The following is a 144,179-nucleotide window of genomic DNA, read 5'->3' as shown; positions in this document are numbered from 1 at the left end:
AGGGTTTTCACAAATAGATTAAGGACAAAAGGGTAATTAGGGAGAGAATAGAGCCCCTCAAAGATCAGCAAGGCAGCCTTTGTGTGGAGCCACAAAAAATGGGGGAGATACTAAATGAATATTTTGCATCAGTATTTACTGTAGAAAAACATCAAAGATATAGACTGTAGGGAAATCTTGCAAAATGTCCAGATTACAGAGGAGGAAGTGCTGGATGTCTTGAAACGGTTAAAGGTGGATAAATCCCCAGGACCTGATCAGGTGTACCCAAGAACTCTGTGGGAAGCTAGAGAAGTGATTGCTGGGCCTCTTGCTGAAATATTTGTATCATCAATAGTCACACGTGAGGTGCTGGAAGACTGGAGGTTGGCAAACATGGTGCTACTGTTTAAGAAGGGCTGTAAAAACAAGCCAGAAAACTATAGATCAGTGAGCCTGACTTCAGTGGTGTCAACTTGTTGGAGGGAATCCTGAGGGACAGGATGTACATGTATTTGGAAAGGCAAGGACTGATTAGAGATAGTCAACATGGCTTTGTGCATCGGAAATCATGTCTCACAAACTTGATTGAGTTTTTTGAAGAAGTAACAAAGAAGAATGATGAGGGCAGTGCAGTAGATGTGATTGGTATGGACTTCAGTAAGGCGTTCAACAAGGTTCCCCATGGGAGACTGATTAGCAAGGTTAGATCTCACGGAATACAGGGAGAACTAATCATTTGGATACAGAACTGCCTCAAAGGTAGAAGACAGATGGTGGTGGTGGAGGGTTGTTTTTCAGACTGGAGGCCTGTGACCAGTGGAGTGCCACAAGGATTGGTGCTGGGTCCTCTATGTTTTGTCATTTAGATAAATGATTTGGATGCGGGCATAAGAGGTACAGTTAGTAAGTTTGCAGATGACACAAAAATTGGAGGTGTAATGGACAGCAAAGAGGGTTACCTCAGATTACAACACGATCTGGACCAGATGGGCCAATGGGCTGAGAAGTGGCAGATGGAGTTTAATTCAGATAAATGCGAGGTGCTGCATTTTGGGAAAGCAAATCTTAGCAGCACTTATACACTTAATGGTAAGATCCTAGGGAGTGTTGCTGAATAAAGAGACCTTAGAGTGCAGGTTCATAGCTCCTTGAAAGTGGATTCGCAGGTAGATAGGATAATGAAGAAGGCGTTGGTATGCTTTCCTTTATTGGTCAGAGTATTGAGTACAGGAGTTGGGACATCATGTTACGGCTGTACAGGACATTGGTTAGGCCACTGTTGGAATATTGCGTGCAATTCTGGTCTCCTTCCTGTCGGAAAGATGTTGTGGAACTTGAAAGGGTTCAGAAAAGATTTACAAGGATGTTGCCAGGGTTGGAGAATCTGAGCTACAGGGAGAGGCTGAACAGGCTGGGGCTGTTTTCCCTGAAGCATTGGAGGCTGAGGGGTGACCTTATCGAGGTTTACAAAATGATGAGGGGCATGGATAGGATAAATAGGCAAAGTCTTTTCCCTGGGGTCGGGGAGTCCAGAACTAGAGGGCAAAGGTTTAGGGTGAGAGTGGAAAGATATAAAAGAGACCTCAGGGGCAACATTTTCACGCAGAGGGTGGTATGTGTATGGAATGAACTGCCAGAGGAAGTGGTGGAGACTGGTACAATTGCAACATTTAAGAGGCATTTGGATGGGTATATGAATGAGAAGGACTTGGATGGATATGGCCCGGGCGCTGGCAGGTGGGACTGGATTGTGTTGGGATATCTAGTCAGCATAGACGGATTGGACCGAAGGGCCTGTATCCATGCTGTACATCTCTATGACTCTATGACTCCTCCACCACTCCGAACACTCCTCTCTCTCCCATGTAAATGCAGACGGTGTAACACAAGCCCAATCACCTCCGCCCTCCTCACTGCCCAAAGCTCCAAACTCACTTTCTGGGAGAACTGTGTTTCATTATTACTTTTCTCAATCTAGTGTACTGCATTCATTGCTCACAATGCGGTCCCCTTTACATTGACAAGACCAAATACTGACACTGTGGTAACTTTGCCGAACACCTCTGCTTTCTCCATAAGAATGACCTAATCTTCCAGATGCTTTCCAAGTCAATAAACTACATTGCTTTCATGCTAACATTTCTGTCCTGGGCCTGCTGCGATGTTCCAATGAAGTACAGCATAAGTTAAAGAAACAACACCTCATTTTCTATTTAGCCATTTAACAGCCTTGAGGTCTCAACATTGAATTCAATAACTTCAGAAACTGACCTCATTATGTCTGTTCTCCATTTCTTTTCATGTTTTCACCAACCCCACAGCCTTGTCTTGTTTGTGTCTTATTTACTTTGCTCTTAATTTTGAGAACCCATTCCCTCCCTTTCACACCTTAACTTACACTCATTTTATATCGTTTACTTCTTTCTCAACATTAACTACCTCTTTGCCTTTTGTACACAGCCTCTGCCTCTGTCATAAGTGAAAAGAAACATTTTCCAATACCTTTCAGTTCTGAAGATGAGTCATATGGACTCAAAATGTGAACTCTGATTCTCTCTCTACAGATGCTGCCAGAGTGGCTGAATTTCTCCAGCATACCCTGTGTTAGTTTCAGATTTCCAGCATCCACAGTATTTTGCCATTATTCAAATGTTTAGCATTGGTCTGGTAACATTGCCAACATTAATTTATGGACCCAAATATAACAGTCTAGGTAGAAATGCAAATACTTTCAAAGATTTTTGTTTTCTTCAGAAAAATGCATACATATGCATACATAAAATGTAAGTGTTTGAAGCAATAATAGACCTAACATAATGTCTACCTCTCCACCCTTCAGGCACTCTGTCTGTATTGCTGATGAAGGGCTTTTGCCCGAACCATCGATTTTACTGCTCCTCGGATGCTGCCTGAACTGCTGTGCTTTTCCAGCACCGCTAATCCAGTATATGGTATGCTATGTCCTGGCAAAAGTTGCAAAGACCATTGAGATAGCTAAAGACAAGTTAATGTCCAAGTTACTTGTTATTTTCACCTGCCATATCTTAGCAGGGAAATCTTAGGGAAAGAAAAGCACACAGGAAGACGGACGAACATTAAAGAACAGAGAAGGAGAATGAAGAAGTTCATGCTATATTTTCTTTTGACTCTCTTTAACAGACATGTTCCAAGTTCTCAGTAGAGTACAATACAGTAGAGTAATGACACACCTCATTTGGTGTGATAAACAGAGGAGATTAGCAAATAGATTTTATTTTATTCTTGGTTCCATTATCTCACAGACAATGCCACAAATTATGTTGTATTAAAGTTGTAATGCTAATGACGCAGTGGACAATTTTTAAATGTAAGTGAGGATTTTAAAAATTTAGCATCCTATCGTACAAGTACATCATTGCTATTCTGACCTTACCTGTCCTTTTCAAAGTATTATTTTGCATTTAGATTAGATTCTCTACAGTGTGGGAATAGGCCCTTTGGCCCAACCAGTCCACACCGACCCTCCAAAGCGTAACCCAACCAGATCCATTTCCCTCCGATTAATGCACCTAACGCTATGGACAATTTAGCATGGCCAATTCACCTGACCCACACATCTTTGGACTGTGGGAGGAAATCCACACAGACACAGGGAGAATGTACAAACTCCACACAGGCAGTCACCTGAGGCAGGAATTAAATCTGGATCCTCATGCTGTGAGGCAGCAGTGCTAACCACTGAGCCACCATTCCTGAATCATTAAAGGTTAATATTTTAAAAGGTTTATTATCTCCCTGTTTCTTCTCCACAACAGGAAACCATATTTTGGGCATGAGAAAATATGATCCATCACTTTGTTTTTTTTTTGGTGCACTAGATTGCTTTATGGCTGAGCAATGGCTGTGTGGATGAGCAATTCCAAGAACTGTCCTAGCCAGTTTGAGAGAGCAACTGAGCACCAGCAGGCTGGCAGCCAAAGAAGAAGGCAGCATGATCATTTAACTCACAGCTGATGTTTCCAGCAGCAGCAATGGTTCTGTAACCTTAACTCACCCTGTGTCACCTAATAGAAATAGCCTTCCCGTTATAATTGATCAAAAATTACCAGAAGCTAAATGTGATTCACCTCCCTTCTCTTCCTTCTCACGCACTGCCTTGGAGTGTCATCAAATTACAGTAAGTGGTGCCTGTAAGTCTGTACCTGACTCTGCTAGCCACTTATTCTTTCACACCAAGAAAGATAAAATCCCAAATAATTCAACATCTCAACATAATACACTGAAATAATAGCTTTCAATGGTGTGATGTGTCCCTCAAATCACGACTAAGGAGTGATATCCAGAATAAAAACCTATTAATAAGAGTAGATTGTTAATACAATTTTCAGGCTGGAATTTTAAACTAGTGGTCTCTGGCCCAAAAGCATGATCATAAGTAGGTAAGGAACTCATTGCAATCTCCAGCAAGATTTTGTCATGGGTCTTTAAATCAACATAGGCATGCATTTTACGTTGATTTAGAGCTGGCAGATTCTGTGCTGTAAATGATAGCTATCATTGATATGTGTTTGGCTGTTCAACCCAAATAACTCCAATGTATTTCTTTGCAGCTACATCTATGTTGTTGACCAATCCAATCAACAGTCATATAAGTAAATGGTCAGAGTTTGTATCTTTGGCTTTTCAGGTCCCAGACTTTGGCAACTTACTCTTCCAGCATTAAAGGGGCTTGTAAAGTAAGTTCTCTATAGTCCTGCTCTCTCATTAGAGGGAGATAGATAATTGGTGATGGTTTAATCTTAAGAGTCACCACGCCTCAGATGAGGGGAGAAGTTGACCACTGGACCCTCAGCTGGTTTAGGGATTGAACCCATACTGTTGGCATTTACTCTGCATTGCATCTAGCCAATGGAGCTAACCAATCCCTGAAGGTAACACATCTCAATGACACAACTTCCTCTTTTAGAGGTGCTTCAAGAGGATTTTTAAAGAGTCTTTCTTACTGGTTGGAAATGCTTGGCTGAATAGCGCCTTTCTGAAGTGGGAAATGTACAGTTAACCAGCTACCCAGCTCAGACTGATCAGCAATACTATAGACTGATAGTTTTATGGCAGTAGCTGCCGCAGAGAGAAAGCAATCTCTTTTCTATTTCATAAGGCATTCTGTGCCATCAGATTTACCACACCAAGGAGAAAAGTCCAGATGTTTACTGAACAAAAATTCTATTCTAGAACAGATTATTGAGAATGACAGAAAGAGGAACTTTACACCTCTCCATCTCATTGAGTATTTTGAGGGTTTGACAGCTGATTGGAAGTCACTTCACTTTTCCAACCTGTTAGTTACCTTCAGCTGCACTTGCCAGCTGCCAGTCGCCACCATGACTGGGTGCAGCTTACACACCTCTACCTCGCTGGTCTTAGCAATAACACTAACAGCATCAGAGGCTGCCTTCTCCACAGCAGCAGAGAGAGGTCTAGCTCTAGGAAGTGTGATCCCTAACAGCAGGTCTGCAGAACTGTTTGTTTCCCCGGCCCCCAACGCCTCATCTTCACCATGGATATCCAATCCCTTTACACCTCCATCCGCCATGACCAGGGCCTCTAAGCCCTCCATTTCTTCCTCTCCCGACATCCCCAACAGTTCCCTTCCACCGACATTCTCATTTGTTTGGTTGAACTGGTCCTCACCCTTAACAATTTCTCCTTCAAATCCTCCCACTTCATCCAGACCAAAGGGATAGCCATGGACCCCAGCTATGCCTGTCTCTTTGTTGGCTATGTAAAACAGTCCATCTTCCATAGTTACACCGGCACTACTCCCCACCTCTTCCTCCGCTACATTGATGACTGCATTGGCGCCACCTCGGGCTTCTGCGAGGAGGTTGAGAAATTCAACTTCACCAACACATTCCATCCTGACCTTAAATTCACCTGGACCATCTCTGACACCTCCTTCCCCTTCCTGGACCTCTCCATCTCCATTAATGACAACTGACTTGACACCAACATTTTTTACAAGCCCACCAACTCCCACAGCTACCTGAATTACACCTCTTCCCACCTTACCTCCTGCAAAAATGCCATCCCGTATTCCCAATTCCTCCATCTCTGACGTATCTGCTTCCAGGAGGACCAGTTCCACAACAGAACACAGAGACCGCAATTTCCCTTCCCATGTGGTTAAAGATGCCCTCCAATGCATCTCATCCACATCCCACACCTCCGCCCTCAGACCCCACCCCTCCAACCATAACAAGGACAGAACGCCCCTGGTGCTCACCTTCCACCCTACCAACCGTCGCATAAACCAAATCATCTGACGACATTTCCGCCACCTCCAAACAGACCCCACCACCAGGGATATATTTCCCTCCCCATCCCTTTCCGCCTTCCGCAAAGACCGTTCCCTCCGTAACTACCTGGTCAGGTCCATGCCCCCACAAGAAACCACCATCCCCTCCTGGCATCTTCCCCTGCCACCGCAGGAATTGCAAAACCTGTGCCCACACCTCCACGTAAGGCCCCAAAGGAGCCTTCCACATCCATCAAAGTTTTACCTGCACATCCACCAACATCACTTATTGTATCAGTTGCTCCCAATGCAGCCTCCTCTACATTGGGGAGACTGGACTCCTCAAAGCAGAGCGCTTTAGGGAACATCTCCGAGATACCCGCACCAATCAACCACACCGTCCTGTGGCCCAACATTTCAACTTCCCCTCCCACTCAGCCAAGAACATGGAGGTCCTGGGCCTGCTTCACCGCCGCTCCCTCACCACCCGACGCCTGGAGGAAGAATGCCTCATCTTTCACCTCAGAACACTTCAACCCCAGGGCATCAATGTGGACTTCACCAGTCTCCTCATTTCCCCTTCCCCCCACCTCACCCCAGTTCCAAACTTCCAGCTCAGCACCGTCCCAACGACTTGTCCTACATGCCTATCTTCCTTTCCACCTATCCACTCCACCCTCCTCTCTGACCTATCACCTTCATCCCCACCCCATTCACCCATTGTACTCTTTGCCACCTTTCCCCACCCTCCTCTCTGACCTATCACCTCCATCCCCACCCCCATTCACCTATTGTATTCTATGCTACTTTCTCCCCACTCCCACCTTCCTCTCATTTATCTCTCCATCCTGCAGGCACTCTGCATCTATTCCTGATGAAGGGCTTTTGTCCGAAATGTCGATTTTCCTGCTCCTCGGACGCTGCCTGACTTGCTGTGCTTTTCCAGCACCACTCTAATATTGAATTTGTTTTCCAGCATCTGCAGTCCTTGTTTTTACCTATTCTGAAGAAGGATCACTGGACTTGAAATGTTAACTCTGTTTACTCTCCACAGATCCTGCCCGACCTGCTAAGTTTCTCCAGCAATTTCTGTACTTGTGTTTTCAGAACTCCAGCATCCACAGTTCTTTATTATAGTTTACGCTTTTTATTAGTTTGTACCATTGCTAGTCAATGTGAATGTCAGGAATACATAGATGTAAATATGTATTACAACACAACAAAGGTCCTGAATGATTGCATTGGGAACCTGCAAAGTGGAATCTGCCCTATAACATGATTGCCTTTGGTCACCTGCAGCATTTGGCTTCAGTAAAGAACCTGAAAGTTGCTGCTGGCTTAAGAACCACAGTCTAGTCTGATACCTTCCTAATCACAACCAAGAGGTTGTAGATGGTTTACAGTGTCAGTCTGTGATCCACATAGTATCATCATCTCTGTATCTACAGAAGAGCCAAAATCCTGTCATGATACATTTATTCTGTTTCAATGATCCTTCCTTAACACTTTCAGGCAGACAGCTGTCACAGGTTTGCCTGCTAGGTCAGTGAATCAGACATAAGCTGGGTTAATTCCAAGTGGCTGCATTTGTAAACTCCAAAATTACTTTGCCTTGGCTTTTTACACAAGTGATCATATAACTTTTCAATAACTTTGTTGGTGAAACTCTAATGGTGGTGAATGTCTCAAATTCAAATCTGCTGTATTCACATTCTTGTGTTGAGAGTCACTGAAAGGGGTGTGAGACCTTATTTTACGAGAACTGACTCAGACTGTCTTACAGCTGGTTGCACAATACTGTAATCTGGCAATTTAACTATAATACCTCTTTGTTATCTGTTCACATCCTCTGCCTTCAAGCTTTCTGAAGGAGTCTGAGCACCACTTGGTGACATGATGGTATAGATGCGATGAGCCAAAGGCCTCTTCTACATTGCATGATTCTATGATTCTATGAGATCAGATTCAAGTGATTGAATGATTTAGTTTCATAGTGTGGTATACAAAGAGAACAATTGTTATACTTTAACTCATTTAATTCAATTAATTCAACTTATCTTTACATAATGTTACAAAATAAAGAATAAACCATATCATTTCATCAATTCATTTACTTAGCTGAGACAAGATGCTCAGTTATTCTGATTGCCAGAGAGAAACTGAAACAGCGAAAGCTCTAACTGTAATCTAGATGATGTGGAATCCCAGGAAATGGAAACAATACCCCTGCAAGTGAAACCTTCTGAAAAATCCCCATAAGAGTTGGAAACTTCAGTTAGACTTAATAGTAACCAAGGAAACATTTGAGTATTAATAACCTACACTGAGTCCTGGTCAATTATTAAACTGAGCTCCTGACTCCAGCAACGACAGCTCCCCCCAAACCCCTTACCACCTACTGAGGCCTGACAACAAACCTATGACCAGGTTTTTAATTGCCCCTTGACCCAACCCAACTCCCACTCCATGCTAGACCCAACACATCACCCACTACTTCCAGGAGGATCCCCCCTCCAACCCACTCTGCACTGGCCTGAACATTTTGGAGTCAAATGTCTTATCCAACTGTCAAACCTGATGCTCCTCACCTCCAAAGGGACTCAGACTAACCCAGGTCAAGTGGCCTATCCTGACATTTCCTGTGACAGCCCCTGAACAAACCCCCCTACCCTGATCAGATTGATACATCACTGAACCCAAGACTCCAAATTCAACTTGAGCCTGCCATGTATGCCTATTATTCTAGTTCTGAAGAAGATTCATACCAGACCGGAAACATTAACACTGTTCCTCTCCAGAAATTTCTGTCATTATTTCAGATTTGCAGCACCTACATTACATTGCTTTTAAATGTACATCTACGTCCCTTATTTGCATTTCACATCTAGCAGGTATCCCTAAAAACATGCTTTGCAGCAGATCAAAACAGTCCAAGGGAGCTGTTTTAAAGGGTCTGTGGTCAGATTCCCTTCTCATTTCGTTTTACCAAACAGCTATCTCAAGCAAAAACAATAGTCAGGTATTCTTTCTCATCTGAGTGAAGAGTTGTTCAGTTTCGCTAAACACTGTTGGTTGTCCTTGCTCTGCATAAGAGTTGTTCCAAGACCTGTCTTTCATTTACTCCTCAGGATAACTGAGACCAGTAACTATATCTTTATAATCTTTTAGAATCTGTTTGGTGGTCAATGGTTTACTGGCTTATAAAACACTGCAAGTTACTAGTCCAAGCTCTAGACTTGCTTCAACTGAGATGGATGGATTATGCTTAATGTCTACTATCTGGAAATCTAATGTCGAAGACAGTCCTATCTCTGATGAGATCATCTTTCAGCTTTGCAAACTCACAGATTCAGCCAGTTATATCACATATCCATCAACAGTTTCCGTCTCTCTATAAGCTCTCATGTTAAACATATGCTATTCATATATCACATTAATTTGGGGTTCAAATCATGTGTACAAGAGTTTCAAAATTTCTGCAGTCTGTTTTTCTGCTCCTCAATGAGATTTCCAATACAATATAGTTTGAAGCACTCTTTCATGAACATTGATATCTGGAACCTATATGCTCAGGGTTTTAAATTAATCCTGCTTCTATTTTGTAGTTATGCCATTGAGAGTGGAAAAATTCAATTGTGTCTCATAATCTTCTTTCATTTCCACAATAGCTGAGAATGGAAACATGCAGCCAGTTTGACTTACCCAATATTTCAAAGTTGCGGATTGCTTTCTTTTTATTTCTTCATTATTGCTTCTTTTAGTTCTGTCAATTCTGAAAATCTGATAATTTTCAGCTGCAGCATTCCTGACACCATGTTTTAACTGATGTGTGTAATGGGCTGTCACAAACTGCATAGACAGGCATTTACAAAAGAGGTAGAGATCATAGGTTCTGAGGAAGGGTCACCAGACCTGAAACATTAACTCTGGGTTTCTCCCCACAGTTGCTGCCAAACCTGCTGAGCTTTTCCAGCAACTTCAGTTTTTGTTAGCGATCACATCACAGCTACAGTCAGCCAGTACTCTCAGCAGAATTACATTTTTCCAACAGTGTCTAACTCCTCAGTATCTAATAGAATAGTGTTACTTACATGAGTCTGCTGCAGTATTATGAATACTTAGTCCACATTTCTGCCAGTGTCCACTCTCTGTGTTGCTGACTGATAGCATCCTTCCGGTATTTGCTTTCTTGACCTTTCCAATGCTAGATATTGCAATACAGCAAGGTACTGTTGACATAAACATGATATTCAACTGCAGTGCATATGGTAGGTTGTGTGTAATGCAACCTCCAGTCTCTGGTGATGGAGGCCTGGATATTGAGTCAAGATTTATGTGTACATATGAAGCAAATTATTCAGATCTGAATGATATGTAATGACCAATCAAGGAACAACATGTACCTCAGTTTGTAATATGGACTCAACATTTGATCTTGGTAATAATTCAAAAACTTCCAAACATCACTATTAAAATAAAACAAAAGTTTGTACAAATGTTTTGATCCTAGATTTTAAATTGCAATATAATTATCATAGTTTGTTTTCAGTAAGTCAAAATCAATGAGCTCCAATGCAATATGAGATCATTCTCTCCTCTACTGCATTTACAGCTTCACGATTTAGATTGGTTGCTATGGCTACTAGGTGGGGAAGCTAAGAATAAAAATCTTATGACTGCAAGAGCTTATGCAATAAACTAGAAAATATTGTCATGTTTTTATGAGTATATCAGGACAGACCATCTTAAGTGGGTGACTCAAATGATTTATCATCATCTGCCTTTCTGCATGATGCTGTTTGTTATACGATCACTGATAAAATTAACTTCTGCATTTTCTCATGATCACATATGATATTTTTGCAAGATTGGATTATGACTATTTAATTTAGTTCTCAGTTAAATATTTGTTCTAGTTGCACATTGTTTTCATGTGATTGGAGCACTGAAGTACATTTCTTCTTCACCCTCACCCCCAGGCAGTGAAATGCAAAGTAAGGAGTTCACAAACCAGAAGGGAATCTGTCCACTTGCCAATTGTGCACTCTGATCAGGCGCCATCCCATTCTAGCAACATAGGTTTTACTCTATTTCATTTTGAACCATTTGAATTATTGTAATTTATTCTAAAAGTTAAACAAATTAATAATAAAAATTATGTAACAGTTGAGGGGAAATGTTGATTAATGGTATTGTCTCTGGACAAGTAATCCAGAGACTCAGATAATATTAACAATTTTTGAGAAGATTTGTAGCTCAGGTTGATGATAAATGTGTCAGTGAGCTCACTGAATTGGAAGGTTTGTTTTCAGACATTTCTTCACCATGACTAGGTAACATCATCAGTGAGAGTCTCCGGTGAAGCACTGTAGGTATGTCCCACTTCTAAGGGATGGTAGATAGGATCTAAATCGACATATTTATTGATGGAGCCCAGGTTAGAATGCTATGCCTCTAAGAATTCTCGTGTATGTCTTTGTATGCCTGTCCTAGGATGTGTGTATTGTCCTAGCCAAAGTGGTGTCCTTTTTTGTCTGAATGTATAGAAATTAGTGATACTGGGTCATGTCTTTTGGCGGCCAGTTGGTGATCATGTATCCTGGTGGCAAGTTTTCTGCTAGTTTGTCCAATGTAGTGTTTCTTTTACAATTCTTGTATGGTATCTTGTAAATGACGTTAGTTTTGCTGGTAGTATCTAATGGATCTTTTAGGTTCATTAGTCACTGCTTAAGTGTGTTGGTAGGCTTGTGGGCTACCATGATGCCAAGGGGTCTGAGTAGTCTGGAAGTCATTCCTGATATGTCTTTGATGTAAGGTAATGTGGCTATAGTTTTTGGCTGCATTGTGTCTGCTTGTTTGAGTTTATTTTTCTGAGGAATTGGCAGATTGTGTTTATTGGGTATCCATTTTTCTTGAAAACGTTGAATAGATATTTTTCTTCTGCTTTTTGTAGTTCTTGGGCATTGCAGTGTGATGTAGCTCATTGAAATAATGTCTTGATGCAGCTCTGTTTGTTGACGTTGAGGTGATTGTTTCTGAAGTTAAGTTTTTGGTCTGTGTTTATTGTTTTTCTGCAGACGCTGGTTTGAAGCTCTCTGTTAACTGTATGTTTAACTGTCGCATCTAGGAATTGGAGTTTGTTCTCGTTCTCCTCTTTTGTGAATTTTATGCCTTTCAGGATATTATTGATGGTGTTGTATATTTCTTCTAATTTGTTCCGTTTTGTGATGACAAAGGTGTCATCTACGTAGCAGACCAAAGGTTTGGGTTGGATCAATAATATCCTGAGGCCCTGTGTTCGAAACACACCACAGCAGATGGTGAAATTTGAATTCAATAAAAGTCTAGAATTAAAGGTCTAATGATGAGCAACTGTCAAAAAATACCATTTGAATCACTTTTGAGAAGGAACCTCTCGTCTTTACCTGGTCTAGCCTACATGTGATCCAAGAACCACAGCAATGTGATTGACTCTCAACTGCCCTCTGAAATTGCCCAGTATGCCATTTAATTTATCAACCACTGAAAAGGAAAAAGGAAAGTAACCATATGTCATTGATTAAGGTGAAATTGGCAATTGTGGCCCTGTCAGACCTGCAAAGTTCTCCTGACTGATATCTGGAAGCTAGGTCCAGAATTGGGGAAGCTATCTCACAGACTAGTCAAACAACAGCCTAACAGAGTCAAGGAATCATATTTTGTACACAATGTCCCAGATAACTCCATCACCCTCCCTGAGTATGTCCTGTCCCATCAGCAAGACAGACCAAGCAGAGATGGTGGTACAGAGATATATAGTCACAAGGGATGTGCCATAGGAGTCTCACAGCATCAGGTCAAACAAAGGCAAGAAAACCTCCTGCTAAGTATCATGTACTGCCTTCCTTCTGCTGACAAATCAATGCCCCTCTGCCAAACAGAAAATGCTGGAGAAACTCAGCAAGCCTGGCAGCATCTGAGGAGAGAGAAAGAGAATTAACATTTCAAGTCCAATATGATTTCTTCAGAACTGAGAGTTTGCTTCCTTTCCCTCCTCATCTTTCAGTTTGCAATTATACTTCTATCCTCTGCCACGCATTGGCACTCATCATCTTCACCGCCAGTTTACACTGATGCTCAGCACTTGCCCCACCCCTGCCCCATTCCAAACGACTAATCGTAATGGTCATTCTCCTAAGTTCCTCCTTGACATAGAACAAAATGAGGCAATTCAGCCCATCGTGCCTGGGTCAGCCCTCAAAGAACAATCTGCTTCATCCTACTCCCAGATCTTTCCCCATAGCTCCAACAGCGCTCACATTATGAGTACTTAACAATTCCCTTCAATGGCTGTTACTACATCTACTTCCATCACTCCCTTCAGGCTATGCATTATAGTCTGTAAATCTGTTTAATTTTCCCTCTAATGATGCCAATTATAATTTTAACAATTACTTTAAACTTGTGTATTTTGGTTATAGACCTTCTGCCACGGAAATAAGTTTCTCTTTATTTATTCCTCACAGCTCTTCATGATGTTGAACTCATATTAAAATTCCCTTTAAGGTTTCTGCTGTAAAGAGAACAGTTCCAGCTCTTTAGTCTCTAAATATAACTAAAGTCCCACAACCGCCATGCCATTCTAATAAATGTTCTCAGCACCCTTTTGTAGGTCGTGCTGTCTCTCCTCAAACTTGCTACCTTTTATTATTGCATGCATTGCTTCTTTGTGCTATGATACAATGATCATATTTCTTCATTAATTAAAACTTATTGCTTTATTCTTTTGTGGTTCCACCACCGTCCAACATTTCGTTGAGAAGTATTCTATCATCAGCGCAAAGATCAAAGGGCATTTTGTTTAAGAAACAGCAATTAGCCTGATCTATTATTTATGAAAGAAACAGCAGACTTCTGCAGCAGCAACAGAAACCACGAAGAGGCACATTGTCCCAACCCTATACTGGAATAGAATTATCTCTCTTTTTGAATCCTGGTAGTGTAGTCTCACTGTTATTTATTTCCTATTAGATATTTAATAATTATCATTGCACATTATAACATACATTGAATTTACAGAATCGACAGGGCATCAAAAATATCGCTAACGATATCTAACTTTTAAGTTTATAGGTTCCACATTCTTTATGTTTAGTACTGACTCTTGGCAATACATCAAGTATATGGCAACAGAGGTTGCGAGAGACACCCTTAAGAGTGAAAAACTTGTATTTTTCCTACTGTGCATAAGAACCTTCATTTCAACAAATTCATGCTCAGACAATGTGGCACCATCTACCTGAGGCATCAAGTACTTGGATGCCTCCACGTGTTCGGTCATCGTTTCAAATAAAGTGAAGATTTGAACAGGGACACAGCTGAAGTTACACAAAGCATTACCTTCAATTTAAGTTGCCATTGGAAAAATCAAACAATCCTATAGGAATGATCACAGACAGTGTGTTTTCTTTCTCTTTTTTTATTGCGAGGTGAATCTGCTGGAATGCAGCGGCACCAAGTAATGATCCAAAGCGTACAGTTCATCAGGTAATTGTTCCCAAAGGACTGTGTTTCCCGTCATGTTTACTTCATCCAACTGTGTTTTATTGAAGGGGAATAAAATGCAAGACAGGCTAGTCGACTCAATAAATGGAGTACAAGCCAAGCAATGTTCAATGATTCATGTAATGTAATCGTGCCAGGCTGTGCCAATAAAGTCAGTTGGATGGCTTCACTCCTGTCGGCTTAGGTGGCATCATTAAAATCAAATAAGAAATCTGAGACTGTTTATGAGGAAGGGAAGGGCTGATAATAGTTAGCCCTTGCAGAAGGACAGGAGACTATCAACAACAAAATATAAATAACAAAATTATAAATTCCTTCAGTTCTACATGTCATTTCAATAGCACAGATAATTCACAGTGGTTCTTTGCAACATGATGTATTTGGCACATTTCTGAAAAAAATAGGTTGAGTTGGAGTGTACGTGTAAATTCTTTTCCTTTCCATTCTATCAACACAGTGGGTAGAAACTCCCCAGCTCCTGAACGATGTGGGAAACGATGCATCAGTTGAAAATTATGCTGAGACTGGAAAAATTTGATTCACAATGTTAAAAATCAAAGATCAGATTCTGCAACTAAATTTTGAACAGCAAGATTAAAATCTCATTAGTGAGGGGCAAGAGGCCTATTTGTATGCATTTCCATGTTATTATTACCTAATCCTGCCTCATTGATATGTAGTTTCCTATTCTCCCACTGTCCAGCTAGGAACTAGACAGTGGTAATCCCTTTCACGAGAGTCAGTGCAAGTCTGGTGACTCAAGCTTATCACTTGCTTCCATACATTACCATCTGGGTCGCCAGTCACCAATGTCTCAGAGTACACTCCATGATCAGTGACCACCTGCTCCTTTCATCCATGCAGGTTGGCATCGGATACATACTAGCCTCAACACAACGTCATGACCTATCACCAACCCACTGCACTACAGTTCTGCTCTTCAATGTTGCACTTTAGAGCACACCAGCACATATCAATGTTGCTGTATGAACACACTGTATGCAGGGACAAGAACCCAACTTATGGACTCAACCAGGGTGAATCTCAGAGCTCCTCATTTATTCACTTACTGCTGATTCACTTTGTGTTTACTACCTCTGCCTAGCCTTGCCAGCCAGCGCTTAAAAGTTCACAATATGTCTGTCTTGCCAGAACAGGCCTGTTAGTGGAGACGCAAAGCCAGGCAGCTTGTCAAGTTTGTCAGCAGTGATCAATCAACCACAAACTTACACTATGTGCCAGTAGCCTACACATTATATGTACTTCAGTCAAACGGCCATATCTCAAGTCTAAGGGAAGGAGTGTTCAGTCACACCAAGGGAGACAGCCTTTAGTCAGGAAACCTAGCACAGTAAGTCAACACTATTGTCCATGAAGTCAATACTATTTTCCATGATTAGTCCAGATTTGGCTATTTCAGTTGGCTGCTTGGTCACGTCAAGAGATCTGAATGATTACAGTCCCAGGAGTGGGCCACCATCAGTCCAGTAGGTGCTGTGCATCGAGTCCAGGGATTCATGGGAAGTCAGAAGTCAGATGCAGAGCTGCACAGAGATGAGTCAGGGGTCCAGTCACTCATCAGTCACAGATGTCTGCCTAAGTCAGTCAGAGGATGTTGGCCATGGTCAGTCCAGGTGTCACTCCACTGAAAGTCAAGGGGCTTAGATAACAAGGGTCACTGCTGCGGTAGGGAAGTTGGGGAAGTGAATTCTGGGGATTAGAGGGAACATGCTGGATGCAGAGGGGACATTACACGTGAAGGGAGGAAACTCAACCCCTATCGGGGCAGGCAATAATGCATTGGAAGACATTGGTTACTGTGGGAAGGGGATCATTGATGGTCATAACCACTCTTGCCTCAATAGAGGTTGGTGCAGCATGTTGGAATGACTAAGGACCAGAGCCAACATGGAGGTAACATTGGGAACTGAAGTCATGATGTGTGGAAGCTCAGTACTGATAGACTGATATGGAAAGCAAGGATGAAAGTCACATAAAGATGCAGGGAAGTTGGATAGGGAGAAGTTCCATTAAGTGTGTATGACTCACTGTGACCTACATTGCCCTCCAAATATCACTGAATGATAAATGCACAATGGAAATGGAAAATGGTTATGACCGTACTTGGAGTGGGAGGAGTGTTTGTTTTTCGGTCTGACCACATGTACTTGGGAGCGATGTGAGGCCCTTCAAGCAGCAATTGCATTAATCATGCACTTACACATTACAGGCTGGAGGCATCTGTAATCAGAGTACCCCAGGTGTGAAAGTCATGCAACTGTCCAACTGTGTGGGATAATCCTGGTCAAAGCAATCTTGATTACATCATTATTCATTACTGAATGAAGGTAGTCATCTCTGTGAAGCAGAGGTAATCACAGGGGACTTTAAAATTGACAGCTGTGGGCCACAATTCACAAAGACAATCCAAGATCTCATTGGCTGTACAGGCTGATTTCCTCTTGCCTTGAATAGAAAGCATTCACTAATATGCTTTTCTTGGGTTATGAGGAAGAAACATAGAGGAATCTCTATGGAGGAATGCGAATCACTAATCATAGAGCAGAGTCATTTAAATGTAATAAATAAAATTATAGAAAATGGAAGTAAGCAATACAAATTACCAGCTCTACGGTTTTTTTTGGTGGTTGGCCTTCCTTTTTTTCCTTCCTATTTTAGGACTTCTGGTCAGGTCTGTGATTCTAATTTTACGACCTGGAGAACTGGGACAGATATGTCAACTTGTGCAGCACAAAGAATCAATGCTCACCCACCTGGCATTTCTTCCAATACTGTGATCACCTCACATTGCTGTTGGTACAATTCAGTACACCTAAGTCAGTATGATTCACAGTCAGTATAGGAGATGAACCTTGAGTTATTATTACACTTTACAGGGCGTGTAACCATTTTAACATAAAACATGATTCGACAATGATTTAAATGATTCCATTTTAACTATAAAGCCAAACTGCACACTTACATTCAGGAAATTACTAAGAATAATTTTGAGAAAAACTATAGGAATTCCAATTCAGGTTCTGAACACAGGATGAAACAAGTCTTTTGGCAAAACCTTCATGGTCAGGTGACTTTAAAACCTGAAAGCATAGGAACGTTCCCTTTCTTTCTCAGTAAGGTCTGACCTTGGCTATTCATTGACCTTCTTCTCATTCCAACTTGTCTATAATGAGATAACTCAATCATCTGCCATGACTGAGGCATATTTTACACAGATTGTCACCTTTCAGGTGAGACTTTAATCCCAAAATAACATCATATAGGGGTCTGAGTGACTGGCTGGGTCAACACCTAGTGTGGGCAGATTGTCAGTTTGATGGTTGAGAGTGTGGGATCCACGTTTGTGAGACAGAGGGATATTGAAGGAGCAAATACATAATGCAGTTGTTTGCACACCTCAAATATACTTAATTTTCAAGCATTTCATGGCCTGTGATGTATGCAGAAAGAAGATGCTCAGGGGTCAGAAACTGGTTATAGATTAATTGCACTATGCCAATGGTGCTTGCAATTTGAGACTTGGCATCTCAATGATGTTGAAATTAGCAGCAATGACTTAAAAAGAAGCCAATGCTCACGAAAGGTTACCCAATATTCATACAGCTTCTAAGCATGCATTGGAAGAAGCACACCATTGCTTGATCATGTGTCACATGTCATTGTCTGTGAATGCAGTGAGAAGTTGATTGGTTGATGGTGCTCTGGAACATGAAGGGGTTTAGACAAAATGTGCTAGTTACACAGCTGGCATGATTCATTCACACAGCGCTCACATAGGGTGCAGCATGTTTCAATGTATGATCAAGTGTGCCTCAGCTCTCACAAACAATAATTACCACTGACTCTTTTGAGATCTAAGAACCTCTTTCACTCCTTATGTTCCCCATGTAGGTCATTTCCATTGAGAACTCTGGGCCCAGCCACTGTTGGGATGTTGATTGCTGCAGCTGCCTGTCTAAGAAGGCAAAAGCAAATCCAGAAGGCCCAGGTGCCATGGTAAGCATGAGAGCAGCAGTAAGCTGGTGCAGAGCATGAAGAGTATCTGGCCTAGGGAGAGGTCGTAGCTGCAGGGCCCTGAGAATGCATGGGGCCTACAGGAGGCTAAGTGCTTTTCAGCCCTGCCTCTATTTCCTGGCAGGAGCATGACACATTGTCAACACAGGCTCTGAATGAACCAAGGGTGAATGATTTAATTATTGACATTTGTATTTTATCATGAATAATACAGTAAATACAGTGAAAAGTTTCAACAGTCACCACAATCTGGTGCCATTTTGAATAGTTTTAGAATAAAAAGGATAAAAGATAGAACTGAAAGAGAGTCCTGAGTTGGCTCATTAATGACACTTGTGCTGTCACTCCTCCCCACCACCTCACAGCTGCCTTCACCAGACCCACCAATGTAGGAGTCACCACTCTTTAGGTGCCATCACTTCGCCATTGGGCCCACCTCACCGAGATTGATGCCAGGTCCTGTGCTGAACTCACAACTGGTCCACAGCACCACTGCCAACTCAATGATGGCAGGAGTCCCAGCCCCGGGCATACCATGCTGCCACTGCCTCACCAATGCCAGGAGTTCCTGCTCTGGGCCTACCACAACCAGGAGTCTCAGGCTCTGCTGGAAGATGAGGCCACTGTGCTATTACATCAAGAGCCCCGCTATCTTCTGAGATGTCACCTTGTTAGCACTCCATTCTTGAAATATCCGCCGCCTCCAAGTGCTGGAGGAGCTTAGCTGCTGCTGCCACCGCCAGCCCCAAATGCCAGGAGGACATAGGACATAGAACAGTACACACTGTACAGGTCCTTCAGCTCGCGATGTTGTGCTGACCTTTTATCCTACTCTAAGATCAAACTAACCTACATACCCTACATTTTACTATCTTCCATGTGCCTATCCAAGAGTCGCATAAATATCCCTAATGTATCTGACTCTACTTCCATTGCCAGCAGTGCAATCGATGCAACCACCACTCTCTGTGTAAAGAACCTACCCCTGACATCTCCCCTAAACCTTCCTCCAATCATCTTAAAATCATGCCTCCTCATGATAGCCATTTCCGTCTCTGACCACCCACTCTATCTATGCCTCTCATCATCTTGTACGCCTTTATCAAGTCATCTCTCATCCTTCTGCACTCCAATGAGAAAAGTCCTAGCTTCCTCAACCTTACTTCATATGACATGCCCTCCAGTCCAGGCAGCATCCTGGTAAAGCTCCTCTGCACCCTCTCGAAAGCTTCCACATCTTTCCTGTAATGAGACAACCAGAACTGAATACAATATCCCAAGTGTGGTCGAACCAGGGCTCCATGGAGCTGCAGCATAACCTCACGGCTCTTAAACTCAATCCCCCTGCTAATGAAAGCCAACATACCATACGCCTTCTTAACAACTCTATCAGTTTGGGTGGCAATTTTCAGGGATCTAGGACATGGACCACAAGATCCCTCTGTTCCTCCAGACTACTAAAGATCCTGTCTTTAACCCTGTAATCTGCAACCACCGTAGTTGCTGTAAGGATCTGTGTCTACTGTTGACTCTGATCACCGGGGAGTGCCGCCATTCCAAGCACGGCCTGCTGTAGCTGCCACACAGATTTCGCTGACTAACCCACCGCAAAAGGTTCCCAATGAAAGAAAACAAAATAAAAACTGAAAGATAAAGAGCAGAACTAAAAAGAAAGAAAGAAAGAAAGAGCCCGCATGCAGCCAAGCTACTCCACCGCCATCTTGAATCTGTATGTCCCAGGAGACTCTGACAGGGCTTTACCAGAATCTGAGAGGGACCTGAAGGCTACAGGAGTAAGAGGGCATCATCTTCCGGTGCAGGTGAAGCTCACAGCTGCTTTGAACTTCTGTGCAACTGGCTCCTTCCCTCTGCCCTCAGCTTTGTCAGAGGGAGGTCAAGCCTAACAAATTTGATAGAAGGTTTTGAGGAGGAGTTCAGCTGTGTAAATGAGGGTGATGCACTTGATGTAGTTGATATGGATTTCATTTAACAAGGTGCCACGTGGCACACTGAAAGAAGATAAAAGCACATGGGATCCAGGATAACTAGGTAAGTTGGATCCAAAATTAGCTTAGTGGTAGGAGTCAGAGCAATGGTACAAAGCTGGTTGTATGACTGGAAGCCACTGGTCAGAGGGATCAGAGCTCAGTTCCTTATTGTTTGATATTCATAAATGACATAGATGAGAAATGTGGGAGAAGCTGATAAGTAAGTTTGCAGATGACATTAGGATTAGCTGAATGATCAACAGAAAGGAAGAAGGTCCTATGTGGATATAGACTGTCTGGGCAGATGGACAGATCAGTGGCAGATGGCATTTAACCCAGAAAAATTAGCTGATGAACTTTGAAAGAAGTAACAAGCCAAGGGAGCAGTTAATGAATGGCAAGACACTAGGAAGCTCAGAGGAACAGAAGGATATTGGAATGCTTATCCACAGATCCCTGAAGAGAGGAGGACAGGTTAATAGGTTAGAAAGCAATGGGACATGAGCCTTTTTCATTCATGACATAGATTATAAGAGCAGGGAAGTTATGTTGGAGACTTTAATTGAGTCACATTTAGAGTAAGTCGGTTCTTCTGTAACGCAAATTGGCTATAACACAACTGGATAATTCAGATCATTATTTGAAGAATGCAAACTTTCCTTACCTGTGTTGGTTATAGTGTGATTCCGGCCTAATTATTTTAAATGGTGCTGCTATTACACGATTTTCTTATAACACGGGGTCACACGGGAATGGAACGACGTTATATCAGTTCTGACCATACTGTTGGAGTGCAGTTCAGGTCTCCACATTATAGGAAATATGTGATTGCACTGGAGGGGGTGCAGAGGAGATTTGCAGGTTGTTGCCTGGGATTAGCTCTGAAGAAAAGCTGAAAGGCTTGGTTGTTTTGTCTCGGTAGCAAAGGCTGAAAGAGACCTCATTGAGATGTATAAGAATTTCAGGGACATGAATAGATGATTGGACTTGGCTACTCCTCTTAGTTGAAGGATCTATAACAAGGGTGCATAATTTTACAATGAAGGACATAAGGTTTAGAAGGGATTTGAGGAAACCTTTTTTCACCCAGAAGCCAGTGGGGGGTCTGGAATGTCTTGCCAAGGAGGGTTGTTGAAGCAGGAAACTTACAACATTTAAAAAGTATTGGATGAGTACTTGAAATCTCATTACATTTAAGCTATGGTCCAAGTGCTGGAAAGTGGGATAAATGGAGATAGGTTTATGCAGATTCAACAGGCTGAATGGGCTCTTCTTCACTGTATGTGGCAACGAGAGGACCATATACCAATGCTGCATAATTCATCATCAAGAAGAGGTTTCGTTTGGCTAACATTTCAGTAAGTCTGTGATCATTGTTATGACTTCCTGGAGATGTGTGTCTGGCGGCTGCCACAACACCTACATCCTTGTGCATTCTCCTGTACCTGGTGTGTTTGGGGGTCCAGATGCCTTACAAGGCTGTATACTGAAGGATAAGGGCAACCCACTGTAACCATAGCTCATGACATCATTACATACCTCCCTTGATATATGCTGACAATGTGTCTCCTCTGCTTGGATTGGACTAATCAGGAGGCCCAGTAATTCTTAAGTTAAAAATCACACAACACCAGGTTATAATCCAACAGGTTTAATTGGAAGCACTAGCATTCAGAGCACTGCAAAGTTCTGCAAAGCGCTGCAAAGTTCTCACCTACTTCTGTTATGAAGTTGAAGGTGTGGGTACTGTATCTTTAAGAGAGAGGTTTGCACTGATACCTTGTAAGCACCTGTCATAAGACTAGCTAGCAGTCTCAGATTGTATTGGAAAATTGAAAATATGTAACATTTGGCTGTGAAATAGATACCCGAGTTGGTTGCTGTTTTGACAACAATTCGAATTTAACCAAACAGTTTAAATTATGCCCCTGGATACTAAAACCCAATCGAGTTTGAATTTATTGTTTTTGCCAACATTGAACCAATGAGACGATCTGATGTTTGTGGTATAACAAAATAGGCATTTGAAAGTTAGACAAAGCAACTGTCATTGACGGAGAGTAACTGCCATCAAGAAAGACTACCATTCAAAAACACTCTTGATCAAAAGTATCCTTTTTATATGAAACATCTTTGTAGTAAAAGACAGGAGACAACCTAGGCAGGTCTTTAGCCAAAAGGAGGACGACACCGGAGATGACAATCACCATGTGGGGGTTTTGAAATTAAGTTGATATAACTTTAATACGGGTTTTTATTGGAACAATATACTGTTATAGAGTTGGAGGCAGATAACAAGCAGTTAAGAGAAAGGGGGGCTTAGAGTTGTGAATAGTTGTTGTTTAATATTCACTTTTAGAGTTAAAGAATGTATTGATTTATTTTTCTTTAAATAGTGGAATTTGAGAGTTCTCTGTCACTCACACCTTTAAGATTATGAGGTGAGGCGAGCTTTTCTGGGTGTTTGGTTTAATTAACAGAAAGGTTCACTGCCATGTCATAACACTTCCTTTACACCCTAACATGGAAATCCTCTGGTCCTATGGACTTTTCAAAATGAAATTCCTAGGTTCAAAAGATCATTTCGAGTAAACAAAATGGTTAAAGAGACTCAAGTTGAATATAAGTGTTACAACAAAGGTCAATGACTCGCTTCCAAATTATTCAGATTGCTACAAAGAACTTGGACTATTACAAAAAATAATGAATGCTCATTGTTATTTAGTATATCTGAAGCACACACCAGATTTCTCAAGAGTGGTGGATACAAGTTCTTAATAATTAGACATAAACTTCTCTTTAATTCCTGTTTCCATCTTTCAGAATATACAATTGGTGAAGTGGAGTAAACCCTGTCTCAGTTAACTTGTTTATCTCAGTCATAAGTCTAAATTTATGAAGCACAGTTTCAGGATAATGGGTCAGTCATTTTTGGCTGCGATACCTCTTCATTCAGACCAGCATATTCTGACATTTTCTACCACAAAGGATTGTTGATGCTCAGTTATTGACAACATTGAAGAGAGAACTCAATAAATGTTTGGATCCTATGGGAATGAACGGATAAAGAGATTGGATTAGAGAGCAGAGCTGAGGCCAATGATTAATATTACCTTATCAATGGTCAAAAAGTCTCAGGGACACAGATCTACTATTTGCATTTCTTATGTTATGAAAACAGTTTCTGGTAATCCAGTAACATTTGAACCACACATTACCAGTCAATGACTGTCCCCAACAAGGATGAATTAACCATCACTCTTCACTCCCCCATAACTCTCCAGTCCTCTGCTTCACCCTTTCTGTTTTGAGACACACATTAAAACCTACTTCTATAGCCTCCAGTTCACCAATCCCAGCTGTGCCACAAGCCACTTTTGAGATTGCAACTAGTCCATGAAAGCTCCGAACAGAAGTGAAAGACCATTAGAAATGTTATTGCCTGGGGCATGGCAACCCTGGCAAAGGGGCTGCTTCTGCAGAACTAGGAAATGAAACCTGTGGGTTGGACAGTGGCTTGGGCCTCTCCTACCACTGGTTAAATATCAGCTGGCAGACGGAGACTCTTAAATGAGCATTAATTGGCCTCAGTTCACTCATTGGCTGGTAGGCCACTCAGTAGCCTGCCATTGGTAAAATTGCAGTGGGGACAGGGCCAGATCAGTAGATGGTGGGCACAGCAACTATGACATTTTATGCACATCTCCAGCTACAAACCTATCGCAAGTCGTTATGAACACGAGTCTTTTGTTTCAAACTTAAATGCTTTAATATTTAAAAATTGCTTCTCTTAAAGTGAAAGGGTGCTGCATGCGAAGCCATAGCATGTGGACCCCAAGGAGGAAAGAATAGTGGATGGGAGGAGATTGCAGAAAGGATTGAGCTGTGGAGACTGAAATAATACAAAGAACTTCTCTTTATCCTGTGATTATGCAGAAGATCTTAATGTTAATATGGTTCTTTAATGCAAATTTGCTCAGCTCTCATACCATCTTCTCACTTCACTGATTAAGATGTTAGTCACCCACCAGGAGCACATAGGGTTGCCAAAGTATTTGGATCCATGGACCCCTTTCCGGGATCGACCTGAAATCCCAGCAGCTTCCAATACTCTCTCTCTGGCTAATATTAAACAACAGCACCTAAGGCAGCACTTCCTCCCAGTGAAGCATTACAAGCCATCCATATCCCTCTAATTTTCCACCAGAGCTTTTACCTAGAGGTATTCAAAGTGCATGTACCAACAATGTCTCTCTGCACTCCTGTCTCAGCAGCTAAACTGTAGATTTAGATGATTCTCACTGTTCTGAGAGTCTAGTGAAGAAACTAACAAATTGAGATGTCTGCTGGAAATGAAGGTTAATTATGTTTCTTGCAATTATGTATTTCCACAAAAATAATTTAAGGCTACCTAAAAAGAAACAGCTGCATGAGAATTCACACTCTCAGCAACAAATGCTACTATGCTTCTAAGGTAGGGTGTATCACTTCATGTCATGATTCCTTAGTAGTCTCTGTGAACACTCAGCCTTTTCATATATAAGTGGGCTTTGGAAGCTTGGCAAGACATGTAAAGTCTGTAAACTCTGTGGAATTGATTTCTACAGATAGTGTGCAACTGTTGTCAATCCCCTATTTCAATCTCTTCCAGATCCTTATCCGCGTTATAATACAGGAAAGGGAACATTCTCTCTAGCGTGGTTTTGAATTATTGCTTGGACCAGGTACTGGAATTATCCAGTCCCACTGATTTTCCCTCACATGTAACAGAAAAGACTCACTGCAGATGTTACCACTCCTTTGCTAGCCAGAACCAATTTGTGGTTATCTTTTAAAGTAAAGATTGTCCAGGAGTGTTACACTACCCTGCTTCCTTTCACTAACTACAGAAAAACAATTTGAAAACATTATTTTTGCAGGAAACATTTGTAAGGATCAGTATAGGGGGTTGACAATTGGGCCAGGATAATAAATCTTAATGCACCTCCAGAAGGGATCACTGAATAGCAATCAAAAGTGAAAAACCTTCTATAACCGGGGCTGTTAAAACAGGATACTTCTTAAACTTATTTTTAAAAACAAAGATTTCAAATCTACAGCATTTCCCTATGCAACATACATTCCCTACTGTAGTGCATACTCTCCCTTCCTAACAGCAGTTTTATATGCTTGCAGCCAAAGCAATAACATTTCAAATCAAGTGGCTGTTATGGTAACCTTCACTATTTATCATCAGTGTTGAGGACACACCTATCAATTGGAAGAAAACCCAGACTTTCTGGTCCTGTGACATTCAACACAACCTATTTTGTCTTGTTTCTAGCTGCAGTAACAATCACCTATCTGATTCATTTACTCATCGGCAGCCGTGGCTAAGGTGTAGTCTCTCTTTAACAAGACCCACTTTCAAAACATACTGAATGTTCTTCTCTTTTTCCTGTCTAGCAATCCCTTAGGGTCAAAGATGACTTGTTTTCACTCTTAGGGGATGGGTTCTGCAAAGGTTGAATATACCAACCCTGTAGCCCCAGACTCTCCATGATTGAGGTAGTTAGAGTTTTTTGGGGTGGGGGTAGGTAGGATATTCTGAATTGTGCACGTTCTTTCTGATGCTTATACATAACTCCATATGCTCCAAAGAGGATGACACCTGTGCGGACTTTTCTTCTCCAGGTTGTGTCCCCCAGGGCAAGCAGATCCCATGTATTGGTGGGGATGTTGCTTTTGTTTGGGGAGGCAGTGATTGCTTACCATTATGGACCCCAGAGTAGAGCACCTGTCTCAAGAGTCTTATGTCAGATGTGCGGACAAGGTAGCCCACCCATTGCAGCTGGTCATGCTGAGTAGTGGTGCTGTGGATAAAATACAGCATACTGCAACAATCCAGTAAATCATTCCATGGATGTACTGAATTGCAAGTCTTAATGTACTCAAAGTACATTTTCAAAACATCCATCTATGTCCCATCATGAATCTCAATGCACTCCATTATAGCTGCACACATGAGCATTTTCAAATCAAAAAGAAAGGGATTAATGACAATTGACTAGATTTTATTGATGTGGAGGTGCCGGTATTGGGGTGGACAAAGTTAAAAATCACACAACACCAGGTTACAGTCCAACAGGTTTATTTGAAAGTACTAGCTTTCAGAGTGCGAGTGGGGCAGGATCACAAGACACAGAATTTATCACGAAAGATCACAGTGTCATGCAATTAAAATGATATATTGAACAAACCTAGATAGCTGTGAAGTCTTTCATCTCTTAGAATGGGTTACAGGTTTCGGTTCATTAACATGTAAATCCCAGAACTTCTTTTAAGCCACATTTTTGAGATAAGGTTTTATAAAATAAGATGACATCTCAGCTCAGACAATGTATTAAATGTGTGAGGATTGAGTGAGTCTATATCCAAATCTTGAGTCAGACTGGTTCTATTTCCAAAGTAGGAATTCATAAAATGTAGTGCTGGAATTGACTGCTTGCATTGACTGCCTGCAGGTTGTGCGCTTTTTGAGCAAAAATAGAACATACCTGCAAATACAATTCTGAAAATGCAAATTCACCCCATACTTATATGTAACTCGCATGCGTGTACACACACACACACACACACACACACGTGTTTTTTCAAACCTTAAGTTATCTCGAGAAGGTGACTTAAAAGTAGTTCCGGGATTTGCCCCTAGGTCCCCTGAACAGTAACAGTCCAGCAGTAATACCGCTCCCCACAACTCAATGTCTGGTCAAACTATGACCAAAGGGGGGCATGTTCATTGGCTGTTTGACAGCCACTAACATTTGATAAGGCCTGTGAACTGATCACAGTGCAGCCTTCATGTTAGGGATAAGTACACATCTGATGAGGTGAGAATGACGTAACAGACAGGAACATTTTTAGATTTAAAAAAATTATTTTAAATATACTATTTTTAAATTATTTAGCATTATGAAATTATATATTTACATTGTTCAGCTGTAGTGCAAAATGATCCTCTCATTATTTATGAAAGATTAACAAGGAAATCAAATGAAAAATATAACTGATTTCTCATGAGCCAAGCATGTTACTACAGAGTTAAAGTGCAACAATGAAGGAACCGTTCCCACCACTGCCAACCTCCAAGGAAGGAGCCATTCCCACTGCTGCCAACTATCCAGGAAGGAGCCATTCCCACCGCAGCCAAACCCCCAGGAAGGAGCCATTCCCACTGCAGACAAACCCCCAGGAAGAAACCATTCCCACCGCTGCCAAACCCCCAGGAAGGAACCGTTCCCACAGCTGCCAAACCCTCAGGAAGGAACCGTTCCCACCGCTGCCATCCACCCAGGAAGGAACCGTTCCCATTGCTGCCGACCATCCAGGAAGGAACAGTTACCACCGCTGCCAAACCCCCAGGAAGGAACCATTCCCACCGCTGCCGACCAGCCAGGAAGGAACCGTTCCCACCACTGCCAACACTCTGGCGAGCGGACAGCTCCCACCCAAAAAAGGCAAAAAAAAGCAAGCAAAAGTAACAGAAAAAGAAGAAAAAGAAAGGTAGCAGACAAGCTCCTGGGCACCAATGCTGCTATTCTGCCGCAAATTGTGGAATGTCTTGTCATGTAGTGATAGTGTCCCTACCTCAGAGTCAGGAGGTCAGGTTCAAGTTCTACCTCTGATCAGACTGATGAGGAAAATACCTAGAAACAAGGTTGCAATCATCTTACATTTGAGGAAACTTTGCCACAGAGCCACCAAGTTGACAGATACTGTAAATACATCATGAAAGTTAACAGCAAAATCAAATGAGAAATACTGATTTTACAATTTATAATGAGAAATATTGACATTAAAGTAAGATGAAAAGTACCCAGAAAGTAAGCCTTGCAAATTGTCGTTTCACCAAACACATTTCGAAGTTCAATGTTGTCATATATACTGCATTTCCTCCGCCCATAAGTTAAATAATTTCTTCAAAAAATTAAATTGCATGTTATATGCAAATTCACGTTCACTTAAATCATGACATAGTAGATTCACAGACTGGCACATGGATTTCAAAAATGCTTCACAGCTTTTAAAGGGAACATCACTCCCAACCTAAAAAGATTTTTTTCTAAAAGCACCTTGCACATGTCGACAGTAAACTTGGCCTTACCTCCTAAGTATTAGCATGAATGGTGGAGCCAGAAACAGGGTCAACACTTCAATCCCCCTGCGAATCACATTTCAATTTACTGCCTGGTTCCAATGAAGCTTCAAGCATGATCCATAGCATTTTACTCAACAATTCTAGTAAAAAATGAGGTCTGCAGATGCTGGAGATCACAGCTGCAAATGTGTTGCTGGTCAAAGCACAGCAGGTTAGGCAGCATCTCAGGAATAGAGAATTCGACGTTTCGAGCATAAGCCCTTCATCAGGAATAAGAGAGAGAGAGCCAAGCAGGCTGAGATAAAAGGTAGGGAGGAGGGACTAGGGGGAGGGGCGATGGAGGTGGGATAGGTGGAAGGAGGTCAAGGTGAGGGTGATAGGCCGGAGTGGGGTGGGGGCGGAGAGGTCAGGAAGAGGATTGCAGGTTAGGAGGGCGGTGCTGAGTTGAGGGAACCGACTGAGACAAGGTGGGGGGAGGGGAAATGAGGAAGCTGGAGAAATCTGAATTCATACCTTGTGGTTGGAGGGTTCCCAGGCGGAAGATGAGGCGCTCCTCCTCCAGCCGTCGTGTAGTTGTGTTCTGCCGGTGGAGGAGTCCAAGGACCTGCATGTCCTCGGTGGAGTGGGAGGGGGAGTTAAAGTGTTGAGCCACGGGGTGATTGGGTTGGTTGGTTCGGGCGGCCCAGAGGTGTTCTCTGAAGCGTTCCGCAAGTAAGCGGCCTGTCTCACCAATATAGAGGAGGCCACATCGGGTGCAGCGGATGCAATAGATGATGTGTGTGGAGGTACAGGTGAACTTGTGGCGGATGTGGAAGGATCCCTTGGGGCCTTGGAGGGAAGTGAGTGTGGAGGTGTGGGCGCAAGTTTTACATTTCCTGCGGTTGCAGGGGAAGGTGCCGGGGGTGGAGGTTGGGTTGGTGGGGGGTGTGGATCTGACAAGGGAGTCACGAAGGGAGTGGTCCTTGCGGAAATCTGACTCAACAATTCTATCCAAACGACAGCAAATGATGGAAAACACAGCCATGTGGACCTCAGTCTCATGAACTGCACACAACTAAAATGCTTATTGTACATTTTCTTTGTAGATGCAGGATGGTCTTCTGTGTACTGCCAACAATTTTGTTTTTTTTAATTCTGACATTTGTATAATTACTTTAGCAACCTGCTGTTATTTTTATCATATCTATCAAGAACACTGTGTGCTTTCTGAACATGCCACCTCCTGGTAAAGAGAAAAATATCAGCTCCCAATCCATGTAAAGAAAAAAACAAACTTATTTGGTGGTCAGCTGCAACTTCTAATGACCTCAGAACATCCCAAAGCAAGTTAGAAACAACAGATGACTTCTGAAATGCATACATTTCAGAAACATTATGTAAACACATTATTCAGAAACACATTATGTAAACTATCAACTTACATCGATGGAGAAGTTTCACTGTAGAAAATATGTTTCTAGGTACTTCAGAAACAAATTCAAAACGTGTTTCTGAGTCTTAGTAGGAACAATTGGAAAGGTAGGAGCTTAAATAAGAGAGAGATCTGGAGAAGCAAGAGTTTAAGAAAAGAATTCCTGAGTATGAAACTTAGTCAGCTGATGATATATCAGTCAACGGATGGGAAGTGGGTGGGAGTGCCTTACAGGACTGAGTCAAAGTAAAAGAGGTCAGGTGGATGGAAGAAAGTTTAGCACTTGTGAAGATTAAAGGAAAAGAAAATTAGAGACAACTTTTACATAGCAACAACCCACAACCAGCAGGAGTGATCATTTGTTTCATTTTGACTGACCAAAATTTGTTGACTGGGGCATCGGTAGTCTTCACTGATTAGCATCATTGGATCTTTGATGTCCACTTGAAAAGGGATTTGGTTTAATGTCACAGCCGAAATATTGTATCGGAAATATTAATCAGGCCTTAGGCCTGCATCGAAGTATTATCCGAAGATGTGTGCTGCAGTCCTGCAATTGGCCTAGAATTCACAATCCTCTGAATGAAATGAGTGACACCAAATAAGCACAGCAGAAGTATCCTGAAGCAGCAGGGCCAAATGTTGCAAATACAATTGCCTCATTGTCCCCCATACTAACCCAAACCACCATATCAATAGAAAGGTTCTATTTCAACTTCTTGAGAAGCTGACTCCACATATCAGCACAGTGCCAGCCTCACACAAACACGTCAAAAGCCTAAGTTCCCTGAGGCTGAACCTTACATTTTTTTTTAAGCTAAGTCCAACTTGTACTGAGTTCCTTAGAGAGATTGTCATCATGAGGTCTGGTGTGTTCACTCACTGTATCTTACCAGTCTCGCCTCATTAATTACATTCCATACCCCTACAGGTATGAATCACTTCCGATTACCTCATCTTATTAGACGCTATTCTTGGAACAACTTGCCAGCAGCCATCAGAACTGACTGGCATCCCTCCCACCTGTACCATCATAAAAAGCGTGTTGTGCATCCAGACTCTCGGGAGACCATCTATTTGCACATTCTCCCCATATCTGCATGGGTTTCTTCTGGGTGTTCCAGTTTCCTCCCACAGTCCAAAGATGTGCAGGTTAGGTGGATTGGCCACGCTAAATTGTCCATAGCAGGTTAGGAGGACTAGCCATGGGAAATGCAGGGTTACAACGGGGGTCTGGGTGGGATACTCTTTGGAGGGTTGCTCTGGACTTGATGGGCCAAATGGTCTGTTTCCACATTGTAGTGATTCTATGGCAAGAAAGGGAACCTCCTTAAATGTGAAAGCATGTAAATTGTGTTGTTGTTTATGCACATCCTTTGAGATTTAAGATAAGTTTTAAAGTAACCTGACACATTGCTGTTCACATTCAGTACATTGTCCTTCCCTTTTGCCCTGTAATTTCAACATCCAAGATGGCATAGCCGACAGAATAATGAAGACAATAGAGCTGTCATTGTGTGATTTTAAACTGCTCGTATTTTAGGTTGCGTTTTCTGACACCCAGAAGCATGTGAAGTAGCAGAGAAATCCTTGAAATAAATTGAAATAGGGTGAATAAAAACTGATCAAACCCTGCAAAATAGCAAAAATAAAAACATATAGGTGAAGAGAAAAAAAAAGCTTCAAGGTTTTTCATTTTAAATGAAACTAAATAAAAATTTATTAAATAAAAATTAAATGAGTTTGCCAGTTTTTAAAAATCAGAGGAGAGCATACACAGTCAGAATTTATCATTGGGTGCTTGGTGTAAGCAGACACTTATTGCTATACAAGAAAATGGATGTGGAAAGGTTTAATCTATGACCTAAGATGAAGCTCCGCCCACTCAAAATATAACACTGCCACTGGGTGGAGCAGTGAGATTGGTCTGGTTCAAGACAGAGATGTCTTTGAATTGTTTGGATAGTCAAACCCCAACGTTTGTTTGTTTCCTTGATATACCATTATACAGAACCAAGCTGCATTTGTGACTATGTATGTGCACAAAGACTTTTTTTATGAATAAAATATAGGTTTGAAAAACAAGAAAAAGTTTTGGAAGGGCTGATGAGACAGACACAGTTGGAATCTGGTACAATCTCCTGTTAGAGCTACAAATGTCCTGACTACCTCTAGTGAGTAATAGTTAACGTGGTCTCAGAATTATTGTAGACTGTATATAGTTGCTGTTATGTTGTAAACCTTACCTTGTCACCTCAAACAATAGCCTCATCCATGGAGACTTTTTTGTGGCCCATCCTCCATCAGACTATTAAACTGCCTCTTAAACAAGCACAAGATGGAGGATTGGTGGCAGTTCTCTAACCCAAACACAGGCCATCAGTGGTTGGTACCCAAAGATCACATGATAACTTCTTTAAAGATCAATTATCATCTGCCCAAAGTGGGGAATATAAGAAATAGGAGCCATCTGACCTGTCAAGCCTTCTCTGCAAGATCATGGCTAACCTTTTTGTGGACTCAGCTCCATTTACCCACCTGCTCACGATAACCCTTAACTGTTTTACTGCTTTGAATATGGAGGAAGAATAGGTATTAATCCTTCTCTCTCATTTTATTCCTAATATGTACTGCAAATAAATTTGTGATTTTTCCACAATTTTGTATGACTGCATCAGATACAAGGTTCGTGCAAGTGAATGTCCAGAACACACTAACCAAATTCCTTTAATAGCACAACATGTAGATCAGCAGTAATCTGTTCTCAAAATGGCTGATCTGTACTGATTCTGGCAGGTATTGCCAAGGTTAAAAAATGAACTTTATTTTTGAACTTCTGAATTACAAAAGAAATGTTTTAGTGCTGCTATACTTGTTGCAGATTATTATTATACACTTGGTGATGGAAGCCATTCTCAGGACTTAATAGTTGCCATTATACTGAGGAGGGGTAGAGACAGGAAACAACCAGAAAGCCCCACTCAGCCAACATCCAATACACTGTTTCACTTAAACAGTGTGGGAATTCTCTGTTCCTCACAAGCATCAAACATTAAATGAGTATTAAAATGGTCTCACAATCAAATCAGCATTCTCCTCCTATAGAAGCAAAATACTGCAGATGCTGGAAATCGGAAATAAACACTGAGAATGTTGGCGAAACTCTTTTCGGCGGCATCAATGGAGAGAGAAACAAAGTTAACTTTTTGAGTTTAATACGAACCTTTCTTCAGATAGGTGGGAAAGAAGATGGACAGATGGGATGGGTCATGAGGGCGGTGCTGAGCTGGAAGTTTGGAGCTGGGATGAGGTGGGGGGAGGAAAAATGAGGAAACGGGTGAAATCCACATTGATGCCATGGAGTTGGAGGGTCCCTAGACGGAAGATGAGGCGTTCTTCCTCCAGGTATCGGGTGGTAAGGGAGTGGCGATGGAGGAGGCCCAGGACCTGCCTGGCTTCAGCAGAGTGGGATGGGGAGTTAAAGTGTTTGGACACAGAGCAGTGGGCTTCACTGGTGTGGGTGTCCCAGAGATCTTCTCTGAAGCACTCTGCGAGTAGGTGTCTTGTCTCCCCAATGTAGCGGAGACCGCATTGGGAACAATGGATACAGTAAATGACATGTGAGGAAGTGCAGGTGAAACTTTGATGGATGTGGAAGGCCTTTGGGGCCTTGGATGGAGTGGGGAGGGTGGGGGAGGAGGAGGTGCGGGTGCAGGTTTTGCAATTCCTGCAGTGGCTGGGGAAGGTGCCAGGAAGGGAGGGTGGGTTGTTAGGGGTCATGGACCTGACCAGGTTGTGGCGGAGGGAAGTCTTTACAGAAAGCAGATAGGGGAGGGGAGGGAAATATATCTCTAGCAGTAGGGTCCGTTTGTAGGTGGCTGAAATGGTAGAGGATAATGCGATGTATACGGAGGTTGGTGGGGTGGAAGGTGAGGAATAGGGTGGGTGGCAGGGATCTGTCCTTGTTGCGGTTGGAGGGGTGGGGTTCGAGGGCAGAGGTGCAGGAGTGGATGAGATGTGCTGGAGGGCATCATCAACCATATGGGAGGGGAAATTGCGGTCTTTAAAGGAGGAGACCATCTGGTCTGTTCTGTGGTGGAACTGATCCTCCAGGGAACAGATGTGGCGGAGACGAAGGAATTGGGAATACCCTCCAGTTTCGTCATTTCCCGTCCCCCCCACCTTACCCCAGTTCCAACCTTCCAGCTCAGCATCGTCCTCATGACCCGCCCCATCTGTCCATCTTCCTTCCCACCTATCTGCTCCACCCTCCTCTCCGACCTATCACCTTTACCCCCACCTCCGTCCACCTATCGCACTCTCAGCTACCTTCCCCCCCAGCCTCACCCCTTCCCATTTATCTCTCCACCCCCGAGGCTCATAGCTTCATTTCTGATGAAGGGCTTTTGCCCAAAACGTCAATTTTCCTGCTCCTCAGAAGCTGCCTGACCTGCTGTGCTTTTCCAGCACCACATTCTTGACTTTAACCTCCAGCATCTGCAGTCCTCACTTTCGCCTACTTAAAAATAAAAAGTCAGTTCTAGTCACAAGATCATGATAAAATCAGAACCATAAGGCTGATTCTGCAGCCATGACCTCGGGAACATTTTGGCTGCAGTTGACGGAATTGAGCAAGATTACAAGGTACAGAATTCAGTGATTAAAAATTTGTTTGGATGATTTGAAGATGTCAATACGTGGTGCTCACTTGATAGCTTAACTTAATTGCTGCACCAATCTGCAATAATTTTCAATTGTGCAGTTTTTAGTAAACATTCAAATTGAGAATATATGGAATGTGAAATAAAGACCTGGGGAGCAATGTTATGAAATTGGGTGTGAGTGTTCACTTCCTCAGAGTTCTCCACATTGATGTTTCCACCCCATGAGATTTTTTTTAAAACTTGCTGATCAACATCTATGCCCCGTTTCAGATGAATCCGATGTTGAATACCACTTGGAAAATGGTCAAGGGAAAGAAGAACATAGACTGTACACTTGACGGATGGGTTTAACATGCAACATCAAGACAGGGTCAATAGTACCATTGGGCGAAAGTGCGGACTGCAGATGCTGGAGATCAGCATCAAGATTAGAGTGTGCTGTAAAAGTACAGCAGGTCAGGCAGCATCCGAGGAGTAGGATAATTGATGCTTCGGGCAAGAGTCCTTCATCAGGAATGAGGCCATTCTTGATAAAGGGCTCTCGCCCGAAACATCGATTATCCTGCTTCTCCGATGCTGCCTGACCTGCTGTGTTTTTCCAGCACCACTCTAATCTTGACATTAGTACCACTGCCCTGAACTGGCCAAACCATGAAGGATATATCTGCCAGATAAGACCCGTAACAGATTATATGGGAACTAAAATGAGTGAGTAGTTTACTTGAACTCTTTCACACAAAGCTTTCTGACCATTACAAATTAATAGATGTGACCATGGTGCAGATCTGGTGAAGACAAAAATATCTTAATGACACCATAATTTCTCAGGATTTTACATTGCAAAATAGGTCCTACAGGAAGTTCTAAAGCAAACATTTGTAAAATTGAAGTCTCAGCACTAGGTGGCGATGTATTGTCACAAATGTATGTCTATCAGCTGAACAGTGAGAAATTCTGTAATAACATGGAATAAAACACTTCTTTAAACTGACAACCTTATGTGATAACATCACTGGGCACATATATGAAATAGGAGTGGCAGAAGGAGTTTAATTTAGACAAATGTGCGGTGTTGCATTTTGTTAAGTCAAATCAGAGGAGCGCTCATACACTTAATGGTGGGGTCCTGGGGAGTGTTATTGAAGAAAGAGACCTTGGGGTGCAGGTTCATAGCTTCTTGAAGATGGAATCACAGGTAGATAGGGCAGTGAAGAAGACGCTTGGTACACTTGCCTTTACTGGTCAGTGCATTGAGTATAGGAGTTGGGATTTCATGTTTCAGCTGTATAGGACGTTGTTTAGGTCACTTTTGGAATACTGCATTAAATTCTGGTTTCCTTTGCCATAGAAAAGATGCTGTTAAACTTAAAAAGGTCATAAAAAAGATTTACAAGGATATTGCCAGGATTGGAGGGTTTGAAGTGGAGGGAAGGGCTAAATAGACTGGGGCTATTTTCCCCGAAGCATCAGAGGCTGAGAGGAGGCTGTTATGATATAGTGGTACAACTATCACCATCTAATTTTATGACATGGAACTCTTGATGGATTAAAATAGTTTTATAAAATGGAAAAACACTGACTTAAAGTGGCCAGGTTGACATCTGACCAGATTGAGCTAAATTCATGAAACTATTAATAAAAACACCCAGTCCAAATAGAAATTATCGTATCATCACAATGCCTGAAACCAATCTATCAAATCCATATCTCCTATTTTATGTATATCTTTATGAAAGTTTCACACATGTGGATAAGAGTCACCTTCAAATTATCCACTTTGCAAAACACAATGAGGCCAGACAGAGAACACAAGAGGATCTATATTTCAGATGACAACTTTTGAACAGAGGGAGAAAGAGAAGAAAATGGATTTGTAACAACAGAACTGGCTTGCTTTACCTTGCTCTCTTTTTCTTTAATTCTCTCAGTCTCTAGAAAAACAGTCCCAGTGATAAAGTGAGTTGGAGAAATATCCATACACTGAAAACTCAAAGGTGATCTGCAAATTGATAAAGTAATAAACAAAGTAATAAAATCACTTCCTTTCACTCAAAAAAGAGTTATATGTGTCTCCTTAATTTTGACTAATACTTCAATAAAAAAGAAATGTGATGGAACTGCATACTGTAAGGAATTAAAAATCTTTGTTGTAGCTAATGAATGGATAGAAGTTAGCTGACTCACATCGACTCATTTGGTCAATCTGCACTAACTTGTACATGATTGAGGGATTAGACTGGCCACTGGGGGGCTAGGCTTCAGGCCCTGTTTCCAACCCATTGCTCCTTCTCCCAGTGACCTCTAACCCCAAAGACCAACCCTCTCTCCCTATCCAACAAGGCCCTTTCTTGGTCCTCATAATAATGTCGGTTGTTATTCCATAGCCATCTCAGTGCTGCTAAGTGTGAGTGCTTCCAGCCTCTGACTGACAGCTTTCGCCGAGTGGGACTTGCACCCCTGGGTACATGATTTCAGTTAAAGGCCCACTATGGCCCTCTGAACTTCCCAGTAGGAGGAAAATATGCCGATTCTTCCTCTGAAGAGTCAACTCAATCATCTCACCAAAATGTCCTCAAAGGACTAAAACAACTACCAACAATGGAAGCTTCTGCCCACTTACTGTTTCTCTCTTCACGGGTACTGCCAACTGCTGATTACTGCCAACATTTTCTGTTTGTATTCCAGATTTACAAGATAATCAACATTCTACTTTTTTGATTCAGTAATGAATTCCAGTGCTACACTATTGGCAACTGAAGACCCGACGACTAAATGGTCAGAGAAATTCAAGTCGCAGATGATCAAGAGACCAGGGTTAGAAGTGCATAGAGATTTTGGCAAATTGTAGCCTTCAGAAGAGATCACAAAGACAGGAGGACACATAAGGATTTGAAAATAAGGATTTTCAAGGTTTTTAAGCTTAAAGAAATAAATGTTAAAAATGATTAAAGAGTTAAAGTTCATCAGGAGCCACTGTGGATTATGAGCAGTGAAATGATAGATAAATAAGACATGGTGCAATATGAGCAGTAGAGTTCTAGATGACTTCAAGTTTATAGAGAATGGAACATGAGACACCAGCTTGGAGAGCATAGGTGTAGTCAAGTGTAAAGGCATCAAAGGTATGACAAAGAATTTCCATAGTTGAGAGTGTGTTGCTGAAAAAGCATACCAGGTCAGGCAGCATCCAAGGAGCAGGAAAATCGGCGTTTCGGGCCGGAGTCCTTCATCAGGAATGAGGTGGAGAGCTCTCCACCCCCAAGGCTCCCAACTTCATTCCTGATGAAGAGCTCCGGTCTGAAACATGATTTTCCTGCTCCTCGGATGCTGCCTGACCTGCTGTGCTTTTCCAGCAACACACTCTCAACTCTGAACTCCAGCATCTGCAGACCTCACTGCCTCCTAAAGAACTTCCACAGCAGATGAGCTGAAGCAATAGCAAACGTGTGATTGGAAGTCTAACTCAATATCAAATCTGACACTAAGGGTTAAGATGATTGGGCACATTCTCAGGCAGTTAACAGGAAAAGGGCTGAGTTCGTGACTAGGCAACAGAGTCTGTGATGGGCAGTGAAGACATTGGCTTCAGTCTTCCCAAGGTCTTTGGAAGAAACTCCTTCGCTTGGATGTTGAACAGGCATTGTAACATATAGAAGCATCAAGAGAGCTGATGATAGGAACTGGACTCATAGGCTGGGCCGAGGCTCCAAGCCCAGAGCTAGGCCCAGATGGCTGAAGGAGTGGAGGCATTGGTGAAAGGAATAGATGGCGGGTCAATTACAGCATCAGAAAGAGTGTCACATGGGGAACAAGAGGCTTCTTTCACCTAGCCAATGAGGTAACTTCCAGTGGTCCAGTATGGCAGTCTTCGCTCAGCATGGTAGTCTTCATCAGCAGAGACCTGTGGACCAGTATTCTAGTGGTCTCATCCCGGAATGGCAGTCTAGTACCAGCTATATCTACAGGGTATTCCATCATTTCTTAATTAACTTCAGTCATTAACATAGCTTTTTAAAAACTTTTAAAACTTTCCACTGTATTTTTCACTTAGAAGTACGCATGACAATAAATATTGATTCTATTCTATTCTATTCTGGGTATTGTCAGTACAAAACCAACGCATTTTCTGCTGGTTACTGAGGAGCAGCAGTAAATGAAAATCACCTGAGAACTCCAGAGGTCATGGTGTAAGAACAGGAAGAGAAACCATTGCAGCTGATTCCCTGACTATGACCAGATAGATTGGAATGGAACCAGTTGAATTACAGGTTGCAGCTGGATGACAGAGGAGGATGGCTTTGTACCAATTCTAAATATAAAATGTGAAATAAATCTTAAGGTCTAAACCAAAGTACAGCATATCCAAAGAGTTTCACTCTAACCCTTGTGACAGGTAATTTCAGACCCAAACTCCATTTATCCAATCACTGTTGGAACAAAGTTCAATGGCTTCACAGTGGCACTGCCATGTGAATAAACCTCTGACCTTGCTTTGTGAAATGTGTACCAACAAAACATATTGTTATCAATTACATGGCTGTCTGATTTTGCTTCTCATTACATTTCTGTGCCCAATTCTAGGAACTGCACTTAGGAAGAGTGTATAGGAGATTTGCAAGAATTATTGCAGGGTTGAAGAATTATACATGCATGGATAAACTGGAGAAACTGGATTTCTCTTTAGAATAAAGGTGACGTCTGAAGACAAGATTTTTATAGAGTTTTATTACTACGAACGGCTTAATAGACTAAATAAAAACTGTTTCGACTAGTTAATAACAAATGGGCAGAGTTAAGGTTACACATGAAGAAGTAGATTTGACAGGGGAAGGACCTCTAATACAATGAAGGGCTTCGGACTCAGGCTCCATCACCTGATGGACACAAGTTCAATTGCAGCGTTCAAAAGGAATCAGATACATACTTACTGGAATAGGAATTGGAGTCATAAATGGAAAGTGCAGTTGCATGGAGCTATCTGGGTTGTAGTTCGAAACATCTAATGCCACCAAATGAGTAGAATGGTCTTCTTCTCCACTGTATTTTTATAATCATCAGGTCAGAATTCATGGCCAGTGGTCACAATCACAATAGAGTAAAAACATTGCATCTCGTCATATTCTCAGTAAGTCACGCAAATTAAGAGGATGTAATTAAATACTTAAATAAATCAAAACAGGTCAGAGAGAAATCATTTATCAGAGAAGTTATTCATCTCATAAAACTTAATGTGAAATAATCTCCAAAAGCTAGATGGAAACATGATGAAGGAATCAAGCCAGGAGTTAGGTTCATGGATAAGCATTTTGTGTTGTGTCAATCTTATTGCATCTTCGTTCACCAATTATTCATCGAGTGAGCTCCTTTTGTATTTCTGAAAATAATGACAAACTCTCTATTGTTTGTTCAAAGGTCATGTGGCGGACAATCCTAAACTCAGGTCAATTGGGGAATGCTGCAGTGAGAGATTTCCTGTTTGTTCTCAACGTTGGTGTGGTGCTTACAGATAAACTAATCAGATCTAATGAAAAACAGAAACAGGAACTTCAGAAATAAATTTCAATACTACCAACTATCAATCTGAAGAACCCTGGTGGTAAGAAAACTTCAGCAAACTTCTTGAAAGGACAGAAACCATAAACTGCATATTATGCTTAAATTCACTGCAAACCTATTAAAATAATTTATTTGTGAATCACACAGAAGCACTCTGTAAGGTTTCCTGAGCCTGCAGCTATTTTCCAGTTAAAAGTGGAGTAAATGTAACAGACATGTATGTACATATTTTCTCACATCAACATACTTAATTAATATCACAATCAATTGTCTGTTCGCATCAATAAACTGGATTGCATTTCAAATTATATATAATGTAGACTTTTCTTAAGAAATAAATGTCATAGAAATAAACCCAGAAGCACAATGCAATAAGATTACAATTGCTTTGCTTTGATAGTCCTCCGTTATTTCTTTTTGTTCTGCATTAGGGCTTTGCATCGAAAAAGTATATATATATATATAATATACACACACACACACACACACACACACATATACACACACAATTTCCTTTAATATAACATCTATAAAGTAGATATACATTCCAAGGCATTTCATAGGAATGGTATCAAATTTTTTTGGACACATAAGGAAATGCTAAGACAGGTCTTAAAGCTCGATCAAAGAGGTAAGTTTTGAGTTGCGTTGTAAAAGAGGAAAGTGAGGTGGATCGGGAAGTTTAATAATAGAGCTCCAGTGTTTGAGGCCTAGCCAGTTGAAGACATTTGACTGAATTTTACCAGAAATGGGCTAAGTCGCAATTTTGTCAAGTATCTTGAAGGGGTTCTTTTTGTGAAGCCTAGCGAGATTTCCCATGCTAATTTATGAAACCCATCTCAATAACTATGTACCACGCCCCATGGCTCCTGACTCAACCTACATTCCCTCTCACTACAATTGGAAATGCTGGAAATAACCACCAACGACAGGACCACAATTAAAATGCAGTTGTCCACCAGGTCAAGTACTGTCAGTCCAGAGCTGCCTGTGTAGTTCATGTCAGTTTGCCAGGACCTGGCAGACAAAGTAAAGTTGGTACCCTGCTTTACCAACAGCAACCTGGAGATTCTGGTGGGGAGGTGGAACCAGACAAGGGCCTCTTTTCCCTCAGGACCTGAAGAGGCCACAACACCAGATCCTGAAACCTTGGTCCAATGTTGCCATCCAGTTCAATGTTCCTTCCACAGTCCAGAAGAATGGCCGGAAGTGTAGGAGAAAAGTCAATGATCTTTGCTGCTCTCTTTCAGTCAGTCTATCTCTTCTGCACACACCTCACACCAAGGCACATTGTCAATCATTCTCACTGTTGCTTGCAACAGCTTTCTCACTCGCTCCTACACTTTATAATTCCCCCAGACTGCATGCTCTCCGTGCTGCCTACTCACTCAGTTGGGACAGCCCACCATCTTTTGCCTACCTGCAACAGCACACTGACACTGCACCCACTGTCAGCTGCTGTGCTTACTACATCCATATCACTCAATCCTTTGCTTTGTCACACTCTGAGAGAAAACAGCCCTCAATAGGGGAGAGAGAGCCAAGATGAATGGAGGATGCCCAATGTTCAGCTCCTCACCCTCCATGGAGAGAAGCTGCTGGCCTGTCCTGTGACATCTAGAATCCTTTTTTTAATAGAATTGCTAGAGTGTGCAAACAGGCCCTTTGGCCCAACAAGTTCACATCAACCCTCCGAAGATTACCCCACCCAAACCCATTTCCCTACCTAAACACTCGACATTTACCCCAGACTAATGTACCTAACCTACACATCCTTGAATACTATGGGCAACTTAGCATGGCCAATTCACCTAACCTGCAAATCTTTTGGATTGTGGGAGGAAACCGAAGCACCCAGAGGAAACCCATGCAGACATAGGGGGAGTGTGCAAACTCCACACAGACAGTCGCCCAAGGCCAGAATCGAACCTGGGTCGCCAGTACTGTGAGGCATCAGTGCTAACTACAGTGCTACTACATACCACCCCCGTGAACATTTCTGTGGTAATGCCTCAATGGCTCATAAATCAATTACAAATCATTGCTACTGCTATGCTGCTTTCCCATTTCTGCTACTGTGAATGTACTCTTAACATGTCCAAATCTTTGCCCCATTTCCATGATACATTCTCTCTTGAATCTCATCCAGATATCCATGGTCAAGAGGGCAGCCTCATTAGGGCAGCCGCTCCACCATCTCGGAGGAAGAACAGCATGCATGCCTTAGAGGAAATACCAGAAAATCTGTCTCATGCAATCTCTACCAGGTCAGATACTAACACACCATGGTGGCTTCTTTGCTAGATTAGGGTTAGGAACATACAATATGCTCCGTCCAGCCAGCTGCAGAGCCAGGAGTTGGGCTGAGGCATAGTGGGAGGGAGGAGAAGATGAAGAAGAAGATTTTTTGAAGATACATAGGTGTCATGAATTTTACTTCATTGTAAATATGTTCTCACATTTGGAACTTAATATTCACTTTTCATCATCAGCTGTGTGTATAATCATCCTTCTAGCTGTAATTACAAAAATGACGATACAGAGACTAGCTGTCCTTAGCACCACATGATGTCTTAAGATCCAAGGTGTAAAGTGAGCAGCTTCTGCACCATGTGATGGCTATGGAATTTTAGAAGGTGTTTGCTACTCTGACAATTAGAGAGGATCTTTCCAGCCTGCAGTACAGTGCTTGTGAATCCCCTCTGCATCCAAGCATGCAACCTTCAATCCCAATAATTGGGTTCCCCAGCTTCCCTTCTGCAACAGTGGTCTCTGATCACACCCTCCTTTGACTTCTAGTGGTTCCAAACAGCCAAAGCTCCTGGTCTAATACTGAAAATTGCCATGGACTTATTGCACTGGGAGACCATGACTAAAAGATGTGCCTCTGAATTGAGATGTGGCCATTTGATGGATACAGATACAATGTGTTTCCCTCATTTGCTGCTAGTACAGGATGTAGGTGTGAAATTGATGTAGTGCAGTGATGTACAGCAACATGTTTACCTTCCTGACTGGTCACTGTTGACAATCTCAACAAGTGGCCTGGATATGCGCCTGAACTAAAAGGCAAATGAAGATAGGAAACTGTGAATCATCAAGCTCTGACTGAGGGAGCAAAGTGTAAATGACAAATCGGCAAGGTAGGATAAGGCAGGGGAGACAGGATATTGGCAGAGATGGTGTGAGAAATGAAGTAGGTGATACTAGTGAGCACTAACAATTATCCCAAAGACACAGTCTGATCCACGTTTGATGGGGATGCAGATGGTCACTGCCCTAAGAGGTTGGTGACTTCTATCCAAGATGGAAAACTGGAGGAGCAAGTGGGGAGCTGGAGTCACCAGGTAGCTGCTTGGACTTTTACTTTGGGAACTGTCGCCATCTACTTTCTATCTGGTGACTGGAAGGAGGGAAACTACACATCATGGAGGTGAGGTCAACTAATAATGTGATGTTAATGCATGTAAACGGATGTAATTAGGCTTCTGCTACTTAATAGCAAAAGTCACATCTCACTGTTCAACATTTGGTTGGAGAGTGGGACTTTTAGTTCTTGACATCGGGAATCTCATTACTGCCAATCTCACATGATTTTTTTCAACTTTTTCTATAATGCCCATGACATTCAGGGGATAGACAGATCTGCCGCCAACACCATCACCCACTCACCCATCCCAATCACCAAGGATGGTGCAATTAAAATTGAAGAAGGTGTTCAAGAGACCAGGATTGCAGGAGTGGAGAGGTGGGGGTTGGTAAAGCAGTTGTAAAACAGATCCATATTTACTTCTGAAAGCTTGTGCGGATTTCTCATCTTTAACATTTTGCAACCCAGCTCGCTCTTTTAGAGAAAACTTTACTAGTTTACATTTCATAAATCAGTACACATTACATTTTTATGTTAAAATATTCTTCTGCTTCATTATCTATTGTCTAATACACAATCGAGCTAATATCATTGTACTCATTTATGAACAACCATTGTTGAGGGATTGAGAAATAACAACAGAAATGAGATGCTTAATTTGCTCTTTTAATTAATGAAATAGGTCAATTTCCTCTCGGGAAATGTTACAAAATGCCATTGTTTTCATAGTTTTCAAGAGCATAATGAGCTATCGTTGCATCACTGAGAACATGAAGTGACAGCCAAGCAATCCCATTGTTAAAGCAAAGGCTTTATGAGTAGGTACAAGATTGATTTCAAAGACTTTACCTGGTTTTCACCTGTAATTTTCAAATTCACAAACAATTGACAAATATAATTCCCAGTGCAGGTTCTCCTGCACTGACAATAAAAAGGAAAAATTCTTGGTACACATACTTAAAATTGACATGAAATGAAGGGATATCCGCAGCTAAAAACTCATGATAATTAATCATTAGTATGTTATGGGTCATATTGAGGTTCAACATTGATATTGTATTGTATACTGTCAAAATGAATTTCATTAATACTAACACTTGTAATTACAAATACATTTTTGTGTATATGTTTTAAAGTCAAAAATAAAATTAGGGAAGTCTTACTGTAACCATTAACACTAGTGACACCATACCTGCAGTACTGTGCATAGTTTTGATCACCTTACTCATCAGACAGACAGAATTGGAAGCAATTCAGAAAGGTTCCCTTGAATTGGATTTTAGTCTTATGTGGAGAGATTGAGCATTGGAATTTAGAAGAATAAGTGGCAATTCAAGAAACATAAGACTCCAAAGGGTCTTGACAATGTCGATGCTGAGACAATGTTTCCCCTCATGGGGGAAAAACTGGGACTAGTGGGCAGAGTTTTAAGATAAGCAGTTCCACATTTAAGATTGAGTTGAAATTTCTTCTCTCAGAGGATCATCAGGGTTTGGAATTCTCTTCCCTGGCAACCAGGGGAGGCTTGATCATTGAATAACTTGAAGGATGCATTAGGAAGCCTTTTGATTAACAAGGGAATCAAATTTTAGAGGGAACAGGCAGATAAGTGAAGATAAGATCACAATCAGATCACCATAACCTTATTGAATGAATGAGCAGGCCAAGGGGCCAAATAGCATATGTGCTCTTAATTTGAATGTTCCGAATTTCTAATTTCTAAAACGTGGTTACTAGTTTAACATTTAATATATTAAAAGCAAACCTGCTCAGGAATTTTAAAAAATGCGAGAACAACCAAACTATTTTCACCAATATTTCAATACAACCAAACTGGACGTACCTCCAGTAGACAGCAGTTATTTATTAATTTAAAGTACAATCTTAACTACCTGAAGCTAACAAGTTCAAAGGACAATTTTATACTTGACGCAGTTGATGAACAATGCGAAATGACATTGAACTTTGAAGACACGCAACGGGAGCCTACAATCTGCTACATTGTTTTGAAATTTATGTGAATTCAATTATTGTTTCCAGTGTATTATCCCAATGTGAACAGCAAGAATTCCTAAGTACAAAATAACATGCCAGCAATGCAAAGCAACAAATTAAAGAGCAAATAATTTCTGAAGAAGTTACTTCAGGGTCTAAGGTTACAAACAACGCCACAAACTGACGCAAATACATTAATGATCTTCAATATTTTGCTAGATAAAATGTTGCACACAATAGGAAAGGAGGTACACGTTCAATCAACTTGCCTAAATTAAAAGGGCAAATTTAACACAAAACCAAACAAAAACATAGTTACAATGGATTTTTAATGTATTTGGACATCTTTCTATGAAATTCAGGATGCATGTTTGCACAGCCAGCATTTGTTGCCTGAAACTAAATGCCATTGAGAAAATGACGAGCTGCAGTCTTGAACTACTGCGGCCCATCTGATATAGGCACATCCCACAGCTCCGTTAGGAATTGAGTGGTGACCTACTTATGTGCACCTCAGGCAAGACAAGAATGAGACCTGTTTAGTTTGGATGCATGATGTCATTGCGACCACTGGGATCTTTCGGTTAGTTTAGGCAAAGGTCAATTAAACACCTTATCTTATTCAATTCAATATGCTGAAGGTAACTGATACCCTGAAAATGGGATTCTTGACTGACAGTAAAAGTGCCATGGTGGCTTCATGGTTAGCACTGCTGCTTCAAAATATCAGGGATCTGGGCCTGAGGAAGTTCCAAGCCCATTGCTCACAGACAGTAGACAAACATTACAGTGGAGGTTAATGGTAATGTTGAAATTGGTCGTTGAACAGCTGGTGTCAAGATTCCTCCTTTTACAGATTCGTCGAGATTCTGCTGTTCTGATTCCTTTAGACTTGCTCACTGACACTCAGTTTTCATTCTGCCAGGCTATCCGGCTCCTGAACTCATTATAACTTTAGTCCAAATATGGACAAAGAGCTGAATTCAAGCGCGAATGTGAGAGTGACGGTCCTTGATACCAAGGCAGCATTTGACTGACTGTAGCATGATTTTCCCCTGGCAAAACTGCACTCAATGGAAAATAAGGGGGAAACTTTGCACTGGTTGAAGTCATATCTAGCAATACAAAATGGTTCTGGCTCTCGGAGCTCAATCACCTCAGCTCCAATCTATTACCACAGAAATCCTCAATAGTGTTGCATTCTCAATCTTCTTTTCAATGATCTTCCTTCCATTTGCCATCCAATCATTTGTTAATGATTGCACACTGTTTAGCACAATTTATATTTCCTCAGATACTGAAGCAATCCACATCAATATGCAACAAGACCTGGGCAATATCCTGGCTTGGACTCATTTTCTGACACACAAGTGCCAGGCAATGACTGTTTTCACTGAAAAGGAATCCAATCATCATCCCTTGACATTCAATGGTATTAACATTGTGCAGTCCACCCATTATCAACATCCCAAGGATTATCATGGACCAGAAACTTGTGGGATATAGATAAATTAATGTTACTTTCGCAATTCTGCAATTATAATTGATTATATTTTTAAAAATGAACTCACATCAGTGTGTAATTGTTTCAGCCAGGAGCTGAGTCAACAAGAATGGGAACTATATGGAGGAAATGCATAATTTTTTTTTTGTATGAGCTTAAAATGTATGCAAGAAAGAAACGGGACTGCAAAACAATGGTTAAAAAAAAACAGGCTTAGTGATAAGATGCTGTGAGGGGAGGCAGTTAAACTAAATATGCCTGTATAAACAATAGGTATAAACATCTGTTTCCCACTTTTACAGAAACACAGGAACAAACCCCAATTAAAAGGGCTTAGTGATAAGATGCTGTGAAGGGCAGCACAGATGGAGGGAGTAGATAATGGAAAGGCAAGGATGTGCCACAGCAGGATGAGGTCAAATGGCCTTGTGAGAACAGGAATAAGCATTTTTGTCACAGACAAGGCCGGATAAGACAAGAGATAAACAGGAGTAATGGGTACCGGTCTTAGGGAAGTGGAGGATGTAAATGGGGGGGGGGGGGGGGGGGGGAAACAATGAAATAAGAAAAAAAATGTAGGAACCAAATTATATAAATATCAAGTATTTGTTGAATTCAGTGTGTTTTGTCCCTGCCTTGTGGACATCACACCCACTTGCAAGTGTGAAATAAAGGGCACTACTGATTCAGATCTTGTCTCGGACTGAAATTATTGCAGTGAGTGAGCTTTGTTTCTCACAAACTGAACTAGCCCAGTCATATAATTCAGCGAAAGTGGGAACTGCAGATGCTGGAGATCTGAGTCAAAATTAAAGTGGTGCTGGAAAAGCACAGCAGGTCAGGCAGCATCCGAGGAGCAGGAAAAGGATGCTGCCTGACCTGCTGTGCTTTTCCAGCATCACACTCTTCAACTCTGATCTCCAGAATCTGGAGTCCTCACTTTCTGCTAGTCTCTCTCTGTCTACAAGGAACAACTCAAGAGTGTGGCGGAATACTCTTTCCTGGATGAGTGCAGCACCAACAGCACTCAAGAAGCTCAATACCATATAGGACAAAGCAGTCTGCTAAATTGACACCACATCCACCACTTCCAACACTCATACCACCAGTGTGTACCATCAACAAGTAGTACTGCAATTCTTCGCCAAGGCTCCTTAGGCAGTAGCTTCCAAACATATGACCTCTACCATCTTGAAGGACAAGGGCAGCAGATATAAGGGAACACCACCCACCTACAAACTCTGCTGCAAGCTCTACACTATCCTGTCTTGGAAATCTATCCCAATATATCCCTGTTCTTTCTCGTCACTGAATCAAAATCCTGGATATTCTAATAGCACTGCTGGTGTCCATATATCCCAATGGCAGCTCACCTCTACTATTTCCAGGTTAGTTAAAGATGGGTAATAAATGTTGGCCCAGCCACCAAAGTCTACATATGATGAATAAATTTTTAAAAACTGGCCAGCACTGTGCAGAGAATATCCTCCATATTCACTTCTGAAATAACAAAGTGCTATATTGTTACCATAACATCAAGATGCCAGTATTGGACTGGGGTGGACAAAGTCAGAAGTCATACAACACCAAGTTATAGTCCAACTGATTTATCTAAAATTACAAGCTTTCGGAGCGCTGCTCCTTCATCAGGTGAAGCTCTATATTGTCAGCAATGGTGCAGTCAGAAGAGTCTGATATAAACTACCTCTTGTGCTGAAACTACAAGGATGTGTTTCAGGAATGTGGCTTCCAGGACACTGAACACTGAGATAATTGCACTTATTGATAAGCATTCACTCCGTGTTACTTGCAATACAGAAATATGCGGCTTGAATCCTTTTGAATAATGAAGGCCTGATAACTTAGACCTTTGTTTTGTAATCTGGTGTGGAAATGTGTCATCCTACTTCTCCTTCAGAGACCTTCTTAGCTAAGCTGATATTTTCACTCAATAGTCAGCCCTTTCTTCCAACTAATATGTTTAATCGACAATGAACTCACTGTGCAAACTGAGCAGCTTGTTCACTCTGTGGCTTTATGATGCTCCAGTATTATGATATGAAGACAGACAGCTAAATCATATTAGCCATATTTGCTAGAATGAAAATACATAATGACACTCAAAGTTGCCCCACTGGTCCTTTACCGATCTTGTTTGAATAACCAATACCAGACTTTATGAATAACTGACACCAGCCACCAAGTTCATAGCTTAGACAAAATAAAGGGTGCAACTCCATCAACACTCAAGAAGCTTGACATAATCCATGACAAAGCAGCCCATTTGATTAGTAACACATCCACTCCCTCAACCACTGATGCTCAGTAGCAGCATCTACAAGATGCACTGTAGAAATTTACCAAAGATTCTTAAACAGCACCTTCCAAACCCTAAACCACTTCCATCTGAAGGACCAGGGCAGCAAATACATGGGAACACCACTACATGCAAGTTTCTCTCCAAGCCACTTACCATCCTGACTTGGAAATATATCATTGTTCCTTCACTACTGCTGTGTCATGATCCTGGAATTCTTTCCCTATCGGCATTGTGGGTCTACTGACAGCATGTGAACTGCAGCGATGCAAGAAGGTAACTCACCACCACCTTCTCAAGGGCAACTAGGGATGGGCAATAATTGTTTGCCAGCCAGTGATAAGGATTTGTAAAAATGCTCTGGTCTGGGATATGAACCAGAGAAAGACAAAAAAAACACTGTGTTGCAGTGGTAAAAGAGCAATATTTGTAATTCAACTTGGTATCATGAGCAAAGCATGAAGAGGAGGTAGCAGAGATGGCAACTTCTGCGAAGATGCAGGAGAAGAAAGGTTTTGTTTCGAAGGTCCTTTCCATGAGTATCAGTAAGCAGGTTATTTATTTCTAAATCCAGCTTGACAGCACTGATATCTCTACCAACAATGTGCCAATGTTCAAGAATTGACTGTTAGGAACTTAATTGGCCAAGCTGGATTTGTCCTGCTTTTTGAATATCAGTCATACCTGGACATTTTTCCCCACTGTCAAATAAATGTCGCTAGAATAAATTGGCTGGGGGAATGGCAGGTTTTGGAGGATAAGTCTTCAGTATTATTGCCAGGTTGTTGTTTGGGCCCGCAACCTTTACACTACGTAGTGCCTTTAGCTGTTTATTGATATCACAGGGACTGAAGCAAATTTGGTGAAGATTGGTATCTATGATATAAACCCATTGACATCAATGACAAGTTGGTCATGCACATGCCACAACTTCAGATGTATAGAGGACACACACCTCCGTATACTACACTTATTACGTCAAACAAAGTAGCCAGTGTCTCTTGTGATACAATTCTGCAGTTAGTCACTGGTGGTGCCTTGTAGGCCTAAGACATGAAAATAAACTCTAAGACCTCAGTCTCAATGGTAATGCATATTACATACTGCTTATGATGTGTAAAATCATGTGTAAAATCATTTTCCCTTGATGCTTTTACATCACCCTTAGTTGTCATCAGCTGCATAACCTGTGCACGTAAGACATAGGCTGTTTGCCTGAACAGTTTTGAAGTGTAAATACACAAATATATCTAAACTAGGGTTAATGAAGTCACAAGAAGTGCAAAGAGAATCATACTTTTGTAGTTATTTACATAACTACATAGTCTGGATTTTTAACTTTCACCTTTTTAACAATCAAATAGATACTTGTGGAAAAATAAATCAAAATACAGGTATAAGTAATGTAATCCATTACAACACACTAGTGGGAAGCATCACACATTCACCTATAGTCGTCTTTTCCTTCCGAGATGTTGACTAACCTGTTGTGTAGGTCCTACGTTTAAGGTTCCGGCCTGACTGATTTTGCAGTTGGTAATATGAAGACACACAAGAGTCAAATTGCCCAATAGATCAGCTAGTGTTCACAAAGCTACGCCCTCCTCAGATGAGCAACAATCTCAGGGTGGGGCAGCCACTGAACTTGTGTGCACTTTGATGCAACAAGTATCATTATGCAAAGTTGGAAATATGTAGCATTTCAGGCCGTACCCGTGAAACGTTAAACACACACTGTGCAGATTCGCGTTTTGACCTTGCACTTGTGACTCAATACGCACCCTCTTCAAAATCAGCAAATCAAAACTCTGCAACATCTGGAAATCAGAAACAGAAAATGGTGGAAACACTAGGAAAGGGGGTCAGCGAGCTGAAGGGATAACTGACTCTCTCTCTCTCTCTCTCTGACACTGCTTGCAGCTCAATGCTCAGGGAACAAGCAGCTTCAATGCCGCGGTTCGCCGACAGGGAGAGGTGGGGACACCGCCACTGATCCTGACGGGCAAAACAGAACCTGAAGTGCACGGCAAGAGGGAGGAGTTCCTAATGTCTGAATCTGGTTATTAGCAATGTTAGCGTCAGTCTGAGCCTGGTTACCAAGGCTCTGACCTACAGTCGGAGCCTGGTTACTGGGGCTCTGAGCTACAGTCTGGCCCTGGTTACTGGGGCTCTGAGCTACAGTTGGAGCCTGGTTACCTGGGTTCTGAGCTACAGTCGGAGCCTGGTTACTGGGGCTCTGAGCTACAGTCGGAGCCCGGTTACTTGGGCTCTGAGCAACAGTCTGAGGGTGGTTACCTGAGTTCTGAGCTACAGTCGGAGCCTGGTTACTGGGGCTCTGAGCTACAATGTGACCCTGGTTACTAGGGCTCTGGGCTACAGTCTGAGCCAGATTACCTGGGTTCGGAGCTATAGTCTGACCCTGGTTACTGGGGCTCTGGGCTAAAGTCTGACCCTGGTTACTGGAGCTATGAGCTACAGTCTGAGCCTGGTTACTGGGGCAGTCATTGTCAATCTGAGCCTGGTTACCTGGGTTCGGAGCTACAGTCTGACCCTGGTTACTGCGGCAGTCATCGTCAGTCTGACCCTTGTTACTGGGTCTATGAGCTACAGTCTGACCCTGGTTACTGAGGGTATGAGCTACACTCTGAGCCTAGTTACCGGGGCAGTCATCGTCAGTCTTAGCCTGGTTACCTGGATTCGGAGCTACAGTCGGACCCTGGTTACCTGGGCTCTGAGCTACAGTCTGAGCCTGGTTACTGGGGCTCTGAGCTACAGTCTGAGCCTGGTTACTGGGGCTCTGAGCTACAGTCTGAGCCCAGTTGCTGGGGCACTGAGCTACAATCTGTGCCTGGTTATCTGGGTTCTGAGCTACAGTCTGACCCTAGTTACTGGGGTTCTGAGCTACAGTCGGACCCTGGTTACCTGGGTTCTGAGCTACAGTCGGAGCCTAGTTACTGGGGCTCTGATCTACAATGTGACCGTCGTTACTAGGGCTCTGAGCTACAATGTGACCCTGGTTACTAGGGCTCTGAGCTACAGTCTGAGCCAGATTACCTGGGTTCTGAGCTACAGTCTGACCCTGTTTACTGGGGCAGTCAGCATCACTCTGATCCTGGTTACTGGGGCTCTAGGCTACAGTCTGACCCTGGTTACTGGGGCAGTCAGCGTTAGTTTGACCCTCATTACTGGGGCTATGAGGTACATTCTGAGCCTAGTTACTGGGGCAGTCATTGTCAATCTGAGCCTGGTTACCTGGGTTCGGAGCTACAGTCTGACCCTGGTTACTGGGGCAGTCAGCATCAGTCTGGCCCTGGTTACTGGGGCTATGAGCTACACTCTGACCCTGGTTACTGAGGCTATGAGCTACACTCTGAGCCTAGTTACTGGGGCAGTCATCGTCAGTCTGAGCCTGGTTAGTGGGGCTATGAGCCACAGTCTGACCCTGGTTACTGGGGCAATCAGCGTCAGTTGGAGCCTGGTTACTGGGGCTCTGAGCTATAGTCTGACCCTGGTTACTAGGGCAGTCAGCATCAGTCTGAGCCTGGTTACTGGGGCTCTGAGCTACAGTCGGAGCCTGGTTACTGGGGCTCTGAGCTACAGCCTGACCCTGGTTACTGGGGCAGTCAGCGTCAGTCTGAGCCTGGTTACTGGGCAGTCAGCATCAGTCGGAGCCTGGTTACTGGGGCTCTGAGCTACAGTCTGACCCTGGTTACTAGGGCAGTCAGCATCAGTCTGAGCCTGGTTGCTGGGGCTCTGAGCTACAGTCGGAGCCTCGTTACTGGGCTCTGAGCTACAGTCTGACCCTCGTTACTGAGGCAGTCAGCGTCAGTCTAAGTCTGGTTACTGGGGCTCTGAGCTACAGTCGGAGCCTGGTTACTGGGGCTGTCAGGAGCGGTAGCCGCCAGGTCACAGGTACCAAGCAGCTGGATTGCAGCTTTCGGATTGCATTCTGTTGGTCTCTGGGTTTTGTAGCTCTTTCCACCTCCGCCGTTGAATGCCTTTCCGAGCTGAATGATCCACCGACTCCGCCCGTTCTCGGACGGCAGTTCCTGGGCTGGACTCTGATGAAATCGGGGACTCTGGTTGGATTGGACCTCTCTCTTGAGGTGTGTATTAACATTCTTGCTGGAGTTAAAAGAGCAGTTTGGAAAAGTGTTATAACTGGACGTGACATCGGCAAAGTCTCTCACTGATTTATATTAGGCAAACCCCCAGGTAAATATTTCCGAAGCGTGATTTCGTTTTATGTTTAAAACAACCATTTCCGCTTCAAGCGAGTGAGAATTTGCAGATGTGTTTTATTTGAGAGATTACTGGCTGAATCGTGTGTGAAATGGTGCTCGTTATAAATGTAACTTTAACATAAATAGGAATAAACTGAAAGCTTACAGCGTTTTTAAAGAAGAGAGATTTGTCTTTGGGGAATTGTTATTCGAGGCTGTTGTTACTCTGTCATCATTTCCATTCCTGTCGGTTATGAATATGTTTTTCTTTATTCTTTTTGTAAAAATAATCCGACGACAGCCCATTGTGCAATTGCATTGATAACCGTTGTCACTTCCGGGTGTGAAGTAATTTTAATATTGTGCACGTTTTGTCTGATAAATCCATTTTTCATTTTGATTTGCACCGCTCTTAATAACAAACCCAATCTCAAGGTCTGAGTTTTAAATTAGAGTCAATGAATTAAATCTGTCACCATTACAGCAATGTTACTAGTAAATATACGATATTAAACTGTGTGTAAACATAGTGCTGGAAGCTAAAATAAACTGCATTATCAACTGAAAGGTTTTTCATGGTTTAAAATGAGGCGGATTGGAACTGTGGAAATTGTGTTATTCAAATTATAAATTGAGAGACTAATGAAAAATTACTCAGCGAAAAAAAACTTTGCAAACTTACCCAGCTACTATATACCTGGGTTTTTTTGTTACATTTTGAAGTGCACAAATTGAGGGCTATTTGGTTCTTGGTGAGGAACCAGAAAATGGTGCACGTTGTTTTATGTATCTGACATGTACATGCAGATACGAGATCATCAATAATGGCACAAGCTGGAAATCAGTTGACTTTTGTCAGAGGGGAGATTGTGGCGTTGAGATTTAAAAATCTGGGATTTCTGTGAATCTTAGCTGAACTGAAAATGAGGAATTTGAGAATTATCTGAGAGAGTTTGACCCAATTTACCCGCCGAGGGGTCTATAAAGAACTTTTTGTTCTTGTTCTCATTACTGTACTCAGTCAGCTCAACATTCCAAAAATAAGAATTTTCACTAATACAATAGAAAACCGTGTTAATCAGTATTTGTGACCAGATTTAGCTGCTACAGAACCAACTTCAACCAGAAAGCATAATTTCTAAAGTTACATGACAAATGATTCTTACTGAAAATGTGTTGCTGGTTAAAGCACAGCAGGTCAGGCAGCATCCAAGGAACAGGAAATTCAACGTTTCGGGCCAGAGCCCTTCATCAGGAATGAGGAGAAGGTGCCAGGCAGGCTAAGATAAAAGGTAGGGAGGAGGGACTTGGGGGAGGGGGCGATGGAGATGTGATAGGTGGAAGGAGGTCAAGGTGAGGGTGATAGGCCGGAGGGGGTGGGGGCGGAGAGGTCAGGAAGAGAATTGCAGGTTAGGAGGGCAGTGCTGAGTTCAAGGGAATTGATTGAGACAAGGTGGGGGGAGGGGAAATGAGGAAACTGGAGAAATCTGAGTTCATCCCTTGTGGTTGGAGGGTTCCCAGGCGGAAGATGAGGCGCTCTTCCTCCAACCGTCGTGTTGTTATGTTCTGGCGATGGAGGAGTCCAAGGACCTGCATGTCTTCGGTGGAGTGGGAGGGAGAGTTAAAGTGTTGAGCCACGGGGTGGTTGGGTTGGTTGGTCCGGGCGTCCCAGAGGTGTTCCCTGAAGCGTTCTGCAAGTAGGCGGCCCGTCTCCCCAATATAGAGGAGGCCACATCGGATTCTTACTGTCTTATATCTGGATAGAATGCAACAATTGCCAATAATAAGACGATTCATTCTTTACTGTGTAACTAAACACTTATGCATTATTCCCATGTCAATGCATTAAATTTCAATGCATTGTCAGTTGGAAACTTTCTTAAACATGCTTAATTTCTAAATTGGAAATAGGGTTTATGCTTAAAGCTAAGATATTATTTGGAAATACTTCCAACAGTAAAAATTTCTTTTAATGTAAAACAATCCTAACTTGAGGAAGGATGCAACAAAATATGTTTCAGGAAGAAAAGAAGTCAATGAAAACAAAAAGTTGGGTTTACTAAAGAAAACATGAAATAACATTTACTTGAAAGAAAAATTCTAAGGTGAATGTTTTAGACATGTCTAACTGAAGCTTCTGTACATTTGACACTTTACCATTGTACAGTGGCTCAGTGGTTAGCAGCGCTGCCTCATAGTACCAGGGATCTGGGTAGCCTTGAGTGACTGTCCATGTGATGTTTGAACATTCTTCTCATATCTGCGTGGGTTTCCTTCAGATACTCCGGTTTCCTCCAAAGATGTGCAGGTTAAGTGGATCGGCCATGCTAAATTGCCTTGTAGCATCTAGGGATATACAGGTTAGTTGAGTTAACAGTGGTTTTTTTAAAAAAAACTCATGCAGGGTTACAGGGATCGAATGGGTCTGGGTGGATGCCCTTTGAAGATTGGTGCAGACCTGATGGGCCAAATGGCCTCTTTCTGCACTGCAGGAATTCTATGATTTACAGAACATTTAGTAAATGAAGTTTAAAAACTAGAAATATTTTTCTTTTATGGGAGTGATAGTTATGTTAGTTTGTATAATTTTCTGATTTCTGCAGTTTGGAAATTTGTTTCTTTAATCTTGTCAGTTAAGTTATTTGTGAATTTGTCCTGTGATGTGCATTAGGTATTTTTAGCATCACTGCTTTTTTTTAAAAAAAATAAATTGGCTCAAACCTGGAATGAAGTGAAACATGCTAGTTGATGTTTCAGTACTTTACACAGTGAGTAATAATATATAGACTGGGAGGTGGCGTTTAATCAATTTATGTTAGAGTTAGAGTTTAACAAATTTTGGGATGAGCCAGATGAGCTGCGGTACCTTCCAACCATTTATTTTTTCACAGGCTATGGTCATTATTTAATCATATGGAAATATCACTTCATTTTCACTTTTTTAGGAAACTTTCTATTAATGTTCACATTCATGCGGCTAAGCACCGCCTTGCTTCTTAATGTTTATAGTACATTTTTAGTCTTGAATAGATCATTGTCCTCTTGTCCTATAACCGATTGCACACAAGATAATATGAATCCTCATTAATTACAATGTACATACCAATTGAAAATACCAATCCTCATAAATTATAGTGCAGCTGCCAATTGCAAATCTGTTCATTCACTGCTTTAGAATTTGGTAATCAATGTATTCTTTATTGAATTCATGAATCGTCTGGTTGTTCAGGTGGCAATGGATGGTGTGTCACTTGAAACCTTCCATCTGTAACATAGTTTGAATCAGATTAACACTTTTATCTGTGACAAATTTTAGTAAAGCAAAATTGCATGTTTGCCACCTAGAAAAGATTCTGCTGTCAACTCTATTTCACTAAGATCTGGTTACTGTAAAGATTAATTCGCCAGTCAAAATTGTTCCTGTCATGCATTAAGGTTCCCAGAACTCAAGGCAATATGAGGCCAATGTTGAGGTGGTTGTTTTGGTCAACCCAAGATACTATGGAGGCATAGATAAGCTACTATTCAAGTAGCCAGTTTAAAAATGTATACATGAATTTTGGGATTTCCTGTCATGTCTAATAGACTAGACAAAATGTAGCTTTAATTTTCACCCACATGCAAATGGTTTTTCGATATTTACATCTGTTTCTTCCAAAATCAAAAATAATTAAGTTGTTTTTCAAATAACATATCAGTTTAACCCAGTGGTAGTACACTTTCTTCAAATCTAATGATCATGAATTTGAGCCTTGTTTCATATGCAGTGCAAAGGGAATGCTGCATTTTCAGAGGTTCTGTCTTTCAGATGAGAAGTTCAATTGAGATCTTGTTTTACGATACCACTGGATGTAAGGGATTTCATGATATTATTATTATTAAAGTATAGGGTCATCCAGTATCTGAATTAACATTCCTTCTTCAGCCAATGCCACCAAAAGTAAATTATCTATTAATTTACTCAGCTGCTTTCCTACTATCAATGTAAGGAAGAAGAAAGTGGAAACTAACTCCTTCGTTCTAACATAGCAGGTCAGAATGCATTTTGACCTGAAATACTTTGTGTTAAATCATTGACTTTTACACTAGTAGTGGATTTATTACAAATAATCTCTGTACCCGAAGACCAAGTTTGTATTCTTATTTTGTTGCGCAGTGCTCGCTACTGAAAATGTGTTCAGCCACTGAAAATGATTTTTGGTTTTACCACTTTTTAATTCATCATCGGTAACATAAACAGTGAAGGAGGCGAAGTCCTGTTAGTAAAATACAAAGTCTTCATACAAATCCAATTTCTTTCAACCTTTACGTTTCTTAGAACATTGATGTTTGAAATTGGTATTTTATTACCCTTTCCTCCTCGTCCTTGAAAGATGAGGAGAGATGCCTTCTTGAACGGCTGTAAGACGTGTCAAATAAGCCAGAATTTATGTTGGTCTGGGTAGAATAGCTTTTTGTATGTTTGCATAGTACTATGTCTAATCTAAAAAATATGCAAAGAATGCTTAACGGTTTTTCATTTTTTTTTCATTTTTTTTTCAGGCTGAAGGAGATAATGGGCACAAGTGTTGAAGGTCATCTGAAAGCAACGCTAGTCTTTCTGGGAAAACAGCTTCATCTATAAAACCATGAACTGCAAAAAGATAGCAAGTATATGTTTACACTTTCACAAGCATAGTGTGCAAATTAATAGATCTTAGTATGCAGACTGCAACACAGTACAGTAAACAAAAACTGGCTGGTGTTTCTTTTTCAAACTGAGACACACATACAAGCTAGAAACAGAAGACATTAATGAAAGTAAATTTTCATTATCAATACCCAACCAGTCCTGTTGGAGCTACAGGTATTCTGAATTTCTTTTGTATGAGAATTACTTACTAGTACAGTCATTAACTATGTGCTGTTAACATGATAACTGTTGTTATAGATTGTCAAGAAAGATCAGCAGCTCTACATTTGCAACAGGATGAAGAAAGTGACAATACAAACAACTTTCTCCAGAACATGGTGGAATGCTTCATGGAACTAAATGGCAATATGGAAATCTCTGTTCCTTTTGATGATTGTGGATTAGGTGTCAGTAATTCTTCTCTGAGCCAAAATTGTATAGAGGAACAGGATCTTCGCAAAGTTCGTGAAAACCAAAGAGACACCACAACTATACTGGGCACTGAAAAGGCTATCAGTTCAGAAGCGTTAGATCCTAATGATTCAACTAATGACAGCATAATAGGCTGTATGGAGGATCCTGTTAGCAACATGAAACATATCTTAAATGGAGCTGATTTAATGGGGATGAGAAAGGATACATTGCTTAATGCCTCAACAAGTAAAACATTGTGCTCATCTAAAGATGAAGAAAACAGTGAATTATGGAGTGACTTTGCAGGTTACTGTAAAACATCTGTTGTACAGCAGCAATTTTTTGGTACTTTTCATGAATTGTCTTTGAGGGAAAAAGATGATTCTGCTGAGAAGAGTTTTCAGCATTCCAAAATTCCTAATGGTTACTTCACAAATCATCATTTTCCAACCCATCACCACAATCCTACAAATGACAAATGTGATAATGAATTGAAAACCTCTGTCTCCACTATTAATGCTTGTGCTCCAATGTGCCGGATGTTAAAATTAAACTCTTCTGTGAATACTGAGGAAGATTTACTTGGATGCAGCAATCCAGAACAACCTGCAGTTTTTGTTGATAACAATTTTGCAGATTCTGCAGTAAATAGGACACTTGGAAGTGACACAATTCAGACTATTAATGATAAGGAAACTGAATGTTCAGGCCTTGGCTCAACTGAAGCATTGTGCCCTGTGAATCCTCCACTTTCAGAAAACCAGGCGATCCTGTCTGCAAGTTCAGCTCTGAAGGTTAGTAGCCCAAGCTCCTTAGTAAGTAAATGCTTTGTTTAGTGGTAGAGAAATTAAGTGAAGAAATGTCTCAATTTTAACTGTTCATTTAATTTATTGACTCTTATATTGTCTGACTCAAAATCTTTCAACCAGTGCTGATATCACTCACAGTTGCTGTTTTTAGTAAAGTTCAAAGAAAAATGTTTTTCACACAATTTTAAAAGTGGTTTTGCAAGAGATGCTGATGGTGACATTCCTGCCTGAGATTTGCTGAACAAAACAATAGAGTTGCAGGGCTGTAATCTCTAGTTTATCTGGAAAAAGCAAGTTAATTTACAAATTTGTATCTCTTTTAAATGATTATTTTCACAGTTAAGATCTTGTTTTGCTGATGAATTGATTGTAATGTTGTCAAAAGATATGCAGTACCATGGGAGAATAAGTAGATTATTTCGTTATCTATATGGCTTTTTTGAGATAACAACTGAATTTAGCACTTTGAGCCCAGCATCTAACCATGACATAACTTGCACATTGAAAGAAGTGTTGAAATGAGTAGTAGAGAATTGCATCAGAAATGTTGAGTAATTCAGCAGGTCAGGCTGCATCTTCTGAGGATGCAAATTGACAATTCGGACTGAATCCTTTTACAAAAACATGAAAATAGCTAAGGGGAAAGTAAGAAAACTTGGAAAATTAACAGAGTGGATTTGCACGAATGGGAGTATGGTAAAAGCTGAAATCTGGAGTATACCAAAAAATGTAAATCACCAGTGTAATGTTGAGAAGTTGGAGAGGATTCCCGTGTGGAGGCCAACCATGATCTCTCCTCTCCTCTCCTCTCCTCTACTCTCCTCCTCTTCTTTCTCCCATGTGGGGTTCCTACTGTTTCTAATTTATATATAAACCAGGACAAGATATGAGCTCAAAAGTTTTGAACAAGCTGTTTAAGGAGGGTTAAGGATAGAGGATTGACCAAGAAAGCTTTGTCATCTTTTGAAGTATTACAATGCTGTGATTAAGGATTTTTGCAACAGACTGGCAATATTTGAGATTTATTTGGGATTAAAAGCAGTTTGGGGTCAAGTTTAGCACCAACGTTGCAACCAGTCTGATTTAACCTGTGACATCGTCAGGGACAGGGATACATAAGGATATAAGAGTCCAAGTCAGGTGACTTCTCCTGACAAAGGAGCATTGCTCCAAACGTTTGCAATTTCTAATAAACCTGTTGGGGTTTTAACCTGGTGTCATGTAACTTCTGACCTTTTGCCAAATATGCTCAAGTCTGCTTCATGGACTTGAAGAAACCAAGCTGTACCATCTGGTTCATCTTAAGAGATTGGTTTATTCTCAATCACACACCAGCTTTGGAAATTGCAGCACCTGACACCATTTTTCTGCAACTCAACCTCTTTCCCAAGTATGAAAGCGATTAGAAGGGCCAATATTTTCCTAGTTGTACCGAATGCCCCAAGCTTGGATTAGTCATCACATTGGAATTTTTCTCAGTGAAGATTTATTTGGGCCCACAATGTTCCATGGGATTTGCCATGGCATAAGCCATGTGACAAGAGAATTGAGTTGTGATATCCTCTAATTATACTTAGACGTTGTTTGCCAACTTTACTGTTTTCGATGTAGTGTAGAATCTTCTCTAGTTGGATAGTTATTAATTGAAACAAAAGCAGAGTATTGTTGATTCTGTAGATTTTTAAAACTTCATTCACAGAGAGCGGATGTCACTGGCTAGGCCAGCATTTGTTGCCCATTACTACACACTCCGAGGGAAGTTAAGAATCACCCATGTTGCTGCGGGTCTGCAGTCATATGTAGGCTAGGCTGGGAAAATTTGGTTACCATCTCTGAAGGACATTAATGAACCAGATGGGGTTTTTCCTGACAGTCAATACTGGTTTTGTGGTTGTCATTAGATTCTTAATTCCAGATACGTTTTTGTTTAAATTCCATTATCTGCCATTTCAAACCTGGATCCCCAGAACATGACCTGGGTGTCTGGATTAATGGTCCAGTGTTTAATACCTCTCAGCCATCAGAATTAAAAACCAGAAAATGCTGGAAAAACTCAGCAGGTACTGCAGATTCTGCAGAGAGAGAGAGAGAGATGCAGAGTTAATATTTTGTTTCCAATATGATGACACTGGCAATTCTTAAAAAGAGTTAAACTGGACTCAACTTTAACTCTGTCCACAGATATTGCCAGGTCTGAGTTTCTTCAGTATTTAGTTTTTATTGTAGCTATAAATTTGTTCAAATCTCACTTATTCCAGCGATGGAATTAAAGATGTCACTGAAAATCAAGTTACATAAATAATGTTGACCTTCTTCTGCACTGGGCAAACTATCATTCTTCCAGAGACAGTTCCTGATAATTATACAGAAGGAAATGCTTCTGATGCGGTTAACAGCAGTGCCTATACAAATAAAAAAAACTGTTAAGTCTTCTAATCTCCATAAATTGTCGGGTCAGAGTAACTTCTCCCTTGTAAATCTGTCAGCAGTCATGTTGAGGAAGTGTGTTCATTGCTAAAGTTCAGTTGGAATTGGCTACTGATGGTGGAAGATATTTTTGGTTGCATTGCCAAGTTCTTGGGTTAAAGATTGGAAGGTAGTAAAGATAAGATGTAATTTGGCCTGAAAGCTGAAAGTATTATACCCCTACAAAAGTAAATACCAGTTTGTAAGAGAATATGGAAAAGTTAGCAACGAAAAAAACTACATGAGATAATTGTTTAAAAACACTGTACCTCTCATTGTTTCCATTAAAAGCACAGGAGTGTGTGTGTGTGTGTCAGTGTCTCATGAGTGTGCACACATGAGAGCAGAGCCACAATTTAGGCAGCTCAGTGGTTAGCACTGCTGCCTCAGCACCAGGTTCCAGGGTTCGATCATAGCCTCCAGTGGCAGTCTGTGTTCAGTTTGCACATTCTTCCCATATTTGCATGGGATTCCTTCAGATGCTCCGGTTTCCTCCCCCAGTCCAAAGATGCACAATTTATGTGGATTGGCCATTCGAAATTGCCCATAGTGTCCAGGGATATGCAGGCTGTGTGTGTTAGCTATGAGGAATGTGGATTTATAGCGATAGAGTAGGAAGGTGAGTCTGAATGGGATGCTGTTCGGAGGGTGGATGTGGACTTGATGGGCTAAATGGCTCACTTTCACACTAGGGATTCTATGCATTCTCCTAATTGTTTTTAGAAGCAATTTGCAGCAAGTAGCTGTGTCCAACTGATCAGTGATTTATATAAGGTGAAAGCCTTCATTTCATTTAAGTATCACATTTCTGGACTTTAGGACAAGATGTTTTGGGCCACACCTGTAGGCAGATCTTGTATTCCCTGTAATTGGGAATATGCCCATACCTGCCTCATATCTAGGTCATTGATTTGAATATTCAAGGAACATAATACTGAATCCTTGTCATACCAACTACTGGATTCTCCTCTTCACAACACCTAGGCTGAATATACACTTGTTACTAAGATTGAACTCCAGCTGTGACCAAAGAGAATTTTCTGCACTTAAAGTAGTACCAATTATTTACCAGTCCCAGAAATAATCTCTATGACATAAACAATCTACTTGCATTGTAGAACAGATTGCTACTTAGAGTATTGGATTGGTTAACACCAGTTGACAAAGTAATTTTCTTTCAAAGGCTGTTGTTGAGAAAGAAAAACCTGCCTGGGTGACACATGTTCTGTGCATTTCATTGTGAGATGCTGATGGCTCTTGCTGTCTCTTTCTGTTTTTAAAAAAATTATTCAGGGATGTTGGCTTCACTGGCTGGGCTAATAGTTTTTTCACATCCCTAATTATCCTCGAGGAGATGGTGATGAGTTGCCTTCTTTAACTTTTGCAGACCATTTACAGTATTCCTACTTCCTGTGTTGCTGAGTGAGAGTTTCAAGATTTTGATGGAATGGGATCTAGTTCCAAGCTGAGACAGTGAGTAGCTTGGAATGCAATGTGCCTTGTAGGTTACAGAAGATTAGCATTAACCATTAAGGCAAAGATAGTCCTTGGACAGTTTGCGATGCAGAGTGATGCCAACAGCATGAATTCAGTTGCACACCAGTTGAGGTTACTATGAGGGGCTCTCCTTCTCAGCCTCTCTCCTCACCTAAGGTATGGTCACCCGCAGGTTAAACCACTACCAGCTGTGTCTGTTGAATGAGAATGCATCCATTCTAATCTGTTGTTACTATGGCAATTTTACCTTTTAATAAGGTAAACTGATAAATTATTAGCATTAACCATCAAAGCGCTGCTTCTGCCATGATCATGAGTGGGGAGAGAAACATATTCTTTTCAATTTGAAATACGTATAGTGTTCTCTCTTTCCAAGATTGTCAGGAAAATACTTTATTTGTAAAGAAGTTGTAAATATTATAATAGGATTTTCAGTCCTGCTGGCTGTAATTATCTTACACCGATTCTTGCTATCAGTTTCATTCAATTTGCATAGCAATTTGATATGCCTCTTTGAAATGAAAAGGTTACCGCTGATAGCAACCATACCCCTGCAATGAACGTTTACAGATCTGTACTTCACGGGAAATTCTGAGAAAATTGTGAGTAGAAACTTACATTCTTCCCGAATTTAAATATTTATTCTCTCTTTACTTGCACTGTCATGGGAGGAATTGCGTTTGTTTTCTGATGGTAAATTTGTCTTCTGCAACCTACATGTTCGAGCAAGAGACCAAATAGAGAGAGCCAACAGCGACTCACAAACACATGCAATAACAAACAGCCCAGACTTGAAGAGGGAGGGGGAAGGGCAATTTAATATTAACATGCAGATGCTGTTCAACCTTCCACCTGCTTGGTTGTGAGAGATCAACGAATCCCAGTGAGACTGTAGTATTTTGAACTGAATATGAAACACAAGGTTGTAACTAGCACAAGTTTGAAACTTCTCAGCATTGGTTCAACAGTTCCAAGAATTTGAGAAAAATTACAGCACAAAGAAGCTATTCAGACTACCCTGTCTGCGCTGGCTGAGTAAACTAGCCATCCATTCTTATCAAACTTTGTTGCACCCTACCTTGCAGGTTTCAGCAGTTCAGGTGCAAATGAGGTGAGAATTTCTATCTCAAACATCAAACTGGGCAGTGAATTTCAGACACTGAACCATCCCTGGGCGAAAGTAACCTTTCTCGTGATACCCCTAAACTGTCCATTAATTGCCTTAAATCTGTTCCCCCTGGTGACTGACCTCTCCACTAGTGAAAATAAGTCTTTCTTTCTTGTCCACTCAATCCAAACCTGTCATCACTTTGAGCACTTCACTTAAGTGGTCCTTCAGCTTGCATTGTCCTGGAGAAAACCACCATAAGAATCAAATCTTTCCTCATATCTTTAATTTTCAATCCTGGTAAAATGTTTGTAAGTCCCATCTGTACTGTCTCATGCAATTATATCATCCTGTAAGGTGGTGATAAGGACTGTGCATAACATTGTACCTGTGACCTAAGCAGTGTCTTGTATAGTTGCAATATTTAGCCATGCTTTTGTATTTAATACCTTGCCCAACGAAGTGAAGTATTCCATATGCCACCTTTGCTACCTTTTATCTATCTGTTCTGCTACCTACGGGGATCTCTGGTCATCCACTCCAATGTCTCCATTTCCTTTATCCCCTTAATACCCTTCCACTTATTGTCTGCTCCCTTGCTTGGTTTGCCGTTCCCAAATATATAACTTCTCACTTCTCATGATTAAATTCAATTTGCCATTTCCTGCCCACTCAATCCAACTATTAATGATATTTTGGGTTCAGCAGCCATCCTCTTCACTATTAACCACACAGCATGCTATATGGTTTCCGTATCCCAGGTGGGGAGTCTGAGTTTGTACCCAGCTAAAAACAATAGTTAGGGCAACTGGTGTTTCTGAATTTCTGAGTTAGAGTCCTCCGGTTACTCTGTATGCACGGAGGCAACCTTTCTTTGAGATTATTTAAGAGTAATGAGTCCTAAAGATATACAACAGGGAAACAGACCTTCAGTTCAACTCATCCATGCTGACCAGATATCCTGAATAAATCTAGTCCCGTTTGACAGCATTTGACCCATATTCCTCTAAATCCTTCCAATTCTCCCGGTGGCACAGTGGTTAGCACTGCTGTCTCACAGCGCCTGAGACCCGGGTGCAATTCCCGACTCAGGCGACTGACTGTGTGAAGTTTGCACGTTCTCCCCGTGTCTGCGTGGGTTTCCTCCGGGTGCTCCAGTTTCCTCCCACAGTCCAAAGGTGTGTGGGTCAGGTGAATTGGCCATGCTAAATTGCCCGTAGTGTTAGGGAAGGGGTAAATGTAGGGGTATGGGTGGGTTGCGCTTCGGCGGGTGGGTTGCGCTTCGGCGGGTCGGTGTGGACTTGTTGGGCCGAAGGGCCTGTTTCCACACTGTAAGTAATCTAATCTAATCTAATCAATTCACTTACCCATCCAGATGCCTTTTAAATGTTGCAGTTGTACCAGTCTCCACCATTTCCTTTGGCAGCTCATTCCATACACCTTTTGCCCCTTTTAAATCTTTCCCCTCTCACCTTAAACCTATGCCCTGTAGTTTTAGACTGTCCCACCTCAAGGAAAAGTCCTTTGTCTTTTTATCCTATCCATGTCCCTCATGATTTTATAAACCTCTGTACAATCACCTCTCAGCGTCCAAAGCATCAGGGAAAATAGCCCCAGCCTATTCACCCTCTCCCTATAGCTCAAATTCTCCAACTTGGCAACATCCTTGTAAACCTTTTCTGAATCCTTTCAAGTTGTACAAGTCCTTCTTATAGCAGGGAGACCAGAATTACACGCAGTATTCCAAAAGTGGCCTACCCAATGTCCTGTACAGCCACAACATGACCTCCCAACTCTTATACTCCGTGCACTGACCAATAAAGGAAAGCATACCAAACACCGCCTTCACTACCCTATCTACCTGCGACTCCACTTTCAAGGAGATATTAACCTGCACTCTAAGGTGTCTTTGTTCAGCAACACTCCCCAGGACCTTACCACTAAATGTATAAGTCCTGCCCCCATATGTCTTTCCAAACTGCAGCACCTCACATTTATCTAAATTAAGCTCCATTTACCACCTCTCAGCTCATTGGCCCATCTGATCAAGATCCCATTATACACCTGTAATGTTGCTGTCATCTGCAAACTTATTAGCCATACCTCCTATGTTCACATCCATGTCATTTATACAAATGATGACCAGTAGTGAACCCAGCACCGATCCTTGTGGCACACCTATGGTCAGAGGCCTTCAGACTGAAAAGCAACACTCCATCACCACCCTCTGTCTTCTACCCTTAAGCCAGTTTTGTGTCCAAATGGCTAGTTCTCTCTCTATTCCATGTGATTTAAATTTGTTAATCAGTCTACCATGACAAACCTTGTCAAACACCTTACTGAAGTCCATATAGATCTGCCTTCATCAATTCCACTTATTACTACTTAAAAACACTCAAGTTCATGATATTATTTCATGAAGTAATCTACTGCAAATTTTTGCCCTACCTTTGACTTTTCATAGCCTGTTTGTAAAGTTTTGACAGCAGTTTTGCCTACCACTCTGTTACACAAAAGGTTTTCTCCTAAAATGATACCTGTAAACATGTAGAAAGCTAACTGGTATGAATACATTTCTCAGTATTGGGGATACATAGCCATCTATCAATATTGAAAGCTTTAAGTAATAAGTTTGCTGTTGAATGTGAGAGATGTAACTCATCAATGCCAAAGACTTCCTATTCGTGTTGTGTGATTGATTCACCAAATAAGGCACTTGGTGAGGGGTTGATGGGAGAGATAGACAATGAAGCTTGGATGTAAAGTTGTGAAATAGGAATTGAGAATCATTTAAAGTGTAAATGCAAAGGTGAGGGTAGTGAGTAGAGCAAATGAGACTTTCAATGGAGGAGATGAAGAAATCCTGAGAGACATGAACAAAGTTAAAGTTAATGAGAAGTATGTACAGATGTGAAACAAGATAAATCTACAATAAAATGTGAATGCAAGAAGCAACACAAATGCCAAAACTGGAGGTTGTAGTGGTAAAAATGAAGGGCAATGGATTGCAAATGTCATAACTCTATATTCTAGAAAGTGGAAATGAATTTCATATTCAATATCATTTTTAAATTCCTTTTCTGGATCAGGTGCTACGAGTAAAGCAAGCCCTTCATTATCTCCTGAAAACGTGTTGAGAAGAGCCAATAATGAACGATTGTGGACAATGTCACAAAGGTAGTTGAACAGAACTGTTGGGTTGAGAGTTTCAGGATTTTGACCCAATGGTCCTGAGAGTCTGACCAGGTGTCTGCTATTGTGGGTATTGTACTCAGCAATCAGCATAGGTCGGTGAAGGATGGAGTGGATGATTAACCACATGATGTGGTGTTAGGCTGTGGATAGTGTAGAGCATCTCATGCTGCAGTACCCAACCAGACAGGTGAAGAGTGTCCCATAACACATCTAATGTATAGAGGATGGTCCTTGCTGAGTACCTATGTGCCATAAATGTCATTTAACACTCACCACACCTCGCCTGAACATTATCCAAGTCTTTCTGCACATAGGGATGCCTCATTACTGAATGAACTGAGGATGGAATTGAGTATTTGAGTACAATCATGAGTAAACATTCTCACTACAGGCCTTTGGATGGAGGAGGGTAATTTGATGAGACAGTTAAAGAGAATTTGGTGTGAACAAATGCTGCAGCAATATCCATGGATTAAGATGATTCACCTTCAAGAACCAGAATCATACTATAGTTGGGGCTACAATCTATCTAATGTTACTTTGTTGTCAAGGACAGTCATTTCCCCAATACCACTGAAAAATCAAGTCTTAGGTCTATGTTTGGATCAAAGTTGTAATTCCACGGGATCCTTACAAACCCAAAGTGGTATTGCCAAATGCTACTTGCTAATATTATTGATGACTTATCCCATCATCTTACTGATGATTTAAGAGAATCAAATCCTACAGCACAAGAATTAGGCCATTTGGCTCATCTTGTTTATGGTGGCTTTTTGTAAGAGCTGACCACTTAAAAGTATATCAGATATTAGATAATGACTTTCTATTGTTGGCAATAATGGTAAGTGACATTTATGCCCTGGTTTAATAATGATTTAATTGATCTAACAACTCAGCCATACAGCTGTGAGGAAAGTTCGAATTAATCACAGGCCATTTCACTTATTGAACCTGTCCATTAGTCAAGAAGATTATTAATCTTCTTCTCAGTTCCACCTTCCCACATTATAATCATTTACCTCATCATTTAAAAATCTGTTGTTCTCTGACTTGACTACCACTGAGCATCTACAGGTCCTGGCAATGGACAATGAAATTTTGGAATTCGGAGAGAAATAAAAATCTATACCTCTTTCCTAAATAGCTGACTGCTTAGCCTAAGGCTATGGGCCCTAGGTTTAGAATTCCTGATTGGGGAAGCCTTTTAACATCTATCCTGGGAAGCACCTTTGCAAAAAATGTTTCAACAAGATGTGTCATTCTTCTCAGGTCAATAGAAGTATGGATACCTGGTTTACTTAGTCTCTCCTCTTAGGACAGTCACATCTTTCACCAATCTGTCCATTTGAGGCTCTTTGTCACTAATCTCCCTTCAACTGGAGATCTACACTTACAATATTTATCATTGCCAAGTCCTTTCAATAGAAAGATTGCCAGAAATCATGACATGCGACTGAACCAACTTGTTGAACTTTACTTTAGTAAAAGTGTCCCATATCACTTTACAGGAGCATCATCAAATTAAAGGCACTAAATAAATGCAGTATTTTCTTTGTATGTGGCACAATGAGCACAGAAAAACATTTCAAAGTACTTCAGTGGCTGAACCAAAAATGAAATTTTAGTTCAGTAACCTTGGGTGAAAGAAATGGGTTTTAAGGAGGGCATTTCGGAGGAATAGGAGGCAAAAAAGGTAAAGGAGAATTATTAGAGGCATTGGAAAAGTTGGGAATCATCGTAGCTCAGAAAGGGCCAGGATGTGCCCGATGAGGCGTGCTGAAAGACAGACCATTTGTATCATAGTTTCAGATAAGCTGAGGTTTAAGGGAAATGGCACATTTCGGTGAGAATTGAAATATTTGAGTTTAGAGACAGCAGACACGTGAATGGTAGTGTCAGTTAATCGACTTGGAGATATGAATGAATGCAGAAGACAATATGGAATGGAATCTGAAGTTCGGCATGAATTTGTTTTTAACCAAAGTAATTTATGCAATCTGGTTCAGCTTGGTGGGTAAGAGAGAAACCCTCCAAATGCTCATTTGGAAGATACTGCAGCTTATTGAAGATGGAATGTCAGATAAGCTGATTTTAATTACATAGAGGAAGTTGAAAAGGTCAGGGAAGTTGACAGGAAGGGAGAGCTAAGCTTCATCAGTGTACATCTAGAGGTTGATGGAAAGCAATTAAAATGAGCTTCTCTAATCCATAATTATCTTGAAATCTTGTAAAGTGAAACTTCAAAGAATATTTCATCTGCACTGTCTTAATTCTTTAGGCTGATACAAGGAGTCTCTTGGAAAACATTCTTCAGAATTCCTTCCCATCTGAACCCATTAAATGTTCCTTTGAAGACATCCCAACACTTGAGAAGGTTCTCAAGATAATTGGAGAAGAAAGTGATACTAATAAAGCCAACACATTAACCAGGTAATAGATAATATTACAGCAAATGTGTTATATCAAAGCAACTGTGAAGCAAACTTTTGTAGCTTCAGCATCTCTGAAATAGATAGTACACTTATATAAGCTAGGCTTAATTTTAGCGGGTACACTGACCACTGAAAATCTTGTTTTATCGATTATGTAGTTTAGGTGGTAACTCTGGCATAAACTGATATCTCATCAAGTGACCGCAAAAAGTAAGTGACAGGCATCACTATCCAAAGATGGGAAAGCCTGGTGTGAACAAGTCTCACAGAAACAAAATTCTTAACTGAATGGGAAGCTCAATGGGGAAAGGTCTCCTTCTGTGCTGTACTGTTCTGCTGCTCTTTCTGGGTCAGCTGGGTCACAAAAAATATTCCATTTGACAAATACAGAGTTTGGATTTTTTCTGTAACTGAGCCAACTTCCTGGCTACTTCGAAAGTTTTCTGGATAGGAAAAATTGTACTACAGGAGCCTGCGATATTTGCCAGTCAATCTGTTCAGAGATGTTGTTAGGCACATCTCTACAACAGAAGTGACTTGAGTCTGGAACTCCTGCCTCTGAGACAGGGACATTATCACTACACCACAGAAGCCTTTTAGTACAGAAGTGCTGACATGTATTTACAATCTGGGGTCATTTGCCTAACTGAGATATTTTCCACTCATTACTATGCACCCCTCTGGAGCAGGTGGGACTTGCACACAAGCTTCCTAGTTCAGAGGTAGGGACACTGCCGTTGCATACCAAGAGTTTTAATAGCTTGATCACTTTCTGGAATAGTTTTGAATCAACCAGTTCAGATATGGAATAAGGCATTGCCAGTGCAGTTGAGATTCTAACCAAGCTTTTTAATTGATTGATTTATTGTCATGTGTACCGAAGCACAGTGAAAAGCTTTATTTACGAGCAGTACAGGCAGATCATAGTAAGTAAGGATGTACAGCTCAAAAAGACATAGACAGAGGCGTACAAGTTACATTGCACAGGGTGCGGGCTCGGCAAGCTCAGCATTATTTGAGGCTAAGACAGTCCATTCATCAGCCGAATAACAGCCGAGAATAAGCTGTTCTTGGACCTGCTGGTGTGTGTGTTCAGGCTTCTGTCTCTTCTGACTGCTGGAAGTAGTTGTACGAGAGAGCATTACTGAGATGCGAAAGGTCTTTGTTGGCAGCCTTTCCGTAGCACTGAGCTCTATAAATGGAGTCCACGGATGGAAAACTGGCTTCCATAATTGCTATACTGTTACGCACCCAGCCCTCCATGCAGCATCTGTAGAAGTTGATGAGGATCCTTATGGACATGCCACATTTCCTGAGCCATCTGTGGCTTTTTGACTGTCGCATTTACATGGGAATTCCAGGACAGGTTGTCAGTTATTGTCATTCCAAGGAACTTAATGCTCTCCACCCTCTCAACCTCAGTTCCATTGATGTAGCTGGGGTGTGTTCACCTCCTTTCTTTCCGAAGTCAATGATCAGTTCTTCAGTGTTGTTGACATTGAGAGAGAGGTTGTTCTCATTGCATTACATCACCAAGCCCTCTATCTCCCTTCTGTATTTTGACTCATCATTGTTAGATATTCATCCTACAATGGTGGTATTGTCAGCAAACCTGTATTTGGCATTCATCTGGAATTTGGCAACACATCATGGGTGTACAGAGAGTACAGTTGGGGGGGGGGGGGGGTGTTGCTGAGGATGCATCTTTTGGGGATCTCCAGTATTGAATAGTATTGTGGAGGAGGTGCTGTTGTCTATCTTCATTTGATTGCAGTATGTGGGTCAGGAAACTGAGGATCCAGTTGCAGAGGATGGAGCCAAAACCAAGGTCAGAGTTTTGAGCTCAGTTTGGAGAGGATAATGGTGTTGACTACAGCTCTGCCTTCAATGAGCAGGAGCCTGTTGTCCAGATGTTCCAGGAATGAGTGCGAGGCTAGGGATTTGGCATCTGCTGTGGACCTGTTACATCGGTAGGCAAATTTTAGGGGATTGAAGCAGGCTAGAGTTGATGTGGGCCCTGACCAACTTCTCTAAGCACATCGCGATTGAGGCCAGAGCTGCTGGGTGATTGTCATTAAGGCACATTGCAGATGCTTTCTTAACTCCAGAAGTGATCAGACAGGGAGACTACCACGGTGCTACCTTTTTAATACAGGAGTCCTAACATATATTCGTAATCCGAGCTAATATTTATCCATTTGATGAGAGTGATGTTTATGCAGAGCTGCTTGTGTGGTCTGTTAAACTGGAGCATTTAAATACCTATTTAACGATCATTCATTTCAAACAGAGATACTTTTGAGATATCATCCTTGTCAAATAATACTCTTGAGTTTACACGTCTGGAAGTCTGCAAACTTTTGTGATTTGGTCCATAAAGCCTATTGGTAAGTAATAATTGTTTGTGAGGAGGCTGCAAGGATTACTGAGACATGTGGGTGTTGCAAAGTGTAATACCTAGCTAATGTTTGGATCATACTCATCCATTCTATTTCAAAATAAAATTGATCTCCTCTACAATATGTCTTTATGGGTTTTTTTTAAAGTAACTAAAATAGAAGTGTTTGATTTTAAAAATGAATTGGCTAACATCACTAATCCCCTCCCACAATGACCTAGTAAAGGAAACCGATTTTGAGCAGAAAAGACACGTGCGTATGTGTTTTTGCACTCCATAGATTACTTTTAAGCAGGAAGGGAATGTTGGTCAGGAAAGATACAGAAGTAAAACTTGAGATTTTCCATTGAGACTATTTTTTATGTAAGTGGGGGAGGAGGACAAAGATACGTGAAAAATTATTTAGCGATTGGTGAAATGAAATTTAAGGGAAGGGGCAATGAATTCTGAGATAAAAGCAACTTGACCATTAGTCAGTGAGATGTATTAGCTTTAGGGCAACAAAGGGAAAGTAAAAGTCTTAGGTTTTGCTATTCTGTTTAAATCAGGCAAAGTCTAACAGTTCAGGTACTCACTCCACTGTATGATTATTAGGTAATATGTATGTTGTGACAAGTATTATCTCCTCAAAGTCATTTTTAATTATCATTTTGAAGGTTAGTGAGTTTTTTTTCCAAAATACATTTCACAAGCATCGTTACAAAGAGACTGTTGAATAGCACCACCAACTTCCAGACACATCCTGGATAGAGGAGAAAGTGAGGACTGCAGATGCTGGAGATCAGATCTGAAAATGTGTTGCTGGAAAAGCACAGCAGGTCAGGCAGCATCCAAGGAACAGGAAATTCGACGTTTCGGGCATAAGCCTGATGAAGGTCTTATGCCCGAAACGTCGAATTTCCTGTTCCTTGGATGTTGCCTGACCTGCTGTGCTTTTCCAGCAACACATCCTGGATAGAACAATGGAGTTGATGGAGGCCAGGAGAAATATCAAGCTGAAGTAAGGGGTAGAATCAGGAACTGGAGACAAAGTAAGAGAAGTGAAGGTTAGAAATAATGATACAATGAGATGAAAGTACATGTAAGAGCAGTGAGTACAAGGACAAGGCTAAACACAAGTTTAGTGGAAACATTGAGAAGTCCATGGAGGAAAGAGCACATGTGCTGAACCCTGTGAGAGAAAATGTAAAATGTGAGTAATCATGTTGGACAATGAGCAACAGTGTTGAGCGAGAAAAATAAATGAGTAAAGGAACCGGAAAGAAGACAAAGTGAAGAGCAAGTTTCAGGTGAAACGGAATGGTAAACTAAAGAGGCAGGCAGATTTTTTTCAAACATTACACTTTCAGAATCCTTACTGAAAGGAGCACAATACAATGTGTTTTAAGCAGAGACACAGGCTGATGATGCAAGTTGAAAGTTAATGCTAACTTAAAAAGCAACAATGTGTCTAGAGAATGTATAAATGGGGAAACTAAAGTCACCACCAACAGTTACCAAGGAAAACCAAAAAAAAACACAAAAAGAGAATATGAAGGCAGAAGTTTTGATTTGAAATCATTGAACTCCATGTTGAGTCCATGACCTGAGGGCATAAAAGATGCTGTAGAAATTATCGGCTTTTTAATGATAATTATTTAAATTTCCTCAGTTGATCATATTGGGGGGGGTGGGGAATGAGGGAAAATCGATATATTAGAAACTCTGGTGCTAATTGCACTCAGTACAAATATGTGTTGTGTTTTAAAGTAATACATTTCACTTTAGAATTCTAGGCAGTAAGCTTTCAGTTACTTTTGAGACATTAACTTCTGTAATATAGAACTTAATTATTGCTGAAGAAAGAGACGTGCTGTTAAAGCTTTTCATCTTGCACTCATCAGGCCAGACAGATGGCCAGATTTCAATGGGAGGAGCAATTTAAATGTATGAGAAAAGGTGCTGATTGGTTAGTAAATTAAAGGGTTAGCATGGAGAATTATTATTTGCCACAGTTTTATTGAATTCAAAGAGAAGATCTAGTCATTGCAATGTTCCATTTTCCTGTGGAAAGTAGGTCCATTTGTCTAAATATATGTAGTTTCTCGCAAATACAAGTGAGCCACACTGCAAGGCCATGGAGCACTCTGAAGGTAGAGGTGAACGTCACCTCAAAAGCCAACACATTTATCCTTTGGCTAGCAAACAGAAAAAAAAGACAATCATTTATCCATGCAAATATGTTATGCCCAATACTTGCACTTGCATTTTATGTAGCAACCTCCTAATGTGCTTTTTGGAAATCCAAGTATAACATATCTTGGTCAATTTTATACACCTTGCACCTTGCTTCCAAGAGTAACTGTAACAAATTAGTTAAACACAATTTCTCTTTCACAAAACCATGTCTAATTACTTTATGATTTTCTAAGTAACCAATATTTTTCCTGAGAAAAGGATTCTAGCGTAAGATTGATGTGAAATTATAATGGGGGCAATTTTCTAATATGGATTGGATTAGCATACACAGTGGCTCTGCGGTTAGCACTGCTGCCTCACAGTGCCAGGGACCTGGGTTCAATTCCAGCTTCTGGCGACTGTGCAAATTCCACTCAGACATTCTCCCCATGTCTGTGTGGGTTTCCTCCGGGTGCTCCGATTTCCTCCCACAGTCCAAAGATGTGCAGATTAGGTGAATTGACCATGCTAAATTGCCCATAGAGTTCAGAGATGTGTAAGTTAGGTGCATTAGTCAGGAATAATGTAGGGGAATGGGTCTGGGTGGGTTACTCTTTGGAGGATCAATGTGGACTTACTTGGCTGAAGGGCCCGTTTCCATGCTGTAGGGAACCTAATCTAATCTAATTGTAGTGTAAAGGACAGAAATGCACAGGAACCTCTGAAGAATGTTCAGGATAATTTTCTGTATCAATATGCTTTTAGTTTAGTGAGGAATGTGGCTTGCTGGATCTGGTTCTGGAAAGTGAAGTGGAGCAGGTGCCAATTGGGGACCATTGAACACATAAGGATCACGGCTACATAAGGTTTGATTTAGATATGACAAATGACGAGAAAAAATAGAGTATTTTGGCAAGGACCAACACAAATGATGAGAACAGATTTGATATAGATAAATTGGATTCAAAGAATTGTAAGCAAAACAATGTTGAAACATACTTGTTGCTTTTGAAGGGGAAATGGTTTCTATATACTCAGGAGGAGCAAAGATAGACCAAAAATGTTGATGGCAAAAGAGGCAGATAAACATATGAAAAATGCATGTGATAATTGTCAAGTAGATGGTGCAATTGAGAACCAGGCTCAATAAACCAGGTTCAGAGGGGAAGTGAAAAAAGAAAGAACAAAGACAGAATGCAAATAGAGTGCCAACTAATAGGAGAATCCAAAAATACTGCGTCTTTTAGATTAGATTGGATTAGATTCCCTACAGTATGGAAACGAGCCCTTCAGCCCAACAAGTCCACTGAAGACTAGCCCACCCAGACCCATTCCCCTACCCTGTATTCACCCCTGACTAATGCACCTAACATTATGGGCAATTTTGCATGGCCAATCACCTGACCTACACACCTTTTGGACTGTGGGAAGAAACCTGAACACCAGGAGGAAACACGTGCAGACCCGGGCAGAACATGGAAACTCCACACAGACAGTCACCCGAGGCGCGAATCGAACCCTGGTTCCTGATGCCTCTTTTTACGGCGGCATGGTGACTCAGTGGGTAACATTGCTGCTTCATAGCACCAGGGACCTGGGTTCGATTCCAGCCTCGGACGACCATCTGTGTAGAGTTTTCACATTCTCCCTGTGTCTGTGAGTGTTTTTACCGGGTGCTCTGGTTTCCTCCCACGATCCAAAGATGTTGGGTTAAGTAAATCGGCCACGCTAAATTGCTCATAATGTTCAGGGATATCTAGGTTAGGTGCATTAGTTAGGGGTAGATGTAAAGTAATAGAGTCGGGAAATGGGTCTGAGTGGGTTACTCTTTGAAGGGTCAGTGTGGACTTGTTGGGCCAAATGACCTGTTTCCACACTGTAGGGATGCTATGATGTGTTGGCTGACTGCTTCCAACACAGTACAATCAAATTAGTGCTTTTTTTGAAGTCATAGAATTCTTACAGCACGAAAAGAGGCCTTTTGCTCATCATGTCCATGTCAGACATCAAACGTTCATTCAACATTCTTACACTTAGCCCATAGCTTTACATGTCATGGTGTTTCAAGTGCTCATCTAAAAAGTTCTTAAAGTCTTGAGAGTTCCTACCTCTACCACCCTTTCAGGCAATGCGGTCTAGATACCCAAAATCCTTGGAGTGAAAGTATTATTCCTCCTTTAATTGTAAACCTTCTGCTGCTTCCCTTTTACTGTCCCCTGTTTATTGACCCTTAAACAGAGAGAGATCTCTCCCTTTCTACCCTGCCTATTCCCCTCCAAACATTGTATACCTCCATTAGATGCCCCCCCTCAACCTCCTCTGCTTGAAAACAGGGGTTGTTATCCTATCTAGTCTCCCTTCACAACTGAATTGCTCCAGCTCGGTCAACATCCTGGTGAATCTCTTCTGCACCCTCTTTAGTGCATTGTACCCTTCCTATACTGTGGTAACAAGAACTGCACACAGTACTCCAGCTGTAGTTTAACTAACATTACCACTCCATCATAACCTCCCTGCTCTTGTATTCAGTGCCTTGACTAATAAGGGCAAGTAGGTAAAAACAATGACTGCAGGTGCTGGAAACCAGATTCTGGAGTAGAGTGGTGCTGGAAAAGCACAGCAGTTCAGGCAACATCAAAGCAGCAGCAAATTCCGACGTTTCAGGCGAAAGCCCTTCATCAGGAATACAGGCAAGTATCCCAAATGCCGCTTTACCCACCTTATCTACCTGAACTGCTTCCTTCAAGATTTGGAGGTACCTGTGTTGGACTGAGGTGGACATAGTTAAAAATCACAACACCAGGATATAGTCCAACAGGTTTATTTGAAAGCACTAGCTTTTGAAGCGCTGCTTCTTCATCAGGTGGTTGTGGAGCAGAATCAGAAGACACAGACTTTACAGGAACAGGATTGCAGTGTCATAGAATATAATATTGAACAAATTTAGCTGAAGTCTTTCATCTTTTAGAATGACCATGTTAGTTTTGGTTCCTTCATATGTAAATCCCAGAACTTTAAAAAAGTTACATTCTCAAGATAGCTTTTAACAATAGGTGTCTTCTCAGCTCAGATAATGGATTGAAGGTGTGAAGTTAAAGTCTTTCTGTGTCCCAATGTTAGGTCAGACTGTTTGTTTCTATTTCTAAAGTGGGATTTCAAATTTTACATGGATTTCCACAGTTTTTGCACAAAATAAAATGTAATTCTGCAAATACAAATTCACCCCGCAAACTTGTGTGTGCAGAGGAGACTGAGTGAGTGTGTTCATGTGGGGCGTGAGTGTCTGTGAGAGAGTGTGTGTCTGTGTGAGTGAAATGAGGTATAAGTCAGTGCAGAGGGTGTGTGAGTGTGGGGAGTGAGCATATGAGAGCTTGTGTATCAGAGAGAGTCTGTGAGAGTGGGTAGGTCATAGAGTCATAGAGATGTATAGCATGGAAACAGACCCTTTGGTCCATGCTGACCAGATATCCCAACCCAATCTAGTCCCACCTGCCAGCACCCGGCCCATATCCCTCCAAACCCTTCCTATTCATATGCCCATCCAAATGCCTCTTACATGTTGTAATTGTACCAGCCTCCACCATATCCTCTGGCAGCTCATTCCATACACGTACCACTCTCTGCATGAAAAAGTTGCCCCTTAGGTCTCTTTTATATCTTTCCCCTCTCACCCTAAACCTATGCCCTCTAGTTCTGGACTCCCCGAGCCCAGGGAAAAGACTTTGTCTATTTATCCTATCTATGCCCCTCATAATTTTATAAGGTCACCCCTCAGCCTCCAACACTCCAGGGAAAACAGACCCAGCTTATTCAGTCTCTCCCAGTAGCTCAGATCCTCCAACCCTGGCAACATCCTTGTAAATCTTTTCTGAAGCCTTTCAAGTTTTGCAATATCTTTCTGATAGGAAGGAGACCAGAATTGCACGCAATATTCCAACAGTGGCCCAACCAATGTCCTGTACAGCTGCAACATGACCTCCCAACTGCTGTACTCAGTACTCTGACCAATAAGGGAAAGCATACCAATGCCTTCTTCGCTATCCTATCTACCTGCTACTCCATTTTCAAGGGGCTATGAACCTGCATTCCAAGATCTTTTTGTTTAGCAACACTCCCTAGGACCTTACCATTAAGTGTATAAGTCCTGCTAAGATTTGCTTTCCCAAAATGCAGCACCTCGCATTTATCTGAAATAAACTCCATCCGCCACTTCTCAGCCCATTGGCCCATCTGGTCCAGATCCTGTTGTAATCTGAGGTAATCCTCTTCGCTGTCCACTACACCTCTAATTTTTGTGTCATCTGCAAACTTACTAATTGTACCTCTTATGCTCGCATCCAAATCATTTATGTAAATGACAAAAAGTAGAGGGCCCAGCACCGCCTTGTGGCACTCCACTGGTCACAGGCCTCCAGTCTGAAAAACAACCCTCCACCACCATCCTCTGTCTTCTACCTTTGAGTCAGTTCTGTATCCAAATGGCTAGTTCTCCCTGTATTCCATGAGACCTAACCTTGTTAATCAGTCTCCCATGGGGAATCTTTACGAACGCCTTACTGAAGTCCATATAGATCACATCTACTGCTCTGCCCTCATCAATCTTCTTTGTTACTTCTTCAAAAAACTCAATTAAGTTTGTGAGACATGATTTCCCACGCACAAAACCATGTTGACTATCCCGAAAGTCTGGAGAATTGTGTGTTTGTTTGTGTGAGTGAGTGTGTATCGTGTAATGGGGTCACCTGTAGTGTGACATGAACTCAAGGACCTGGTTGAGACCATCCTCATGGGTGCCAAACCTGGCTATCAGCCTCTGCTCATCCACTTTGCGTTGTTGCCTGTCCCAAAGTCTGCCTTGGAAGATGGTCATCCAAATGACAGAGGCTAAATGTCCCAGACTGCTGAAGAGTTCCCTGACTGGGAGGGAACACTGCTGGCTGATGTTTGTTGTGCGGTGTCCATTCATCCATTGCCACAGCCTCCCCTCTGTCTCGCCAATGTACCATGACTCAGGGCATTCTTGCCTGCAGCGTATAAGAGAGACAATGTTGGCCAAGTCAACATGAGTGCCTGCCGTGTACATGGTGGTGTTCCTACATGTAATGGTGGTATCTGTGTCGACACTCTGACATGTCTTACAGAATCTGCCGTGACAGGGTTGTATGCTGTTGTTCTGAAGTGTGTTGTTGCCTCTCCCAAAGTCCGCATAGGCACACAAGCATGCGTACGCACACACCCACACAATCCTCCAGACTCTCTCGCTCTCTCTCCCTCCCTCTCTCACACACACACACACACACACACACACACACACCCATATGTTCACATACACACAACCCCCACACACGCACCCTCTCACAGACCTATACCCCATTACACTCTTACACAGACACACATTCTCTCACAGACATTCACACCCCCACAGGAACACACTCAGTCAGTCTCCTCTGCACACATGCACACAAGTTTGTAGGGTGAATTTGTACTTGCAGAAGTATATTTTATATTGGTCAAATTGCATAAATCCATGTAAAATTCTGTAACTCCTACTTTAGAAATAGAATCAGTCTGACCTAACATTGAAACACAGACAGACTTTAACTTCGCACCTTCAATGCATTATCTGAGCTGAGATGGCACCTATTGTTAAAGCTACTTTGAGAATGTAACTTTAAAAGTTTTACATATGAAGGAACCAAAACTAACATGGTCATTCTAAAAGATGAAAGACTTAAGCTAAGGTTGTTCACTATTGGATTCCATGACATTGCAATCCTGTTGCTATAAAGTCTGTGTCATATGATTCTGCTCCACAACAACCTGATGAAGGAGCTGCTGTCCGAAAGCTAGTGCTTCCAAATAGACCTGTTGGACTATATCCTGGTGTTGTGTGACTTTTAACTGCTTCCTTCAAGGATCCACAGGCATGAACACCAAGGTCGTTCTCTACTTCCGAATGTTCCACCATTCAACATGTACTCCCTTGCCTTGTTAGTCCTTCCAAAGTACATCTCCTTCATTTTTCAAGATTACTTTCCATTTGCAGTGTTCAGCCCACCTCACCTGACCATCCATATTGTCCAGTAGTCTAAGGCTTCCTCCCTATTTACCACACCGCCAGTTCTCATGTTATCTGTGAATTAACTGATCATACCTCTTACAGTCATGTCTAGATCATTGGTGTACACTAAAAACAGCAAGGAACCCAGCACCAAAGTGTGTGGTATGCTGCTGGATGCAGGCTTCCAGTCACACAAACACCCTTTGGCCATCACTCTCTGCTTCCTACTACAAAGCCAATTTTTGGATCCAATTTGCGAAATTGCCCTAATGCCAAGAGCTTTTGACTTTGTGACAAGGTCTCATGTGATAGACTCATTAAAAACATTTTGTGTGGACTGCACTACCCACATCTACACACCTAGACCCCCGTCCCTTGAAAAATGCAATCAAATTTATCTTGTTCTCCCCTTACAAAGCTATATTGACTATCCTAAATTACTCCTTGCCTCTCTGAGTCATAATTTTATTGACAAAATTTACCTACCACTGATGTTAGACTAACTGGCCTATAGCTTCTGGCTTTTACCTACCACCCTTCTTGAGTAATGGTAGCACATCAGCTGCCTTTGGTTCTCTGGGACTTTTTGTGGCCAGGGAAGATTAAAGGATTAATGTCTGAACCTCTATTGTCTCCTCCTTTGTCTCCCAGAGCAGCCTTGGGATATATTTCATAAAGGCCTGGGAATTCATCCACATTCCAACCTGTTAAAGCCATTAATACAATCTCTCTCTCAATGCCAATTCTTTCATGTCTTTCAACAAACCCTTTTCTATAATTTCTATACCTCCATCATCTTACTCTACAGTGAATACAAATGCAAAGTATTCATTTTAAAACCACAGTCATGCCTTCCAGCTCCAAACGTTTCTACTTTGATGCCCATTGGATGCCTCTTTTCCTGTTTATTCTCTTGTCCCTAGTGTAGACACAAATGCCACTGGATTTTCCTTAATGCTACCTGCCGCTGTGTTTTCACATCCCCTCTTCACTCATTCAATTTTTTTAAGAAACACCCTGCATTGTTGACACTCCTTTAGGATACCCATTGTTTTTTGCCTTCGGTATCTACTACAGGTTTCCCTTCTTTTTAGTCAGAGAGTCATAGAGATGTACAGCACAGAAACAGACCCTTTGATCCAACCAGTCCATGCAGACGAAATATCCCAACCCAATCTAGTCCCACCTGCCAGCAGTTAACCCATATCCCTCCAAACCCTTCCTATTCATATATCCATCCAAATGCCTCTTAAATATTGCAATTGAACCAGCCTCCACCACATCCTCTGGCAGCTCATTCCATACATGTACTATCCTCTGTGTGAAAAAGTTGCCCTATAGGTCTCTTGCTTATCTTTCTCCTCTCATTCTAAACCTATGCCCTCTAGTTCTGGACTCACCCAACCCAGGGAAAAGACTTGCCCCTCATGATTTTTGAACTTCTATAAGGTCACCCCTCAGCCTCCAACATTTCGGGGAAAACAGTCAACATTCAACCTCTCCCTATAGCTCAAATCCTCCAACCCTGGCAACATCCTTGTAAATCTTTTCTGAACCCTTTCAAGGTTCACACCATCCTTCTTATAGCAGGGAGACCAGAATTGCATGCAATATTCCAAAAGTGGCCAAACCAACGTCCCATACAGTCATAACATGACCTCCCAACTCTTGTACTCAATACTCTGACCAACAAAGGAAAGCATTCCAAATGCCTTCTTCACTATCCTATCTACCTGCGACTCCACTTTCAAGGAGCTATGAACCTGCACTCCAAGGTCTCTTTGTTCATCAACATTCCCTAGGACATTATCATTAAGTGTATAAGTCCTGCTAGATTTGCTTTCCCAAAATGCAGCACCTCGCATTTATCTGAATTAAACTCCATCTGCCACTTCTCAGCCCATTGACCCATCTGGTCAAGATCCTGTTGTAATCTGAGGTAACCTTCTTTGCTGTCCACTTCACCTCCAATTTTTGTGTCATCTGCAAACTTACTAACTATACCTCTTATGCTCGCATCCAAATCATTTATGTCAATGACTACAAGTAGAGTATCCAGCACTGATCCTTGCGGCACTCCACTGATCACAGGCCTCCAGTCTGAAAAACAACCTTCCACCACCACCACCACCACCTACTCACTCATTTAATCTATATATACACATATATTAGACAGATTCCCTACAGTGTGGAAACAGGCCCTTCGGCCCAACCAGTCCACACTGACCCTCCGAAGAGTAACCCACCCAGACCCATTTCCCCCTGACTAATGCCCCTAACACTGTGGGCAACTTAGCATAGCCAATTCTCCTGATCTGCACATCTTTGGACTGTGGGAGGAAACCCGAGCACCCACGAGGTGCTCCGCAGACACGGAGAATGTCTATGTGGAGTTTGCACAGTCACCCGAGGCTGGAATCAAACCTGGGACCCTGGTGCTGTGAGGCAGTAGTGCTAACCACTGAGCCACCATGCCACCCACCTATATCCTTAGCAAACTATTTGTATCCTCCTTACAATTTGCTATTTTACCTATCTTAGACTATATTTCGACAAATATAACAATTTGTTCGTCTAAGTCAATGATATAAGTTGTACATAGTTGAGGCCTCAGTTCTGAATCCTGGAAAACTCCACTTTGGCCCATTTCTCCTGATTCTTCCATTTCCTGTTTAGCCTGAAAAGCAGGTTGACTAATAATTTGTCACTGCAAACACTATGGTCTTGTATTGTAAGCTTTTAAATGGCACCTTTTATTGAATGCTTTTTGGAAATCCAAATATACTACAGCTACTGGTTCCCTTTCATCCATCCTGTATGACAAATCCCTCAAAGAACTCTAACAATTTGTCAAACATTATTTTTCTATCCATAAAACCATGTTAACTCCACATGGCTGTAGAATGATTTTTCTAAACATCCTGGTATTACTTCCATGGGTTTTAGTATTTTCACACTGAAAGATGCTGGACTAACTGACCAGTTGTTTCCTGCTTGCTTTCTTCCCAATTCCGTCACTATTTTTTCGAACAGTGGTGCTACATTTAGAGCTTTCCAATTGTGATTTAAGGTGTGATATATGCATGTTTTAATATCTTAAAATAATTTTTATTGAAGTTTAGATTTTGATGTAGTGACATAACCGCTTTGGTCTGAGAGCATGATGGAATTTAAGGATCGACTTCTCAGTATGTCTGGAGCTTTTTTAAAACTTAATACAAAAGAGGCAGTCCCTAGGATGAAGAAATTTGTTTGCATTGGGACAGGTTTGAGCAGACAGAGTAAACATTGAGGAACATGAGCTGGTTTTATTTTGCTTGGAGGAAAGCCTGCAGCTTCGTAAGGGTTGGGTATTTCTTTTGCAGGAGACCTGATTGGAGTTAGATCTTTGGAACAGTTCATCCTAGAGAAAGGAATTTGTTCAAATAAGCTGAGAACGAGGTTACCTAAGTGTATCGATTTTGAAAACTCCAGACCAGAAATATTTGGTTAGAACCCTGAAGGAGTATGAAGTGGAGAAAGTTGAAGTCAATTGTGTAACTCAAGGAAGAGGCTACCAGCTTCTCAAGGTAGAGAACTGAAAGAAACAGTAAAGTTAAATCTACAGATAGTGAACTCTCTCTGGTGTTTGAGTACTGTAAAGTGATTGTGTTGGCATAGATGGGATTGTATTTTTATTCTGTTTCAGAAACTTTTAAATATTATTATTATATGTAAGAGCTTGGCTTATTCTATTTTGTCTTTTATGTAAATGCTTCTGTTTCTATTGATAAGAATAAATCTGTATGTGTACTTACATTTCCATAAGACATAGGAGTGGAAGTAAGGCTATTCGGCCCATCGAGTCCACTCCGCCATTCAATCATGGCTGATGGGCATTTCAACTCCACTTACCAGCATTCTCCCCGTAGCCCTTAATTCCTTGAGACATCAAAAATCTATCAATCTCTGCCTTGAAGACATTTAGCGTCCCAGCCTCCACTGCACTCTGCGGCAATGAATTCCACAGGCCCACCACTCTCTGGCTGAAGAAATGTCTTCGCATTTCTGTTCTGAATTGACCCCCTCTAATTTTAAGGCTGTGTCCACGGGTCCTAGTCTCCTCGCCTAACAGAAAAAAATTTCCTAGCGTCCACCCTTTCCAAGCCATGTATTATCTTGTAAGTTTCTATTAAGTCTCCCCTTAATCTTCTAAACTCCAATGAATACAATCCCAGGATCCTCAGCCATTCCTCGTATGTTAGACCAACCATTCCAGGGATCATCCGTGTGAATCTCAGCTGGACATGTTCCAGTGCCAGTATGTCCTTCCTGAGGTGTGGGGACCAAAATTGGACACAGTACTCCAAATGGGGCGTAACCAGAGCTTTATAAAGTCTCAGTAGCACAACAGTGCTTTTATATTCCAACCCTCTTTAGATAAGTGACAACATTGCATTCACTTTCTTAATCACGGACTCAACCTACATGTTTATCTTCAGAGAATCCTCGACTAGCACTCCCAGATCCCTTTGTACTTTGGCTTTATGTATTTTCTCACCGTTTAGAAAGTAGTCTATGCCTTTATTCTTTTTGCCAAAGTGCAAGACCACGTATTTGCTCACGTTGAATTCCATCAGCCATTTCCTGGACCACTCTCCCAAACTGTCTAGATCCTTCTGCAGCCTCCCCACTTCCTCAGTACTACCTGCCTATCCACCTAACTTCGTATCATTGGCAAACTTCGCTAGAATGCCCCCAGTCCCTTCATCCAGATCATTAATATATAATGTGAACAGCTGTGGCCCCAACACTGAACCCTGTGGGACACCGCTTGTCACTGGCTGCCATTCCGAAAAAGAACCTTTTATCCCAACTCTCTGCCTTCTGTCAGACAGCCAATCCTCGATCCATCCAGTAGCTCACCTCGAACACCATGGACCCTCACCTTGCTCAGCAGCCTCCCGTGTGGTACCTTATCAAAGGCCTTTTGGAAGTCTAGATAGACCACATCCATTGGGTTTCCCTGGTCTAACATACTTGTCACCTCTTCAAAGAATTCCAACAGGTTTGTCAGGCATGACCTCCCCTTACTAAATCCATGTTGACTTGTTCTAATCAGACTCTGCTCTTCCAAGAATTTAGAAACCTCATCCTTAATGATGGATTCTAGAATTTTACCAACAACTGAGGTTAGGCTAATTGGCCTATAATTTTCCATCTTTTGTCTTGATCCTTTCTTGAACAAGGGGGTTACAACAGCGATCTTCCAATCATCCGGGACTTTCCCTGACTCCAGTGACTCTTGGAAGATCTCAACCAATGCCTCCGCTATTTCCTCAGCCATGTCTCTCAGAACTCTAGGATGTATCCCATCGGGGCCAGGGGATTTATCAATTTTAAGACCTTTTTAGCTTTTCTAGCACTTTCTCTTTTGTAATGGCAACCATACTCAACTCAGCCCCCTGACTTCCTTTAATTGTTGGGATATTACTCATGTCTTCCACCCTGTGAAGACTGACATAAAGTACTTGTTAAGTTCTCCTGCTATTTCCTTATCTCCCATCACTAGGCTTCCAGCATCAGTTTGAAGTGGCCCAATGTCTACTTTTGCCTGTCGTTTGTTTCTTATGTATTGAAAGAAATGTTTACTATCATTTCTAATATTACTGGCTAGCCTACCATCATATTTGATCCTCTCCTTCCTTATTACTCTCTTTGTTATCCTCTGTTTGTTTTTGTAGCCTTCCCAATCTTCTGATTTTCCACTGCTCTTGGCCACTTTATAGGATCTCTCTTTTTCTTTAATACATTTCCTGACTTCCTTTGTCAGCCATGGCTGTCTAATCCCTCCCCGGATAATTTTTCTTTTCTTGGGGATGAACCTCTGTACAGTGTCCTCAATTATACCCACAAACTCCTGCCATTTTTGCTCTACTGTCTTCCCCGCTAGGCTCTGCTTCCAGTCTATTTTTGTCAGTTCTTCTCTCATGCCCTCATAATTACCTTTATTTAACTGTAACACAATTACATCCGATTTTGCCTTCTCTCTTTCAAACTACAGACTGAACTCTACCATATTATGATCGCTGCTTCCTAAGGGTTCCCTTACTTTAAGATCTTTTATAAAGTCTGGTTTATTACAAAGCACTAGGTCCAGAATAGCCTGCTCCCTTGTGGGCTCCATGACAAGCTGTTCCAAAAAGCCATCCTGTAAGCATTTCAGTGAAAGACCACCTCATTAGATTTTTTTTTGTTTTATTTATTAAGTCAGATTTCAGTCTAGATCTGAGTTGTCCAGTAATTACATCAGTTGGAGTCATAACACAATCAGGGGGATCTTTCCAGATTCTAGAGTTATAATGTATCCACTACCACTGCAGCAATATCTTTTAAGATACATCCTGACTGCATGCCATCAAGGCCTATAATCCTTTCTATCCCATTAGCTTTCCTACTAATTTTGTTTTGTGGTTGTGATTTGCTTTCAGTTCCCCTCCCTCCTGATAAAACCATAAAGTTACAACATAAAAATATACCAATCAGCCCACCCTGGCCACTGTAGCTGAATAAACTAGCTGTCCATTTTAATCCTATTTACCAGCATCTGGTCTGATAACTTGCAGGTTACTTCAGGTGCGGATCCAAGTTCCTTTCAAATGAGTTGAGGATTTTTGTCTCGACCACCAAATTAGGCAGAGAATTCCAGTCACCTGACTACCCTGTGAGGTAAAGGCCTTTTTCTTATGTTCCCTATAATCCTTCTATCAATCAGCTTAAATTTGTGTCCCCAATAATTGACCTGTCCAGTAGTGCGAACTGGTCTTCATCCACTCTGTCCAAATGCCTCATTGTTTTATACCTCCAACAAAGTCACCCCTCAGCCTCTTCTGCTTTAGAGAAAACAGACCTAACCTATTCAATCTTTCCTCATTGCTGTAATTTTCAAGTACTGGCAACATTTTTGTGAATTTCCTCTAGACTCTCTCAACAGCATTTATATCCTTTCTGTAACGTGGTGACCAAAACTGTACATAACTCCAAGAGTGTCCTAACCAGTGTCACGCATATTTCCAATATTTCATCCCTGCTCTCATATTCAAGATCCCACCCAACAAAGGAAAGCATCCCATTTGCCTTCTTTACCATCTTACCTACTTTATACTGTTGCCGTCAGAAGCCCTCAGATATGCACTCCACGATTTCTCATTTCCTCTCCCCTTCTCAGTACACTCCAGTTTATTGTGTATTCCTTTGTTTGTCTTCTCTCCCCAAAAGCATCTAGATTGAATTCCATTTGCCACCCTTCTGGCCATTCAAGTAAACCATCTGTCATCCTACAATCAACTACCACCCTCTTCACTATTAACAACCTGTTCTATTTTAGCATCATATGCAGATTTCTCATCATGACTCCCACATTTCAATCAAAATCATTTAATATAATCCACAAATGGCAAGGAAGTAAAAGAGAGTCCATTGGAATACCACTCATAATCACGTTCCGTTCGTAAAATCATTCCTGGAACAAAATGATGGGCGGCACGGTGGCACAGTGGTTAGCACTGCTGCCTCACAGCGCCTGTAGACCCGGGTTCAATTCCCGACTCAGGCGACTGACTGTGTGGAGTTTGCACGTTCTCCCCGTGTCTGCGTGGGTTTCCTCCGGGTGCTCCGGTTTCCTCCCACAGTCACAAAGATGTGCGGGTCAGGTGAATTGGCCATGCTAAATTGCCCGTAGTGTTAGGTAAAGGGGTAAATGTAGGGGTATGGGTGGGTTGCGCTTCGGCGGGTCGGTGTGGACTTGTTGGGCCGAAGGGCCTGTTTCCACACTGTAAGTCTAATCTAAAAAAATTACCCTTTTGCCTCCAGTAACTGATTTTGGAACCAACTCATCACATTCCTCTGTATCCCCTGGGTTTTAATTTTCTGATCAGACTGCCATGTAGGACCATGTCATATTCCTTCCTAAAATCCACAGAGACAACATCTAATGCGTGACCCTCATCAATCCTCCTTGTTATTCCTCAAACTTCAATAAAGTTAGAGCGAGACAACCTTCCCTTAACAAAACCACGCTGACTTTATTTGGTGAGGCTTCGATTAATCAAGCAACAGTTAATCCTGTCTCTCGATTTTGTTTTTAGTAACTTGTCCTGTAATGATTCCATGCTGACTGCCCTACAGTTATTTGGCGTCTCCATCACACTGCTTCTGAGTAATGGTACACCATTTGCAAACCTCCAATCCTCTGGAGCCTCACCTGTGGGGGCAACGGCCCAGCGGTATTAACCTAGATTATTAATCCAAAAGTTGAGCTAATTTTCTAGGGACCTGGATTCAAATCCTGCCATGGCAGATCATGAAATTTGAATTCAATTTTTAAAAAATGTTTGGAATTAAGAATCTTCTGATGACTGCAACGATTGTTGATTGTCAGAGCAACATATCTGGCTCACCAATGTCCTTCAGGGAAGGAAATCTGCCATCCTTACCTTGTCTGGCCTACATTCTGACTCCAGACTCACAGCAATGTGGTTGACTCTCAACTGGCTTCTGAAATGACCAAGCAAGCCACTCAATTGTATCAGTCAATATGAAGTCTCAACAAAGAAACAAAACCAGACTGACCACCTAGCATTGATGTAAGCTTCGCAAAGACAAAGGCAGAACCAGCCCTGTCAACCCTGCAGAGCCCTCCTTACTAACATCCGGAGGTTGGTGTCAAAATTGGGAGAACTGTTTCAAACGTAAACTCTGGGGACATTTCACTGAGCATCTCAGCCGGGCCCGCAGGGGCCTACCTGACCTCCCAGTCATGACCCATTTTAATTCCCCTTCCCACTCCCTCTCTGACATGACCATCCTCGACCAGCGAATCAGACTGCAAATTGGAGGAACAGCACTTCACTTTCTGCCTGGGCAGCCTGCAACCCAGAGGACTCAACATTAGGCTCTCTAATTTTAAATAACCTCACTTCCTCAACACTGACTCCCTTTTCAGCCCCTTCCCCTCCCTTCCATTCCTCCGATCGACCCTTCCTTCCAGCTATCGACCGGATTCATTCCTCCCGGCGACCGACCAAGTCGTACCCTCTACCTGTGCTCACCTATCCCAACCTCACCACCCCACCTCTCCCTACCCAAAACTCTTCCCCATCCCCCCTTCATATGCAACTCCACTTACATCCATCCCCAGTCCTGAAGAAGAGTTACATGTAAAACATTGACATCTCCACCTCCTGATGTTGCTTGGCTTGCTGTGTTCTTCCAGCCTCCTACCAGTCTACCTTGGATTCCAGCATCTGCAGTTTTTTTGTGGCTATCTCACAGATAGTCAAGCAACATCCTGACATTGTCATCGTCATGGAATCATAACCTATAGATAACATCCCAGACAACATCACCACCAGCCCTAGGTATGTCCTGTCCCACTGGCAGGATAGAAGGTTCCTGATGAAGGGCTTATGCCCGAAACGTCGAATCTCCTGTTCCTTGGATGCTACCTGATCTGCGCTTTTTCCAGCAACACATTTTCAGCTCTGATCTCCAGCATCTGCAGACCTCACTTTCTCCCCACTGGCAGGATAGACCCAATAGAGGGAGCAGTACAGTGGTTTACAGTCAGGAGGGGGTTACCTTGGGAGTTCAGATTAAACATGCGCAAGGAAACCTTCTGCTGATCACCACATAACATCCTCCCTTGGCTAATGAATCAGTGCTCCTCCATGCTTAACAATACTTTGAGGAAATGCTGAGGGTAGCAAGTGCACACAATATACTCTGGGTAGAAGATTTCAATGTCCTCCACCAAAAGTGGTTTATTAGTAGCACTACTATAGCCCTGGTCCTGTTTCTGTTCCTGCCCATGGATCAAATCCGAGGGAATAGCCTGATGCTTCCTGAAACAAACTTCCCTGTCCGAGATTATAACTTATTGTGGAGCTGAAAAAAAATTTTAAAATGATGTTCCTGTCCAAAAGTGCGTCAAGAAAAGGTAGTTCTCTGACTCTTAAACTCGTGTACGTTGACTTCCATGTCCCTGAACAATTTGGTTAAATGTAGCTTTACCGTAGCTAAAGCAAACTGGAAGTTTCCCTCTCCTCATTTACTTGATTCCTAGTTTTAAGGCAGGACTTCCCAAACTGTGGGCCCCTAATGGGGTTAGCAGCCAAACTTTGGGATTGTGAGTTCTGATGTAGCAATGACTCCTATGGAGCTCTGACAAAGCTCTAACAGCTGCCAACTCCTTTTAAATCATCACATTTTTTAAAAAAAACAAGTACATGCATTTTGCTTAACCCAGTGCATGAAACAGCTTTCCCTCCTGCCATTCTCACAGGTTCCACCTCCTCACCTGCATAATATACCTTTTTTTTTCTTTTAAAATCTTTCGTTAATATGATTATGGATGATGCTGATTATTTCCTATCCCTAAGCTGTGATAGTAGACCTTCTACATGAATTGCTGCATTTCTTGATAGCATCAAAAATGATGTTAGAGGTAGGGAATTTTAGCGTTTTTGAGCCAGTGTTGATGACTTCAGTTAATCGTGAATTCGATTCCTGTAAAACGTCTTAAAACATGAAGTTCCCCGTCTAGCTCCTAATCTTTTCTCTCATTGTGTTTGTGCCTGTTTTCTATGGCCTGTGTCTGTCTGAGCCCTTTTGCAGTCTATGCAGCTCCTACTCTTGTTGAATGAAAATCTCACACATATTTCTGACTCTGGCTATCACAAATTGTAGGTTTTTACAGAAACACGTTAATAATTATCACATCAATCTGTGTAATTTTCATTCAATCCTATTCAAAAGGAGTCTTCAGTTAAACCCATAAAGGATGATGGAGTGTATAACCCATTCATCCATTAAGGATTGCACAGCTTCCAACTCTCCAATCCATTGGGAGCCAGGCGACATCAAGATGTATTCTTGATGTTGCAAAACAAGGTTAGGAGCTGCAAAGAAACAGAAGGGGACAACACAGACACAGACAGAGACATACAAAACAGGCATTGACACTACAAGAGAAAAGATTCTTGAACTGGAAACAAACAGGGTGAAATTCAAGGAGCTAAGGATAATTTTGTGCACCAAGAGTTTTAAAAAGAATTTAATTCAATATTAGCTGAAGTCAGTGTTGTCAGATAAGTGTTTGAACTCCAATCTTAAAACTATTTGTGTGTGTATATATTTTTTATATGTGTGTGGAATTCCATACAGTGTTTCCATGTAGGGTCCCATTCTATCGATATTTGTTCAAACTTAGTTCGGGAGGACTGTTTGAACAAGCTATTTCCAAATCCCAAGTTTGCCAACCCAACACTTAACCCAATTCACTCACTTTTTATAGGCTGAATATTAAACTACAAATATACACTTAATTTGTGTATTTCTTAGTATTTTTGTTCTGTTTCAGTCTTGAATTTCCAAAGATGTGGGAAGATGTTCAAGATTTAAATAGTTTGTCCTTAAGGTTTTGTTGGAATGTATCTCACAGTCGAGAGAAGCTCCTGTCTACACTTGGAATTGACCAAAATCAAAAGGTAAGAACATTCGACGTATTCCATCAATATATTGTATCAATACTCAACTTTACATTTATTTCAGCTTGCTCCTATTTTAAATATCTTCACTGAATGATCATTGCTAAGAGACATGCTGTCAAAGCTCTTCAGCTTACACTCAACAAATATAAGAATACACATTTCAAAGGGAACAGCAATTTACACAGCATAGGAAAAGAATGCTGATTGGTTGGCATTGGTCAAGGTATTGTATTGTATTCACCACAACATGTTTAATTTTTTTAAAAATGCATAATGCCTCAGTGTGTTCTTTTTCTTCCTGCAGAGGCCAGGTCCCAGTGTAAGAATCTATGTAGCTTCTAGCGAGTATAAGTAAGCTAAATTGTGAGCTCAGTTGATAACCAGCAGTTTAATTCTTAGCACATTGCAAATTGTTCAAGTGTTGCCCAAATGTGAAATCATACCTAATATTGGATATTATGTTCAGAGTCTTGCAAGCGTAGGATTGTTGAATACAGTAGGTACTCTGCCTATTCGATCACAGGGCTGTCCTGTTTGATATGATCTGCCACTTGTTGATATGTATGGCCTATGTAGTTGACATTGCATTGGTGTTTATGTAAACAATTTGGATGAGAATGTATGAGTGTATTAATAAGTTTGTGGATGACACCAAAATTGGTGGTATAGTGGACAGTGAAGAAGATTATTGAAGAGTACAAGGATATCTTGATCAGCTGGGCCAATGGATTGAGGAGTGGAAGATGGAATTTAATTTAGATAAGTGCGAGGTGTTGCATTTTGGTAAGATACATTTAATGGTTGGGCTCTGAGGAATGTTGTGAAACAGACACCAAGGGATTCAGGTATATAGTTCCTTGGAAGTGGTGCCACAGCTGTACAGGGTGGTGAAGAAAACATTTGGCACACTTGCCTTCATTGGTCAGGATGTGGAGATGCCGGTGTTGGACTGGGGTGGACAAAGATGAAAATCACAAGATTTTTAAAAACAAAAAGATAAAAATGGAAGCTTGTACTTCCAAATAAACCTGTTGGACTATAACCTGATATTGTGTGATTTTTAACTTCATTGGTCAGACCATTGAGTATAGGAGTTGGGACTTCATGTTGTAGCTGTACAGGACATTGGTGAGGCTGATTTTAGAATACTGCACACCATTCTGGTCGCTGTAGTATTGAAAGGTAGTCATTAAACTAGAATGGGTGCAGAAAAGATTTACAAGGATGTTGCCAGGACTGGAGGAGGGTTTTAAGTTATAATGAGAAAATGGATAGGCCGGGGCTTTTCTCTCTAGAATGCAGGAAGCTAAGGGATGACCTTATAGAGCATATAAAATCATGAGAGACATAGATAAAATGAATAGCAAAGGTCTTTTCCTCCAGAGTAGGTGAATCCAATACCAGAGGTCATAGGTTTAATGTGACGGGGCAAGATTTAAATGGGACCTGAGGGACAACTTCTTCACAAAGACAGTGGTGACTATATGGATTGAGCTGCCAGAGGAAGTGGACGAAAGTGGGTACTGCAGATGCTGAAGATTAGAGTCAAGATGAGAATAGTGCTGGAAAAGCGCAGCAGGTCAGGCAGCATTCAAGCAGCAGGAAAATCGACGTTTCAGGCAGAAGTCCTTCATCAGGAATCAGGCCTCATTCCTGATGAAGGGCTTTTGCCTGAAGCATTGATATTCCTGTTCCTCGGATGCTGCCTGACTTCTTGTGTTTTTCCAGCGAGAGGAAGTGGTATAGGCAATTACAATTATAACATACAAAAAACATTTGGACAGGTACAAGGATAGGAAAGGTTAAGAGGGTCATTGATTAGAGTAGCTTTTATTTGTCATTTCTACCATACAACTGATACAGTAAAAACGAGAGAGTGTTCCTCCAGGACCGAGGGTGTGACACGAATAGCACAAACTACACAATCGTCCACGGCATAAAGTGCATAACAGGTGTAAAAAACACAAGTTACAGTGTAATAGAAAAATTATAAAAAATATTTTTCTACCAGCAATTCGAAGTCATGCAAAGAATTTCAGATGGGAAAGAGACTGATTGATTACACTGTGGTAAAGAACCTGACAGCTTGGGGGAAGAAACTGTTGCATGGTCTGGCCATGAGAGACCGAATGCTCCGGTATCTCCTGCTAGATGGCAGGCGGGAGGAGAGTTTGAGTGAGGGGTGTGTAGGGTCTTCCACAATTCTCTTAGCCTTTCAGATGCAGCTTATGGTGTAAATGTGATAATGGCGGGGAGAGAGATCCCGATGATCTTCTCAGCTGTCCTCACTATCCGTTGTAGAGTCTTATTATCCGAAACCGTGCAATTCCCGAACCAGGCAGTGTGCAGAAGCTCAGGGTACTCTCGATGAACCCTCTGTAGAATGTGGTGAGGATGAGGTTGGGAGGTTTCTGTTTAGGAAACCTGGTTAACATGGACAAGTTGGACCGAAGGGTCTGTTTCCTTGATATATGACTCACTGATTACCAGCATGTCTTTTTAGCTTGGCAGCAGTATTCGTCTGGTGGAAAATGCCATTTGTGTTGCTACTGCATTGTAGCAAGGTGATATTATTAACTTGGCCTGTTGCCCCAAATTTTGGGATACCTTGCCCTTCTGAGCATTTTTAGGTTTAAAAGTAAGGATAATCAGTTGTTAGAAGTAAATGATCGTTCAAAAAGTAAGAACTCCTATGTCATGCATGGAACTGTTTTTTCTATAAACAGGTTTTTGATTTAATGTCTCATGCGTTCGTGACAGTGCAGGTTATATGTTCTGGAGTGGAGCTTGAACAACCAATCTTATGACTCTAAGGTAAACGTACTGCCATTGATTCAAAGTCCACATGAATGGAAAAAAATAACTTCACACTTTATTTAATTCATAAAGATGATGATTATTGTGCATTTGACACCTCATTTATGAAACTACAACATTGTACCGGTGCACCGGGGCGGCACGGTGGCACAGTGGTTAGCACTGCTGCCTCACAGCACCAGGGACCCGGGTTCAATTCCTGCCTCGGGCGACTGTCTGTGTGGAGTTTGCACGTTCTCCCCGTGTCTGCGTGGGTTTCCTCCGGGTGCTCCGGTTTCCTCCCACAGTCACAAAGATGTGTGGGTCAGGTGAATTGGCCATGCTAAATTGCCCGTAGTGTTAGGTAAGGGGTAAATGTAGGGGTTTGGGTGGGTTGCGCTTCGGCGGGTCGGTGTGGACTTGTTGGGCCGAAGGGCCTGTTTCCACACTGTAAGTAATCTAATCTAATCTAAACATTTACTAATAAATGAGGACAAACACACACTGGTACGGTCCAGTTCTGCCAGATCAAAAATAAATCCAGTTACGTAGAAGAGATTAAAAAGTTTACCAGGAGGTCAAAGCTAACATATAATGCCTGCGATAAGCTTTCTTATAGATCTAAATGCCACATCTAGGAAGGAGGTACAATCTAAAGTTGGTTTTCTCTGTATTGACACCTTAGGTAAATGCAGACTGTTTGAATAGGTTTTGAGATTTAACAGGGAATGTTAATTTATTTTAAGAAAGTGCCATCTTTAATGCCATTATTGTTTTTCTCCAGGAATATTCTGGAGATTAATCTTTAAATCCTGGAGACTGCAAGAAAATCCTGGGATCTAGCAACCATCAGTGAAACATTATAAGGCCTGTCTCCCAAACCAATGGTTGGTCAGTGTGGCAGATGCGTCAACTTTGTGTATTGTGGACAAGACTCAGCACAAACTATGCCATTAGATAGTTATGACATGACTACAAGTGACCAGTGTTGGAGTAAAATGGGAGTGGAGAGAGGAAAATGGAGAAATAGTGATATTGTAAGGCTCAGGAAGTTTGGAGGTTGGGAAGAATAATGCCAAGAAGCAATTCAAATACATGAGTTGTTCATTTTAATGGTTGTATCTGTGAGAGGAGAGAGAATATAGAGAAAGTAGCAAAGTAAGAATGCTGTCCGAAAACACACAAGCTCTCTGTGAATTCAATTTGGATAACATTGACTTAAAAGTCTGAATGAAAAGTAAATTTCATTAAATTTTATCCAACTGAATTACAGTTTTACAATTAACTAGTGCACCTTTCTTAATGTACAGGTGTTCACTGAGTTCTATTTAGAAACATCTCTGGTTTGTTCCTTTAAAAGTACACGTGGCATGGTGGCTCAGTGGCTAGCACTGCTGCCTCACAGCTCCAGGGACTGGGGTTCGGTTCCACCCTGGGGCGACAGTCTGTGTGGAGTTTGCACATTCCCTGTGTCTGCATGGGTTTCCTCTGGGTGCTCCAGTTTCCTCTTGCATTTCAAAGCTGTGCAGGTTAGGTGGAATGGCCATGCTGAATTGCCCATGGTGTCCAGCTGTCTACAGGCTAGGTGAGTTAGCTATCGGAAATGCAGGATGACAAGGTAGGGGGTGGGTCTGGGTAGGATGCTCTTCAGAGGATCAGTGTAGACTCAGGTGGAACGGCGTGCTTCTACATGGTAAGGATTCTATGATTCCATGCTTTGATTTATAATTACCATAATTTTAATAAACAATAAAGTCCTAATGTTTGCATTCCCCAAACCTGGTAAAACATGATTTTCACACTTGGTGAACTGTATGCGGTTTCTACTCAAGAAAGGAAGTTTTAGTTTAATAATTTTTCTTTGAAGCCGAAGATAAGCAAAGGTCAGACTTGCAATGGACAAAGAGGCGCACAGGACGTTTTGTGTGGATAAGCAAATTCATGAAGGGCAGGGCTTTATGGCATGATTCCAAAACAAAGTTCTTGAAGTGAAATACAGACTGGCTGTAATCCACTCATTACCACTAGGTGGTGCTCTTTGGCACTATAGCCAGAGATTGTCATCTGAGCTCAACCAAGACATAATTTTAAGCATTTCTATAATTATTTAATTTGCATTGTTGACTATTAAGAGTTACACAAAATCAGGCAGATCTACAAATACTGCAGGGATTTAAATATAAAGGATCGTATTGTTAAAACTATTTAATGCGATATGATGGACCACACCGTCTTAAGGTTGGATTTAATGAGAGGCCTAACTGCACAGTAATTGTGAAATAGTTCCTTTACTTTTTTTTTAAATAGGGTCAAAGGATGTCTGTTGCATAATACAAACAACTTTATTTTTAGATTATGTTTCACTTTTAATCAAAATTTTCATGAGACCACCAGAACACATTCCTGACATTAACAGATCATTGACTTTTACTTTGGTCAGTGGGACATTAAAAAGCCAGAGCTAAATGCTAAAAAGAGGGTAACAGATCAGGCAACTTCTCATAAAACTTTTCTGGGCATACTGAGAACAGAAGAGTAATTTCAAACTTTATGCCTCACTCTAAATACAAGTCCTGTCATGTAACCGATTTGTACAATACCCTGGTTCTCTTGGCTCTAGCCAACAAGCTGTAGATGTCCCAACCTCAAAGTCCTAGGACCTGATCAAAACTTTAATCGCCATGCTCATTTCTTTCCTGATAAAACTGATCTAATCTTGTGACAGATGCCTCTTCTGAAGCCATCAAGGTCATTGCACTAATATCTAATAAAGTAAGACCCCAACTAACGCTTGTCATACATACCAAGATCATGCCTTCATGTATACTGCAAGCTATTGGCCATGATTCAGACTTCCAGGTTGATACGCACAAATCATAATGGGCTAATAGATCATAGATTACAGGATGGGGAGATCACAGTTGTGTCTGTGTTGTCTGCTGCCTTGTCCTACAGTCCTGCAAACCTGTTAATTTTAGATGTTGGTCAAGTTCACTTCATACCTTGATTGAACCTGCCTCCTACACACACTCAGGTAGAGCATTTCAGATTCTGACCAGTTTCTCCATGAACACGGATTTCCTTTGTTGCTTCTTTTACCAATGTCTGAGAGGCCCTGGAGCAGCCCAAACTGAACACCACTATTCCTTTGTGAATGCTGCTTGATAGCACTGTGGATTATAGCTTCCATCACTTTGCTGAAGATCAAAAATAGATTGAGGAAATAATTGGCTTGGTGGATTTGACCTGCTTTTTGTGTACGGGATATAATGGAACCGCTTGGCTAGTAGTCTTCACTATGAATGCTGAAATGTTGGCAGGGCCAGTAGCCTCTGCATTACTCATCATGTTCAGCCATTTCTTCATGTCATGTGGGATGATTTGAGTTGGTTGAAAACTACCATGTGTTTTGCAAGACGCCTCCGGAGAAGGCTGAGATGAGTCATCTACTCTATGCCTCTGGCTGAATATAGATGCAAATGGTTCAGCTTTATCTTTTGTACTGATGAGTTGGGATTCCCCCATCATTGAGATAGCAGACATTTGTAGAGCTTCCACTACCTGCTGATTGTCCATCATCATTCATGACTGGACATGGGAGAACTGCAGAACTTTGACTTGAGCTGTTTGTTTTGGGTTTATTTAACCAAATAAAGGTATACTGCTTCTACTGTTTAGCATGTAAGTAATCCTACATTGTAGTTTCACCAGATTGATACCTCCAAGATGATGTGACACTGACATCACGACTGCATTTGACCAAGTGTGGCATCAAGGAGCCCTAGCAAAACTGGAGTCAATCAGAATTGGGGTGGGAGGAAACTGTCTGCTGGTTACAATCCTATGTAGCACAAAGAAAGATGGTTGTGGTTATTGGAGATCAATCATCTCTGCACCAGAACATTGCTGCAGGAATTTCTCAGAGTAGTGTCCTAGGCCAAACTTCAGCTGCTTCATCAATAACCAGCCATCCAAAATAAGGTCAGAATTAGGATGTCCATTGATGCTTTCACAATGTTCACCATTTGTAATTCCTGAGATACTTAAGCCATCCATACTCAAATGCAACATGACATAGGCTGAAAAGAGGCAAATAACATTTACTCCACCTAAGTGCTAGGCAATGACTATCTACAGTAAGGGAGAATCTAATCATTGCCTCCTGACATTCAAAAACATTACCATTGCTGAAATCCCCATTTTCGATGTCCCAGTGGTTACCATTGACCAGAAGCTGAATTGGACAAGCCGTATAGAGACTGTGGCTGCAAAATCAGGTCAGAGGCTAGGAATTTCACAATGGGCAACTCACTTTCTGTCTCCTCAATGCTTATCCACAAGCACAAGTCAGGAGTTTGTTGGAATACTCTTCTTTGAATTAGTGCAGTCCCACAACACTGAAGGCATTCAAAACAATCTGGAACTTGGCAGACCATCCACTACTTTCAACATTCACTTCTCCATCTCTGCACAGTGGCAGCAATGTGCATTGTCTACAAGATGCACTGCAGTAAATTACCAAGACTCCTTTGACAGTACATTCTGAACTCATGATCTCAACCAGCTAGAAAGACAAAAGCATGGAACGCCACCACCTGTAGGTTCCCCTTCATGCCACATACCAGTGTGATCTGGAGTTATATCATCGTTCTTTCACTGTCACTGGATCAAATTCCCAAAACGATACAGGCCACCTGCACCAGATGGATGACAGCAATTTACAAAGGCCATTCCCCATTATTTTCTCTTGGGAAATTAGAATGGGCATCAAATGTTGGCCTTGCCAGAAACATTCACATTTTTAAAAAAATACCCTCAACATCATTTCCATGGCAAAGCCTGATCCTTTGTATTAAAATCAACTGTCTCGCAATCCCAAATAACATGTTAGTGTAAAAGTAAAAGCAAATGGTCTAGTTTTTAACTCACTGTTTGTGGGACCTTTGGCATGGGGGAAGAATGTGGGATGAGTTCTCTTCTTTTCCACTTTAGGATGTCAACTTTGTTACAATATGCACAGAAACTTTAACACCATTTCAGGATCACATAAAAAGTTAAAACTCCAATGTATTTGAGGAAATCCTGCAATAGGGGCATTCCCTCTGATCTGAATGTTTTAATATATAAGATTTATTCATATTCTGATAGGTAGTGGGTAATTCATTGCAGACAGTAATATTGCATCAATATGTGGATGTCCAGATTTGTTCTGATAAGTTTTACCTTGGACTCTACAATCAAAGAATGAGCAGACCAGGTGGCCTTTTGATGGAGGACAATTGATATGAACTTGGAACTGAGACATTGAAGTGTCAAGATAGGATTTTCATTTATCTCTCCAATATAAAAACCCATTTTCTTGTGTGCCCACATCTTTCAGGTGCCCTTGTGCTCCTAGGTAGGAGAGATTTCAGGTTTGGAAGGTGCTGTCAAGGGATATTTAGTGAGTTGCTGCAGTATATCTTCCAGATGATGCACACTGCTGGGGAGGTAAATGGGGAGTATTCCATCACACTTCGAACTTGTGCTTTGTCCAGACCATTCTGCTCTCATGCAACAGTTGTCGTTCCTCTGCAACCTTGCTCAGTAGAAAATCGCCCTATGGAAAACCACCATAGAAAAGTGCACTGTAGAAGTTCGCGAAAGAAAATCACTATACATGTTCAGCAAAAAGTTCGCATTTTCCAAACAGCATCCACAATTTGTCAATCATGTAATAGACCATTCGTGTTGACAAAACGCGCATTACACAAGAACAGCCTGTAGATCTTCTTTCACTGTAGCTGGGTCCAAATCCTCAAACTTCCTCTTTGGGTGTGCCTACACTGCAGAAGGCAACTCACTTTCACCTTCTCATTGCCAATGAATGTTGGCAGTGATGCCCACATCGTGTGATTGAATTTAAATGTCAAATTATGAACAGGCTTTGAGGTGTCAGGTGACTTACTCACTGTAGAATTCCCAGCCTCTGACCTGTTCATATAGCCATAATATTTATATGGTGGGTCTCATTTCTTTTCTTGTCAGTGGTAATAAATACCAGGATATTGATGTTGGGAATATCAGAAATTATGCTGTTGTTGACTGTAAAGGGAAGAGCATTGGACTCTCTCTCTTGTTGGAAATGCTTATTGCCTGGCATTCATGTTATTTGCCACTTACCAACCTAAACTTCAATGTTATCTTGAGTCTTGCCAAATGCAAATACAGAATACTTATGTATCAGTGGAGTTGTGAATGGTACTGATCATTGCTGTTGTCAATGAGTAACTTATGACCTAGTGATGGTGGGAAAATTATTGATGCAGCTAAGATTTTTGGGACCTATAACATTGTTCTGAGAAACACGTGCAGTAGTCTTAAGCTTTAATAATTATCCTCCAACAGGCGCAACCATCATTCTTTGTGCTAGAGATGGTTCCTTGAGGCCACACTCAGGAAAATTGTGTCTTGATGTCAAGGATACACCCTCTCTCCTTTAGAGTTCATCTCTTCTGTCCACTTCTATCCTAAGTGAGGTGTGGTACCAAATGTCTATAGGCGAAACTGTAACTGAGAATAGGTGAGCAGCTTGTCGCTGAGTAAATGCCATTTGATAGCACTGCCTGGGAAACCTTCCATCACTTTGATTGAAAGTAAACTGATGGGAGATAATGACTCCTATTTGATTTGTCCTGCTTTTTGTGGACAGAATATGCCTGGGCAATACTTCACATTACATGATGGACGCCAATATTCTATCTGTACTGGAACAGCTCACTAAGTGCATAGTTAGTTCTAGAGCACAAGTCTTCACTATCACAACCAGGATGGTTTCAAAGCCCATAGTTGTGTTGCAGACTCGGGTCAAATGTATTCCTAGAGGTCTCAGCACCTGATTTGCCCCATGTGGCGCATGGCTTTCCTATGCCAATTGGAAGGTGAAAAGCTTCAGCTTCACCACCCAACTGGATAATGCTTGACTAATCGTCAAACAGGCAGATCTTTTTGGTCACATTTTCAATATTTTTTACCTGTTCCAACAAAACAACATGCACTCAGTAGTGTCCTGGAGACGAATCTCCAATTCCTGGAGACTCCATGACATTCCTGGTGAGTTTGAAAACCCATCCCCCACACTTGGCTGCTTTTATAAACTTACACTATTTCCTGATATCATGTGTATTCAATTGCCTGAAAATTGCCTTCTAGAAATGACCTTTGGAGGAGGCTGAAATAAATGTTCTCCACAGCACTTCTGACTAAGGTTGGTTGCATATGTTCCAGTCTTGTCTCTCACTCTTACATACTAGGTTCTGCCATCATTAAGGATCAGCAAGCTTCGGAGCCTCTTTCTCAGATTAGCTTGATTGTTTTCATTATTATGCACAAATTGGACAGGGACATTAGGCAATTGTTGCTAAATTTAAACTCCTGAAGTTGCTATGTACAATGCGATCTCCCACCTTAAGCTGTGCAAAAGCTGAACCTCACTGGCTCCCCATTCAGATATGTTGAATGGTATATTGTTCATGCAGTAACTTTGAAGATATTGTCTACGCTTACTGTAAAATAAAAGTTAGGGCTTGACAATTCGAGTTATTAGCAATGTGGTATGTTTTAATTACTTCCAAGCAACCCCTCTGTCCTAGAAAATAAAGGAATACAAGTATGACATTTCATTCCTTCAGTTTTTAATTAATATTTACTTTGCCTCTCAGTGTTTCTCAATCCAAACTACTTTTGTCACCATCCCCTTCTGTTTTGTTTTCTGTACCCAATTTGATACTTCACAATTCTAACTGACACACTCCGTGCTGCTAATGAACAATTCTTCAATCTCGTTGTATGTGTGCCCTGTTCACATATGTCTACAATGTGCTGCAACATTCAAATGTCCCACTGACAGCAATGTCCTGTGGAAAACATAATAAAAACACTAAGCGCTCAGGCCAATCTTTCTCTCCAAGCTGCAAAATCTAATGCAATAAAGTTTAATTTTTCTTTATTTGACCTTTTAGTTTCCTGTAACCAAATGGGTAGCACTATGAACCTTGAACTCAATAATGTCTAGCACTTAACGTGAATGGTCACAATTAAATATTGATATTGTTCATTCATTATTAATAGCTAATCATTTACCAAAGTCATTAGTATTAATAACTAGCATTAATAGACCTGTATTCAAAATATACAATGCATTATACATATTTGTTGTTAGTACTATACAAGTTGAGGCTTCACAGGATTAACCAGTTAACATCAAATTTGCCCATATTACTGCACAATATACTTTTCACTGAGAACGCACAACAATCTTGCTTTGAAATTTTGTTATTGAAAGGATGGCATTTAAAATGATTGGTTAATGTAAATATTTTAGTTTTGAATTGACAATTGATGAAAGATAACATAAACAAACAAGTCAAATTTTAAAGAAGGTCCAGGAACAAAGATTTATGGATTTACAACCATAAATCTTTGAAGATGCAGATGGGTTAGTTCGGCTGTTTTTGTTTCTAAAAGGTATATGGCTTCTTGTCTCTATACAGGATACTAAAGCAAAGTGATTTATAAACCACTGGCTCAGCCTCAGGTACAATATTGTGTCCAAATCGGGGCATCACACTTTAGGACTGATGACAAGACTTTGGATGGAGTGCTGGGGAGATTTCCTCAGAAAATATTGGAGATGAAGGATTTCAGTTATATGGCAAAACTGGAGAAGGCTGAGGAGAGATTTAGTAACAACACTATGGCTGTCTCTACATCGAGGGATTGTAGTGGTTCAAGGTCCCAGCAAATTATCACCATCTCCTGGGCAATTAGGAATGGCAATAAATGTGAGCTAGCCAGCAATGCCCAAATCCCATGAACAAATAAACTGAAATAATACTAAAGTAAAATGGAGGGGTTTCAATAGTGTAAATCCACTGGCAGCATGGTCAGTAACCAGAGGGCACAGATTTAATTGGCAGAATAACCGGGGGGTAATGCTTTTACATAACAAGTGATTATGATCTGAAATGCAGTGCTTAGAAGGGATAGTGGAAGCAGATGCTATAATAACTTGCAAAGGAAAATGGATAAATACATGAATGGAAAAAAATAGCAAAGCTATAGGAAAGGAGCAGCGGTTTGAGCATTAGCTCTTTCAAACTCCAGCCCTGACATAATGAACCAAATGGCTTCCTACCGTACTGTATGATTGCGTTTTCCTATTGCATTTTGTGTATTATCAGATTAATTAAACAAGCTGTTTAGCAGTAAATGGTTTGTTCAAGACCTGTTCATTCCCAGTTTAGTTTTAACTTGGAAATGCTGTCCTAGAAGAGTTAATTTTAATTTGTGAAAATGAATTTTCTTTGACCAGTAAAATGACGAAGTATTTTTTTGTGCAAAGTTTTCAAATTTATTTTGCATTCCACAATATTTGTCTCAATATTATACTTAGCTTTACAGCTAAGGAATTTGATGATTGTTTTTTTCCCAAAGTTGTACATTTGTTGCAAGGAGTCTTTATTTAATGATATAACTCAATAGGTAAATTACTACCCATAGAATCATAACCATGGATCTAATTTGTTATCCCACAAATTATAGATTGTGGGATAATCTATACAAAGTATAGATTATCAACATTTTGCATATTTTTGTTCAGATTGACTTACACTTTATGCTCCCCTCTCCCTTTGTATCTGTTTTCATAGGACACTGGACAAAGTGACCTCCAGTTTCTGGAGGATACAATGGCCTGCAGTTTAGACCTGGAGAAGACTGGTGCATTACCAGAAGTTACTACAGTTTCTGAAAACGGCACCAAAGCGCTAATCCAAACCAGGGTAAAAGAAAAATATGTACATAGTTACTAAATTTGAATTGCTGTTCCTTCTTATAAAATGGGTATTAATTTTAAAATGTCTGTACTCCGCATAATGTTTGTTTTATTTGTGAGGAGATTTGTTGTCTGCCATTATTGCAGAAAATGTTAGAAACATTTTATTTTACTTGTAGTTGTGAACTAAGATGTCAGAGTCTTACCATCTGGGTGGAGATGGAGAACTCGGTGGCTGTCTGGCTGCTTCTCTACATAACCTCATGAATTCAGCAATGAAGAGGGATTTGATTCATAAAGGCATCTGCTGGGGTCAACAGTCCTCTGTCATTACTAAACCCTCTCCTTCCTCAGCATCTAGGGTCTTTTTGCATGTTGCCTTTGTTATTGGAATATTCTGGTTAAATTGACCTATAATAGATCAAACCAAGCACATAAAGATGGCTGGCTTCACTCTTTTCCACTGTTCTCACATCATTTTTTTACATAGCAGTTGACAACCAATGCTGTTCTACTCAATCAAGGGAATTTTCCATAATCAGGTGGGATGTATGAATTATACAACATTGCTTCACCCATATTTAAAGGAAAATTAATCAACTACACATAACAAATGTTAAAGGCACAGAGTTTGAGGTGAAAATATGGACTGTTTTGGGCACCCCTGAGGAAAGATCCTTACCCAGTTCAGCTCATCCTCCTAACTGAAGTGTCTCAGTTCTGGTGTCGTCTTTGTAAATCTTTTTTACACTTTATTCAGTGTTTCTATGTCCTGTTGTACGTTGGAGACAAGAACCAGAACAGGATGCCGTGTAAGTGAGCAGCCTGGTTCATGTGATACTGGCCAGGAAGGGGAATGGAATCACTTGCTTCAGGATCCAAGAAATTGCAAGAGGTGCTGGAAATTGTGCAGTTATCAATGAGGGTTTCCATTTCTTACATTTTACATTCAGTGATGAAGCAACTGAAGATAGTTGCTCCTTGGATATTACCCTGAGGAACTCCTGTAGCAATATCCTGTCACCTCAACACTGCAAACATCTTCCTTTCTGCTAGGTGTGATTCCTAACAAGTACAGTATTCTCCTGATTCCCATTGACTCCAGTTTTCCAGGGTTCTTAATTCCATACATTTGTCAAAAGCTGCCTTAATGTCAAGGACAGTCACTCTCACTTCACCCCTCACTTGGGATCTATTGGGCCAGGTGATCAAAGCTTGGACAAGGAACTAGGTTTTAAAAACCATCTTAAATGAAGGAAGGAGGGAGGAAAGCAGGGAGGCAGAGTTGTTTAACAGGGAGGATTTCCAAACCTTATCACTTTGGTGATTGTAGGCATGTCAGCAGTGGCACAATGATTACAATGAAACATGTCCAAGAGGCTGGAATTAAATGAGTGCGGATATCTAATAGATGAGAGGCTAGAGACAATTAGAAGAGGGAGAGACAAAGTTAGGAGGTACAGTCAATCTGGAACTCACTTGTTATGTAAACTTACAGATAACTTCAGACATTCTAACTACAGAAAACATCTGTCAGGTAGTATCTTCATAGATTTTATTTGATTCTGTAATAATGTATGGATGATTGCATATTCAATTTAACGTGACTTGTTCAATAAATGTGCATCAAAAGCATGCTAACCTTTCCTGAAATTAAGATATTCAATTTTGATGGAAATAGTTTTGGCAAGAATGATCTAGATGTTGCTTAAATGTCAGTACTTCCACAGAGGTCATTTTTCATTTGATCACCAAAGGATGGATTTATCCCAGCCTTCAATGGTGTCTGTTCTGATAGCTTTTTACCTTCAGGACAGCTCTTTACTCTTGACTTCAGCCACCTTTTACTTTTAACCATTACAGAGAAGATTGTTTTGCTATCATTCCGCCAGCCTGCGTTTTCAACACTTTCATCAGGATGGCCCACAAACGTAGGTGCAGCCTCTTATCCTGTGGAGTCTGTTTCCTTTCATTTGAAATTAATTGTTCCCTCTTCATTTGTATTTATTGTACCTTCATAGGAAAACCATGAATGAGCATCAATGAATATTAAACAGTCTAGGCTGTTTAAAATCCTATATTTATTAAGAATATGCACTAAAGTGCTATACAATCAAGTGATTACATTCAAAAGTATATTGAAAATTCTGGCTCGAAACATCAAATTGTTCACATTTGTCAAAGGTGATTTATGTTGCTCTATATTGGGTAGGTTGGTAGTAGCTATTGTATCATACGTTCAGTCTCCAATCTAGAGAGTTACCAAGCTCACCACTATCGAACATAACTAAAGGAGCCTTGAACATGTCCTGTCAAGTAAGGAGGAATGGGGAAATTTCTCATCTCCATATTGGTGCATTCCACATCATAAGCAACATTGGACAATTTTTCCAACGATTTGGCAGTACATTTCATTACATGCATAGGTAGGCAAAGAACAGAATCTGAAGTTTCATACTTTTTGCATAGAGAAGAGTAAGGCTCTGCCCCCTTTTGTTTGGCTTTCTCATTTTCTGATTGAAACCTCTCCATTGTATTGAGTGTACAAATGTCACTGCTATGTTGAACATTCCAATCTAGATCCATTCCTAATAAATTTAAAATGGTCCAGAAATTGCAGTCATAGAGATGTACAGCATGGAAACAGACCATTCGATCCAACCTGTCTAGTCCTACAACATTAACCATGCCAACTTATTAAAAATTCATTTCCTGTGCATCAATGTAGTAATTTAACCAGCATGCTTTCCCCAAGTGTTCAATTCCTGATGTTGTGTTAATCAGATTAGGAATCTCCCTGGAGCAAGGGAAGAAATTCCTGAATGGAGAAATCAATAGCAATTACTTCACAACAAGGTGAAAGGAGGAATTCTTTCAATGTACAATTTTTTTGGAAAATGAACGACCATATCTAAAAAGTTAGATATAGCACTGGCTGTAAATGCCAACATTTCAGGGCTGTACATTGTAAAGCTGAAAATGTGTTGCTGGAAAAGCGCAGCAGGTCAGGCAGCATCCAAGGAACAGGAGAATCGACGTTTTGGGCATAAGCTTTTCCAGCAACACATTTTCAGCTCTGATCTCCAGCATCTGCAGTCCTCACTTTCTCCTTGTACATTGTAAAGCTCTTGCTGAATTGTATTCATGATCTTTAATTTGTTTGATTACAGATCCCTGTAAGCGCTTTTCCAAGAACTGGCAGAAGTTTGACTCATCGACTTGAGAGTGTAGTTATCCAGTGGTTACATTTAAATGGAAATAGAGTCCGAGAGGTGCCAAGGATCAAAAAAAGTTCATTATTTCTGTAATACAAAATTTAAAATGTTAACATTTTGTACTTTACCCACCACTTTTTCACTAACACCGATTTGTTTCAAACTGTCCATCCAAATTTTTAACTTTTATGTTATGGTCATTTCAGAATATTTAGCATTTCAAAATGTATTGCAATTTGGTTACAGCATGAGTATTAAAGCAAATATAATTTAACAGTTTGACTAAAGGTATATTTAATTATAGAGTCATAGAGATGTACAGTACGGTCCAACTCGTCCATGCCGACTAGATAACCTAATCTAGTCCCATTTACCAGCACTTGACCCATATCCCTCTGAACCCTTCATATTAATATACCCATCCAGATGCCTTTTAAATGCTGTAACCGTACTAGCCTCCACCACTTCCTCTGGCAGCTCACTTCATGCACACTCCATCCTCTGTGTGAAAAGGTTGCCCCTTGGGTCCCTTTTAATCTTTCCCCTGTCACACTGAACCTGTGCCCTCTACTTCTGAACTTCCCCACCCCAGGGAAAAGACCTTGTCTCTTTTTGTCCTATCCATGCCCATCATGGTTTTTATAAACCTCTTTAAGTTCGCTCCTATGATTTTATAAACATCTATAAGGTCATCCCTCAGCGTCCAACGCTCCAGGGAAAACTGCCCCAACTCATTCAGCCTCTCTCTTTAAGCTCAAACCCCCCAACCCTGGCAACATCCTTCTGCATCTTTTCTGAACCCTTTCAAGTTTCACAACATCCTTCCAATAGGAAGGAGACTGGAACTGCACACAATATTCCAAAAGTGGCCTAACCAATGTCCTGTACACCCAAATGTGACCTCCCAACCCCTGTACTCAAGGCTCTGACCAATAAAGAAAAGCATACCAAATATCTTCACTATCCTATTGACCTGCAACTCTACTTTCAAGGAACTATGAATCTGCACTCCAAGGTCTCTTTGTTCAACAACACTCCATAGTACCTTACCATTAAATGTATGAGTCCTGTTTTGATTTGCTTTTTCAAAATGCAGCACCTCGCATTTATCTATATTAAACTCCACCTGCCACTCCTAAGCCCATTGACCCATCTGATCAAGATCCCATTGTAATCTGAGGTAACCTCCTTCGCTGTCCACTACACCTCCAATTTTGGTGTCATCTGCAAACATACTAACTATACATCTTATGTTCACATCCAAATCATCTGTATAAATGACAAAAAGCAGTGGGCCCAGCACCAATACTTGTGGCACTCCACTGGTTACAGGACTCCAGTCTGAAAAACAACCCTCCACCAACACCTTCTGTCTTCTACCTTTGAGCCAGTTCTGTATCCAAATGGCCAGTTCTCCCTGTATTCCATGAGATCTGACCTTGGTAACCGGTCTCCCATGAGAAACTTTGTCACATGCCTTACTGAAATCCATATAGATCACGTCCATTGCTCTTCCCTCATCGATCCTCTTTGTTACTTCTTGAAAAAACTCTTGTCAAGTTTGTGAGACATGATTTCCCATGCACAAAGCTATGTTGACTATCCCTAATCCGTCCTCGCCTTTCCAAATGCATGTAAATTCTGTCCTTCAGGATTCCCTCTGATAACTTGCTCACCGGTCTCTAGTTCCCTGGCTTGTCCTTACCACCTTTTTTAAACAGTGTCACCACGTTAACCAACCTCCAGTCTTCTGGCACCTCACCTGTGACTATCGATGGTACAAATATCTCAACAAGAGGCCCAGCAATCACTTCCCTAGCTTCCCAGAGAGATCTAGGGTACACCTGATCAGGTCCTGGGGATTTACCCACTTTTATGTATTTCAAGACATCCAGCACTTCCTCCTCTGTACTATGGACATTTTGCAAGATGTCACCATCTATTTCCCCACTTTCTATATCTTCCATGTCCTTTTCCACAGTAAACATTGACACAAAGTACTCATTTAGTATCTCCCCCATCTCCGATGGCTCCACACATAGGCTGCCTTGCTGATCTTTGAGGGGCTGTATTCTCCCCCCAGTTACTCTTTTGTCCTTAATGTGTTTATAAAATCCCTTTTGATTCACCTTAACTCTATTTGCCAAAGTTATCTCATGTCCCCTTTTTGCCCTCCTGATTTCCCTCTTAAGTATACTCCTCCTGCCTTTACACTCTTCTAAGGATTCACTCAATCTCTCCTCCATTCCTGACATATGCTTCCTTCTTTTTCTTAACCAAAACCTCAGTTGCTCTAGCCATCCAGCTTTCCCTATACGTATCAGCCTTTCTTTCACCCCAGCAGGAATATGCTGTCTCTGGAGTCGTGTTATCTCATTTCTGAAGGCTTCCCTTTACCTTTACCTGCGAACATTTGCCTTCAATCAGCTTTTGAAAGCTCTTGCCTAATTGTTTAAAGATGTTTTCGTTCTTGGGATGTGGATGTCATTTGAATAGCTGCTCGTAATCATCCATCCCTGGTTAGAGATTTTTTTTTAAAAATCTGCAGACACTGAAACCCAAGGTAGACAAGCAGGAGGCTGGGAGAACATAGCAAGCCAGGCAGCATCAGGAGGTGGAGAAGTCAACATTTCTGGTGTGCCTGCTGTAGAGGACTGGGGGTAGGTAGTAGGGGAACTGCAGTTAAAGGTGGTCTGGGAGAGGGTGGTGAGGTGGGGCTAGGTGAAGACAGATGGAGGGTATGACCTGGTTGGTCAATGGGAAGGATGCATCCAGTTGGTGGGTGGAGGATCACCTCATCAACCTGCTCCGCTATCCCCTTTAACTGCAGCTCCCCTTACCCCTGCCACCCCCACCCCCTGAAGAAGGGTTACACACAAAACTTTGATTTGTCCACCTCCTAATGCTGCCTGGCTTGCTGTGTTCTTCCCGGTCCTGCTAATCATCCATCCTTAGCTGCTCTGAGAAGGTGGTAGACTCTTTCTATGAACCACAGGAGCAGTTTTATGCTACTAACCAATTGACAAGGCAGCGACTTGTCAACATTAATGTTTGGCTGGATTTACGTAAAAGTCAGTTTTCCTTCCCTAAAGGTGAACTTACTGAAAAATCAGTCAACGGAATGGTTGCTTTATTGATATTTATTTCCAAATATTTAAAAACTGTATTTGAATCCTCAGCTGCAGTGGCAGGATATGAACTCCTGTTTGCTGAGTTGATACTATACTTTCTGTACTGTAGTTTAATAATAGCCAATACACTACTGTAACCCCATGATGTTTTGGGGGTTCATTTAATTTGTGTCTAGTTCTTTACAATGTTAATGTGAATATTGTATGTGTTATATTGATACTTTGTCAATGCAGAATGATTTTAGAAAATTAGAAATCTAACTCAGGAGAATACCCAGCACAATGAAGCTGTGAGGTATGAGGTCCCTCTAAGGAGGGTGACTCTTCAAGGGTTTGCGCTTTGCAGTTTGTGATGTAACTGCACCCTTAATGGACCAAACTACAGTTGCATTCTTTTATCAGTGTCAACCTTAATTAGCTACATCAAAATATAGGAACTCCAAGCAGTGAGTACTTGCAGGTATTTCCTAGATTTTGTTTGTTACTGCTGTACTAATAAAAAAAAAGTTTGTAATCAAATTAATTGCCATGTAAAGTCACTTGGTGCAACAGAAATAAAATCCGAAGTAGTAATCTAGACTTCACTGTGTCATGAATTCGTTCCTGAATCATAGCTATTGTTGTATCACACAGTATAAATAGATATAATCATCTTGGGCACACATTGCAGGTAATACTACAGTTCACTCAAATATGAATGGACTGGAACCCCTTCCTATTGTTGAATTCCACAGTGTTATGATACAGCCTTTTCAGAACCACAAATGTGCAGTTCATGGCAACCTGCACCAAAATATGTCTCCAAATCTTAGTGCTCAGGCTGCAGCGCTGACCTGGTCCCTTTGCATATAAAATGCCTTGGTGTGACCTTGCAGAGGTTATTGTCCTGATGCATTTGTGGGTACATGACTGAGGGATGCTACACAGACCCCTACAAGATTCTGTTCCTCAATTTTGATTCATAGTTATAAATATGTTAGTTTTCTGAGATATATTTGTGAAAGTATGAATTAGTGCTGATCGATACTGACAAATATTGCTTCTGCATGAAATGTATTGAAATGTCTATCTAAAAAGAACCAGTTGATGGACTGCTGCCTTATTTCTAGCATTAGAAATGTAAGCATGTACAGTAAAGCAATATGACTATCTCAATGTTGATATACAACACTATATGAAGGAGAAAATGTGCATTCTTTAAATATGAAAATGGCTTCCTAAACTGCAATTTGTTTGACTGAGTAGAAGTATACAAAGTACCATTATGCAGAATATGAATGTGCTATTAGATAGTAATTCAGAGGCTTAACTTGGCTGATCAAATGGCTGCAAAAGCAGGTCAGAGATTGAATATTCTGTGGCAAGTAACTAATCTCCTTTCAACCATCTATAAAGCACAAAGTCAGTGGTGATGAAATACTCTCCATTATTCTGGATGATTTCAGTTTTGACAACATTCAGGAATATCAAAGCATAAAAATAGGAGCAGGAGCAGGGTGTTTGGCCTTTAAACTAGCTCCCACATTCAATATGATCTATCTGATCATTGACCTGTTGCAGGTTTCTTCCCTTTGATCCCTTTAGTCCTAAGAACTATATCCAACTCTTTCTTGAGAAATTCAGTATTTGGTCACAATCTGTTTCTAAGGTGGAGAATTCCACAGACTTAGCACTCTAGGTGAAGAAATCTTTCCTCATCTCACTCTCCAACAGCCTATCTATACCCTGAAAGTGTGACTCATGGTTCTGGGCTTTCCGATTATTCTTCTGAACACAATGGTTGGATTGATTGGCACCCCGTCCACCATCTTCAGCATTTACTCCCTTTATACTGACATATCAGCAAAGACCCCATAGTTCCAGATGGCCACTTTCATTAGAGAGAGAGAACTAGTGGGTTTAATCATAGGATCAGTGGTGCTGGAAGAGCACAGCAGTTCAGGCAGCATTCAACGATTTCGCTGCTTGTTGGATGCTGCCTGAACTGCTGTGCTCTTCCAGCACCACTGATCCAGAAACTGGTTTCCAGCATCTGCAGTCATTGTTTTTACCTGGTTTAATCATAGGATTACCATATCACAGATGAGAGGAAAGGTTGCAGAGGCCAACCTGAATGGTAACTTCAGCTGGTGTGGGAATTGAACCAATGCTATTGGTATCACTCTGCATCATAAAACAGTTGTCCAACCCAGTGAACTAACCCTCCTCAGTGAGTCAGAGCATTCCTGATGAAGGGCTTATGCCTGAAATTCAACTCTCCTGCTCCTGAGAGGCTGCCTGACTTGCTATGCTCTTCTAGTGCCACACTTTTCAACTCTCATTAATAAGAACCAAGTAACACTAATTAATGCACTATCAAGATAAGTCACTGATTTATTTTTTACTATTTTGTTTGCACCTTTTCAATGTCTCGTGAAGCCATTTAATAGTTTATGTATCAAGTGAAGATATATTCCTTTAATCCCAAATTTCGTTTGGTTCTGCACTTTTGGGAGACTAAAGGATATTATCCTATATCCAAAACCTCATTTAATATGCTTTTGCATACAGGAACTTTAAAAGCAAGTGATTTGTTTCCAGTCAGTTCATGAATTTCCACGTAACTTATGGAATTCGTCATTAATTGAAATTGCAATGCAATCTGCAAATGAATGAACAATTCAATAAGGTCTTAAAGGAGAGTCCAAGAGCTAACATGTTAGAGGCAAAAGTACTCAAACAATTCATTCTTGTTCTGCTTCACATGTACTTATATGGAAAAGACACCAGTTGAACATATGGTAAGTTGTAACTGTTACATGCCACTGACTATTCTTAAGCTGCCATCACCAGTCAACAAGAATGTCAAAATAAAAGCAGATGAAATCACAAAGTGAGCAGGAAAAACTGAAGCCTACTTTCACAGACAAACAGGAGATGAGCTATGATGTTAAGCTGGAAATTCTGCCCAAATCAAATAGCCAGATTTTAACCATGGATTTACATCATCTGCATCATTTTCAAAACAGCTGCTCGGTATTCCAAGTTTATCTGCTGGACGAAAACACAAAGTTTAACACTAAGTGCTTCATAGTGAGCTGAGTAGAATGTTTTGAGGACAGTGATTATGAGGGTATGTTTCCTTTTCCTATGACAGACACTGATCATTCACCTCAGGAAGAACATCACTCAAAACCACAACCTAACATTTATAGATTTGATCCTGAACCTAAGAGACCTTTGTGTCTCCAGGATTACTAATGTACTTTAAGAAAACACAAGTTGAACTATCAGAAATGCCTTGATTTATTTTTGTTTGTTCAGAGGATCATAGAATCCCTACAGTGCAGATAAAGGCTATTCAGCCCTTCGGGCCTGCACTAACCCTCCAAAGAGCATCCCACCTTATCCCCTTGACCCCACATTTATCATAGTTAACCCACCTAGGCTGCATATCCCTGCACACTGCTGGGCAATTTTAGCATAGCCAATCCACTGAACCTACACCCCTTCAGACTGAGGGAGGAAACCAGAGCATATGGAGGAAGCCCACATAGACATGGGGAGAATGTGCAGACTGCACACAGACAGTTGCCCGAGGCTGGAATTTGAAACCACTGGTGCTATGAGGCAGCAGTGCTAACCACTGTGCCACCAGACTTCTATTTGTTGTTAATAATGATTAAATTTTAAAATAATGTCTTTAGTTAAAATGGGGAAAAAGCTGGGTTGATCATTGGATTGGTTGATCTGTGGTTCTTGTCTGTTCACTTGTCTGTGTGGGTTGGTCACCAGTCTGTGTTTTTGTCTGTTCACTGATCTGCGTTGCTGTGTTTGATTCTTTAGGCCTGTGGGTAGAGCTCGGACAGCTGACGCCAGTCGAGAGGATTCTGTAATCTGAGCTAACACCATGAGTTTTGCCATCTTGTGATTGCTGACATATTTGTAAGGAACTGAAATAATTGTCATAGAGTCAAAGAGCTGTACAGCATGGAAACAGGTCCTTTGGACCCTTGTCCATGCCAACCAAAAATCCTAAATTAATCTTGTCCCATTTGCCAGTATTTGTCCTACATCCCTCTAAATCCTTTCTATTCGTTTTACCCATCCGGATGCCTTTTAGTTGTTGTAATTGAACCCACATTCACCACTTCTTCTGGTAGTCCATACACGCACTGCCCTCTGTGTGAAAAAGTTGCTTCTTAGGTCACTATTAAATCTCTCCACGCTCACTTTAAGCTTATGCCTTCTAGTTTTGGACTCTGCTACCCTGGGGAAAAAAGCTTGGCTGTTCAGCCTATCCGTGCCCCTCATGATTTTATAAACCTCTATAAGGTCACCCCTTAGCCTCCAACACCCTCGGGAAAATAGCCCCAGCCTATTCAGCCTCTCCCTATAGTTTAAACCCTCCAACTCTGGCAACATCCTTGTAAATCTTTGCTGTACCCTTTCAAGTTTCAAAACATCCTTCATATAGCAGGGAGACCAGAATTGAACGCAGTATTCCAAAAGTGGCTAGTGTCTTTTAGATTCAAGATTTGGGGTAATCTCTGTATTGTTCTGTGGTACATTGGTTGTTGCATATAAGACATAGAACAAACAAGAGAATAAATAACGATGTACATTGTTGGAATTAAAAGGGAGCAAGGCAAAACAAAATGAAATTACCAGTTGGGAAATGTGTGGACAAATAGCATACAAATATTCCACCATGATTGTTCTAATGGCTAAATGTACAAACAGGTATTTTCTTGTACTTGGTCCTTGTTTCCCACAAGTTAGAATTAATCACATTTCAGACTCAAAATGTCCAAGATTTGTCAAGTATGTTTCTTGCTGCTCTCCATTTGTCCAGTAGACCAGTACATTGTTAAGCTGAATATGACTGCAGTAGATTAGTGAATGTGGCACTCCAGAATATGTATTCACAGAATATATAGTTCCTTGCTCTTTATTAATAATATAACATCTTTTGTTTTTATACCTTGAGGAATATGTTACTATTCTAGACAATGCCTGGTTCTTGTGGTCAGCACTGTATTGGAGGCTTCTGCTGTTGATTCTATTTAAAATATGTTCTTTCCTTTTATGCTGGCAGCAGCATGAACCTATTCTCTCAGCTGTAGCATGGCTCTTTTAACAAGATATGCAGGGAAGCCTAGAGATGAGGTACAATTCCAGGGAAACCGTGCCCAGTTCTGTGTTAGAAGCTGAACACATGGAGGCTTTCAGCTCTGTAGTCAGCTCAATAACAGGTAAGTGTTTTTAATTATTTTAAGTGGTTTCTAATAATGTGCTTTAATTCTGACTCTGCCCAGCACAACCTCCCTTCTTGGCAGCCTCAGCTCTGCTCCCATTCCCCGTCAACTACACACCCTCTTCTCTGGCTTTACTCGCCACCCCCCTAATCCCACCCACCGCTCACCTTCCAGCTCTGTTCCAAATCCCCTGCACCCTCAACTACTCCCACCCTTCTACTCACCACCACATACAGTATGAATATGAGGCAAAAAGTCCCAAGTTTACGCACTGATAAGAGGGAGGGAGTGCTATGGTAATGTTACTGGATTAGTTCGCCAGGCTAGCCTAAACAAAATGGCTTTTGTGACACAGTGATAGGGTCCTATCCCCAAACCAAGAGATCTGACTTCAAGTCCCACCCGTCTCAGATATGTGTCATTAAATGTCTGAACAGATTGATTAAAATAAATTAAACACTGCCAGGCCCCAGCACTACCATCAGCTTGAGCCCATTCTGGCAAATTGCATTTTCTGGACTTGATTAGAAGTCAGCTCTCTGGAAGTAGCAGTTCCTGTTATTACCCTCAGAAGCCAGGAGTCTCTCAACATTTACCACAGTTAGGGCTGCAATCCTACTGCCTTCAGATCACCATTTCACTTCTCATTCTGAAGCGTATAACATATGAGTTTCTAATAATATTTTCATTGGTGCCTGTGTCTTAGGAAGGTGCTTTCTGTTTACTTTAAAACCTAAAAAAAATCATTTGGTGACTTCTACTATTTTAAAAGAAGTAGGAATGCGATACACAAGTAACTGCGTATCAATGTGGAGGAAAAATAAATCTAAAATTTGACCTGAAAGTTGCTGTGTCTTTGACTTCATAAAAATGTTGTTTCTTGCTAGAATGTAGACAGACATGGTAAAGCTGCACTTATTGCTTATTCCAAATTGCAATGAGGAGGAAATGGTGAACTGCTTTCTTTGACCTCAGTTGTATGATGATGGCATTCATGATATTATAATGGCAAAGGTGAAAGGATAGTGATGCATTTCCAGATCGCAATAATGTTCAACTTAATGGAAAACATCGAGATAATGGTGCTCTCATTCGCCTGATAGCTCTGGTCCTTCTTGATGGCAAACCTTGAAGAGAGATAAGAGGGAGTGCAAGTAGGGTGGTAAGTTGCGGCAGTGCAACCTGTAGACTGATACAACAAATAATTTGCATTTATATAGCATCTTTAATAGTAAAATCTCCAAAGGATACTAGGACAGCTGACAAGGAAGTGCTGAAGGACTGCCTTTAAAGGAGAGATGGGAGGGGTGGGGAAGAGGGGTGGAGAGCCTAGGCTGAAGGCAGCGAGAGACACAGCCAACAATGAGGAAGCAGTTAAAGTCAGTGATGTGCAAGAGACCAGAATTGGAGCAGTGCTGAAATCTAAATGGACTGGAGCACTGGGAGTGGATACAAAGTTAGGGAGAAGAGGGACAATGGAGGATTTGGTCAAAAGGATAAGAACATTAACAATTGAGGAATTTCTGGAGCAGGATCCAGTGGAGACCAGCAACAACAGGGTACTGGATAAGTGGAACTTGGTGATCTTTCGGAAAAGATGAAGGGCTTATGCTCGAAACGTCGAATTCCCTATTCCTGAGATGCTGCCTGGCCTGCTGTGCTTTGACCAGCAACACATTTTCAGCTGTGATCTCCAGCATCTGCAGACCTCATTTTTTACTCGATCTTTCGGAAAAGGACATTAACTTTGGTGTTATAGTTTAGTTCAGGCTGGAAAGGATTAGAATCATTATCAAGAGGTAGCAATAGACATGGATTAAGGTTTCAGCAGTGGATGACCTGAGGCAGTCCGGCAGTGTCACAGAGGTGGAATGAGATGCTCCTGGTGCTGGACACCTCATCTCAGATTAAAATAACAATCCAAGGTTAGGAGTGGTCTGGTTCACCCCAGGGATTGGATAGTGAACGATACAATTTTGCCGCAGGGGCTGAAGACAATAACTGCAAATGTGTTGCTGGTCAAAGCACAGCAGGCCAGGCAGCATCTCAGGAATAGAGAATTCGACGTTTCGAGCATAAGCCCTTCATCAGGAATAAGAGAGAGAGCCAAGCAGGCTAAGATAAAAGGTAGGGAGGAGGGACTAGGGGGAGGGGCGATGGAGGTGGGATAGGTGGAAGGAGGTCAAGGTGAGGGTGATAGGCCGGAGTGGGGTGGGGGCGGAGAGGTCAGGAAGAGGATTGCAGGTTAGGAGGGCGGTGCTGAGTTGAGGGAACCGACTGAGACAAGGTGGGGGGAGGGGAAATGAGGAAACTGGAGAAATCTGAATTCATACCTTGTGGTTGGAGGGTTCAACTTTGGTGTTCTCAATAATTAGTTGGAGGAAATTTTTGTTTATCCAGTACTAGATATCTTATGAGCAGTATGACAAAACAGTGACCACGGAGGAGTTGAGAAAGGTGGTGTGAAATAGATCTGTGTGCCTTTAGTGCTTATGTGGAAACCTGACTGTGTGGTTTTGGCTGATCTTGCTGAGACTCAGCATATAGATCAAAAATGGAGAAACAGGATAGATTTCAGGTGTATCAGTGGGAAGAGAAGACATTGTTTTTACTTTTCATAAACAGTAGATGCTGCCTGCAAAGGCAGCATTTGTTGTCCATCCTTAATTGTCCTTGCTTGCTTGTCCTTGAAGAAAAATGTTTGCTGGAAAAGCGCAGAAGCCCTGAAGGGCTTATGCCCGAAACATCGATTCTCCTGCTCCTTGGATGCTGCCTGACCTGCTGCGCTTTTCCAGCAACACATTTTTCAGTTCTGATCTCCAGCAACTGCAGTCCTCACTTTCTCCCGCTTGTCCTTGATGGTGAGCTGCCTTATTGAATTGCTGCAGTCTATGTGGCATAAATGCATCCATTGTACTACTGAGAAGCAAATATCAGGATTTTGACTCAGCAGCAGTAAGGGTACAGTAATGGCGTTCAAAGGCAGAATGCATTGTGACTTATGGGAAACTTGCAAGTTGAAGTGTTACCTGCTGCTTTATGTTTCTGGCTGGTATGGGTTGTAAGGTGCAATCTCAGTAGGTTTGGTGAGTCGCTGCAGTGCATCTTGTACAGAACACATGCTGCTGCCACAGTATGGTGGTGGTGGATGGAATGAATGTTGAGGCTGGTGGATGGAGTGCCAACCAAATGGGTTTGATCTGCAATATGTTAAACTTCTGGAATGTGGTTAGAGCTGCACTTAATCAATCAAATGGAAAGTATTCCACTGCAATCCTGATTTGTCCCTTGTAATTTAATCTATTACAGGGGAGGAACCGAGAGCTATGCTGGTGAAGTGGGTCTGGGTGTCTTCAATAAACATGTGGAACCAGTCAGCATGGCTTTTGGGTGACGTCATCAAGGGTCAGCAAGAAGATCAGGATAAATTCCAGATGTAACAATGAAGGAGTCAGAAGACGTGCTTTGTTTTAATTCTTTCATAACTTTGCTAACACGTTAAGCTTGCTGTAAATTATGGGACAAGCTTTGGGAATCAGGAGGTTAGTTGCTCATCTCAGAATTTACAACCTCTGACCTGCTCTTGGAGCTGTTGTATTTATTTGGCTAGGCGAAAGTGAGGACTGCAGATGCTAGAGATCAGAATCAAGATTAGAGCGGTACTGGAAAAGCACAGCAGGTCAGGCAGCATCCGAGGAGCAGGAAAATCAACGTTTCGGGCAAAAGTCCTTCTCAGGAATGAGCCTCCGGGGTAGAGAGATGAATGGGAGGGGTGGAGCTGGGGAGAAGGTAGCTAAGAGTGCAATAGATGGATGGACATGGGATGAAGGTGATAGGTTGGAGAGGAGGGTGGAGCGGATAGGTGGGAAGGGAGATTGGCAGGTAGGACAGGTCATGAGGATGGTGCTGAGCTGGAGGGTTGGAACGGGGGTAAGGGGGAGTGGGAATGAGGAAACTGGCAGATTGGAACTGGGGTAAGGGGAGGGGGGGTCAGAATGAGGAAACTGGTGAAGTCCACATTGATGCCTTGGGGTTGGAGTGTTCCGAGGCAGACGATGGGGCATTCTTCCTCCAGGCGTCGAGTGGTGAGTGAGTGGTGGTGGAGGAGGCCCAGGACCTGCCTGTCCTCGGCCACTTCTGATCAATGGTAATATGTAGAATATTGATAGGGATTCAGTGATGGTAATGCCATTGAATGTTCAGAGGAGATGGCTGAGACTCAGCAAGATGGCGGCGATTCTGTAGGACTGCTGTGGACAGCTCTGCCTAACAGCCAAGGCATACTGGTGTTTTTTTGCCATCCCTGGCCAATTTATGTAGTGGAAATATTAGTTTAAAACCTTACAGAACACATATTTGTTAATATCTGGGAGTGGGAAGGATGCCAAAGGGAAAAGGGGCGAGCAAACAGGAGCAGGGAGGACACTCCCTGCAGCACTTACTACACCAGTGACTGCAGCAGCAGCAGCCTCTCCTGAACCCCCAGGGACCTGACTGACTCACAGGAATTGGCTGCGGCAACAGAGAGACTTAGAACATAGAACATAGAAAAATACAGCACAGTACAGGCCCTTCGGCCCTCGATGTTGCGCCGACCGAAGCCTACCTAACCTACACTAGCCCAATAACCTCCATATGCTTATCCAATGCCTGCTTAAATGCCCATAAAGAGGGAGAGTCCACCACTGCTACTGGCAGGGCATTCCATGAATTCACAACCCGCTGAGTAAAGAATCTACCCCTAACATCTGTCCTATACCTACCACCCCTTAATTTAAAGCTGTGTCCCCTAGTAACAGCTGACTCCATTAGCAGAAAAAGGTTCTCACTGTCAACCCTATCTAAACCCCTAATCATCTTGTACACCTCTATCAAATCTCCCCTAAACCTTCTTTTCTCCAATGAAAACAGCCTCAAGTGCCTCAGCCTTTCCTTATACGATCTTCCTACCATGCCAGGCAACATCCTTGTAAACCTCCTCTGCACTCGTTCCAATGCCTCCACATCCTTCCGATAATATGGCGACCAAAACTGCACACAATACTCCAGATGAGGCAGCACCAGAGTCTTATACAACTGCAACATGACCTCAGGACTCCAGAACTCAATTCCTCTACCAATAAAGCCCAGTACACCATACGCCTTCTTCACAGCACTATTTACCTGGGTGGCAACTTTCAGAGATCTGTGTACATGGACACCAAGATCCCTCTGCTCATCCACACTACCAAGTAGCCTACCATTAGCCCAGTAATCCATCTTCTTGTTACTACTATCAAAGTGAATGACTTCACACTTAGCTACATTGAACTCCATTTGCCACCTTTCTGCCCAGCTCTGCAACTTATCTATATCCTGCTGTAACCTGCCACATCCTTCTTCACTGTCCACAACTCCACCGACTTTCGTGTCATCCGCAAACTTGCTCACCCAGCCTTCAAGCCCCTCCTCTAGGTCATTTATAAAAATGACAAACAGCAATGGTCCCAAAACAGATCCTTGTGGAACACCGCTAGTAACTGCACTCCAAGATGAACCTATACCATCAACTACTACCCTCTGTCTCCTTCCAGCCAGCCAATTCCTAATCCAAACCTCTAATGCACCCTCAATGCCATACCTCCGTAGTGTTTGCATTAGCCTGCCATGGGGTACCTTATCGAACGCCTTGCTAAAATCCATATACACCACATCTACTGCTTTACCCTCGTCCACTTCCTTGGTCACCTTCTCAAAGAACTCAATAAGGTTTGTGAGGCACGATCTGCCCTTCACAAAACCATGCTGACTATCCTTGATCACATTATTCCTATCCAGATGTTCATAAATCCTATCCTTTACAATTCTCTCTAAGACTTTTCCCACAACAGAAGTGAGACTCACTGGCCTATAGTTACTAGGGCTATCCCTACTCCCCTTCTTGAACAAGGGGACCACATTCGCTATCCTCCAGTCTTCTGGCGCTATTCCCGTAGACAATGACGACATAAAAATCAAGGCTAATGGCTCCGCTATCTCCTCCCTAGCTTCCCAGAGGATCCTAGGATAAATGCCATCAGGCCCAGGGGACTTATCTATTTTCATCCTTTCCAGTATTCCCCAGACCTCTTCCCTACATACCCCAAGGCCATCCATTCTAATCATTTGTGACTCAATATTCACATCAGCAACAGTGTTCTGTTCTTGAGTGAATACTGACAAAAAGTATTGATTTAGTGTCTCTCCAATCTCCTCCGCCTCCACGCACAACTTCCCACTACTATCCTTGACTGGACCGATACCTACCCTAGTCATCCTTTTATTCCTGACATACCTATAGAAAGCCTTTGGGTTTTCCCTAATCCTACCAACTAAGGACTTTTAATGTCCCCTTCTCGCTGCTCTTAGCTCTCTCTTTACTTCCTTCCTGGCTACCTTATAACTCTCAATCACCCCAACTGAACCTTCACGCCTCATCTTTACATAGGCCGCCCTCTTCCCTTTCACAAGGGATTCCAATTCCTTATTAAACCACGGCTCCCTCACAAGACCCTTTACTCCCTGCCTGACTGGTATATACTTATCAAGGACACTCATTAGCTGTTCCTTGAACAATCTCCACATATCATTTGTGTTCTTCCCTTGAAGCCTATTTTTCCAATCCATGCATCCTAAGTCATGCCTCACCGCATCATAATTTCCCTGACCCCAGCTATAGTTCTTGCCCTGCAGTGCACACTTATCCCTCTCCATCACTAGAGTAAAAGTCACCGAGTTGTGGTCACTGTCCCCGAAGTGCTCACCTACCTCCAATTCTAACACCTGGCCTGGTTCGTTACCCAGAACCAAATCCAGTATGGCCTCACCTCTTGTTGGCCTGTCTACACATTGTGTCAGGAAACCCTCCTGCACACATTGGACAAACACCGACCCATCTAACGAACTCGAGCTATAGCTTTCCCAGTCAATATCTGGGAAGTTAAAGTCCCCCATAACAACCACCCTGCTATTTTCACTCTTCTCCTGAATCATCCTCGCAATACTTTCCTCTACTTCTCTCGGACTATTAGGAGGCCTGTAGAAAACGCCTAACAGGGTGACCTCACCTTTCCTATTTCTAACCTCAGCCCAAACTACCTCAGATGGCAAGTCTTCCTCCATCGTCCTTTCCACCGCTGTAATACTATCCTTGACAAGCAATGCCACACCTCCCCCTCTTTTACCCCCATCTCTGACCCTAAAACATTTAAACCCTGGAACCTGCAACAGCCATTCCTGTCCCTGTTCTACCCACGTCTCTTGAATGTTGCGGCTGCAATTGAGGAAATCCATGGGGAGATTCATGCCCAGGTGCAACCTATTGCATCCATGCTGCAGAAGCACAAGCAGGAGATCCAGGGCCTCAGGGAGAGGCTGGAGGAGGTGGAGGATCGACCTAAGGCCTTGGAAGATGCAATGGAGTCTTCATCCAGTCGGATTCAGGTGCTGGAGTGAGAGGTGCGGGCCTTGCAAAACCATATCGACGGCCTCAAAAATCGAGGTCGGAGGATAAATCTCTGAATTGTTGGGTTCCCTGGAGGTGAGGAAGGTGAGCAGCCAGTCAGTTTCTTTGAAAACTGGCTGTCGAAGTTTTTGGGCCATCACATCGAGTCCAGCAGGCTACGGATTGAAAGGGCTTATTAGGTTACAGTGCACAGGTCAGGGCTGGTGCAGCATCCCCGCCCGGTCCTAGTGCACTTCCAATCATATAAGGACAAGCAAAAAGTCATAGAAGCTTCCAGATCTCTGGGAAAAGATCCACAGGCACTGCTGTACAAGGGGTCAAAAATCATGTTTTTCCAGGATTTTTCAGCAGCTGTAATCCGAAAGAGGAAGTCCTTCAATGAAGTCAAAAAGAGGCTGAGGAATCTGGGCATCCAGTACTCTCTGAGATACCCCGCAGTACTTCGTTTCAGCCATGAGTATTCAGTTTATACATTTGACTCGGCTAAAAACTTTGTGGACACTTTAAAATAGACGGTTTGGCCTGAAGAATATGGTTAATGTTTGTTCTCTTTTCTATTTTTCCCTATGTTTTCCCTTTTTTTTCATTCCTTTCTTTCTCCCTAATAATTTCCTTTTTGGAAAGGGGGAAAAGACTTTGGAATAAGTTGTTCCTTTTTTTTTTAATAACTGGATTTTCTGATGGGAAATTTTGTGGATGTTCCTTTTGTTTGTTCTGTTTTTCTTTTAGTCACAAGTAGGAGTATCATGAAGCCAGGGGTGGGTGGAGTGCTCATCCTGACTTTGTCCTTTGATTTAAGGATCATCTTGGTTTTTTTTCTGGCCTAAGGCTGGGGCACAGTCCAGGTTTGAAGGAGCTGTGAAGGAGGGGATGGGTAGGGTGAGTGCCTCCTATGGGTAGGGGGAAGAGTCTTCTATTCAAGGTTCTATAGTTGGTTTTCTTTGTAGTTTTTTGTTAGTAATAGTTGTTTATAGTTATGATAGAGTAGTTTTTGTATATATAGTTTCTCGATTCTATGAGTCTTTATTTACTTATGCTCTGCGCTTTGTAAGCAGGGTTCTCCCTTCGAGGGGTTCAAGGGTTCTGAAAGGGGATATGGCTAAGTGTCTTATTAAATGATACACCTGGAATATTAAGGGAAGTCATTCGCCTATTAAAAGGAAAAAAGTGTTTTCTAGTCTTAAGAAGGAAAGGGTTGATATTGTTTTGTTGCAGGAAATCCATCTTGACGATGGGGAACACCTGAAACTAGAACAGGGGGGTTATGACCGGGTATTCTTTTCATCCTTTACTACTAAAAGTAGGGGAGTGCCGGTACTTATCCAGAAAAATCTTCCGTTCACATTATTAGAGCAGGTGAAAGATGAGCAGGGATGGTTTGTGATACTTAAAGCCCTGATACATGGGAAGGAATATGGCATTGTAAACATCTACTGTCCTCCGTCGCATCCACTCAAATTTTTTATTAGTGCTTTCTCTAAGTTGAGTGCTTTTAGAACATGGCACATTACTATGGCTGGGGGGGGGGGGGGGTTTAATTTTCTTTTAGATCCGACAGAGGACAGGATGCCTTATGGGTCCCCAACTATTTCTTCGCAGGCCAAGCAGGTAGTTGACTTATGCAAGGAGTAGGGGCTGGTGGATATTTGGTGATGTCTTCACCTACCGGCAGGGACTTCACCTTTTTATCAAACCCACATAAATGTCACACAAAGATTGACCTCTTTCTGGCTCCCTTGGCCCTTCTGGGTTCGATTATAGGTTGTAAAATTGGGAGTATAGCTATCTCGGATCATGCGGCAGTATATTTGGAGGCTAAGGCCAAGAGTGAAGGTCTAGGTTTGTGGCATTGGCGTTTGGACCCCTTTCTCCTTAAGGATTCCAAATTTGTGGAATACGTTTTGAAAGAGTTTCAGGAATTCTTGACTATCAACTCAGGCACGGCTAGTAGTCCGTCCATGCTATGGGAGACTGCTAAGGCCTTTGCTAAGGGATTAGCTATTTCCTATTCAGCTAGCCAGAAATGATAGAAGGAGGAACAGCAGCATCTACTTGAGACGCGGTTGAAAGCTGCGGAGGCCGCACATTTTGCGCGGCCTTCAGTGACTAAGCTACAGCGGATCACGGCTCTCCGGGCTGCCTTGAATTCAATACTGACACAAAATGCAAAGAAAAAACTTGCTTTTGCTAGACAGAGGCTGTTCGAATATGGGGATAGGCCAGGGAAGTATTTAGCGTACCTGACTCGGAAAAAGTGTGCTCCCCAATCCATTACTGCAATCAGAGACAGCGCCGGGGTCCTTAAATACGATGCTAAAATGATTAATGAGGCTTTTCGGAGCTTTTACTCTGAATTGTATCGGTCTGAAGGTTGCGAAGACAGGAAGACTAAAATGGAGACCTTTTTTAAGAACTTGGACCTCCCGGGGTAACCATGGAACAGGCCTTTCTCCTTAATGCCCCCTTGACTGTTCAGGAAATACAGGAGGCAGCTAAGCAACGTCAGAGTGGGAAAGCGCCTGGCCCTGATGGTCTTCTGGGTGAGTTTTATAAGGAGTCTATAGGGATTCTGTCAGGGCTGATGTTGGAGATGTACAATCACTCCTATATGCATGAATGCCTACCACCATCTTTGAGAGAAGCTAATATTTCCTTAATTCTTAAGAAGGGGAAGGTTCCTGAGGATTGTGCCTCATACAGGCCCAGGTCCTCTAATAATATTAGAAGGTTGCTGAATGTGGTTCAAGTTTGTCAGCAACGATCGATTCAGGGCTTGGTGATTTCCTTAGATGCAGAGAAAGCATTTGACTGGGTGGAATGGCCGTATCTTTTTTATTTCTTAGAACAGTTCGGGTTGAGTGGAGTCATTGCTAGGTGCATGGAGGCTTTATATCGCCTCCCTCTGGCCGCGGTCATCACCAATGGGGTGAAGTCTGGGAATTTTACGATAGGTAGGGGTAGTCGGCAAGACTGCCCCCTCTCACTGTTGTTGTTTATGTTGGTGATAGAGCCGCTGGCAGAGGCTATTCATCAGAACGCCCACATAACCGCTCCGAAAGTGGGATCGAGGGCACACAAGAATACATTGTACGTGGATGATGTCCTTCTGTTTTTATTGAACCCGATCATCTCCGTACCCCATTTAATACAATTGTATCAATTCATTTGGGGCTATTTCTGGATATAAGATTAACTTTGCAAAATCGGAGGCTCTGCCTTTAGGGAACCTTAAGGATGTGCCAGAAGTTGAAGGTGGCCCTAAGTTCCCTTTTAAGTGGTCACAGGCAGGGTTCCGATACCTTGGCATTTTTATTACCCACAAGTTTGATCTGTTATTTCGGACTAACTTTGCTCATTTGCTCGACAATATTAGGCGAGATCTCCAGAGATGGGAGGCTCTTCCAATTTCCTGGCTGGTCCGAATATCTCCCATTCCTCCTCGTTTGATTTCTCCAATGCGTATGCTCCCTATAATGTTTCCCAGGTCAACGCTGCGGAAGCTTATGGGGTGGTTTGGTTCCTTTGTCTGGCATCGTGGGTGGCCCCTCATCAAACTTACTAAATTGCAGTTGCCTCAAGGAGGGGGAGGAGTTGATTTCTCAGATATCAGGAGGTATCAATTGAGTTCCATGCTGTCCTTTGTCTGCAATTGGGTAGGTCGCGATCCAAACTCAATATGGCTGGATATTGAGGCCTCCCAAGTAAAGTGCCCTCTTATTAACCTGTCGTTCATGGATAAGATGAGGACAGTTATGGACCATGCCGGAACCCCATTGTCATTAGTACAGTCAGGGCTTGGAGGGCGATGCATCAGAGTGAGGGTTGTTTATCCAAGACTTCACCACTTACACCTATAGTTGGCATGCCAGGGTTCCAACCAGGGATGATGGATTCAGGGTTCAAACTATGGGCAGTGAGAAGAGTTTCCATTTTGGGAGACTTGTTTGAGGGGGAGGTTATGATGTCTTTTGAGCAACTGAGCCACAAATACGGGTTACCCACCAGAGACCTTTTCCATTTTTTTTCAGGTTAGGGATTTCATCCAGAAGAAGACTACGCTTCTCACTAAACCCTATAAGCCCGATACAGAGAGGCTGTTGCTACGTTCCACAAGCACCCTTTCAGTTAGTGCCCTCCATCGCCTGCTGGGTGGCAGGGCCTGGCAGGAAATTAACCGGTTATGTGAGGTCTGGGAGCAAGAGCTGGGAGTGGAGATCTGCTCTGAAACATGGGAGAACATATGGGAGAATACTTGAAAGATCTCAGTCTGTAACAGGACATGCTACACAGTTAAAAGTTCTGCACAGGGCTCATCTAGCACCAGACCATCTGGCGAAGTTTTAAAAAGGGGCATCTTCAGTGTGCCCCAAATGTAAAATAAGTGTAGGTACTCTTACCCATTGCTTCTGGATATGCCACAGGCTCCGTGTTTATTGGAGCGCTGTGGCGGGAGAGATAGGGAGGGTATTGAGGACTGAAGTCAAAGCAGACCCGATATCTCTCCTCTTAGGTCTACCGAATTTACCATCTTTAGACAGGCATGCGAAGAAACTATTTAATATTCTTGCACACTGATGAACTGGGTGTCTGAGAACCCGCCGGGCTGGCTGGGCTGGCAGAAATTAATTATGGACCACATTCTCTTGGATAGTTTTACAAACATGGTGCACCACAATTTTTGTAAGACATGGCAGCCCTACCTGAGTTATTTGGATATAGATTTATCAGTTATCTTAACTAGGGCGTTTGTTTAACCAGGATGATTAGATTTGTCAAGCCCTGGGCCCTGGAGGATCTGTACACGATGCGCCCGTTCCTTTGTTTGGAAGCCTTGCGCTGAGCATAGCTGTTCTGTATTTTGTGGGTCTTTTTTTGCTTTTCTTTCTTTTTTTGGTGTTGCTTTGCACAGTGTTAGGGTTTGCTTTGTATTATAGAGTAGGTTAGTAGTTAGTAGATAGTAGTTGTGTTGTAATTTGTGTTTTTTTTCTTTTTATTATACTGATATTTGTTATTGATTGTATTTTTTCAATAATTTTATATGTTTGTAAAGTTAAAAAAATTGCTAATATATATATTTACAAAAAAAAGAGGAGATAGCTAAATGTTCTCTTTGGAGATGTTCAATCTCTGGCACCTCTGTGTCACAAATGATTCTTGCTGTATATGAGTACAGTGCTGAATGTTGTCCATGTCTTGCTGCATCAGTATCTCAGGAATCATTGAACATTGAGCAATCATCAGTGAACATCCTCGCTTCTGTCCTTATGAGGGAATGTCATTGATGAAATAATTGAAGGTGATTGGACCTAGGACGTTACTCTCAGCAATTCTGGTCATGTTGTCCTAGGGCTGAGATACTGACCTCTAACAACCATAGCTATCTTCCTTTTTGTTAGGTGTGACTCCAATTGGTGGACAGCTTACACCCAGTTCCCACCAACTCCAGATCTGCTAGAGTTCCTTGATGCTACACTTGGTCAAATGCTGCCTTGATATCAACAGCAGTCACATCTCGAGGTGTCAACCTGTTCAAGCTACAATACAGAGGAACTTCGATTATCCAGCATTCAATTATCCAATTTTCGGATTATCCAGCAAGATCGCAAGGTCCCAATGCTTGACTAAACTATGTTATCCAGCATTCGATTAAACAAATGAAATATTGCCCACCCATGTCCTTCAGATATTCATGGTTACTCTGTACTTGCGCTTCGAACAAGCAGCATACAACAGACAGAGCTAAATGATCACACAACTACCATGTCACATTTCCTTTCATTTCACAGCAAGTGTGAACTTGTTTGTGAATGTTTGTGTTGGGGATCAGATCTAAACTCTGCAGTGCTGCCACATCCAGTCATGAATGACGGTAAACAATTCAACAACCATCAGAGGTGAAGGCTCTGCCCTCACCAATTGGGAAGCCCAGAATATCAGCCACCAGCTGAAGGATTTGGTGATTGAACCTAGGATCTTACTCAGGGGAAGTTATGTATTGATGCTCTGCCACAGGATGATTGCCCTGATTTCCACTGACTTCAATTTTGCCAGAGATCTCTGATGTTACGCATAGGCTGCATTGACATTAAGGACTGTCATTCTCACATCAATTCTGGAATTCAATATATCTGAAGTTAACATTATTAACTGTGAACAGGTTTAATTTTATTTGTGATGTAAGTGCTTCAGCTAGGCAAAGATCAAAACAAGCAGAGGCAGCTACCTGAAAAGTCTATGTGTAACTTTAGCCAACCAACCTGAAAAGGCTGTATGCCTGATGGGCAAGCAACTATAAAGCTTATTGCACAGTGCAAAGTGCTGTAGCAAAATCAAGGTGTATGAAGCAATATGTGCACTAGTAGAATGCATTTAGGGCAGAATTCCACATGTTCAGGACTAGAAGGCATTGCAAACAAATCAGCAGAGCAAAAAGCTGAAAGTATATTTCTCACTACTTGAACAATAATTGTATCATTATCTACTGATACAACAATGAGAAAGTTAAGGTGGTGGGGACGTACTTCATGTGCCAGACAGAAATCGACATTGTACAGTGTGAACTGAGATTTCTTATAGTGCGCAGCTTATTGTTCAGCCTGCAGTCTGTGATCCCTACTTATTTTGCACATCATGTCACATTTCATTTCATTTTACAGCAAGTGTGAACTTGTTTGTGAATGTTTGTGTTAGTGAACTTAAATAATTCTGAAACACTCATTTAGTGTTTTACATTGAAAAGGATATTGAATGCACTCAGAGTGCTTAGAACTTACACAACTCTTTATCCATTTTGAAAAATACTTTTAATTAGATATACACCTTTCCATTTCCCAAGACAGTGGTTTGCACCTGGGTGTGTAACTCTTAAGCAGTGCCTGGTGTGGCAGTGGTCAAAGTCTGTCATCTTCATTTCATATCCACTGAGATCTTCATAGCAGAGGTTCAGACCAGGAGTTTGTGACCCAGTTGCCAATTCACCAAACAGCTATCAGCCATTCAGTATGAATGATGTGGAGATGCCTGTATTGGACTGGGGTGTACAAAGTTAAAAATCACACAACACCAGGTTATAGTCCAGCAGGTTTAATTGGAAGCTCACTAGCTTTCGGAGCAATGCTCCTTCATCAGGTGATCACAATCACCTGATGAAGGAGCGTCGCTCCAAAAGCTAGTTTGCTTCCAGTTAAACTTGTTGGACTATAACCTGGTGTTGTGTGATTTTTAATTCAGTTTGAAAGTAGCCAAACCATTACAGAATGCTATTAGCCTAGTTATGAGTGTATAGAATGGAAAGTGGTGAACTTGTCCTGCCAAAAAACTTAAGGATACATCTGAGAAAGCGAAGGTGGAACCTGTTCAGGATTTTCTCTTCTGTAACATATGTTGTTTAGGTCTCATCATTCTCAGATAGTGTCTCCTCCTCTAAGCAAAAACAAATTTTGTGCATCGGTTGGTAAGGTGACAAGTGTTTTCTTTTGTGTTTCATTTGTTTTTTTCTTCCTGGGAGTCTACTTGGGAATTTAGAATAGCGGGAATGGAGGTTAAGGCAGTTGAATGTTTCTCCTGCAGTTTGTGGGAGGTAAGGGTCACCTCTAGTGTCCCTGCTGACCACTTGTGGAAGTGCACCCAACTCCAGCTCCTCCAGAACCGTGTTAGGGAACTGGAGCTGGAGCTGGAGCTGGATAAACTTCGGATCATTCAGGAGGCAGAGGGGTTATTGAGAGAAGTTACAGGGAGTTAGTTACTCAACAGCCACATGAAGAAGGTAGATGAGTTACCGTCAGGGGTAGGAAAGGGAATCGGGACGGTGCAGGGACCTCTTGTGGTGGTTCCCCTCAACAACAAGTATACCATTTTGGATACCATTGCAGGGGATGACTTACCAGGGGTAAGCCATGGGGCACAGGTCTCTGGCGCAGAGTTTGTCCCTGTTACTCAGAGGGAAAGGGGAAAGAGGAGCAGAGCTTTACTCATTGGGGACTCCTAGTTAGGGGGAACAGATAGAAGGTTTTCTGGGAACAACAGAGACTCACGGTTGGTGTGTTGCATCTCAGGTGCCAGGGTTTGTGATGCCTCTGATCATGTTTTCAGGATCCTTGAGGGGGAGGGGGAACAGCCCCAAGTCATGGTTCACATAGGCACCAACAACATAGGTAGGAAGAAAGGTGGGAAATCTAAGGCAGAAATTCAGGGAGCTAGGGTAGAAAATTAGAGCTAGTACAAACAGAGTTGTCATCTCTGGTTTGTTGCTTGTGCCACATGTTAGCAAAATGAGGAACAGAGAAAAAGTGGAGCTAAGCACATGGCTGCAGGGATGGTGCATGAGTGAGGATTTTGGATTCTTGGATAATTGAAGCTATTTCTGGGGAAGGTGGGACCTCTAAAAACAGGATGGTCTTCACCCAAATCTGAGGAGTACCAATATTCTTGGGATGGGGGGGTTGGAGAAGGGGATTTAAACTAATGCAGCAGGGTGATAGGAACCTGAATTCTAGTTCCAGTGTACAGGAGGTTGAGAGTAGTGAGGTTAGGGAAAGGTTTACAAGGTTGAGAGAGAGCTTCAGCAATCAGGATGTTGGTTTGAAATGTGTGTACTTCAATGCCCAGAGCATCCAGAATAAGGTGGGTGAACTTGCAGCATGGGATTTCGATGTTGTGACCATTTCGGAGACATGGCTAGAGGAGCGTCAGGAATAGTTGTTGCAGATTCTGGGATTTAGATGTTTCAGCAAGAACAGGGAAGATGGTAAAAGAGGGAGGGGGGGGCGGTGGTGTGGCATTGTTAATCAAGGGTAGTATTATAGCATCCACGGAGGTCATTTGGGCTGAAGTTAGAAACAGGAAACGAGAGGTCAACCTGTTGGGAGTTTTCTATAGGCCTCCGAATTGTTCCAGGGATGTAGAGGAAAGGATAGCAAAGATGATTCTCGATAGGAGTGAGAGTAACAAAATTGTTGTTATGGGGGACTTTAACTACCCCAATATTGACTAGGAATACTATAATTCAAGTACTTTAGATGGATCAGTATTTGGTCAATGTGTGCAGGAGGGTTTTCTGACAGAGTATAAAGACAGGCCAACAAGGGGTGATGCCATATTGGATTTGGTACTGGGGAATGAACCCAGCCAGGTGTTAGATTTGGAGGTAAGTGTACAATTTGGCGATAGTGATCACAATTTGGTTATGTTTACATTAGCAATGGGCAGAGATAGATATATACCACAGGGAAAGAGGTATAACTGGGAGAAAAGCAATTATGACAATTAAGCAAAATTTAGGATGGGGAAGGAAACTGCAGTGGATAGACACTCTTGAAACGTGGAGCTTATTCAAGGAACAGCTACTGCGGGTCCTTGATAAGTACATACTTGTCAGGCAGTGAGGTAGTTGTCGAGAGAGGGAGCCATGGTTTACTAAACAAGTAGAAGCTTTTGTCAAGAGGAAGAGGAAGAGGAAGGCTTAAGTGAGGATGAGGCATGAAGGTTCAGTTAGGGGGCTTGAGAATTATAAATTAGCCAGGAAAGATCTAAAGAGAGGGCTAAGAAGAGCCAGGGGGGGACATGAGAAGTTGTTGGTGGATAGGATCAATGAAAACCCTAATGCCTTCTAAGGTACATCAGGAATAAAAGAATGACTAGAGTAAGGTTAGGGCCAAAGATAATAGTTGAAAGTTATGTGTGGAATCTGAGGACATAGGAGAAGCCCTTAATGAATACTTTTTGTCACTATTCACATTGGAAAGGGCAATGTTAGTGAGATTAGATGGGATTGAGGTTGACAGCGAGGATGTTTTAGCAATTTTAGAAGATCTGAAATAAGTAAGACCACGGGGTTGGGTGGGATTCAGCCTCAGATTCTCTGGAAAGCCAGGGAGGAGATTGCAGAGTCTTCACTTCGATCTTTATGTCATCATTGTCTACAGGAGTAGTGCCTGAAGACTGGAGGATAGCAAATATTGTTCCCTTGTTTAAGAAGGGGAGTTGCAACAACCCTGGTAATTGTAGGCCAGCGAGCCTTACATCGGTTATGGGTAAGATGTTGGAAAAGGTTATAAAAGATAGAATTTTTAATCATCTGGAAAGGAATAATTTGGATTAGTCAACACAGCTTTGTGAAAGGTAGGTCATGCCTCACTAACCTCGAGTTTTTCGAGAAGGTGACAAAACAGCTTGGATGAAGGTAAGGCAGTGGATGTGGTGTACTTGAACTTCAGTAAGGCGTTTGATAAAGTTCCAAATGGTAGGCTATTGCACAAAGTACAGAGTTTTGGGATTGATGATGATTTAGCGGTTTGGATCAGAAATTGGCGAGTTGAAAGAAGACAGAGGGTGATGGTCGTTGGGAAATGTTCATCCTGGAGCTCAGTTTCCAGTGGTGTGCTGCAAGGATCTGCTTAGTGGTCACTGCTGTTTTCATTTTTATAAATGATCTAGAGGTGGGTGTGGAAGGATGGGCTATTTACCTACCTTATCTGCCAAGTTATAGTGCCAAAGGATAATATGCAGAGCTGGGTTGAGAAGTGGCAAATGGAGATTAATAGAAAAAGTGTGAGGTAGTTAAATTTTGAAGAAGTAACAGGAATGCAAAGTACTGGGCTAATGGTAAAATTCTTGTCAGTGTAGATAGACAGAGAGATCTTGGTGTCCAAGTACATAAATCCCTGAAAGTTACCACCCAGGTCGATAGGGTTGTTAATAGACCATGTGGTGTGTTGGCATTCATTGATAGGGGTATTGAGGTTCGGAGCGATGAGATCATGCTGCAGCTGTACAAGACACTGGTAAGGCCACGCCTGGAGTATTGAGTGCAGTTCTGGTCACTGCAATATAGGGATGTTGTGGCAGGTTTGGAAAAAGGTTCAGAAGAGATTTACTAGGTGTTGCCTAGCAGGGAAGGAAGATCTTACGAGGAAAGACTGAGGGAACTGAAGCTGTTTACATTGGAGAAAAGAAGATTGAGAGGTGACTTAATCAAGATGTAGCAGGTAATCAGAGGGTTAAATAAGGTAGACAGTGAGAGCCTTTCTCCTCAAATGGTAAAGGCTAACAGGAGAGAATATAGCTTAAATTGAAGGCTGATAGCTTTAAGACAGATACCGGGATAGTTTCTTTACTCAGAGAGTAGTTGAGGCATGGAATGGTCTGCCTGCAACAGTCGTAGACTCGCTAACATTAAGGGCATTGAACATATATATGGGTAATAATGGAATGGTGTAGGTTAGATGGACATCAGATTAATTTTGCAGGTTGGCGCAATATCGAGGGCCGAAGGGCCTGTACTGCACTATAACGTTCTATGTTCTATGTAATATGCAGATAATGCAAGCTTGGTAGATACTATTTGGAGCTGTTCCACATGATCTTATTCTGCTTGGACATAATACTTGTAGCTTTTCTGATGCTTCATTTTTGCATCAAACGACAGATTGCTGGTGATTGTGAGCTTATGTATGTGAAGCTATAAACAAACAAACAATCTCTAACATCACATCATCAAAATGGCTAAGTGGCATTATGAAAGGACCTTAGACCATGCTATGTGTTTTTTTTGATGCTGGTAATTGTCAGTCTATGTGCTAAACCTATGCCCTCTAGTCTGGACTCGCCCACTCCAGGGAAAATACTTTGTTCATTTACCCTATCCATGCCCCTCATGATTTTATAAACCTCTATCAGGTCACCCATCAGCCTCTGACACTCCAGGGAAAACAGCCGTAGCCTATTCAACCTCTCCCTATAGCTCAAATCTTCCAATCCTGGCAACATGCTTACAAATCTTTTCTGAACCCTTTCAACTTTCACAACATCCTTCCTATAGATAGGAGAACAGAATTACATGCAATATGCCAAAAGTGGCCTAACCAATGTCCTGTACAGCCACAACATGTCTTCCCAACTCCTATACTCACCAAAATGGAAGGACTTTTTAAGAGAATTATAACCATCGCATTCACTATTTCTATCTGGTTTCTTTTTTTAGGATGCTGAGATCAAAGCCATCAGGGTCAGGGTTAAGTGAGCAAAACTGAACAGCTTTCCATTCCTACTTAAATGTTAGTAGATACCCCCTCTAGATCTTGAAGGCATATTCCAGCAGCAAACACAAGATAATGTCAAAGACCATTAGTGTCAGAATGCAACATTGTTAACCCGATTGTGACTTTCAAACAGTTTAGATTTGTCTCATCATAGTTACCTTACTCATTGTTATATTGTTATGAAATGAAGACATCATATTGATCAGCTCAACTGGCATCTAATTTTCACAAGCGGCTTAAATAGACCATGCCGTCACACATAGACAAATGTCTTCGTGAAATTGATGAAGTCAACGTATATGGGTCCCTTTGTTCACATAAATGTTTCTAAACAGCTGTCAAACTAAGATGATCATGTCAAATCTACAAATAGAGTTCTAAAATAACACTGAGATTCAAGGTAGATGTGTTCAACTAAGATCTTCAATCTGACAAGGGCAACATGGGTGAATACGTTTCCCACAATACTCAGCAGGGAAATGTGTTGATCCATGTTGCAATTACTGCAGTTGCCACGGTTCTTGTGATTAGTCATAGGAGTCATAGAGATGTACAGCATGGAAACAGACCCTTCGGTCCAACCCGTCCATGCCAACCAGATATCCCAACCCAATCTCATCCCACCTGCCAGTACCTGGCCCATATCCCTCCAAACCCTTCCTATTCATATACCCATCCAAATGCCTCGTAAATGTTGCAATTGTACCAGCCTCCACCACTTCTCCGGCAGCTCTTATGTATCCTATGGCACTGTTGCCCACCATCCAGTAAAGCCAGAGATGTTCATGTGACTACTGCACAAGCTTCAATTTCTCATGCTTCACGTATTCAGATGGTATAGTCCAAGGATGTGCAAGTTAGGTGAATTGGCTACACTAAATTACCCTGCAGTGTCCAGCGATGTATAGGCCTTAGCCACGGGAAACGCAGTGTTATAGGGGTAGGATAGGGGGATGGGTCTGGATGGGATGCTCTTCGAAGGACCACGCAGACTCATTGGTCCGATGGGCTGCTTCCACACTGTAGGGATTCTATGATGGTGAATAGTTCTACCAAACTGTTCCACTGTGGTTTGATAGCCTGCTCTCCCATGTCTGGCAAACTTTCTCTGGTTGCTAGAGCTTCCTTTATGTTTTCTCTAAAGTACAACACAAGATAATGTTACATCCAAGTCTTCAGTTTGTTGTAGGTGATGACCTCCCCTGCCTTTGTTTTCAATGCAGCTGGTTTCTGTACCGATGGACTGTTACCTTTTAGGTCTGTTTATGCATACCCCTGACATTTGCTGCGTCAAAGACCAACTGGATATTCTTGAAGATTTGTAACTAATAGTCACTAGTGGAGCCTCTAGAAGTTTGTTTGATTAAACTTCAATTTGCTCTTGATGCATTCAGACTTTTATCATTCATGTTCCTATTGTAATTACTGAGAGCCAATCACCAATAATGACTCCATCACAGTTATGTTTGCCTTTATGTAGGCATTATTTTTTGCCCTTGCTTCTCAAATGTTGTGTTTATTGTAAATGGAATTGAAGTGTGTTCCTTTAAGCTTCTACACAATATCTGGAAATGCTGGACAGCATCTGTTCAATTGAATGAGGGAATTTTGTTTTATCTAGTAGACAGAATGGCTGATATTGATACAAGGACAGCATTTTTGCTTTGAATGAAAATTTTTCAAATGTTGCACCCTCACCTGAGTGCTGTGGCAGCTGCGTGTATTGAGAGTTCTGTTCAGAGAGTCATATCTGGTGATGGTTAGATTGAGCTGGTACCAATGCCGTGATATTGCATGTCTCCAGGACATCTATGGCATAGTTTGTTCTGAAATAAGGTATTTGTTACATAAAGCTCATGACAGCATCTTAGCTTGAATTCTCTCCATCCATTCTCATTTGTCTGAGGTAGAAGTGTTATGCCTCATGGTCCACACCCATTCCCGTATTGTAAAGCCCCATAAGGAAAAGATGCGTGAAAAATATTTTCAATTACAAATGAGTGATTTACCTGAACTTTATTTTCAACGAAATGTTTGAAAAATGCAAATTTTTAGGTATAACTGACCTATTACAACAGATTGCAAGTGGAAGAAATGAAGACAGAAATGACTTTGACAGTACTACAATTCTCATTCAAATTTACTCATTTAAAAATAGAACAGTGCGTACATTACTATCTACAGTCACACCACACATGTCAGCAAATCATCTCTTCCACAACAGCATATTATCATGATTTACTACATTCTTAATTCCAATTCTGCTTGAATAAGTGAGAACCAACTAAAACAAATCAGTAATGCAAACATGCTGAAATTTCTGTTCAAGCTGCAGTGCAATAATGGAACTAACCTTCTCCTTTGAATTCTGGTTTTCAGATTTCATTATGAAATATAATATCCTTAACAGTGAAAATGCAAACAATGAATATATACCCTTCACATAATGCATAAGACAACAGGTGTGCTTACATTTAATTTGCAGTAAGTTTTCAGCATGAACAAAAATTATTTGAACCAGTTAAGGATCCAGAAATCTGAAGGTGAAAATATGAACACGAAATGGGACTGGGGTACAATTCTAAATGGTCAGTTGAGAGTACTGTTTTAAGTAGCTCAGGAAACTTAAAAGTTGTCATTTCCTGTCAACATATAGTCATAGTTCCCACAGACTTCCTTTCAATACTGATGAGGTTATTTTTATACATAATTATACATAACATGAAATACATACTAAACGTTACAATTTGGACATTTGAGCCTTCACCTCAATTGTTACAAATATTTTTGTTTGTTACTCCCAAATGTTGAATTTACAGTATAATAGTTTCTTTAATTCTGAAAGGTTTATGTTACAGAAATATTAAAATATTTTTCTTCTAAATAATCAATTTCCAATTAGTTACTAAAATGTTCTGCTTTCTCCACCCATCATGGTAAAACAAAAAAGAGATTTAATAATTTCATAACTATTTGCTGTTTACATCTAATTAAACACTATTTTGAAAGCAAATCTCATCAACGACTTTAAGATACAATATATTATCAGAATAAATTTTCAAATTCATAGTGTTGTTCCAGGTTCACTGAAGCAACAATAATATATCTAACCAAGTTTCTCCAAGAACTACTACTTAAACATTTAACCTAAAAAGGTATTTAAAACAAGTTGAAGATAGACAACAAATGAAAATACACACAATTCAATGAAAACCAAATGCCATTTAATAATATCATAAATTATAAAGTTTAGGAACACAAAATGTATTTGTCTCTCTGAGATACATGTGATCAAAATAAGAGATTGCGCATGCTTTTAATATTTGATAGGGCAGGACATTCATCTTAGTAAATTGAAAATAAATGATACAAGGGCTTATTGTGGTTAAATATGCTTTTTAATTGATTGGAGCTTAAGATAATAGAAAAGAGAACTGATAGCAATCTAAACAAGAGCCACAATTTGACTTCAGATGTATAACAACCACCCCAATAACAGATGCCAATCACTCACTATAAGGATTAATTCATATTTCAGTCCGACATACCATGGCAGATGGCAATTAACTTAATGCTAATATCCTTGTTCAAAGCAAATTATATAAATAACTATCAAACATTGAAACTTAAACAATGTTAATCACAGTATATCAAATCATTCATTTGGAAATTGTTTTTGAACATTTCTGTAATACTTATCTGGGTGTGAATGACTTAATCTTATTCAAGATTCATGGTGGCTCCTAACCCTTCATAGAAATCAAGAATGGACTATCCAGAATTTAACCAAGTAAGTTTAATCATGCTATTATTGTCATCATCGTTATACTTTTACTTACACCAGTGAGGCTAGGATAACCCCACCTCTCAATCAGGCTCTCTTGGTTACTGATCTTGGATATAGTAGAAGCAGTGCTAAATCCTGACTGCTTTGCAACTACCTTTTGTATTATCCTTGGCTATGAATGTCTTTGGAATATTCTATTCAGTACTTTTAAAGTGTTGTTAGTTTTGTCACGGAGGCAAATGTGGCAGCTAAATGGTATACAGCAAAGTCCAGGCAATAACCATCTCCAACAAGACATAATCTTACTGTCCTCACTTGACATTCAATGGTATACATTGCAGGATGTTAATGATGCGAATTTCAGCAGTTATCCCTGACCAGACAGTTAACTGAACCAGCCTATCATCATCTAACACTATAAAAGGCACCAACTGAAAGTTTCATCGGTTAATCTTCACTCGCTTTGAGGAGTTCAGCTCTAACAACACTCAAGTAGTTCAAGAGCAAAGCAATTACCTTTTTGCACCCCATTCACACCTTAACTCTCGCTTCCTCCATCATCAACACACTTTGGCTGTAGTGTGTATTGTTAACAAGATGCACTGCAACAACTCACCAAGCCATTTCAAAACAGCATTCTATCATGTAAAAGCAAAATGCCAACAGGTACATATAAACACCTGGTTCCCTCAGCAAGCCACCCACCATTTGGACTTGGAAATATAGCACCATTCTTCCACTGCTGATTAACATCCTGGAACTCTTTTCTAACAGCACCAAAGTACATACACCAGGCAATAGTTCAAGTCGTCAGTTCATCATCACCTTGAGCAATTAGCAATGGATGACATATGTAGGCTTTGCCAGCAATGCACAAATTCTACGATTGAGAAGAACATATACACTGATTATTTTCAGGTTTGGTCAGATTGATAATGCAAATGAGAACCAGGCTGAGAGGAGAAATGATAAAATTACAGCAGCAAAGTGAGAGCATGAGACTGGCAGCTATTATAAAAGGGAATCCAAAAATGTTCTGTAGGCACACAAATTTAAAAAAAGGATAGTAAAAGTTGGAGAGGGACTAATTATCGACCAAAAGGTAGTTTACAGGTGGTGGCAGGCAACATGACTGAGGTACTAAATGAATACATTTTCTGCCTTTGTCAATTAAGAAGATGCTGCCAAGATCACAAGAGCAAGATAAGTTACATGATAGGATACTGAAGGAAGGGTAGGCATTTTGGAAACAAGCCATAATCTTCCAGTACTCCTAAAATATAGGGATGATGCCAATACACTGGAGAATTGTAAAGGTTGTTTAAAATGGGTATAATGTTAAGCGTAACAATATAGGTCAGACAATCAGTTTAACCTCGATGGTGGGAAAACCTTTACGACAATAATCCGGGACAAAATTAACAGTCACTTGGACAAATGCAGAATGATTTGTGAAAGCAAGCACAGATTTGTTAAACACAAGTTGTCTGATCAAGTTTGTTTGAGTTTTTTGATCAGGAAACAGAGAGAATTAATGAGGGTGATTCAGTTATGTGCTTTTAAAAGGCATTTTATCATGTGGCATGTAAGAAGCTTGTCAGCAAGACAAGGATTAAAAAAGGCAGTGGAAACATGGAAACAAATTTGACTGAGTGACAGGAAATGGAGAGTAATGGCGGATGGTTATTGTTCAGACTGGATTAAGTTTTAGAGTGAGGTTTCCCCAGGGGTTAGGATCACAGTTTTCCTTGATGTATATTAATGACCTACACTGGTGCTTGCAGAGAGCTTTTCACACTTTGTAAATGATACATAACTTGGAACTGAGAGAAGAATAATGATAGTCAACAAGAGGACATCAGTTGGTGGAATGGTTGGACAAATAGCTGATAAGCTTTAAAGCAGAGGGGTGGAAAGTGATACACTTTGATAGGATGAATGAGGAAAGGCAATGTAAGATAAAGCAAGCAATTATAAAGTAAATGCAGGAGCTCAGGGTATGTGTTTACAAATCAAGGACCACAAACAGGGCAGATTGAGAAAATGGTTAAGAATACATATAATAGTTTGGACTTTAAAATTTGACAGAGTACAAAAGCAAGGAAGCTGTAGTGAATCTTTACAAAAGACTCATTCAGCCTCATCTGAAATAGTGTGTCCAATTCTTGACACCACAATTTGGAAGATGTGAAATCATTAACGATAGTGCAGAACAGATTTACAGAAACGGCTTCAGGGATGAGGGACTTCTGTTCCATGGAGATACTGGAAAATCAGAGGCTGGTCTTAGAGAACGTTTACAGCAAATTTGACAGGTATTCAAAGTCATGAAAGGTCAGGACAGAGTCGGTAAGGAGAAACTTCCTATTAGATGAAGGAACAAAAACGAGAGGAGGCAGATTTAAAGGGACTGGCAAAATAATCAACAGGAGGAAAATATTTTAATTAAATGCAGTATTTGGTTAGAATCTGAAATGCACAGTCTGAGCAAATAGTGGAAAAAGTTCTGTTGTGGTTTTCTGAAGAAAACTGAATAATTATCGGGGGAGAAATAAATGGCTGGTATACAGGGAAATCTGGGGCTAGCTGAGTTGCTCTTGTAGACAGCAGGTATGGATGAGAAGAGCTAAATGGCATCCTCTGTACTGTAGCCATATTATTTCATGATCATCGTTTGAGAGACCAATGATAGCCAGGTTTCAAGGGGAACTCTCCTACTCTTTGAAGAACAGCATGGGATCTTCTACATTCCCCTGAGAAGATATACTAAGCTGGTTAATGAATTGAGCAGGTGAAAAAGAATGAATAAATAAACAAGCCTACATTCTCAATGCTTTACAATAAATGGCGTTTATTGTCCAGAACCTCAGTTAAGACTTCCCAAACTGTGGGTCACAATGTGAAGAAGTTTGGGAAATTTGGCCCAGTGATAACATCTTGTCAACTTCAGGAATACGGCTCTCCCTCAGTAATGAAGTGAACTGTCAATCAAGTTTATGTACTTAATATAAGTGATTTTTGTTGGGGTACAAGTTTGTTAGAATATTATAAATAGATGCTCACACTAAACATCTTTATATTATTCAGGAAACTCCTCCGTATTGCCTCCTTCATTTCTAAACACAACGTATCAATACAATGGAGGAAACAGGCTTATGCCCGAAACGTCGATTCTCCTGCTCCTCGGATGCTGCCTGGCCTGCTGTGTTTTTCCAGCACATTTTTCAACAATGGAGGAAACAGTCAACATTGATGCCAATGGAGGCACATTCAGACGGACAATCTCTTAGTATAATTCAATTTTGTTTTCATACAATCATTAAACACTATTCCTCTCCTCAGTTGTATTTGTTCCAGATTTTAACAGTAAAGCCATTCATGAAATTATTAGTTCATGTTGGTAATTCAGAAAGCATAAAGAAACGTTACTTTAACCAAGGAAGATAAAATATTAAGATTAAAAATCTTTATCTCACCATTCAATAATATTGTGATAGTATTGTCTTCATATTGCATTGCATTGTCTGAATCAGTGTACAATTTGCAAAATGTGGTTCATCCAATCATGACAAGTACCACTGTGTGCTAAATTGTATTCTTGTGCAGCTTTCATAGGAATTTTCTATTCCTACCTTCATATGCATTTCCTTGTAGTAGTCTTTCAATATCTTAGAATAGTTTGTTACAGGAAATGCTTGAAATAAAAGGCAATTTTTAAAAAATCATTCACAGGATGAAGCCATTGCTAGTTAGGCCAGTATTTATTGCCCATCCCTAATTAAATATCAACTGCACTGCTGTGGGTCTGGAGTCACATGTAAGCCTTTCCTTCTCTAATGTCCTTTAAGGAGGGAAAGTGGTCATCCTCACCTGTTCTGGCCTACATGGGACTCCAGATCCACAGCAATGCGGTTGACTCTTAAACCACCCTCTGTGTAATT

The 144,179-nt window shown here is 41.5% G+C and overlaps 1 protein-coding gene across 2 annotated transcripts; it reads left to right on the top strand.

Annotated features, from left to right (window-relative positions):
• Positions 1–53,611: 53,611 nt before the first annotated feature.
• Positions 53,612–112,249, top strand: LOC132818312 (uncharacterized). 2 transcript variants are annotated; one of them, XM_060829193.1, is made up of 7 exons: positions 53,612–53,883; positions 58,543–58,846; positions 58,931–59,880; positions 70,440–70,591; positions 92,608–92,734; positions 105,223–105,354; positions 108,518–112,249. In XM_060829193.1, the coding sequence occupies exons 2-7, from the start codon at positions 58,795–58,797 to the stop codon at positions 108,653–108,655; spliced, it is 1,551 nt and encodes a 516-aa protein (XP_060685176.1). In that variant the 5' UTR covers positions 53,612–53,883; positions 58,543–58,794; the 3' UTR covers positions 108,656–112,249. The 2 variants fall into 2 exon arrangements, with proteins under 2 accessions (XP_060685176.1, XP_060685175.1); XM_060829192.1 differs by lacking the exon at positions 53,612–53,883 and adding an exon at positions 53,892–53,992.
• The last annotated feature ends 31,930 nt before the right edge of the window (positions 112,250–144,179 follow it).

The sequence above is a fragment of the Hemiscyllium ocellatum genome, chromosome 8 (genome assembly GCF_020745735.1).
Source record: "Hemiscyllium ocellatum isolate sHemOce1 chromosome 8, sHemOce1.pat.X.cur, whole genome shotgun sequence".
Classification (NCBI taxonomy): Eukaryota; Metazoa; Chordata; class Chondrichthyes; order Orectolobiformes; family Hemiscylliidae; genus Hemiscyllium; species Hemiscyllium ocellatum.
Note: the sequence above shows the minus strand (reverse complement) of the source record. Positions and strands in the feature narration are given on the sequence as shown.

Coding starts and splice junctions, on each gene's coding strand:
- LOC132818312 (XM_060829193.1), top strand. CDS start 58,795: ATGAAAGTAAATTTTCATTATCAATACCCAACCAGTCCTGTTGGAGCT. Junction 59,881..70,439: donor CTGCAAGTTCAGCTCTGAAG/GTTAGTAGCCCA, acceptor TTAATTCTTTAG/GCTGATACAAGGAGTCTCTT. Junction 105,355..108,517: donor AAGCGCTAATCCAAACCAGG/GTAAAAGAAAAA, acceptor GTTTGATTACAG/ATCCCTGTAAGCGCTTTTCC.